The sequence below is a fragment of the Arvicanthis niloticus genome, chromosome 22 (assembly GCF_011762505.2).
Source record: "Arvicanthis niloticus isolate mArvNil1 chromosome 22, mArvNil1.pat.X, whole genome shotgun sequence".
Taxonomy (NCBI): domain Eukaryota; kingdom Metazoa; phylum Chordata; class Mammalia; order Rodentia; family Muridae; genus Arvicanthis; species Arvicanthis niloticus.
In genome coordinates this window covers 30640859-30785037 of record NC_133429.1, presented here as the reverse complement: position 1 = coordinate 30785037, position 144179 = coordinate 30640859, and the positions used below count along the sequence as shown (strand labels likewise).

The 144179-nt window shown below is 42.9% G+C and overlaps 1 protein-coding gene and 1 long non-coding RNA gene across 3 annotated transcripts; both read right to left on the bottom strand.

The window, feature by feature from the left end:
• Nucleotides 1–4056: 4056 nt before the first annotated feature.
• LOC143435708 (uncharacterized) lies at nucleotides 4057–11714 on the bottom strand. Its single transcript, XR_013106170.1, has 3 exons — nucleotides 11663–11714; nucleotides 5985–6135; nucleotides 4057–5741 (listed from the first exon to the last, which is right to left on the bottom strand). It is a non-coding gene; the product is annotated as an uncharacterized LOC143435708 (long non-coding RNA).
• A 34380-nt stretch (nucleotides 11715–46094) lies between these two features.
• Pawr (pro-apoptotic WT1 regulator) lies at nucleotides 46095–129494 on the bottom strand. 2 transcript variants are annotated; one of them, XM_076920165.1, is made up of 7 exons: nucleotides 129328–129494; nucleotides 128249–128878; nucleotides 74406–74537; nucleotides 65796–65830; nucleotides 51192–51339; nucleotides 48690–48794; nucleotides 46095–47270 (listed from the first exon to the last, which is right to left on the bottom strand). In XM_076920165.1, the coding sequence occupies exons 2-7, from the start codon at nucleotides 128747–128749 to the stop codon at nucleotides 47184–47186; spliced, it is 1008 nt and encodes a 335-aa protein (XP_076776280.1). In that variant the 5' UTR covers nucleotides 128750–128878; nucleotides 129328–129494; the 3' UTR covers nucleotides 46095–47183. The 2 variants fall into 2 exon arrangements, with proteins under 2 accessions (XP_076776280.1, XP_076776281.1); XM_076920166.1 differs by lacking the exon at nucleotides 129328–129494 and adding an exon at nucleotides 129147–129298.
• Between the last annotated feature and the right edge of the window lie 14685 nt (nucleotides 129495–144179).

Sequence of the window (144179 nt, the reverse complement as noted above, 5' to 3'; positions counted from 1 at the left end):
GACTGACAAGCCATTTGCTGGCATGTGCTGTTCTCATTCTTTTTCTTGGTGGCATTATGTAAGTGTCATGGAGTAGAAACTGGAAGCCTCTATCTACTCCTTTTTAATATCTTTATTAATCTTTCTTCCTGGCCTTACTACTTCTGCTTCCTGAATCTCAGGATTCATATATCCTATAAAACGACAGACTAGGCCATCAGAAAATCCAGTAGGCTACTCCAGGATGTGGCTCGAAAACCAAACTCTTTGGTAGCGAGAGAAGAAAGCAAACAGCATCAAAAAGATCCCCCCAAAGATCTAGATGCAGTTAATGAGCCACCGTTAAACCTCACTGGAACATTGCCACGAGTCTTCACGACTGTGTGTTTCCCTCCTAAGACAGACCTTAGAGCAGGGCCTCTCAACCTTCCTAATGCTGAGACCCTTTAATACAGGTTTTCATGTGTTGGTGAGCCCCAAACTATAAAATTATTTTTGTTGCTTTCTCCTAACTGTAATTTTGCTGCTGTGTCTCAGTTCCTAAGACCATGGAGGGAATATGTGTTTTCCAATGGTCGCAACCCACAGGTTAAGAACTGCTACCTTTGAGAGGTGGAATGAGGAGGCAGGTAATGTATCTGCTCAGTCACAGATGTTCACAGATGTTCAGTCACAGAGTCATTTTTATACCGTTGCAGTGCTTGGGTTACGGCATCCAATGAAGTTAAGCTGTAACCTTGAGAAATTACTTATATTAACTAACTAAATAATTGTCTTATACTGATCTTGGAGCATTTGGTTATGAAGCTTCATGGGGGGTCTCTATTCTACTTATTTTTTCCAACTTGGTGCTGAAGTCAGTCATAGTGGTCAAGGCATAGCTTTGTATATGATAGAGGCCAAGGGCGAAAGGCACAGGTCTGGGCAGGGCTAAGGGTATTCCTATTTACCTGTGTTTGCATCTGCACACTTTTGCAACACTGTTTGTTCTAAAAATGCAAGGTTTGATGGAGCTATCCCATGGAAAAATCCTTTCAATGGCTCAAGGTCACCCATGAAAATAATGTCTCCCTCCTTTCAGACTTGCCACGAAACCTTTCTGACTTGATCTAACCAAACTCATCCACTACTCATTTTAACCATGAGAGGTTGATAGTATCTGCTAGACAGTAAGTAATAAGAGACAGTGTAGGTCTTTGTATCCAGAAAGGTTTAAAGAGTACTTAAAAACAGCAGATGCTGGGGCTGGAGAGATGGCTCAGTGATTAATAGCACTCACTGGCTGCTCTTCCAGAAGTCCTGAGTTCAATTCCCAGCAACCACATGATGGCTCACAACCATGTGTAATGGGATCTGATGCCCTCTTTTGGTGTGTCTGAAGATATAGTGTACTCATAGAAATAAAATAAGTAAAACTTAAACAACAACAACAACAAAAAAAAACCAGCAGATGCCTTTGGACTGAGAAAATAGACAAATGGATCAATGTGATGTTGTTTTTATAAGGTTTTGTCCAGTTTTAATCCAAAAACTTGCTGGTTCATAGTCACAGGAGGAACAGTTAATAGAACTATCAATATTTGTAGGAATAAAGCATTATCACTTTGTTGGTTCGGATGAGAACACCGCCATAGGCCCATATGTCTGATGACTTCCTCTTCCGTTAGAGGCTGTGGGCAGGATTAGGAGTCATGGCCTCGCTGGAGTTGTGTCACTGGGTTGTGACACTGAGTTGTGTCTTCTTTTCTTTCTTTTCCTTTTTTTTTTTTTTTTTTTTTACTTTTTGAGGCAGGGTTTCTCTGTGTAGCCCCAGATGTCCTGGGACTTGCTGTGTACACCAACCTAGTCTCAAACTCAGAGGTTCCCCTGCCTCAGCCCCCTGTGTACTAGGATTAAAGGCATCTGCAATGACCATCAGCTTATTGTCTTATTCTTAAAGCTACTATTTCTATTCTTTTAACATTCCAAGAAACCTATAACCAACCAACAAGCCATTTGGCCAAAAAGAAAGTTGTAATCCAGTCATCTACTGAGCAGTAAATTTGTTAGAATCTCGATTCTTTAGGATCATTCAGTCATTAAAAAAATCAATTAAAGAAATAATTTATTAGTTTTAACATGCCACACAGGTCATAAATTACAGACCACTAAGTATGAAGGAGTAAACCATCACATAAGAGTTCTCAACAGATATCACTAGATAAAAGTATTAATTAAACAAATTAAAAAATGTTAATATAAACTTGCTTGGTTTTTTAAACAGATATGGGAATAACCCTGTAGACAATCAATCTAAAGGAGGTAATCCGGACCCAGAAAGTCAAATATCACATGTTTAATCTCATATGTGGATGTCAGCTTTGGGTCTTCAGACATGTATGTTTCATTTGAAAAAAAAAAACTCATAGAAGTTGGGAAACTATTAAAGGCCAATGGGGGAGGGGCTTTCAAGGATGGGTGATAGAATGTAACAATATAAAGGCATAAAGAGGAGTAATGGAAGAGGAAGGATTAAATGGAGCAGGGGATAGGAAGGCTGGGTAGCAGAATGAGTATGGGGAGGAAAAATTAATCTAAAGGTCTTTCAAAGAATGTATATAGAAACCTAATACTGTAGAAGCTTCCTAAAATGTATGCATATATAGTATACATACATATATACATACGAACGTATAAACATACATAAGCTTAAAAGAGTTTAAATGAAGTAACACTATAATGGGAACATCACAGACCATTGCCAGGACTGATGCCTTAGCTCCAGTTTTATTGCTCTGAAGAGATACCGTGACCACGGCAACTCTTACAAAGAAGGAAGACATTTCATCGGGGCTGGCCTACCGTTTCAGAATTTAGTCTATTATCATCATGGCAGTGTGAAGGCAGACACGGTGCTGAAGATGGAGCAGGGAGTTCTACATCTTGATCCACGGGCTTCAAAAGTGACTGTAAGCCACACTGGGTGTAGCTTGAGCTTAGGAAACCTCAAAGCCCACCTGACAGTGGTGACACACTTCCTCCAACAAAACCACATCTACTCCAACAAGGCCAAGCCTCCTAACAGTACTGCTCTCTATGGACCATGCATTCAAACACACAAGTTTATGGGGCCATGCCTATTCAAACCGCCACAATTAGGTTACCTGTTTTGGAGTTGTTGGCCAATGGAATTATGTAGACCACACCTCCCAACATTATAGACTATTGCTATTACTCCTTGCTTACGCTCCCAGAACTTAATGTTCAACTCTATGTTGAAGACACCAATGTTTGAGTCATAGACTATGGTAAAACCAAGCTGGTTCCCCACCTTAAAGTTCCATTCCTACAGGCTAGCTTTTCTAGTGCTAGATCGTGCAAGTACAGTGACAGAGAAGAAAAGCAATCGCCAGACCCACCCAGATGAGAGCCCAGTGAGTGACAGAACAACTGGTCTGGAAAGGTACGCCCACCAGTGGGAATGCTGGAAATGTTATAGAAGCAACCAATCACTTTCTGACTAAATTTAAGGTCTGCTCCTTGAGATGGAAGCCATACCCAGCACCATTAACAGAGTCAAGAACAAGTGGCTAGACAGATCACTAACTCTAGGGGAGGACGTTAGGCTACTGTCCTGCGAAGTGGATAAAGTAATAAACTGCTTACTAGCTTCTTAATTTTGATAACTATAGGTTAGTACAACTCAACCCTCGCCAGAGAAGCTTCTTCTTGCATCAGATGACAATTAACAGAGACCCTTGACTTCAAGAGAGAATAAGAGACTGAAGAGAGAACATCCTCAAATGGAACATCGATCACGATCACGCCCCCGCCCCCAAAGCCTCCAAAGGATCATCAAGGACGGGACAAGATAACTGAAAGATTTAAGCGCCAGAGATGTCGGATGACTATCAGGAAACAGTAGTTTCTAAACTCAATGGTGTGGGTGCATGTATACTACCACTCTTTGTGGTAGCATGCATAAGGCCTGCAGAAGCTCAAGGCCAATGAAATCCCAGATTACAAGCAAGGGTTTGTTACTGCAACTGATACCTTCTGGGATGGGGGGGGGGGGGGTTGGAGTGACGGGAGGAGAAAGGGAGAGAGGAAGAGGGAGGGAGAGGGAGAGAGGGAGAGGGGGAAGGGGAGAAGGGGGAGGAGGAGAGGGAGAGGGAGTTTTCTTTAAGAGTATGACCCCTGGTAGATTAACCATGCTCCAAGGGTTGGTCCCAGATACAAAAGATATTTGAGCAATCTGAAAAAGGCTTAAAAAAGAAACAAGAAAAAGAGAGGAAAATAGATAGCACACTGGTAGATCTGGGAAGAGTTGAGGGAGGAGAGAAGAAAATGATCAAAATGGATGATATGAAATGCTCTTAAGAATTTTAATGAAAATTTACTGAAGAGAATAAAGGGGTGAGCCACCGAACAGAGACGCTGTGTCCACATACTCGCATGCGCACCTACATCCACACGTAGGCACACATGAACACATACGCACAAAAGGACTACAAGACCCTTTAGTGCTCGCTGCCTCTCAGAGTCTAGAACCTGACCATCAAAGCTCCTGTAGCCTGGACTGTAGTGTCTCTAAAACAATCATGCCGTCTTCACTGTCCCTGCTGACGTTAAGTTCACTACACATCCGCCAGCCGCCTCGACTGCCCTCCTTTTTTCTCTACCCAACAGACAAATTCTTTTTCTAATTGTATTAGACCTCATGCTTCCTGTATAAAACATCCAGCAACGGACAGCAGCATGACTTCTTAAAGGCCACGGAGCCTCCAGGGGCCCAGTCTCCCTGTCTTTCCAGCCACACCTCCTTTCAGTGGCTTGCCCAGCTCATCCCAGCCTCCTGGCCTTGATTCATCCATGCTGAGTTTAACCCCTGCTCGATCATGCTCTTTGTGTTTCTCTCTCTCGGTGTCTGTCTCTCTCTCTGTCTCTGTCTCTCTCTGTCTCTCTCTCTCTATTTCTCTCTCTTATCTCCTCTCCCCTCCTCCCTCTCCTCTCTCCTGTCTCTCTTTCTATCTCCTCTCCTGTCTCCTCTCTCCCTCCTCTCTCTCTCTCTCTCTCTCTCTCTCTCTCTCTCTCTCTCTCTCTCTCTCTCTCACACACACACACACACACACACACACACACACATGCTTGTCTAATGCTTTCTTCCCTGTATGCAGCCCCTGTATGTACCCAGCCGTCCTCAATCCCCAAGTCAACCTCCAGCCCTATCTACCCTCCCACTGCTGTACTTTAACTCTCTGTCTCCTCCCACTAAAGTGAAAGCTCCTTATGGGCAGAGTCATCTGACCCATTGTCCTATGCTCTGTCCATGTGTTCGAGACCAGTTCCTGGCACAAAACATATTTTAGTAAATATTTGTCAAGTAACCCAGTGGCCCCTGACAACAGGACCTCCTCTTCAAAATTACCTAATGCCAATGCTTTGTTAGACACAGCACACCTGGAAGGCACAATTTTCAAAAACAAACAACTTATCTCTTTGAAGAGAATATTTCAAACCGCTGTGCGATAAGGCTGTATTCCCAAGTAAAGAAATGACTTGTCACGGGCCAGGCCCCCCGGCCGTTCATCTTTCATTCCTAGTGGATTAAGATCTTCCAGCCTGATTTCAGCACCCTGATTTTCAGACTAAACCTGATGAGTTATTTCCTTTCTCCAGACAATTGATAAACAGAAACTCCTGGTCAATTCTCAGTATCACTTCCTTCATCTTTCATGTTCACAAACCTGTCTGCGTCATCTTAATGTGGTCACAGCTCCACTCTGTGGAAAAACAAGGAAGGCAGGTTCAGAAATTTAATATCAGCATGTTTCCTGGGTGAACACTGAGAAAAAAAAAATCTGCTAAACTATGTATGAGAGAATGGTAATCTATTAAAACCCACACAGAGAGAGAATAGACTGCCAAAGGCTATTGGATTCTTATTTAGGTAGAAAGAAAAAAAAAAAAAAAAAACCTCTAAAAATTAAGTATGGATCCAGGGTCCAATCTATTTGATAATTTACCTGCTCCTTTTCCAATCTTCCGTTTCTTATTTCCGTTGGCTTGAACCGGCTTAACAACATTCTCTTAGGTATTTCAGCCCTGACAGTAGTTACTAAGACGTGCATTTAAAGAATTCACAACCACAGAACACAAAGTTCATTCTGGTCAGACCTAGAAATGAAATAATTAAAAGCAAAGCAAATGATTCCCTATGTCCGGATGAGATTCAGGCCATGGCAACAAGCAGAGGCAGCATGCCCTTTTCTGAAAAGACAAAAAAAGGTGGGGGGCGGGGGGGGGGGAAGTGGTGGATAATTTTTACTGACTAGCCTATCTTGACCCTGGCAGGGGGGAGTGGGGGGGCGGGGGGGGGGGGAACCGAGGCTGCCAATAGCCAGGAATAATAACAAATCAAGATCTCAGCGGTGTGCAACTGGAACAGCTTCCTGATCAGGTGCAGAAGTGACTTAATGATCTCTTCCAGGAAAGCCCGGCAATATTTTAACATTTTGAATGTGGCTGCCTTGAGATCATGGGTCTCCAAGCCACCTCAGACAAACACGATTTCTAAACACGATTTCTACTGCGGTCACCGCTGAGATCTTCAACCGATTCAAACCAGCTCCAACGTGTGTGAATATCGGAAAACAGTGTTACTGTCCCCTCTGTAGCCCCCAAGAGTTAGTGCGAGCCCCCATGTGCACTGGGTGTTTCACTGAACGCATTTAGAAAGCTTCTTCGCAAAGAAGCTAGAAACTTAGCCAAGTTTATCTTTGCCCGGCCTGAGATAAACCCTTTATCTCCACCCTCCCCCGCGCTTCTGTCTCTCTTTAGGCCTCAAGTTCTTCTATCAAAACAGCCTTAAAAGCAGAGGTCTAAATTCCTTAGCTCTAAAATAAACGTTTGCTGGAGCTTCAAGAATGACCTTCCTCAAGGAGCTGAGTGGGCGGCAGAACTTTGAGATCCAGCCTGTGCGAGAATAAATCCGAAAACAGGCAGGCAGACTGCAGGGGAGGTTCCTGGAACCTGCGAAAACTGCACGGTACAGCAGCTGCCGGCTTTGCCCACACTGTAGTTGCAAATTCGTTGCAAAATGTCAAACTGTAGCCGCTTTCCTTAGGTAGGGCATAGTCCATAGATGTGTAAACAATTAATTTTTTCCCTTCGGGAAAATAAGACACCTAAGGGACAGAGTTAGTACAACGACTGAACTCGGGTTTCACAAATAAATAAGAATTTATCTATCGGCAGACGTGGTCAAACCATGGTAAGCAGTGGATCAAAACGTGTGAGGTAGGATAGAATAAAAGACGGATTTTAGCAGTGTGGACATTAATATGCCCGTCCTTGTCTTCCAGAAGCTTCTACCTGTGATATTACGAACTCTGTTTACAATGATCAGCGCTCAGTTCTAGAACATAAATAGGAACTGAGCCTGTGACTGACAGATAGTTACTATGTGGACAATGATGAATAAGACGCAGCCCGCTGCAAAGCAATTTACAATATAATAGGTTTAGCCAGAAATGTGTGCAAATAATATCGAATCACTCAAAATGAAATTCAGGAAATCCCCAAAGTCTGGACAGGGTTCTCTTCAAGGCTGCCAGCAGCTGTTCCTGTCTGGACCTGCTTTCCCTTAGCCAAAAGCACGGAGGTCAATTAGAAGAAGCAGGCCTTTGCTGAGCCTGCAAATGCTAACAACTGCCCTGCCCCCAGCCTGTGGCTACACCAGCCTGCCTGGGCCTCTGTGTGGAGAGTTTGAGCCTTGACTCCCTAGGCCTGCCATCTAGCTGGCTGTTTTGGATAAGTATGAGTTGGGTAAATATTTTCTTGGGGCTGAAAATTTCTGACGATTTGGGTAAACGGACTCCAGAGTTTCTGGTGTTGGGTCAACTTTTTCTTTAGAAGAAAAAAAAAAGGCCTCATCCCTTTTCTTTCTGCCTTTTGAAGACATGTGGGTAAGTTTTGGATTAGCTTCTCTCTCTCTCTCTCTCTCTCTCTCTCTCTCTCTCTCTCTCTCTCTCTCGTTTTGTTAAACGTGAGAATGTGGACAAACCATGTTTAAGAAGATATCTCATCTTCACGAAAGTAGGCCCAATTTTACACTTTCAGACTCCCACCTGTATGTGAACAAAAGTCCCACCCTGTAAAATCATCCATTTAAAAGGATAAAAGAAATCTCAGTAAACGCCAAAGTGTTTATTTGATGGAATATATATATATGCATATATGTATATATATGTGTGTATATATGTTTATATATTTATATATATGTATATATGTATATATGTATATATGTATATATGTATATATATGTGTGTATGTATGTTTATATATATATATATATATATATATATATATATATATATGTATATATATATACACACAGAGAGAGAGAGAGAGGCCAGCAAGATGGCACAGACAGCAAATATGTTTGCTGCCAAGCCTGCCCACCTAAGTTTGATTTCCCGCCACACATGGTAAAAGGAGAGAACCACAGGTTTCAAGGTTTCTTCTTAACCCCACACGTGCACCATGGCACATGTGTCCCAGCCCCGTGTGCACACATGTAATAAATTAACAAATGCAAAACTATATAAATAGGGCATTTTGTAGTTTGGACTCATAGAAACAAATCTCAGAGACAATTCCATCTCGTTTATTTCATTATTCTGTTGCATTTTTGTCTGTTTTGAAGGACTAGGCATCTCACTGAGGACCTTCCACATGGGTCGTAATCACTGAGCTACATCTCCCAGTCCTAACTTTGACAAGGGTCTCACTATGTAGCTAAGGCTGACGTTGAACTCATTGTATAGATCAGAAAGGTCAGGAAACTTGTGATCCTCCTGCCTCAACCTCCCAAGCAGCTATAATTACAATCCTGGACCATTGGATGTAATCTCTTATTTTATGGACTAAAGAATTTACTCCTATTCATTCATTCACTCATGCATGGTTGGCAGGGTTTGTTTATACCAGTGACTACTAACAAGCGATTCCAGTTCCAGAGGCATCGGCACCCATTTCAAAGACAGACATTATTGGGTTGTACCCTGCTTTACCACATCAGACACTGTGGAGGAAAGGTCAGCATCTGGCAGTTTAGCAAGCCTTTCTAATACACCCACATGTCTGAGGATCCTTTCTCTGTACCCTATTAGTCAGGTGTATTAGTCAGGGCTCCTTAGCTTAATGGGATTAAAGAGAAAAGGGAGTCTGTTGGGCCATGGAAATGAAAATTTCAGAGAGTAATACTTCTTCCTGAATAATCTGTGAAAAATAGTATATATTTTTTTCAATACCTTCAATGCCCTGCTCTGTTAACTAAATACTACTCTGGTGTGGTTATCCACACCTTACTCCCAGGTAACCTGCTCTTGTCTGGTTTCCTGTTGCTGTCCAACAGATACTTTGGCAAGATGTTTGTGGTACTCAGTTCTTCCACCACCACATTCTCACTGGATCCATGAACGTTTTAGCCTGGGCTAAAACGTTCTCCATGCTGTCACCCCATCAGAGAGCTTGCCTTGGCTTCATGAACAGCCTCGTGTTTGACCATTGCACAAAAATCCCGTCTGTGCCAACCCTTCCTTACACATAGAGTCTTATGGGAGCCACGGTTAGCGGTGATAACATCCGCCATTACAAGATGGTGCTGGCATCCTGTGCTCTCACAAGTAAACAACTAACTGCGCAGGTGCAAGAGACGAAAGCGTGCCAAGCCACTGCCAATCCAGAGGCGTAACAAGGGGTAATGAGTGAACAGCCAATCAGAAGTAAACACGCCACTCTACGGTACATATAGCAGTGCCTCTTCCGGGTTCGGGGTCTTCCACTTCAGCTGGTACGAGAATAAAGCCTCTCTGTGGTAACTACCCGAACACTGCCTCACGTGTCTCTTTCACGGGTGAAGGGGACTTAGAAGGGGCCCGGAATACCTATTTTTATTTTTTATTTTTTTATTATTTATTTATTTATTTATTTATTTTTTGGTTTTTCAGATAGGGATTCTCTGTATAGTCCTGGATGTCCTGGAACTCACTCTGTAGATTAGGCTGGCCTCGAACTCAGAAATCCGCCTGCCTCTGCCTCCCAAGTGCTGGGATTAAAGGCGTGCGCCACCACTGCCCAGCGAACACCTATTTTTAATCCAGGCTCTGATCCATACGGTACAGCTGTAGATTACCATTCTTTCAGGAACTGTTTTATTATTTCTAAAACCTGGTATTCATTTCAGTAAATGCACGTGATGGTAAGGATTAGAGGAATTTCATGTAAGCCAACGGTTGGATGATTAAACCTCACAGGGTGGGAGAGACTTAAGTAACAGATAATAACACATACTTGCCAAGTTCCAATGTGTTTGCACTAACATGACATTTGTTCCTAATCTTCAGTCTGTCTTAATCACCTACTGAGTGCGTTTGAGAGACGCTACTCATGTTTAGTGCAGCTCCTTCCATTTTGGGGGGACTTGTGAGGGGAGCCTTCTAACGATGCCGCCTTTACCAGAGCAAAATGAGGATGGGAATACGGGAATACGGGCAGGCTGGCGATTTTGCAAGTGCATCTTTAACCAGATAGCTTCATTCATATGTGAGCTGAAGTTACTAATGCTCTTGTTACTGAGAAGTAGGTGGCCATTCTCCAAAACTGCTTGGTCTGTAGCAAGGGACATTTGATTTTCATTTGCTTGAGTCCATCATTGGTCCCTCAGGTGATTTGACGCTCCAGAGAGGAAGAAAGGGGCTGTTGTTATCACAATAAAATTAAATAATAGCCAACAACCATATTGTCAGCTATCTCGAGTTGCTTACCCTCCTGGAGACTCATTCAATTCCCCACTGAAAACTGCCTTCTTTGCCATTTAAATCAGAGTTTGCTATGAGTGAGAGACTGCTAGCTTTTCACCAGATGCATTTTCACCAGATGCTTTATAAAAAGTAACAAGACATCTAAATTTTAAGGTAGAAAATGGCAGCCCCAAATAAAGACCTTTCTCACCTAGGTGTCATGTATGTAAGTTTGGCCAGTGAGGGCTCACAGAGGGAGTTCAACTGGAAATGAGAACAAAGAATATCCTTTGCTTCCGGATTCTTCCTTGCTGTTTGCTGAAACACAACCCTAATGTCTGGATGGAGGGTGGTCCTTCTGAAGCATGAACTGGGAGGCAGAACGAACGGGCTCTTACATGCTTGAGACAGCAGACCGTTCAATATTTAGGAATTTTGCAAGCTCCTTGTGAAATCCTTGTGGCTTGAAACTGTTCATGGTAGGAATATTTTCTCCATAGGAACTAAGCAAATGCTATACAAATCAAGACTGCTCCTCCCTACCCCTTGCCCTAAAAGCCAGTTTCCTTTCCTACTACTGTGGAAATGGTAGAGAAAGGCCCTGAGGCCCTGAGAGTCACAGACAGCTCATCATCCAAGCCTCAGTCTTGATGACAGAAAACGCAGTCTCCCTCTTACCTAGATATTTCCCTGTCTGCTTTCTGCAGGACAAAGCCAAGCCTAATTAGAACAAATTCCTACACTGAACCCTGGGGTCCAACTACCTCATGCCTGTAGCTTTGTGACAACAAGGAAGCTAAAAGAGAATTTCCTGACTGGTTTTGCTTAAGTCAAGGATCCACATCCTTAGTGTCATAGCAGCCAGGAATATGGGTTCCGTGATACAAACTGATACAAACCTGATACAAACCTGCTCTCCCCAAATTGTCCTTGTAATAGGGCCTGTTAGTTTACACCTGCAAAACAAGACATGGGCCAAGCATGGAGTCCGAATTAGTCCACTGCGCTACCATTAACATGCAGATCTCTAATGTCCTTCAGTATCATCTAATAGATCCCTTTAAGCCTATACATCTGAATTATTTTTCAAAACTCCATCATAAATAATGCAAACATGTTCTTATAATTGTTAGATACAGATGTTCCGAGTTGTACCCACATAGCCATTCAATATGGTACCTCGTGACCCGAGTTTCCTGCCCTGCTTACACTAATATGATCTCCCTCTTCACTTAGAGATTCCTTTATTTTGGTTCCAACATACAAGTCTAACCAGTAATGCCTGACCGGGGCTGTTCAAATAATGATGCTTTGCCAGCAGAAAGGTACGAGGGTATAGCCTTCAAGTGCCCGGTGCAGTGTAAGCCAAAACACCCATGAGAAAGCAATAGAGTAAGGACCCTGAGACAACAGGGGGATGGAGAAGCCCTTTGGCCTCATGAAAGGCCCAGATATCACTGCATCAGGGAAGAGTGACCAACCTCTATAGCTGGAGGCTTGTGATTTCAAGAGAGCTAAAGGGACTGCAAAGGCCATTGCCACAGAGGTAAACGGGAAATGCGTTCCAATCGACTTTGACATCACGACCTTTAATCCCACTGAAGCAATTACGGTAGACGAATTCAAGGGTCTAAATTTAGCACTAAATTACATCTTCTTAAATGAATTCATGCGTGGTCTGTTATTAGCCCTTTAACTGGATCACACAAGGCTAGGAGATCTGAGTTGACGCATAAAGATAGCAGGCTCTTGTCAAGGAAAAGAGAATATTGCAGAAGGTGACAAACTGTGCTCCCAGAGAGGAAGTGGGCTGTTTGTGTCCATGGTGACTGCCTCCCTAGTAGTTATGCCATAGGATGCCATAAGAATGGGCATTCATGAGGCCCCAATTCCTTCACTGATCCCTGATTTCAGAATGGTGCCAGGAGACAAAAGCAAGCTTATTAGAATATTCGCTGTCTCCTTTGAAGGAGATGCTAGGAAGGGTTGTACCCTCTCCTCTGGGTCAGCTGCCTCCCAGAAAGAGCTGGAGAAGAGCAGGCTGTATCTCAGCAGTTGAAAATGAAGACTCAGACAGGAAAAGAGGAAATGAACAAAGCCACTGGATAGGGCCTTTAAAGGCCATAAAAAGAAGAGCCATGCCTCTTACATCCCAAAGAACCAGAAGAAATATATTTAGGTTCTGACCAGTATCCCAGATAAAAACAGGAGGGAGAAAAGCAGAAAAGCTGCATCTTAGAAAGATGGACAGACCCAAATGAGCTCATGCTGGTTGGTCGGGACCAAGCTAGGGAGCAGGAATTCTGGGAAGGAAAAGAACACTAGCCCTTAAAGACATAATTCTTTTACCTACTTTTTTCTTTCTTTCTTTTTTTTTTTTTTTTTTTTTTTAGAATGGCTTCAGGTAAGTCTCCCTTCCTAGGGTGGCCCTGCCTTTTTTTTTTTTTTTTTTTTTTTTTTTTTTTTTTTTTTTTTTTTTTTTTTTTTTTTTTTTTTTTTTTTTTTTTTTTTTTTTAAGAGCAGTGGTTGCCTGACCCAACTGGACTATCTGATCTCTACCTCAGCCAAAGAGTTCATCCCTTTAACCAAAAGGATCTAGTTTTCCCTTAATAGATAGACGTTTACTGCTGTTGTGTTACCTCCACCTTACTGTTCTTTGTATTGAGTCTTATAAGTTGCTGTTCTATCACTAAGAACAACATAAAACTCTGCATCACGGTCCATGTTTAAAGAACGAACAGATCTGAGGCACAGCGATTGCAGGTCTACCTTTCAGTAGACCCAGTTCTCTGATGAAAGAGGAAGGCTTTAGAGAGAAAAAAAAAAAAAAAAAAACGATGATACATTTTGCAGAGTAGTTGAAGTCCCTTCCAAAGTCTCTTCTTACTTGGAGAGAACACTAGGCTAGGCCCTCCACAGGGTGAGACTGTAATAGAGACGTGGCTTGCCAACTGCCAACACCAAGCTGTGGAGTGAAGGGTGACTTTGGGAGGAAAGAAATCTCTGAACTGAGCCAGCACCTGATCCTCGAGAACCAGAAGGAGCAGGAGAGACAAGCTAACGTGGAGAGGGTGTGCCAGCTGTCCAGGCTGGATACTCTCTGGAGTAGCAAAAGCCAAAGGGTTTCTCAAAGCTCTGATCAACTACAAAGAAGGTTAGGAAGTGGCTGGATTTATGCCACCGAGCTTTTCAGATAAGCGTGTATCAATGCGCGAAGCCAAACACTGCACCTCAGAAACTCACCATCCGCAAGGATAGGCGGGGATAGTCCTCCTGTGAGCCAGCACGTGAACCGGCTCAGCGCGCGCCTTCACTCGGGAAGCAGAGACAGGCAGATCTTTGGAATTCAAGGCTTTTTGGAGGAGGAGGCAGAGGCTTTGAAAGCCATTGACTTTAGACATTTAAAATGAATACTGCCAGTATTAAGATTTTCACGAGTGTGTTTTAATAAGCCGGAAGAGCTGCAAGTCAGGGCACTGGGCTAAGATGCTCCTAGGAAGCTTATGGCAGGTGACAGGCAGAGAATTTTGACAGAATACACTTAGTAGCAATTGGGGGGGGGGGCAGGGAATAACTAAACCCTTTTATGTTTGTACCCAGATACAAGCAAATATTCTCACTAACCTGCTCTTATGTTAATGTTTGTACATCCTGAATACAAGGTGAAGTGTTCCTCCATAGAAGTTACTGTGAAGGCAAAGGGAGGGACAAGGTGAGCGTTGTGATGGGGTTGCTGTGTTTGAGGGTTACGGTAAGTCTCCATCGAAAGCCGGATATATTGTAGAAGAACGGATGAATAGAGAACAGTGCCTCAGTGTCTGTGTTACAGAACCCATCTCAGAGAAAGGAAAAAAAAAAAAAAAAACATACTCCTGAGCAACTCTAGTTGTCACAAAGGTTGTTGCAAAAGCAGTTGGGCTTTCGATGTGGTTCCTGGCTCCACAGACATCTGTCCTTATACTTGTGCGAGTTAAATGCAGATGCAAACATAACCAAATTAAGACTGGGGATGGAGAGTCAGAACAACCGTTGTGGGGTGACACTTGGGAGTCAATCCCTGGCTCTTTTTTTCTTCCCTTTCTATTAAAAAAGTTAGCAGAAGTTCTTTGACTTAGCAAACCAGATAGAGCGTGCAAACATTTGAGTCCCGATGGATCATAAGAAGATACCCATTTCCAGTCCCAGTTCCTGAAGTCTCAGGAGAAGGAATGAGATGTAAAATAATTTCACATATCTATAGTTTGCTATACTGCCTTGCCCAGGGACCTCTGCTTTGTGGTGAACAGACGGGGGGGGGGGGGGTCCATCAGCTGACACTTGGGTACAGGGATCAGTTCCACATCTTTAGGTAACTGTGGTCAGAGGGAAAGATTACCTCTTCCATTGCTCTGATCCAAAACTTCCTTTCCCCCGGGGTCTGAGAAGCAGAGCCAGACAGTCTCCACATTCCTGACATTCCCTAAGGGCTGAGGCAACTCTAACCCTGGCTGTTCCTCAGGCACCTGAGGAACTCGACCCCTAGCTCTTCTGTGAGGAGCTGAGTGCAAGGAGAGGAGAAAGCCCTAAAGGAAACACAGAGGAGGGTTAGAAAGTTCAAGAAACAAGCCTGGTCTAGCCTGCAACCCCGGCTCCCATGCTCAGCCCTGCAGTGACTCACCTAAGAATGGAAAGAGCTAGAAAGGAGCTGAAAGCCCTTAAGTCCATCCTGAATAAAGATTTTTAGCTAGAATAACTTGGTGTGGGGGTGGGGTGGGGTGGGGGCGGGTGTGGGTGTGTACACGAACGTGCACATGCCTGCCTGCCTGCCTATGTGTGTCCTGTGGGTGGAGCAGGCTCACTGAATCTCTTCAGATCCCCTGTGATGAGCACTTCATATTTTCCTTTTCCCCTGCTACTTTGTAGACCCTCCTGTCCCTTTGTCTTTCCAGTACACAATCTGGAAGCTTGCTTAGGTAAACTGGAGAACTGGAAGAGGCCCTTGTATTTTATTCATTAAAACTACACACAGCCACTAGAGGGCAGTGCTGATACTAGTCTCTCCAGATTTCCTCTCTTCAGATTCAGACTGACCCATCATCCGCACATCCTGTAACAGGATGTTTCAGAACTCTTCCTTCAATTCTCCGCGTAAATAAACAACCCAGGCTGGATACACCCAGACTCACATCCCAGTAACCCCACGGATCACGCAGGTCCAAATTCCTGGTAACCTACCATCTTGCCTAATTTTATAACATAACCCAATCAGAGCTTAAATGCAAATTTGGCGTGACTTTTGGAATGTCTCTCAAATGCTATCCCTAAGAGTTAAAAGAACTTCGCAAGGAAAAGGCAGGTTAAGTGATCTAGGGCCGCTTAGCTTGTACATAATAATTCTGTTTTGTTTCTGTATTCAAGTTCTCAGTGTATGCTTTGGTCAAAAGCAAAGGAACTCCGCTGGGCAAAATCTGTAAGATTAGTCATGTACACAAACACAGGGGCAAAAAAGCCACGGATGTTTGTCTTGGCGCTATGAGTATAAACTGGGGTCTGCTGAGTCTGTCTCTGTGGCTCGGTGGACTGAGAAAAGCAAAGACAGAAGTTATGGGTTCCAGGGGCAGAATTTCTTTTCCAAGTAGTTCAGCTTAGGGCTTAGGGACCTGACACCCCTGCAGAGAAGCAGGGCCAGCATCTCACCACCCAAGCATTAGTACTGGACTAGGTGTCTCAACCAGTGGTTCTCAGCCTGTGGGTTGCAACCCCCTTAACAACTCTCTTCTCTCCAAAAATATTTACATTACAATTCATAACAGTAGCAAACTTACATTGTGAAACAACAACAATGGAAGTAATTTTATGGATGGGGGCGGGGTGGTGGTGGTCACCAGAACATGAGGAAATGTATTACAAGGTTGCAGCATTAGAAAGAACTGCTGGAGAGTAATTTGTGGCTGAAGACCTAGGTGAAACTCTGAAGCAAGCATGAGGAGGAGGTGGATGCAGGCCTGGGCACAGACAGAGCTCTCTGGGCCCCAGCGCTGGAGCTGTTCTTCTTCAGACACGGGTATTTACTGATATTAACCTTATCTTTGGTTTCTCAGCAAAGGCAGATAAGGTGAGGGAAATATTTGTAGGCAGAGATTTCTGGAATTTCCCCACAGTGCTGAAATAGCACTGAGAGTTCAAGAAGGCCATATTTGGACAATGATAAGTATGTTATTTTTTTTTCTATCTTTTCTGTTTTCCCTGCTATATAATAACATTTACGAGGTCAGTGGTGCTGTCCCAGAACTGTCCGAAAGGCCTTTCCTCTCCAAAGACAGGAGATCCAGGAACCTCCTCAGGTCACAAACATATACTGTGTTTCTAAATGGAAAACAACAACAGAGTGAGGAGAGAAAGAGAGAGAACACAAAAACAAAGATGAAAGTGTATCCTTAGGAGGCTCTGAAAGGTTACTCCTGACCCAGCAAAACCTGAGGTAAAATGTTGACAAAGGGCAGAGGTGGACTGGAGCGTGGAGACCCCGCCCTCCTTCACCTGCTCCTGACCTCTGAGACATTGTCAGCCATCCACAAGACTCTTTCTGTTATAGATGCTTTGTCTACATGATGGTGTGCCCCAGGAAATCAAGAAACCACCGCCTCCCCTCTCTCATGTCACCTGTACAAATCCAAGACCTGGCACACTGGGAAAAATAAAAACAGAACGGAGCAAGAGATTTTAAACAGTCCATGAACTCCCGGTAGGAGCTTGGCTAAATAGAGTTGTTTCGGTACACGACAAGTTGGCCTCTTCTGTGTTCTTCTGAATGTATAATTGATGTGGCCCATCTGTTTCCAGTAAAGGAACTTTTGTTTTGCCTTTTTTTTTTTTTTTTTTTTTTTCCCTCTTCTCTACTTTAACGCAGAACGAATGGCTTTCTCATTAGGCAGTGTTCACAGGCTCTTAGAAAATGCGTTTAAACAGAAACACCCCCCCCTCCCCACCCCAAAACCACTTACACTGCCAGCTGACTCGAGACTCTTCCTTCCCATTCTGAGGTGGTTAAATGAGAAGTCCTGCTGGTCTCCGTGTAAGGAGTTTCTCAGGTGAGATTACTAAAAGCCACGGGACACTGCAGCTATTACAATCTCATGGCACTCTCATGAATGTGTGGATTGGCAGCCAGAATGCAGCTTCCCACCCCAGCCCCTGTCATCCCTGGGCTTATAGAAGGGAAGTAACAAGGAACATCTTCTGGGTCTCCAAGCTCATTCTGCAGGTATTTGCTGAACATGCCTCCGGCGTCCGAGTATAATAATGATTAGAATCTAGCAGAGCAAAAGAAAGCCAGGCTGAGTTCTTGCCTTTACAAGGAAGCACACCAATCCAACAACAAAAAAACTTAAGTAATTGTGATTTCACACGCACAGAGGAGAAAGGGGAAACGAGGGAGGAAGGGAAGAAGGAAGGAAGGAAGGAAGGAAGGAAGGAAGGAAGGAAGGAAAAAGGAAGAAGTTGATAAGGTTGTAAAACAATTGAGAACCCTCCCTGATCTGCTGAGGTAAAATGTCTGGAAGTTCCTCAGAAAGCTATAGTCACCATATAGCAATTCCACCCATAAATGAATACCTAAGAGAACCAGAAGCATGATTATTATATCGTAACTATTGCATGGATATTCACTGCTCAGCCCCAGTGTTGAAGCAACCCCAAAGTCTGACCAACTGATAAAGAAAACTGTGCTTCATATGAATGGTGGCATGGGTTAACTCAAAAACATGCCTAGTAAAAAAAGTCACACAGTGTGAAGGCTATTCCTGGTTGTCACCGTGACTACATCTGGAATGAACGACAATCCAGAAATGGAGGGCACACCTGTGATCCAGATCTTGATACTGGAAGACACAGGTTTCTAAACCTGACTTTTGACATGGAGATCTTGAGGCATGGTGGCCATGAAAACCTTAGGTCCAAGCAGGGTGGTACATGCCTTTGATCCCAGAACACTGAGGCAAGTAGATCTCGGAGTTCAAGGTCAGCCCTGGACAAAGCAAGTTCCAGATCCAGGTGTGGTGGTGCACACCTCCATCTGGGCCACACCTTCTGCCAGTGGCCTACATAAGGACATTGAAAGAAGGAAGGCTCACTCTTCTTCGACTCCGTGCACTTACTCGCCAGCACATCTGTTGGAACCTATTTCTACAGAAGACCAGCATAAACCACCAGCCTCTTGGGACTGAGCCGCTACTAGATCCTTGGACTTCCCATTCACAGCTGACCATTGTTGAGTTAGGTGGACTACAGACTATAAGTCATTACGATAAATTCCTTTAATATAGACAGATATGCCATAAGTCTTGTGTCTCTGGAGAACCCTACGACAGAAGGGTTACAAGGATTGGTTCTAGAATCTTTTAAGAATCTGGAATTAGTTTAATAATTTACCAGCACCTTCAACTACGGAAACTTCTCCAGATACTCTTGCTCCTGGGAGCTCAGAGAATATGGAAGGCTCATGGTGGGAACTCTATTTCAAACTTAAAGACGCAAATACCTTTGATGATCTTTACCCATCACTTGTGACTGGCAACTAATTTGGGTAACCCAATATATGAAGTTTTCTACAATTTGGGGGGAAATAAGAAAAATGATTTTCCTGGCTTGTTGCTCTTAGGATCTCTGGACAAATTGATAAAGGAAAGGAATGAGCTGTGTGATAAAACTGAATGGCTCCAGACGCAAATAAGCAATCTAAAGGTTTCTAAGTGTGCCCTTGAAGAGAATCTTCTCTCCAGCAGCCATAGAGCTGGAGCTGCAGAAAATCAAACTGAAGCCCTCATTATAAGGTTGGCTGAATTACAGCGAAAGTTCAAGTCTCAGCCTCAGAAGGTGCCAGCAGTTAAAGTAAAGGCATTAACTGGCAAAGGATGGGATCCTGTAACTTGAGATGTGGGTGTGTGGGAGGAGCCTGTAGAAGCTGAGAGCTTGGAATCCTCAGATTCTCAAGGTTTACCTCACCTGTGGAAGTAGTACCCTCAGGTTCCTCATGTTCCTCAAGGCCCGCCAATAGTTTCTTCTAGACCTAGAACCAGACTCAAGGCAAAGCGGGCCCCTGGAGGGGAGGTAGAAAGTGTGGTCCATGAGGAAGTTTGCTTCAGTATTAATGAGCTTAATGAGTTTGCTAATTCACTCAAGCAGAAGTCTGGGGAATATGTGTGGGAATGGGTCTTAAGGGTGTGGGATAATGGTGGAAGGAACATAATACTAGATCAGGCTGAGTTTATTGTTATGGGCCCTCTGAGTAGATATTCTAGGTTTAATATGGAAGTTAAACCATATTAACCCAAGAATGGACAACCAGAGGACTCACAGGGAAAAAAAAAAAAAAAAAAAAGTGTCAGAGGTTTGTTTGAATGATTGGCTAAAGCGTTTATCCAAAGATGGCCTACTGAAAGGAGTTGGCGATGCCTGATATTCCTCATCTTGCTGTTGATGAGGGGATTTTAAGGCTCAGGGAAATTGTAATGCTAGAGTGGATACAGCTGTGTAAAAACCTAATCCTCCAAATGGGAAGGCCCAGAAGATATGCCCTTCACGAACCCTATAAGATGCAAAGTGGTGAGAGGGGCACCAGCACAGTTGAAGGGTTTTCTTCCTGCCCTTTTCCTTGTGTTGGAGAGATGTTGCTGCTCAATTGGATGAATTAAATGCAGTGGGTTTAACAGGGCCCCAAGGTAGCAGGGGCCAGGTGGCGGATTGAATAGCCAGAGACAAGGTGATCATAGTTGTTTTAACGAGCAGCTTAGACAAGACAACGTTTATAATGACCTAGCCCATAATGGTCATCCACAGGAGAGGTGAAATTTATACTGGGATGTACGGACCTTTGGGTTGGCTAACCTATCAAAGTGTTTCCAGGCATGAAATACATAAGAAGCCTACTGCATACCTGTTTGATCTGTATAAGCAAAAAAAAAAAAAAAAAAAAAAAAAAAAAAAAAATTCTCAAACAAATGAAAGAAAGGCTACATGAGATCATGGCAAAAGGCAATCTCAGCCAATGAATCAATTTCTAGGCTTGAGCCAGTTTGCAGACCCAGAACCCCTTGAAGGAAGGGGTGGCCAGGTTCCCCTGAGGAAGGATCTTGATCAGACATCTGAAAGGCTTGCTGTTAGCCTTTCTCCAGTTCTTCTCAGAGGGACCTACAGCCTTTTACAAGGTGACTGACTGTACACTGGAGGAAAGGAAATAATCAGACTCTCCAGGGTCTATTAGATACTGGTTTTGAATTGACGCTGATCCCAGGAGATCCCAAGAAACATTGTGACCCTCCATTTAAAGTAGAGGCTTATGGAGGCCAGGTGGTTAATGGAGTTTTGGCTGATGTCTGACTCACAGTACATCCAGTTTGGGGAACACATCCTGTGGTCATTTCTCCAGTTCCAGAATGTATACTTGAGATAGATATACTTAGAAGTTGGCAGAATTCTCACATTGGTTCCCTGACCTGTGGAGTGAGGACTATTATGGTTGGAAAGGCCAAATGGAAGCCTTTAGAGTTGCCTTTGCCAAACAAAATAGTGAATCAAAAACAGTATGGTATTCCTGAAGGAACTGCAGAAATTACTGCCACCATCAAGGCCTTGAAAGATGCAGGGGTGTGGTTCCCACCAGAGCTCCCTTTAACTCTCCTATCTAGCCAGTGCAGAAGACAGATGGATCATGGAGAAATGACAGTTGACTATCAAAAACTAAAGCAGGTAGTAACTCTGACTGCAACTGCTGTACCAGATGTAGTTTCATTACTTGAGCAAATTAACACATCCCCTGGTACCTGGTATGCAGCTATTGATCCAGTAAATGCCTTCTTCTTAGTACCTGTCCCTAAGGACAACCAGAAGCAATTTGCTTTCAGTTGGCAAGGCCAACAGTATACCTTTACAGTTCTGCCTCAAGGCTATATTAACTCTCCTGCCCCGTGTCATAACTTAGAAGGGATCTTGATTGTCTCTTCCATAAAATATCACATTGGTACACTATATTGATGACATGTTGCTGATTGGACCAAGTAAGTAGGAGACAGTAACCACTTTAGACTCACTGGTACCACATATGCATATCAGAGGATGGGAAATAAATCCAACTAAAATTCAAGGACGGTCTGTGTGATTGGGCCCAAGTAGGGCCTGAAGGCACAGCTGTCCATTGCTGGGTTAGTTGGACTACAGACTGTAATTCAGTGAAATTCTTAGGAGTCCAGTGGTATGGGGCATGCAGAGATATTCCTTCTAAAGTGAAAGATAAATTATTGCATCTGGTCCCTCCCACCACCAAGAAAGAAGCATTTAGCGGGTCTATTTGGATTCTGGAGACAACACATTCCTCACTTGGGTGTGTTACTCAGACTCACTTACCACATGACTTGGAAAGCTGCTAGCTTTGTGTGGGGTCTACAACAGGAAAAGGCTCTTCAACAGGTCCAGGCTACTGTGCAGGCTGCTCTACCACTGGGACCAGATGATCCAGCAGACCTGATGGTACTTGGGATGTCAGTGGCAGATAGAGATGCTGTTTGGAGACTCTGGCAGGCCCCTCTAGGTGAATCACAGAAGAGACCTTTGGGATTTTTGGAATGAAGCTCTACCATCATCTGCGGACAACTATTCTCCCTTTGAAAAAACAGCTCTTGGCCTGCTATTGGGCCTTAGTGGAAACTGAGCGTTTGACAATAGGACATCACGTTACCATGCGACCTGAACTGCCCATCACGAGCTGGGTGTTATCAGACCCTCCCAAGTCATGAAGTGGGACGTGCACAGCAGCAGTCTACTATCAAATAGGTATGGTATATATGTGAGCAGGGCCTGAAGGCACAGCTGTCCGCTGTTGGGTTAGACTGTAAGTCATCACAATAAATTCCTTTAACATATAAAGACATTCCATAAGTTCTGTGACTCTAAAGAACCCTAAGACAGACAGGTTCGAATATAATGTATGATTCTCTTTATAGTAATGCCCAGACAAGGCAAAAAGCACAGATAAAAGTAGATCTGTAGTTATTATATAGTTGGGAGAAAAGTAATAGGCAAGGAATGTCAATGGATAAGTGATATTTGGGGCTTGATAAAAAAAAAAAACGTTCTGAAATTATATCTGATGACTGCACAACCTTCTCAGTATACTAAAAAGACTGAATTATATCTTTTTGAAAGGGAGGGCTAAGGTAAACTGGTACTCAATAAAACAAGGTAATTCTCTGTCATGTGATTAGTGTCATCGTCATAGAACAGAATGCTGCTCTGCACAGCTGAGCCAGAGAAAGAGACTCAGAAAGTATTCTGAAGAGAAGAGACTTTAAGCATGAACTGTCAGAGGGACAGATGAGGAAGAAGGGAACAGCTCTTAGGTCAGAGCAGGGTGTACTTGATGCAGGGGTACGGGGTGGTGGGCCAGGGTACTCAGTCCATGAAGGGACTCTAGCCAGCCCAAACACGGCAAACATGGCTCTGGCAGTTCTTGATCTTCTGCTCCATTCCCTCTGCCTTGCTAAAATCTGTTAGATTACAGTCCTGAAGCTAGCCACCAAGGTCTATTCCCTTATTCGGCCACTTTCTCCTCCTGAGGCTGACTACCAAGGTCCCACTATCAATGTGTTGAAGTCTACCGATCAAAAGCCCCTTTTGGCTCACCTAATTAACATGCCCAATTAAAATTAAATACCTCATCCTAACAGGAGGTTTCCTCCTTTACCTTCATTAACTGTCACTTGCTTATGGGCCATGTCTGTCTCCTCTCTATCCTTTGCCACTCTGGGACAAATGCCCCTGCCTCCTCTCCCTTGTTCTCTCTAGTCTTCTATTTCCTGTCTTTGTCTCTTACTCCCTCCCCCTCTGTCCCTCTGGGGCAAATAAATGTCTGTGCTAAGAATTTGGTCTTGGGAGTGTCCTGTCCATACTGGTCCCTTTGGTCTGTTTGAGGGGTACAGTATTTAATCCTAATGAGTGGAAGCTGCGTTTGCAATGCTCAGTGCACAGAAGTGACGCCAGGGATTGAAACAGCTGTAAGCAGGAGTCAGAGTCTTCTGAAAGGCTCTTTCAAAGACAGAGTGGGGAATGGGCTGGAGGAAGGGGGATTAATTAGCTTGGAGGTTATTGCACTATGTCAGAACTGGGCTTTTCCCAAATAGGAAAAACTGGAAGGCTGGGGAAATGCTTCCAAGCTTGCTGCCATTCCCTGCCAATCACAGCAGAGCTAGGCTCCATCAGGAAGAATGATGGACTTTCATCAGGAGATGGTCCTGGTGCTGAGGCTGCCTGCAAGTTTCCCAACATGCCCTACTCCAGGTTTTGGCCCAGTCTTTAAATTCAGTACTCTCTACACCCAAGTTCCATTTTCAGAGCAGCAAGAAGACAACGATCCTGAACATTGGCCACTGAGAAAGATGTATTAAAATGAGTATAAATAAATCTGAGGGTCAGAAACACTTAAGTTCAAGTTCCTGTCTTCACACTGCCAAGCTTTACCTCTGGCCTCAGTTTCATCTACAGTGAAATGAGGGCCACAAAGCACAGCTTTGTGCTGAGAATAATATGTGGTTTTCTATATGAAAACCCTTCGTTAGGGTTCAATAAACATCTCCATGCCATTCAGGCCACCAAGATACTAATTCTAACATTGTAACTGTAATGCCTCAATGTGAGCCCTATACCGAAGAGTAATTAGCTTTGACCTGGAATTTCCCACATTTTAGCCTGCCAGGAGTGGTCATTTCACTATTGTCCTGGAAACAGCATAGATGATTTGCATCCATGGTTCCTTAAATACCATTTCAAAGTCAGATGCAGTTGAATTGATCCCTTAAAGGGTCCAAAAGCATCTCAGACAAGTCAGCAAGCCAAGGTTGTTTACTGCCAAGACTAGGGAGGCCAAAGTTCCAGGTAAAGGCTCCCCTTTCTAGAACTCAACATAACCCCAAGGCAGCAGACCGTGGACATAGTTCCAAGCACTGAACCAATGGAATGTTGTCTGGGATGATTGTGTGAAAGGTGACCGGCAGCTTGTATAAACACAGCAGGCCGTTTAATTTAAAGACGTCCATCTTGAAAGCTTCTGAGACTTTCTAGGCACAGGCTGTCTTCCAGGATTTTCCACAGAAAGGAAGAAGTTTCAAAAGTAGGCAAGGAGGGAAGGTATCCAGGCATGTTCCAGCCTCCGAGTTATCAGCACTAAGTCTTTCCTTTGTTAGGTTGCAGTTTGTAATGGTAAAATAAAATTTTCGTACTGATCTATGGAAGTGAAAAGAAGCACCCCCATTTCTGGAAAGATCACACACACACACACCAGATCTCATGTACATATACACCTCTCTCTCTCTCTCTCTCTCTCTCTCTCTCTCTCTCTCTCTCTCTCTCTCTCTCACACACACACACACACACACACACACACACACCAGATCTCATGTACATATATACACCTCTCTCTCTCTCTCTCTCTCTCTCCCTCCCTCTCTCTCTCTCTCTCTCTCTCTCTCTCTCTCTCTCTCTCTCTCTCTCTCTCACACACACACACACACACACACACACAAGATCTCTTTCTCTCTCCCTACCACATACATATATACCAGATTTTACACACACACACACACACACATTTCTCTCTCACATACACAAACATCTCTCTCTCACCTGTTATGTTCGGTGATCACTGCAGTGGATTTGAAGCAGCACAAGATGGCAGAAGCACCCTGGAAATGCAGCTTAAAGGAAGCCTAGGGCAACCTGAAGAGCTTAGACAGGGTAGCAAAAACCAGTCCTCTTCCAGCCTGCAACCATGACCTGTGAAAGGTGAACCACTCGGCGAGAAGAAGCAGGTCAGAAATGGACGGTGCAGGGTATGGACAAGTATGGAAGAGTCTTCATCCAGTGCTTGGGAGTTAATTATACCAGATATCATCTGGTATAATGTTTCTAGTTTCATTTTTTATTATTTTTCTAATTTAAAAAATGCAACATTATTGATGTTTGAATTACCATCCTTTTAAAAGTAGCAGCAGGGTCATGTCTAATTTCACATGCCCCGATTTCACAAGAGATTTAGGACATCTGCATAGGTCCTTGTTTGTTACAGAAAGTCCTGAAAAAGATCACTGGTTACAATGTGGCTTGTTTTTCTTTTTTCTTTTTTTTTTCTTTTTCTTTTTTTCTGTGGCTTGTTTTTATCAAGGCCTTTTCCATATCAGTGTTTTCTTTAAATTCACACCAGCAACTCCTGAGGTGGCAAATTAGCATTTTTTTTTTCTAAAAGCTTTCATTTCAAAACAGTAACTGATTATCTGAGACCATCAAGACTGAACAAACAAAACAGTAACTTCTTAGATTTCACAGCAGGACAAACTGAAATTCCATTTCTGTCAGAATGTTCTTCAGTCTAACACCTGAAGTTGAAGGTAACTTCAACTTTTGACATGACTTGTCATTACTTGGACTTTCATGGTTTTCAGTTTGCTTGCTTTAAGCTTTCAAACCAATATCTGCAATGGCTGCCTACAATCATTTTACACATAGAAATTACACAAAATAATTTCTTAAAAAGACTTAAGTATCGCTCCAGCAATCAGAGCCACTTAACACTTTTAAAAGATCTCTGCTAATGGGATTTTTTTTTTTTTTTTCTGGAGAATTCGTCAGTTCTGTGATTTTGTCTGCTTACTAAAGCTGAAGCAATCAGGATTGGTATGAAGTCATTTTGTCACCTTGGAAAACTTACCTAACAAAGATTACAGTGATCTCAGGTAACTGGGTGGGAGACAGGGTTCTCCGAACCAACCCTACGTCAAATATTGGTAAAATTCTGTGTTATAACTACTTCACCTTTGGCACCTTAGTTCAGTCTTTTAATCTGTTGGTCAACATATACTAAGTTAAAAAGGAACGTGAAGAAACATTTCTCGTTTAAATGAAAGCTAAGTTTGCACTAACTAGTCCTCTGCTTCTCAACCTTCGGGTCTTGACCCCATAAAGGTTGCATATTAGAGATTTACTTGACAATTTATCACAGTAGCAAAATTACAATTACGAAGTAGCAACAAAATAATTTTACGGTTGGGAGGATGGTGTTTCACCACAAAACAAAGAACTGTATTAAAGAGTCGAGGCATCAAAAAGGTTGAGAAACACTGCTCTAGTCAAAGAATAAAACACTGACTTCCAGGAGAAGAAATTCAATTGTCTTCGGGAACAGATGTTACTGACAGACTCAAGAGCAAGTCTCCTTTGTAAGAACCCAGCAGAGGAAATTCCCTTCAGGAACAGTGTCACTAGGGTCCCATAACCTTTAAACGAACGATCTCTCTGATGGCTTCCTCTTTGCCCAGCAACTTTGACCAATTTCCCATCTTACTCAAATATCTGCAGCCAACTCGGAAAGGGGATTTCCTGGACTCTGTGTACCTTGGTTAAGTCTACAGCAGCACCACACATCACGTGATACAATTAAGCACAGGGAAAAAACAAAAAAGCTCAGCTTAAAGAACCCCCCACAGTGTTGGGTATTCCTGCAGTCTGCATGGCATTCCTGCCAGTGTGTGAAAACTCAAGACTGTGACTCCATCATGGGAAGGCAACATCAGCATTTGAATGTTCATTTTCTTCCCTGGTTTGTAACATTTCTGAGAAATTGAGGCTACCCATTTCCAGGGCCCTGGAAAAGATTTGAAAACATGAACTATATTAAGTACTGTGTCTTGTCTCAGGAGCATCTTAAAGCCCAGAGATCTTGGCTCGGGAAATTTAGAAAAACAAACACTAATTCAGATGATTGGAGAAATAAAAGAATAATTTAAGTTTTGGCCCTAAATGTGCACGTCGTTCTACGAGAATAGCCCGTTTTTGTTTGTGTTTTCTCCGTTTCTATTCTGCCCACATGGATTAAACCAAGGAAAAGTAGCTGAACCTAAGCTCATTCCAATGTGAGGCACACAACCTATGAACTCCATTCTAAATCAAGTTTTAATTTACTGGCTTCCTTGAGTCACAAATGCGTGACCTACTGGAATCCATGATGGGGTCACAGAATAAGATTACAGACCAAAGAAGGAATGCCAAAAAAAAAAAAAAAAAAAAAAAAAAAAAAAAAAAAAAAAAAGAAAGAAAGAAAGAAAGAAAGAAAGAAAAAAATTCAAGCAAGACTGGAAACAATCAGCCAAGTTTCATAACTTAGGAAAGATGAACATCTTTTGAGTGTAAACACCAATTTTTCTACTAGGAAACGCAGACAGCAGATGCATCTGAATTCATTTGTGCATGCATTCGTTTATATTATAAATATTGTAAAATATGAGGGAGATACTATCATGACCATTTTTTATACTAGGAAGTAGAAGTACCAGAAAAGGATATGTCGGTCCCTTAACCATGAATCAGATCCTCAATCTGATCAGTGTTGTAGTGGGTGGCTTAAAACTTAAAAAAGGTTGGGCTCTGTGATTAGAGGTGCTGGCTCACAGGCTTGGCAACCTCACTTTGATTTCCGAGCCCTAAAGGTGACATTGGAGAATAGACAGAGTTGTCATCTGGCCTCCACAGACACACTAAAGCATGTGGGTACCTATACACACACACACACACACACACACACACACACACACACACACAAAAGATAAAATTTAACCCTTTGTGTTCTTTTTGCCAGGCTTTAGGATTGCTATGTTACACCAAGACAGAATTCTTCCTTAAAATTCAAAAATTTCCATTTCATCTTAATTTCTGGTTTTGCTTTTTAAACGGACCTATTTCTTTTGGCTTAAAAGCAAAATTTAAACACATAAGAACGCCTGACCACATACATACATCAGAGTTCTATAAACATAGTGGAAATATTTACCATTTGCACACATCAGTAGGCAAAAGGGAAATTGGCAAAAATCTATGTTAATTCCTATTTTAGCATTATTTACCGAGTTTCTCTTTGTTTCCCAGATTCTGTGTCTCTTTTACACATTACTGTTACATGGGCAGAAACCTGCGTCCAAATTTTGTAAGTAATAAGAACTCATTAGTTATATTTCAAATAGTACCTAACGTTCATTGACGGTGTAAGAATTTTGAAAAGAGGAAAGAAAAAGAACCAAAATTTCAGGTCTGCCTGATGTAATATCTTACTAGCCAGGCACGGCTGCCCTCCCCTCCCCCTCCCTTAAAGCTTCCTTGTTTAGTATTTAGAACACTGTGTTCACATTCAGTGAATTCCTTACATTCCTTTACCGGAGTTCCTCTGAACCCAGAGTCCAAATTAGGTAGTCATTTTACCTGTTACACAATAAATCAATTGTCTTGCACAAGTTTCACAGTGTATCAGTGACAAGAAGAGAGGGCAAATCTCTGATGGCTGCCCTAACCACACCAGGTCATCAGTGTACGCTGTGGCTAACAAGATCTCCTGTGACACTGTCACTAGGATCAATACGGTTCTCAGACTGGACCTTATTCAATGCATCCTTTAGTTGCTGGATGCTCGTGCGTTTTCTTTCTTTCTTTCTTTTTTTTTTTTTTTTTTTTTTTTAACTAGCTCTGTCTCTTTTTGTCTATTCATGCTTGGGAAACAATAAGACAGTTTTTTAAAGTGGGCGCAGGATGGGGAGCACTGTCAAAAACAAAAAGCAAAACGCAACACCTGGGCAAACCCCACCTAGACAAACCTACTGATTCAATAAGGGGTGACAACATCCATGTCTGTTGCATGGCTTAGAAAGTGAATGTCTGTCACTCTTGAGAGTTTCAGGATACAAACGCAAGGGACGAGATTAATTTAGAATAAAGCCTCATCTTTGTGAAATAGTTTTATAGCAGGCAATACAAAACTGAAATAAGAAAAAGACATCAGTTGACTTATAAACAGGAAAGAGGTGGGGAAGGGAACTCCATCAGCAGGGCAAAACATGTCGAAGAAGCAGCGCGTGCGCGCGCACACACACACACACACACACACACACACACTAATTAAAAAAGGAAAGTCTAGTTACTAAAGAAAGTGATAATTGACTTTTCCCTAGAGAAGATGTAAACACGGTTCTTCCACATTAAAAAGAAATGTACCAAAGGCACCCTGGAGGGTTGGGGGTGTGCCTCAGAGCAATAGGGCTTGACCAGTGTGGGTAAGGTCCCACATTCAGAATACTCTAAGAAAGCACCAAGAAAATCTTCCGCCTACCGCATCACAGACGTCCCAAAGTCTGGTCCAGCCGTCCAAAAATCTCTTAGCCTTGACTGACCCTTAAGTCTTCTTGGAGCTCTGGGCTTGTTGCCATTGTGCCTATCACTAATAACTTACTGTAGACAGACATAGGCGTTCATTTAAACATTGCTTTGGATCTCTAACATAGAGTCCTCCCTCCCTCAAGTCCTCTCTCCAGCTTGAATATTTAGGGTTTTTTTTTTTTTTTTTTTTTTTAATGGGAAATACACATATGTAGTTGTAGTATTTTCTATAGAAGCGCGTGCGCACACACACACACACACACTGGGACTTGTTATTCACCTGAGAATGACCTTGAACTCATGATTTTCCTGCTTCTACCTGCTGACAGCTGGGATTACAGATGGACAGGCACTAGGATTCCTGGTTTCTGTGGTGCTGGGTCTAAAGGGGTTAGACCCAGGTTTTCATGCATTCATCCTACCAACTAAGCTATATCCCCAGCCCAGAAATAGTTTCCTGTGGCAGTGGCTCAGTTGGCCCCCTTAAGTCTGTCCACTTGTTCAGCTGCCACATTGAAACACCATTATTTGATGATCCCTTTCCACTCTAATTGAAGTTCCAAGTATTTTTAGTTAAAAATACTGCACACCTGTTTTCCTGTTAATTTTACTCACCAGGGATGGAGGAAGTTCAATTACTTGTGAACTAAAAAGAGATTAAATTTTACGACATTTCATAAAAATCACAAGCAAGTTCATCATGCTTGAGGTGAACAGGGAGGGTGAGTATGCAACTCAACTGTATCTATTAGCTGTGTAAAGAAGCTGTAAAAATGAACAGTATGGGACCCAGACAAAACCAGAGCACCGAGGATTTATCCTGTGTCTACTTTCAACAGTGCAAAATCTCCATACCACGTAGATCCTTTTTCTAGGTCACAGGACAAACACTACTTTCAAACTTGCCCAATTATTGAGCAGGAAATACGTTTTGTTCTGCACTTTTTAAGTATTGTGTGGTCTTCTGCAAGGAGGACAGATCTTTCCTTGTGCCAAACTTTTGCCATTGTTTTTCTTGTACTTGTCCATAAAACAATAAAAAGCTGCTGGCTATACAGGAGCTAGCCGGTCCAGGAACCCTGCCTTGCTTTGATCTGCTACCAGGGCACACTGGTCACTAGCGAGAGACAGACAAACCAACAAAAGGCAGCAAGCAGAGAAAGAAACTGTCTTGCTACCAACCCTTGTGGATCCAGGCTAACCCACAGCCTCTTGGCTAATGACACAGCCCTGGAATATATTTGTTCCACTATCCAGGCAGAGAGACCTCTCGAGAGGGGAGCAGAACCCAGATTGTATCTGGGGGATATGTGGGGAAGTGAAAGATAAAAGCGTGGCAGGGTGCTGGGAAATGTGCAAATAAATTAGCTATGGGCTTTTTCTTTTTAAGGGTTATATTCCTTTATTCCAGATTTTCTTCCGTGTCTCCAGTAGTTACAGTTTACCAGTGGTGGTAGAGACAGCTGTGCCAACGTATACTTTGTAGTCAGGTTTTAATTGACTTCAGTTGAGGGTTTTGTTTTTGTTTTTGTTTTGTTTTGGAGACAGGGTTTCTCTGTGTAGCCCTGGCTGTCCTGGAACACATTCTGTAGACCAGGCTGGCCTCGAACTCACAGAGATCCACTTGCCTTGCCTCGGTCTCCAGGGTGCTGGGATTAAAAGGTTGAGCCATCACCTTTTGGTTTCTGTTGAGTTCCCAAGGTCAGACTCTTCCTAGCAAAGCAGAAACACAAGCCCAAATGGCTTGTGTTTAATGCAGAAGCCTCTTCATAACCATTTTTATTCCTAGAGAAAGAGACATTGTACTATCTTCAACTTCTCTATTGGTACGTCCCCCACAACCATGTTATAGAGTCATCTTAATTTCATTCTTCACATTGAAGATGAAACTGTAAGGTGCCTTGTACAAGGTCACACAGCTGAAGTGGATTTGGATTCAAGCTGGTCTGAATAGGAAGTTGGTACCCACGGTGAGTGTTGTAAACTAGGACCACCCCTTCACTACGTTACTAGAGACTCAGACACAACCAGGGGGCTCATTAAAATCTGCCTTTCTCTTGGCCTAGCTGAGCTTTTTCAAACTTTCAAACTTGCCTCAAAAGTTAGATCCTAAAGAAGTGGTGTGTGTGGGGGGGAGAGGGAGGGAAAGGGGGAGGGAGAGGGGAAGGGAAGGGAAGGGGAGGGGGAGAGGGAGAGAAGATAACCTAACCTCAGGTGTCATTCATCAGACACAGAAATCCAGTTCCCTTGCATCCACCTGTCAGTTCCAGGTGACTAGCACACTGATGCAAAGAGGTGAGGGCCTTTCATACTTAAAGAAACAGTTTCCAACGGTAACAAATGTAGCCAGTTTCTGAAGAAAGCAAAGGATAAAATGGATAAAAGTAAATTTCCACTGCTTAGCAATACTTTAAAAAAGTATAATATTTATAAAATTAAGTTTGTTTACAATATTTATAAGCATTGTTAAATCTTTCACTTTCTTTTTAAACAGGCTATATACTACACACTAATCTGTATTCTTCCTTTTATTTGTTTTTTGTTTTTTTGGTTTTTTTGGGGTTTTTTTTATTTTTTATTTATTTTTTGTTGTTGTTGTTGTTGTTGTTTTTCAAGGCAGGGTCTTTCTACAGAACCCTGACTGTCCTCGCCAAACTCACTACCTACACCAGGCTGGCCTCGAACTCAGAGATCCACAAGCCTCTGCCACTAGAGTGCTGGGGATTAAAGGTATTTTCTGAACCTGGCAGAAATCAGGATGTGGTTTTATTATCACATGACTTTTGAAGAGCAACACCCTCCCCACCCTCCCCGCCCTCCCCGCCCCTTAGCCTTTATTTCTTGTCTTCAAAGAGAGTCGAGTCTTTAGTTTTGAAGATGTTGTAACTGAATCCCTTTAAAACCAGGAAGAGAACCTCTGTAAGTCTCCCAAGGAAAGGAAACAGTTAAGAGTGTTGGTTGTTTTCAAAAGATTCTAAGTTTGTAAGTAAATCCTGAGAACTTCAGATGAAGTTTTCAAATCTGTTCTCCTCCCATCCAAAAAGAAACCCTTAGACAAGAATGACAACAAAATAAAGTGTCTGCCTCCGTGCTCGGTTACCAAAGGACGAGAGTAAAAGGCCGGTGTCAACCATGGCCAGAAGACTCTGTGAGGGACCAGATACAGAAGGCACTGTCCTTGGCCGCCCTGGGTTCCACACCTCCGTTGCAAAGCTCAAACGGAAAGAAAAAGCACAAGAAACGCTTTCCCTTTACCACAGTAGCTGTGGGAATTTTGCGAACTATATGAACACAGACATTTGGAAACACGATACAAAATTAAGAACATCCTGAAACTATCCCGGCTCTTGAGATGATCAGAATGTACTAGAAACTGTGGGACTCTGACCCCTACTGAAGCCTTAAAAGCAACAGCCGTTAAAAAATGAGACATCTGGGCAAAAGTAACAAGTCATGTCACAAGCTAAATTCGTTGGAAACACGATTTTGTTTTCCCAATCCCTGCTCACTCATAGTTTCTCGGGATCGGGAGCAGCCATGACATTTCCCCCACATTATAACCGTCAGCACAATTCTTACAGAACAAGTATTAATGTAGGCTCAGTAATGAGTTCAGTAATGAGTTCCATATTAGGAAAGGACCGAAGGATTCATTTTGAGGAATATCTGCTCTTTATCCCCAGGTTAGGACTGTTTCACTGCCTCAGTAAATTATAAAATGGTAGGAGCTAGGATTTTGTTTGTTTGTTTACACCTAAGTACCTGAACTGAGCCTACCACAAAGGAGGCAGGACAATGAATATCTGTGAACCAACCTCAGACAAAAACTACAAGAATTCTAGACTAGAGCTTGTTTTCATATCTGGATTGGGGGGGAGGGAACCTTCCCTTCTTTTTTTGACTGGAGAGGTCCTTAGTAGTAGCAATGGATTTGCCAGGTTTCATTAACATGACCCCCTCCCCAGGTGAAAGCTATCAGCAACTAGGCTTTATTTCAATCACCTAAGAGACCCTTGGTTTGTAAATAATCACAGCTAACTGCTCGACCTGCCTCTGACCATCAGCAAACACTCCTGCCTCACAACTAGAAGTGAAAACTTATCACGCACTGAAATGAGCCCTTAATATGAGGTGTTGAATCGCTAGTAACATATGCGAGTTCAGGTCAAGTTTTAGTGAGGAGTGGGGAAAGCACAACCTGGGCATCCTGTCTGCGTGTGCGCACATGCGCGTGCACGCACACGCACTGCTGTCCATACTTAGTCCTGAGATTGACATCAAGTGTCTTTTTCAACCCTTTTCTACATATTTTCTAGTCAGTTCTCTCACTGAACTTGGAGGTCAGTGGTTGAGGTAGGTGGACTTGCCTCAAGGCCCAGAGATTCTCCTCCTTCTGCTTCCCCAGATAGGCATCAGCATGCTGGGCTGGCTCATGATCCCCTCCCCGCCCCCCAACACCACCACTAGACAGGGTTCTCTGTGTAGCTCTGTCTGTCCTGGAACTCACTCTGTAGACCATGCAGGCCTCACACTCATAAAGATACTGCCTGACTCTTTCTCTTGCGTCCTGGGATTAAAGACATGCTGGGCTTTCTTTGTGGGCTCTGGGGATTCAAATTCAGATTTCTATGCTTTCATAGATCCACTTTTTCTTTAAACAATAGCTTTATTTTTTTTTATATGCCTTGATGTCTTTTCATTTGTAACTTAGTTATATCTACATTTTACATAGTTCTGTGGCTACATCCTAATTGAACAAGACTTTATAAAGTGCTTTTAACTATTCACAATAAACAAAAGAACCTGGACGTTTCATGACCAGTCTCTTGACATTTTCAATGTACTGGGATAGATACACATTTTCAAAGAACAATTAAGCTATGTCTAAGAACGAGAAAATAAAGCAAAACTGCCCAAAATAGATGAAAAAAAAATATTTACCTAAATTTTAAAAATCTATAGTCAAAGTACAAGTTAGAAAATGTTTCAGTATCTTGTAGATTCCACAGTGAAGAACATTAACACCACATGGTATTTACACACGACCCCTGAGATTTCACAGTGAAGAACCACATGGTATTTACACACCACCCCTGAGATGGCCAGCAAGGCTTTCATTCTCTATAAAAGGAGTAGCTCTCGATGCCACATCCTGAAATGGAAATGTACAGGATGAAATTGGTCCAGCCCATGCCAGAGAACACCAGCTAGAACTGGAAAAATAACGGGGTCCACTTGAAAGCTGCCACTGGCTCAGCATCAGACAATTTGGACATGAAAGTGACTATGCTGGTTAAAGCCATATAAAACAGACTCATGACTTAACCTTTGATGGTTGCCAAGACTCCGGTCCATGATTATAAAACTGATAAATAATGAGACTAGAGAGAGAGATGGCTATTTGTTTAAGAGCACTGACTGCTTTTTTTCCAAACGACCAGGGTTTGATTCCCAGCACCCTCATGGAGGCTCACAACCATTTGTTAACTCATTATAGGGATCAGATGTCCTCTGGCATCCAAGAGGACCTGGCACACAAGTGGTGTGTGGGCATACACGCAGACAAAACACCCATATACATAAAATAAAAATTATTTTTCAGCCGTGCAGTGGTAGTGCACGCCTTTAATCCCAGCACTTGGGAGGCAGAGGCAGGTGGATTTCTGAGTTCGAGGCCAGCCTGGTCTACAGACTAAGTTCCAGGACAGCCAGGGCTACACAGAGAAACCCTGTCTCGAAAAACCAAAATAAATAAATAAAAATACTTTTTCTATATAAAAGATTTGACAAGATCTTATCTTGTATTTTGGGAAATCAACTAGTATACACACACACACACACACATAGTTTTTGTTGTTGTTGTTTGTTTAGTGACAGTCTCACTATGTAGTCCAGGCTAGCCTCAAAACCAAGATCAGCTACCCTCTTCTCTTCAGTACTGTGATTATAGGCATGTTCCATGATGGTGAGCTGAAAACTTCCTTTTTAAAAGAGTTCTAACTACTGCCAGAGTAGCTAGCCAATGAGATGCCAGCGCTCAGAAAACACAGGAAAGTGGATCACTGTGAGTTCCATGTCAGCAAGAGCTATAGAGTGTGTCCCCCACGCCCAATCCCTCAAAAACGTAGCTATTAACGTAAATGCAAAGACAGAATTGGAAAACAATCCCTTCACAAAACTAACCACCTGTTTCCTGAAAACATTGGATTTAGGCTGGGCCTAAGGGAGAGTCCTGTAATCCGGGCTGCTGGGGTAGGCTGAAGAAGAGTTACTACCTTCAGCCTTGTCTGGGATTTCCAGGCCTTCCCGTGCAACTTGCTTACATAGCCTAGCATATGTGAAGCCTCAGGTTCAATTCCAAGAAAAGCAGCAAGGAACAGGGAGAGAAAGGATGGAAAGGGGGAAGAACGGAGTGGGGGAAGAATGGAGGGAGGGAGGGAGGGCGGATTGATGAATTCAATACAGAGCAACCAAACTAGTAGCATTTGAATAGCAAGTCTTTATATCATGGAAAGACAAGCAGACATTACAGCTTCTTGTGTCACTCAATGGGAATTGCATGGTGTCTCTTCAGTCTAATAAAGACTACATCCGTCAACTTACAGGAAATGGAAGATGGCAGAGGGATACGTTAAAGAGTATCACAAAGATTCAAACAGTCAAATCCTAACTGTGGGGAATTCTATGAATTCTCTAACCTCTTTTATTTAAAAAATGGCATTACATAAGATGTAGGACTAATTAACAGGTTAAAAAAAAAAAGACTTACCTATGCCACATGCCACGGATGATTCTCAAAACAGACCCTTACCAGAATAAGTCCCTTCAGTGTCTAGAGGATATCTGAACACACGATGTTTGGTTGTGGGGCAGCCCACGACAGTGAAGTTGTCAGACACCAGCTTTGGGGTGTGTGACTGAAGGAAGGATTGCTGTCCTTGGAATTCGGTATGGACTTCAGCTGAGGGGAAGTTTCTCACAGGCAATCAAAACCCAGAGCTGAGCTCAACAGCAGATCGCGAGACTCGGAGCTCCTCAACAACATCTTCAGCTGGAGAATTCTTCATCAACTTTAAGAATGTCTCTGCAGAGTAACCCTTCTTAACACGGTTCCTCTCCCAGTCTCCAGTCAGCTCCGACGGCTTGCCCCACCTTTTCTAGCTCCCTCTTCATTTTTCCAGGAAAGTTTTCTTCTAGTAAATCAGACGTGACTGTTTCTCTGAGAACCCCACCAAAATATGTACTAAAATATATACTCAGTGCTGTGACAATACTATAGTTCTTATTTTTGTAAGTGTCATGATAGGAGAGCCATCAGGAACTATTTGTAGTTCAAGAAGACTTGAACACACCACAGGGGGAAAAAATGGTTAGACAGTAAAAATAACTTGAGCGAGATATTGAGATTTCCCGTACTTCGGTGCGTGCGGTGCTTAAAGGAAGAGGTGGCCGCTCTTGAAAACTGCTTGGGATGTGCACATGAAGGGACATCTGAGAAATGGTCACAGCCAGGAGGAGCCCAAGACATAAAGAACTGAGTGTAATTTACAGCCTGGATTAGCTCCTGGAACGAGCTCATACACATTCCAGGGAAACAATGAAGAAACGGGAACTGAGTAATTTATTAAAAGTGAACAACGTGAATAATAAATGTTGAGGTGCAACATGGGAGAGACAGGGCATTTAGGAATTCTCTGTATTGCTTTAATTCTGTGAAGCTAAACATGTCCTAAAGCTGTTTTTGTTTGTTTCTCTTTTTCTTTTCTAAGTCTTATTTGTTGGTGGTCGAATGAATGCTTAATCCCAGAGGTAGGCAGATCTTGGTGAGTTCAATGACACCGTGGTCAACATGAGTTCCAGGCTAGCCATGATTAAACATAGTAAGACCCTCTGGAAATATTAAGTAAGTAAGTAAATAAATAAATAAATAAAGCTTATTTAAAAGTACCACGCTTAAGAAACTAATGGTCCAAATGCCGTGTTTAGCTGTACTCACGGCGGAATGCCAACCGGGTGTGTGTCAGCAAGAAGCCATTAGCCAGAAGATGCCATTTGATTTTCTAAACTCCCAAGAAAATTTGAAAAATTTAGACTCCCGGAGAACCCCCACAATGTCTGCAATGAAGATACAAAACCAAACAAAAACCCAGCACCCAAGAAACACATATTTCTTCGTTCCAATCAAGTTTAAAAATCCGATACAAATGCGTGATTGTTACTAAGCCACCCTTCAGGAAATACTCGTTAAGAAAGAGAATAACCAAGATTCAGTCGCCCGATTTCTTGGACCTGTGATTACAACTGAGTTCCAGAGATAATAATAGTCCGGGAAGGTAGGGTGTTACGACGCAGGCAGTGCCATGTGAGGAGGGTCTACTGATACTGTCTTTATCACTTAAAGCAGCAAAGAAAAGACCAACGTTCACATTGTACTAATCTTTAGACAATATGCCTACAACAAAAAGAGATAGGAAAATCTTTGCACTGATTAAAAACCAGCAGCAAAGTTCAGTGATTTAAAGCTTCTACCCTCCAGGATTAGCTGAAGGCTTTGTTAGACAAATAACCCTCTGAGTTTCTAACTCAGGTGTTAAGTGGGACCAACAGCTTTTGTATTCCCATTTTGTTCCTAAGTGAAATCAGATGCTTTGCATTCTGTGAGAAACACGGAGAAAACAGGCCAAACACTTTGTAGGGCAGTGATTACAGTTCCATAGTCCACTGAGTGTACAGATCGCAAAGTCCTGTCATCAAAGGCAGGAGCTTTATGGTGTCTGGGACCTGCCCTCCCAGGGAGCATGCTCCCGGGTTTTTGGAGAACCAAACCAAACAATCTCTAAAGCAGGGAACAAATTGTGTGTGTGTGTGGGGGGGACACACATGTCTCTGGAGTCATCAGAAACTGAAGCATATTGATCTGGACAGAGCTACGAGCAGAGGTATTCTGAGCTGGCCTGTGAGCCATTAGTGTTTTTTAAGGTCTCTTTTATTCATTTCATAAAGATGTCCTCTGACACTTCATTGATTTCAGTTGGTGAGTTTGAACCTGTGTGATATTACCATACTTTCTATTACTATTGTTGTTGGCCATCCTTGGACATCTGTTTACAGAACCCCCAGTGCCCCACAGAAGGCTAAGCTTTCCAGGTCTCTCTAATAGCAGCTAATGAGTGTTTTCTTACTGAGAGGCGATTTTCTGATTCTTCTGTGTGGATTCCTTTACCTCTGACAGACAGCTTTGTTGACACCTTTCCTCTACAAAAACAGTAAAGGAAACCTGATACCCTCCTATTCAGTTTTCTTAACAATTTCCTTCTATAAAGTTAAAATGCCCACCGATGACAACTTCTACCTTTGGTTAACCACAGGATATAGTTCAGATTTTAAAGGAAGACAAACATATTTTTGGCTAGAAGCCTGTAACATAAATGTGTGCTGTTTATGTCCCACAGTGTGTCTAAGTAAAAAAAAAAATAAAAAGTTGTGGACTATTGAGGTGATACAGCAGGCAAAGGCATATTTTAACACAAAGAAACAGACATCATAATAACATTTTTTGGCTATAAAATAAACGCTCAATTTTCCTTTTTTACAGGCTTGTAATTTTTTCAAGCTGCACCCCTAACATAAAGAATGCCTTTCCTTTTGCTTAAAGGCATTATTAGCAACTGTGGGTCAGCACGCACGCACGCACGCGCACACACACACACACACACTCACACTATGACTCAGAAATTTTCTGTGACAAAGTATATTTAATCCAAGATTAAGGAAAAAATTTTCTTGTTTTTTTAGCTTTCTTTTTAGCCTGCTAGCCATAAAAAGTAAAAGGCTGTAAAAGACATTATAACCAGTCCCATGCATTTAATGTGAAGGTCTAATGTTCAATAATTTTTCAGGGAGATAAAGTGTGAAGAAGCAGAGAAAGCCGAGGCAGGGGCTCAGAGAACTGAGGGAGTTTCAGCTGAGCAGCTGACCACGTGTGCATGTGCATACACGTGCGCACGCACACACACACACACACACACGTACACACACACACGTGCACACATACACGTGCACACATGCACTAACTCTCAAACGAAAAGCCTGGAGTTTTGGTGAAATCTAAGATAAAGGTTTCCATTTCAATTAGGATTAAGAGAGCTTTGAATTTGGAGGACGGCAGAGGGGTAGATGGGAGAGTTTGGGTGAAGGGAAGGAAGGAAGAGATGTTGTAACTATAATCTCAAAAAAAAAAAAAAAAGATTGATATCTTGCAAAACTTCTTCATTGGGCGTGCTAATTAGAGGAACACCTTACACAAGGATGAGACATGAGCAAAACACACTGATAAAGACGCCTGCGCACTTGCTAGAGATGTACTATGGTGTTTCGGAGATTAAGTAGAGTTCTCCAGGAGAGAAGGCTGATTAGCTGTGCAGGTGTACAAAGGACGACACCCTAGCTAAAAGGTTATGTAAACAATTTGCTGGAAAAAAAAAAAAAAGATTTTTACATTTCCAAACCCTATTATCTGTTTCAAGCCACTTGAGATCTGAAATTCTTTTTGAACATTAAATCGGGTTTGTTCTGTGTATAAAAAGATAAAGGGCTCGCGCACGGGGGGTGGAGGGGGATGTTCTATGGAGGTGTAGTCAGGTATAGGGGGAAGGGGGTGCCTCAGCGGGCCCCCTGAGGGACCAGCCACACACGGTATAATATAGACTAGAGCTTATTAAGGGCAAAGGGCGGGAGTCAAGAGGGAGGGAAGGAGGAAGGGAGGGAGAGAGAGAGAGAGAGAGGGGAGGGGAGAGAGAGAGAGAGAGAGAGAGAGAGAGAGAGAGAGAGAGAGAGAGAGAGAGAGAGAGAGAGAGAGAGAGAGAGAGAGAGAGAGAGAGAGAGAGAGAGGAGGCCGGCCATAAGCACATGGAGAGAGGGGGGGCAAGAGAGCAAGGAGCGGGCAAGCAGCCCCTTTTATATAGTGAGTCAGGCATACATGGCTGTTGCCAGGTAACTGTGGGGCGGAGCTTAGACAGAATGCTAACAGGGTTAGTAACAGTTCCAACTCTGTGTTAAGAAATCGTTTCTGTAGTTTTAAAACGCAAAGACATTTTCTAGCTGCATTGAACCTACGGGCACCTTTAGTTACAACAAAACAAAAAACCCTGCACTACATAGTCAACAAAACTAAAAACCCCTCCACCCCCACCCCAATAAACTACCATTAATGTATCTTGATTTTTTTTTTCTCCAAGACGGGGTTTCTCTGTGTAGCCCTCGCTGTCCTGGAACTCATTCTGTAGACCAGGCTGGCCACAGAGATTCACCTGACCCTGCCTTCTGAGCGCTGGGATTAAAGGCATACACGACCGCTGTCCGGCTGTATCCTACTCTTAACACTGTGTTATTTCTGAAAGTATTATTTCTTCTTAAATAATATTCCGAATAAAGATTTTTGAAGCACCACTACTGTTTCCATATGAGATGATCAGAACATCCCTTAACTTAGAAAACAAACAACAACAAAAACCTCCAAGAAAGAATTCCACAAGTAGTATAGAAGGAGAAAGAGAAAGGGGATGAAAATGTGCTCTTTATTGGGGACTCATATTTTTACATGCTCATTATAAAACTGAATGTTGTATTGAGTTGGCTCATGATGGAAATCCACACAATGGAAAGCACCAAAGCTGTTTACGCAACACTGTGTTTGTTCAATTACTTAATCCAGATAATTTCACTAATATTTGGGTTCTGAACTATGTGATCATAATCAAACAGTAAGTTGTAGCTGTCCTGTAATTTCTGCTAGGAGCAACGGTCACTTGCTTCTTCAATTAATTTAGAGAAAACAATAACATGAGAATTGAATCCCCACATAGGGAAGCCAATTTTTTTTTTTTTTTAAAGAGTAAGTTAACCAACACAAAAACACCTAGTTTAGTATGCAGAGGAGAAACAAATTAAAACAGGGTAATCAATCAATGTCCACGGAATGACTGGCATTAACATTTTAATCACCAGAGTGACTGCCAACAGGTGACCTGAAGGTTAGACACAGGATGGACTACTCAAAAACAAACCAGTAATTAGTATTGCTTACAGAAATACTAATTTGAATATAACCAACAATTCCATTTGAATATAACTAACAACTGTATATGTGACATGCATTGAATTCTTTTTATTTTATTCTCTCTCTCTCTCTCTCTCTCTCTCTCTCTCTCTCTGTTTTTCAAGACAGGGTTTCTCTGGGTAGCCTCGCTGTACTGGAACTCACCATGTAGACCAGGCCTTGAACTCACAGAGATCCACCTGTCTCTGCCTCCTGAGTGCTGGGATTAAAGGCATCTCCTGAGTTTTCCTTCATTTCTTAATGATCATGTCCTCATGCGCGAGTAATTACATAAGAACACAGCAAGATACTTTCCAGTATTCAATAGCTCGTTCCCCTTGCTGTTCAGAACCCTTGCCACAAATAAAACAGTAGCTAGGACCTGGACTTGGGCTGGATAGTAACAAAACCTTCCCTGCAGTCAGCCATTCAGAAGCAACAGATTAGCCAAAGCTGTACTCCACACTAGCTGGTTCACACCCAATGGCCTATGAACTCTGCTAAACGGACAAGTCAGCAGATGTCCACTTAAATGTCTGCCTGAAACGGGTGCGAGAATTCAGAACAAGTGGATCCATGTCACCATTTAAACTGGGGTCAGGGTAAAGATGAATGCGCTAGGAAAGATAGCTAAGCAAAAACCAAACCAAACATCCCACAAAACTGAGGCAGGAGGATGATGACTTGGAAGCTGGCCTGGATGACAGGGTCTCAAGCCAGGTTGGGCTATAGATATAGATAAAAAGTTCAAAACAAAATAAAACAGGCTCAAGTATTCTTGAATAAGGGTTCAAGTATCTTTACCTTTAGAGTGTGGGTGTGTGTGTGTGCCCATTACACATGTATAGAGGACAGGTTTCTGGAGTTTGAAATCTAGGGCTTATTAGTCTCGGGAGGAAGCGCTTTAACCAGGTGGGCCAAAGCAAGCACTGCTTCAAGTCTTTAAGCAGAGGTGAAACCGTCACCACCTCCATAGCAGAGTGGCAGGGATGGAGGAAGTGCCTCTGGCGGGTACTGACCAGCAAACTTAACTGTCCATTAAGGTTCTGTTTTCAATTTAGTGGAAGAAAACAGTCTCACGCTGTGGTTTTCAGGTATCTTAAGTTAAAATCCTGTGGAAGCCACACAGAGCTCTCACGTGGCTCAGCACGTATCTTGCACCTGTGACATTCTCAGCACACCCTCCCCCCCACCAAAGGAGTAACAATAATTCTAATTTAAAGATTAGAACAGGATGCATTACTTCCAGCACAAAAGCAGCTTACCCTGGCTGGCGCACACCAGGGTTAGTTCAGATGCAGAGGTGCTGCTCCAACACTAATTTTATCTTAACGCTCAGATCTTTCAATTCTGGTTCTTTCTCACTTGACCTGTTCCCTCTAACGTAAAAGCTGGCGCATCTGGGTTCATATACTGCAAAGGAAACACGTGGCTAAATCCCGGAGGAAATTAATAAAAACCATGGATAGTTATTAAGTCAGTGCAACCTCACCTGCCATCACTGGAAGTAAGTGTCACTGGCTAGAAGTCGGCTTAGGAGAAGGGACAGGGAGAGGACTTGCCACTATACACGAGAAAGTTGTTCAGGTTATCAGTCCAGCCATCCAATCCAGGGACTCTGATCAAGGGCTGTTGTTTTTGTCTTGTGTTAAACTTGCTGATGCGTCGACTACACTGATTGGTGAGTTTTTCAACCCATGGGGGGCAGGGGATGGACTCAAATGTTTACATTTTAATTTCTAATTTGAAAAGTCCAGATTATTCCAGAAAACAGACCAATGCAATTGAGGTAGGTTTTTGCTGTTGTTGCTTTTACATCTTAACAATGCATCCTGTCACTATTTAATTTTTTTAAAATTACTAAAGGGCAAAAAGACTGGATTGCTTCATTATCTGGCTGGCGTTGGATTTCTACGTCTGAAACTACTTGATCAAGTGAAACAGTGCTAATCTATTATTTAATGTCTCTCATATTACTTGAACACACACAGCCCAGCTCCTTCCCTTCCTTCCTAACGCAAACACATTACAACAAAACTGCCAGGAAATCTGGAATGAAATTCATACAGCAATTTTCAGTTAACTCTTGTCAGCCTCGGGAAGGCACGCCTCGCTCATTTGGGGGGACCAAAGTTACTGTTTTTAAAGTGCCACAAACCTATCAGGTCATTGGGTATGCTTTATTATGCCACAAACTACCAGGAGACATGAAAAATAATTACAGAACTAAATCTTACAAATCTTTGTACTTCATGGACACCAGTCAAGGCGTCCAGATCACTACACATCGGCCTTATCTGTTAAAAACTCCTCTGAGTGTTTATTATCTGTTCACTTTTTGGAACTGGGACCTCCAGAGCCTGGACTAGCTTGAAACACACAATCTTACTTCCTCTGCATTCTGAGTTACAGGGGTGAACCCCATGCCTGGCTCTAAATCCCAATTGATGAGCAAAACCTGCCTGTTAGTATTGTTTTACCATGTTTATAAAAGCCTAATTTAAGAATAAATTTAAAAAAGAGAATTGTAGTAGATCATATGTATTTTTTCAACAGTGTGTAAAAATCTGTATGTGGAATAAATGCATATTTTAAGGACTTGGGGGAAGGGCTCTAACGAAATGCTCCACCAAATTACCAGGCTTCTGTGTTCTGCCTAAGTAAGTACACCTGCTAGCACTGTATTACAAAAGAAAAAAAAATGTGTTGAAAACACTCATTAACTGACTTGCGTAATCGTCAAAGCAGCTCAGTTTTTAAAAAACTTTCATAGCTGATATAATTTCTTTTAAAGTGAAGTTAAATGTGCCTTTATGTACAAATTAAAAAAAAATTCAAGCTATATCATTGAAAAATTACTATACTAATATATTCTACCTGTCTTAGGGTTTTACTGCTGTGAACAGACACCATGACCAAGACAACTCTTATAAGGACATTTAATTGGGGGTGGCTTACAGGTTCAGAGGTTCAATCCATTATCATCAAGGTGGGAGCATGGCAGCATCCAGGCAGGCATGATGCAGGAGGAGCTGAGAGTTGGACATCTTCATCTGAAAGTACCTAAGAGAAGACTGGCTTCCAGGTAGCTAAGATGAGGGCCTTAAAGCCCACACCCACGGTGACACACTTCCTCCAAGGCCACGCCTCCTCCATCAAAGCCACACCTCCAAATAGTGCCACTCCCCGGGCCAAACATATACAAACTATCACATCAGCATTGTCTTTTGACAACATTTTTACAGCCTCTGTTGGTAAGCAAGGAATAAGGCAACAGAGATATTTCTGCCATATACCTAAGTGATGACCAAAGAGATGAGTCCCTTATAGCCTAGGGGGCGGTGGAGCCTGGCACAGTACCTTGAGGTGTAGGCAGCAGATCATAGTTGGGGAGGCTGGGTGAACGGCTAAGTTAAAGGGGAAATGTGGAAAAGTGAGGTCCAACTCCAGTGACTTCAGTGGGAAATACAGACGGAACGATACAGCAGCTGCTGACTCGAAAGCTACGTGACGTAGGGTCAGCCGCTGAGGGGCTGCAGCGGTGCTGGAAAGCAAGCAAGGTCTAAACCAATCTGATCATTCTCACTTCTGATGTGAGGAGTGGGGAAGACACTTGTGGAGAATGAACACACTTCTGGAAGATGTGTGTCCAATGTGTATCACTACTCCACACTTCCCCACAACTGTTTCATCTTCCTTGGTTTTCCACAGTAGATCAACGAATGGGTTTGGGAGTTGAGTAAAGCGGCTGGGAGGGCTCCTGATAGGGCTTTACTGTTCTAAAAACCGATGACCAGGCTGTCAGTATACATGCCGGAAATTCACCTACCCAGGCTGGAGATCAGCTATCCGGTCTCTCAGTGGTACTTACTTGCTGGGTTCAGTCCCCAGCACCATTAAATAGGGATGAAAAAGGAAAGAGATTCTACAAGGACGAGGGGCCTCCATATGTTAAGGAAGGAGGAGGGCTCTTCATATGAAAACACGACACAAAACAAATCTAAATACTAAGGATATTTAATAGAAGACAACTTTATTTTATAAATCTTCAAATATGGTTGCATTAAAATCTTCAGTGTTAGGATTATGGGACTATTCTCTCTTGAGAAAAAGGCATCCCAGGGTGTCTCCAACTCAGGAATCAGCTGAGATTATCCTGTCGTATCTCTGCTTATGTGTGTTGACATATGTGTACATATTTTAAGTGTGAAAAAAAACATGTTCTGATTTTGAAACACATGCTATTAACAGCATCAGTTTTCTTCTGCAACACTGAAATTGTACACAACTTGAGGCCTGAAGAATAAACAACTTTTTAAATATCCCAGTATTTACTAGTAAACCCTAGAGCAATAAAGAGAGAGAGAGAGAGAGAGAGAGAGAGAGAGAGAGAGAGAGAGAGAACGGTAGTACCTACATAAGAAACTATACATTAACTGTTTTTTTTAGAAGTTATTGAAATTTTTCTCCAATATTCAAACACAAAATAGTAATTTTTCACTTACTATAACACAGTTCAAGTATTCTCTTAAGTTTATATTTTGCCAACTAGGACATATGAAGTAACTCTGAAAAATAGCTTTCCTCTGAATAATGACTGCTATGCAGAATAGTGTATCTATTACTACTGAAAATCATTACAGCATGTAGAAGAGACAGCAGATGAGTTTTTATGAGTCAGTATTAACACACAGAAGGCTGCACACATCGGTAATAAGGCATTTGTAGGCAACTCCCCCAAGTATTTGAATTCATGTAAACAAAGACTATGCATATTCCTTTAGGGAGAATATGTGCTAACATAGATAAAATGTATGCAAATGGCTGTTACTTTGAACCATATATTATCTGACTATCACACAAAACCAAGAGGCATTACCTATCATTTTAATAACTGAAAATGTTACTTGGATGTGAAATACAGGGTTTGTACTTTTTAGCAATGAAAAAGAGTGAATCTTGAAAAAAAAATATCCACGTATTTTTCTAGAAATAAATATACAGTTCTCTCAATGTAATGAATCACAGGAGCCTCGGCTTGGTCTTAGCCATGACATTCATCAGTAGTTTCAAAGCAGGTTTCCCACACCGAAGCCTTGGGTCTTCTACCTTGTCAGCTGCCCAACAACCTTCAAAAGAGTTTTATTTTCCTGCTTTAGCTGTTCGTTTTCATCTTCCATGTCATCTAGGTCCTGGAGGGGGTGGGGGTGGGGGAATGAAGAAAATAGAAGGTTAGAAATACTGAAAAATACTGCAAAGTGGACATAAAAAAAAAAAAAAGCACAAGGATAGATCATTTATACTCAATTAACTCTGAAGTGGTAAGTTCTAAAAATTACATGGAATATGCCCTATCATGACTTGAATGGGCCAGTTCTCTTGAAAAATTCCCCCCCCCCCAAAAAAAAGGGGCCAGAAGTCGAGGTTTTAAAATTGTGAACACACATATGGTGTGCGTGCGTGTGTGTGTTAGATTTCTAGCATCAAATACAAAACCATATTAAGTTTTCGAGACATGTATAGACATATCTTTGCAGTTTATATAGACTTACTTTTGTAGTTTACAACATTAAAACTTGACAAAGTCTATCTCAAGTGCACTGTTGTGAACTTATAGTTTCAAGTTGGACTATCAGGCAGACGATTCACACTTTAGCAAAGTCAGAACTAGTACTTATTCACAGACTGAATGATGCTAAGGAACAGATCTGTTCAAACTATTAATTACTATTAATTTAAATTAAACGATAAAATACAATCATTGCCAAACTATACACCTAATAAAGATTCCTAAAAATTTAAAGTGCTAAAACACAGTCATGAATTATAATCACGACTAAATTATAAACGTAGGAAGGGGTTTTCGGATTGTGTTTAGTGCCCTCGGTGTCTGAGAAAGCACAAACACACGAGCATCACAAATATTTGCCCAGCCTCTCAAACTGAACTCCAGCATAAACAGAGACATGCTTATACTAGGATCAAGATGAACGACTACAAAAGACCAAGTCAAACACTGGCTCAGCCAACCACTGCATGCAACCTTGAGCAAGTTAAAGGGGTACCCCGTCCTCATCTGTAACACGCAGCTTTGCCTTTGGGCTGCATTACAAGAGGCCTGCACACAATGAGGCCCCTTCCTTCAGGGTGGCACGTGGGATCAACCCAGGGTACTGCAAGATGGAGGCAGGTACTTTACCATTTAAGTATTCTGTGGTTTGGAGTTGAGACTAGGTTAGGGGACTGAGCCTTTTCCCTCTCAGGCAAACTTTTCTTTCCTCCACTTTGGACAAAATCTCATTAAAAAAGCAGAACAATGGGATCTTTTTTTCATCACAATCACCTTAGTAGATGCTTCTGGCTTCAGGCAGGAAGTACATTCTAGGGCTGAACTGAAAAAGGAAAGGCTCCAAACCGAACACTGCAGAGCTAGGGACATCCTAAGTATCATTGGTAGTAGTGTCGAAAATACAAAGCTTACGGAACAGCGTGACAGGTCTCACCAGTAACGACCATCTTATTAACCAAACAGGCAGTGAACAAGTTCTTCACTCTGCGTGCTTTCATCCAATGAAAGAGAAAGCCAGGAACTGAAGTACAAAACCACTTACTCTATTTAACAAATCAATCTCTTCCTTGAGTTTTCCAATCATTTCTTCTTTATCTTGCATCAGCCTCACAAGTCGAAGGTTTTCTTGCCTTTCTCTTACGATTTCCTAGTGAATAAATCGAAAAGCATCAACAGGGAACTGACTGGTTACAGTATTTTAACATGGTAAACACCTGTCAGTAACAGAGCAAGACTCCAGATATTAGCAAGGCCCTTCCCAGCCATATCTGACACTGAAGACATGCCGGTGATAATGACTGACTGACAGACAGAGACAGACAGACAGACAGACAGACACACACACACCAAATTTGTAAAGGAAGAAGAACACACAATTTTTTAAAATAGCAAAATTGCAAACTTTTTGTGAATTAAAAAGGAGAAGGTGTGATTTTTTTTGCTGTTGTGGTTTTCCTTTAAGAGATGGGGTGGATCATACATAGTGCCAAATTTGGTAGTCTGAGGCAAGAGGATCTCTTGAGCTTCGGAGTTCAAAGCTAACAGGAGCCCCATAACAAGATCCAGTCAAAACAATTTGGTGAATCGTGGAGTGGGAGAAAGAGGCATTTCCTCCAGAGGTGTAGTCATTGATAAGATGCCCGTGAGCCCGTCAACAACCCCAATGGAACTCACTCAGACACTCCAGAAGTGAGGCTAGTTGGGAAGAGGACTTATGGAAGTGCCGGGGGGAAGAAGACAAGGAACGTGAGTGAAGCACTGTATGTGCTTACATGAAGTGTCAGGAGGCCTGCTAGTATATACAATTAATATAGTCTAATGAAAGGAACCACCTGGGGGATTAAGAAAGCACACCTCTCGGCGTATTTATTTGGAACAAAAAGAGAAGGAAGTTCGGAAGCACAGGCTTGCTTCTCTTTGCTCCCCAACAGCCAGGAGGTGAGCATCTCTTCCTTCACACCCTTGCTTCACCAAGGACAAGAAACCACAGGGCTGGCTGATAACAGCTGTAATTCTAAAACTGTGAGCCATGAAAAAAACCTCCAAAAGAAAACCACCACCACCACCACCACCACCAACAACAACAAATCCCTGCAAAGTATCTTACTCAGAGGACAGACAGACCTAGAATACACTGTCCTGACTGAGGGAATGTAGTCTCATAAAGACAGAAGTCATACCTTCTCTCTCATTCACAGACCCCAACTTTTAAATGTATGGAAACAGGTGTGAGAGCTGGCCTAGGTTATGAAACTAGGTATCAGGCCACTGGAGAGCAGGAGGCATTATAGAAGTGGGGGACGATGTCATGTGACAAGAAAGCAGACAAACTACTGGGGACAGGAGGGTCCAAGGGAGGAAAGGAGAATGAGGAAGAAAAGTGAGAAAAGAAAAAACAAACAAACAAACAAACAAATTTTGATTGCAATTGCAAAATGCCATAATGAAACACGATGCTTTGTAAGTTAATAAAAACTGCTTTTTAATAAAAAAAAATCATTATTTAGAAGTTTTTGAATTCAAGGCCTCTAGCTGGGTGTTTTACACACCTATGATCCTAGCTCTTGGGAGGTGGAGGCTGGTAGATCAGACAGATCCACCACGATGATCTTCAGTTAACTGGACTGTGTGAGACACAGTACTGTCTCAATAAACCTAGAACAGACAAAGATTCCAGGGCCTCCTTGGAGAGCTGGAAAGGTCTCCAGCAGGACTTGTTCCCTTCTGAACCCTCAGAGAAAGCAGCTGGCTACCGAAAGCCATCATAGGCTGCCTGTCAGCTCTTCTGGAATGTCCCGAGTCTTTCAGAGGAACTTGTTGAAAACTAATAAAGTGTATTCTCTAAGCCTTTACATTTAAATAATGATTCCGGTCAGACACAGGGGTTGAAGCTTAAAAGCGACATAAAGATGACCGCCGTGTAAGCAGCAAGTCAAAACAGATAGATCTCAAAATAATCTTTGTGTCACAGGGAATAACTTCCATTCATTAAAACAGAACATATTCCAACCAAGTGGGTTAACGCCATTAGCAGTTTCAGATGCGTGTCCCTGGGACACATCTCAGTTCTGTAATTTTTCTGCAATGTTCATGTGAGTTGCTGTGGAAACATCTGTGAGCAAGTGTACCCTATCCCTCCATGAAAACAGTTCAAGCACCAAACACGGGCCTAACTCAGAATGGCTGCAAGGTCTGCACCAACAGTATGATCAGACGATGGAGCTCACTGTACAGGCTGACAGTGCAAACATCTAAGCACTCAAAAACACTGCTCCTCAGATTACGAGTAAGACGTGACGGAGCAGGAATGGCTACTGAATCGAGGAGCTCAAGTGGACAGAAAAGCACTTAAGGAAGTGTGGGGGGCCCAATCACCAGGATCTAGGTGCTAACGCACAAGATAAGGTGTCCAAGCTGCTCCTGGAGTAGAACCGGATGTCCCCTGGCTGGGTGCCCCACCTCCCTTTTTGGGCATGATGCCACGAAACTGAGAGAAGAATACTAAAGAATGTTAATTTAACTTTGAATAATTCATAATTCATACCTTTTCAAGATCTTCAATTCTCTTCTCCAAGGTGCTACTTGAAGGGAAGTTACCAGGTGCATTCGCATCTCTGTTGTGTCTACTGAAACCACTTCTGTCTGTTCGGGGATATCTATTTGAGATTTCGTCTTCTGGGGCACTGGCTGTGCTGTAGAAATAAAAGTGAGTATTATATAAACATTCCTAGCACCCTAAAAGAAAAATGTCAAGGCTCCTTTCTCTTTACTCTGAGAAACTAACACTCCCTGAGGGCATGGGGAATTTGTTTACAGCTGCAGAATTTAATCTTCAGTCTAACACAACGGGAAGAAAAGTATAAAAGCACATTAATTCTTTCAGCTGATTCCCAAGAGGCTGTTAGAGTCAGGCACTGATCTGGGTCCTGAAGATGCTGATGGCAACCACAAACTCGAGTTGTCCTTTCAACAAGGTATGCCACCAAGGTCAATACAGTAATCTGACCACCACTCTCCAGTCAAGGCCAGACACACCAGGGACTGGAACAGAATGGATCTCCTAGACATCTGTGGTGGAATTTGCTTCTTCTTAAAAATGTTATTTATAGTCAGGCTATGGTGGCACACACCTTTAAGACCAGCACTAGAGAGGCAGAAGCAGGCAGTTACCTGAGTTTGAGGCCAGCCTGGTCTATAGAGTGAGTTCCAGGACAGCCAGGGTTACATAGAGAAAGACTGTTTTCAAACAAACAAACAAGTAAATGAAAATGAAATAGGCTTTTATTTTCAGAGTTCAATCTCTCATTTTTAAAATTTCAAAACATAAAAAATAAAAAATGTAATAATTTGAAGGGAAAAAAGTAAAAAAAAAAAAAAAAAAAGAAAGAAAGAAACTGCATAAAGTTGCCTATTACCAACTGAAAGCCTGCACGTAGGCAATTACTTCCACTCTGGTAACTTTTTAGCCAGTATTTTCTCAAAATTAGCCACTAACTTACAGCTGATTAACAGCACGGTCAATATTTAAAGTGTTCAATGTAACAGGTGTTGCTCTGCTCTCTGAATATCTTCTACTACAATAAAATCACCCCCAAACTTTATGGCTTCAGATAACACACACTAATTGACTAATTTCTGTTGGGGGAGGGGAATTTAGAGGCAGCTTAGGGGATAATTAAGACTGTGGGGTCTCTTGGGAGCTGTTTGTCAAAGTGTTAGGTCATTGCTACTGTCTTCTGAAGGCTTCACTGACCTGGAGAGCCTGCCTGTAAATCCATTCAAGTATCTGTGAGCAGAAAGGACTCGGTGCCTCCCTGCCCTAGGCCAGAGGCCTCAATAACAGGTGGCAGCAGGCTTCCAGAGAGATCAAGATTTTGGAACCAGGCCAGAGGCTGTAATGTCTGCCACACCCCAGTCTCAAGGTGGCTTGCCACCATACCTGACTCCTTTTGCTATATATTTGATACCCCCAGTGAGGGGATTACAAAAGGCTTAAGTAAGCAGGGCAGGGGGGCTCTTGGGAGCATTTGAGAGGACTCATCTGTAGTAGATTACACAAGCACAACTACTGTGAGAGAATTAGTTTTGATAGCACTTAGAAACTAGTCTCATAGAAGCAGGTTGACAAAAAATATTTTAAAGCAACCGCAGGAAGCTCAGTATACTCATTTAAAAAAAAAAAAAAAAAAGTAACTGAACCAGGCAATGATGGCCTTTAATCCCAGCATGTGGGAGGCAGTGGCAGGCAGATGTCTGTGAGTTCGAGGTCAGCCTGGTCTACAGAGCAAGCTCCGGGGCAGCTGGGGCTACACAGAGAAACCCTGTCTCAACAAAACAACAACAAAAACAAAAACAAAACAAACAAACCAACCCCTAATCCCCTCAGCAAAAAAATATTAATGGGAAGCTTTATAAAGGGTGCTTTTTAAGATTTTTGGTCTTAATCTTTCATTAGTGGCCACTTGAAATATTTTATGTGCAAAATTATTGTAAAATCTAAACTAGTTGTGGTAGTTTGAATGTAATTGGTCCCCAGAGACCCACAGGAGTGGCACTATTAGGAGGTGTGGTCTCGTTAAAGGAAGTGTGTCACTGTGGAGGCGGGCTCTGAGGGTTCATATGGGCTCAAGCCAGTGACAGTCCCTTTCTGCTGCCTGTAGATCAAGATGTAGAACTCTCAGCTCCTTCTGCAGCCCCATGTCTGCCTGCCTGGACATGCTGCCCACCATGACAATAATGGGCTAAACCTCTGCAAATGTAACCAAGCCCCCAGTTAAATGGTTTCTTTTAAGAGTTCTGGTCATAGTGTCTCTTCACAGTAATAAAACCCTAACTAAGACAATAGCTTTTAGAGGAAAAGTGGACTTCTGATTTATGAAGTTCCCAGTCAGGTCTTGTCATCCTATCCGGTCTTATGGGATCTGATGGTGATTTTCAAACACTCAATACCATGGCAACCACCTAGTTCATCGATTATTCTAACTTTACTATGAGCCCACAAAGGCAAGCTATAAGAACTTCACCGTATAATTGCTACCTTTTTGCAGTTGTTCTTCTGATCTTATCTGCCATTGAAAAACATCTGACATTCTTTCCTTGCACAAAAGGTTAAGGTGATTAAAAGAGAGAAGTGGGGGATGGGCCTTGTGTGGGGGGGGAGGGGGAAGGGGGAGAACTCTAGCTAACAGCCAGGCAAACCTAAGGCACATATTTATAGAGCTGGCCACCAAACTACTTTCTTATCTTGCAAAAACACCCAAAGTTCACCTGAAGTTCAAATACTTCTGACTGAAATTTTCCCTTTGAAAGCCAGCATATAACCACTTAGCATACAAGAGTTGATTAGCCCGAATGATAAGATCAAACCAACATTTTTTTTTTTTCAGGAATTTCAGACTTAAGGCATTAGTGTTTAGTCCTCCAAGCCTTTAGTGAACTACTGTGAATTCGGTTGACGGAGTTCAGCTGACACAGCAAGGCTCTCTCTAACGATCACATTCTGATGTAAGCTCTCGAATCTTTCAAGTGTGGCTGCTTCATCATTATCAGAGTGCGTTATCCTGAAAGCAAGGCAGGATAGCAAAGTGCACGTAGCCCTCTAAAATTCATGCATGTTTACAGCATGCTGCGTTTATCTGCAAGGAAGCTGAAAAATAACTTGTTCCTTGTGTCACCAGTCAAAGTGTTCCCCAGTCTATGGACGTTCTTACCTGTCTGAAAACTGACTGTTCAACAGTCGTCCCACGGATCTTGTACCAACCTACACACTACACAGATCTGACCAGTCTGTACCCTGTGCACAGATCAGACTAGGGTGATGAATGCCAAGTATAGAGGCCAGAGTGTCATTCCTCAAGCACTATCTCTCATTCATTCATTCATTCATTCATCCGAGACAGAGTCTCACTAAATAGTCCATGCTGACTTTGCCAGCCATTTCCAGGATCTCCCTGTCTGCTTCCACAGCACAGGGATTAATTACAAAGGCAGGCTCAGGCTACTGTGGCTCAATTTTTTTTAATGTGGGCTTCCAGGATCAAACTCGGGTCCTTGAAATTTAGGCCAGAGCCATCCCTTCCAGCCCTGTCCTGTTTTAACAGCAATTTGAAGTGAAACCTGGTAAGACTCACAAAGTGCTAATGAATGATTATGATGATGCTGCAATCTGTTTTATGCAGAGGGCAAATGCATTTCCGCAAATAATCAGTTTGTTTGGAATATATTTATGTCATGCATGCAGATACCACATACATTTTAATCCTCATACTGTCCCAATTAGCCAATGCTTCTTGGAGAATGATGTGCTATCAACTCAGCTCTGCTTTGTCATCTTGGCTAAATTCTGATCTCAGCTACACTGAGGAATAGCGCTTCTCAACGAGACTGGTGCAGACACGTCTTGAATGTCTTTGGAATGACTTTAACTGTCACCATTCAATTTCCTACTGGTGTCAGAATAAGAAAAAAGTGTGTCCTTATCTTAAAACATCCAGTAAAACCTGCCTTGTTGTTAGTAAATTAGAATTCAAGATAAATATAAATTCCCCAAGAGTTGAGAAGCATTGTAAAGAGGAGGCACTTAAGATAATGAACACGTACATTCTTTGAGTCCCGAATGGCTGACACAATCATACCATATGCTTTAACAGCCTCCCTGTGCTGACTAACACGGAGCTTCCCACAGTCCCATCTATAGACTACGAAGATTTGACCAGTCTCTACCCCATGCACAGAGCTGCCTGCAGCCATGAACTTAGAAGCTAACATGACCACAGAACAGGCAGCTTGGGGATGCTAAAGGCTCTCTCTAGAATTCTTCACTTAGGTTGTCATGGATTGCAACAAGCTGTCCAAGGGCCATGCTCTGGGCAGCACAATGCTACGGTGTTTAAACTTCCACTCAGAAGACTAAGATACGCATACAGGAATCAGAGTGCAGAGAGCAGCTGAGCAGCAGGGCCGCCCAATAAGGCTAAAACATAAATGTAAACAGAAGATAAGATAAGAAGATAGAAAAGCAAGCAGGGAACCTGAAAGCTATTTTATAGAAGAATTCAAACTAATCCAGATTCAAAAGGCTCCAGTGTTTTAAAGGCAAACCTATCTTGGAATGTGTGTTTGTTTACCCACTATTTTTGTGGGATTTATGGTCGTTATATAAAGTAGAAAGTATTAACTATGTTGCCAAAATATAATACACAAAGGACCGAAAAACTCCAAAATTGTTTCATTTATTTGTGCTACGATATTTGTTCTTACTGGAAATGACTATTAAAATTTTAAAAATCTTTAAGAACATTGCATATGCTTTATTCTTTCTGAAGATCTATTTTAATACCTCATGCTACAGAAATTCAGAGAATGATCTATTTGTATATTTGCTTTTAATGGCTATCACAGAGATGTAAGATCTGGAAGATGTCTAAGAAGCTTACTTAAAATCTCAAAGTCATGTTTAGTTTATGAGATCGGATTTGACTTTGCGTATGTTACCCGATGAACAACCACGTAGTCATTTTTGCACTTATGAATTTGGTCATGTTCCCCCCGTAAAGTTCCTAACTTTGGGCTCTATCTATTTTGTGATTGTTAGTTAAACTAGATCATTTATAAACTCATTAAACAGTCTTAATTTCAATGCTGTGTGGCAGGGACAAAGTGGACAAAGAATATTGCTTTCTGGACACCTTCAGTGTCAAGTGACCACTGCACAAGGCATTCAAGAAGGAATATGTTGATAAGCACGCACAGGGCTGTGTCTGCTCCCCTCTTCCACCCACAGACAAAAAGGTAAATATAACCAAGATGGGGACGAGAGCTTGTAATCCCTGCTCCTCGAGGAGGCTGAGAACGAGGACCTACTTAGGCCCTGGAGTTTGAAGCCAGCCTAGCCAGCACAGCGAAACATCTCAAAGCTGTAAACAAACAAGCAAACAAATTTATTGAAAGTAAATGGGAAGATTGTGATAATGAACACCTACACCCTGACAGATAATCTTATACTCAAACCTTCACTTGGCAAAGCACAGACTTAGACTCGTAGAAAGCTAACCGGAAGATCGGCAACTGGTGGCACAAACCTTTAACCCTAGCACACAGAAGGAGAGATAGGTAGATCTCTGTGAATTAGAGGCCAGCCTGGTCAACAGAGCAAAGTCCAGGACAGCCAGGGCTACAGAGAGAAACCCTCAGGACAGCCAGGGATACAGAGAGAAACCCTCAGGACAGCCAGGGCTACAGAGAGGTGAAAAACAAAAACAACAAAACAAAACAAACAAACAAACAAACAACCCACAAGCAAACCCAACTAAAGCTAACAGGAGCCAGGAATACAGTTCGGCAGGTAGAGCCTTTGCCTGACCCTTGAATAGCCCAAAGTTGGATGTCTGGCGTCTAAAACAAGTAAGGGTAATGGAAAGTCATTAAAGCAGGAGAGGGGATAGAATTCCTTTTACAGAACAGTATAGATCAGCAAAGATAGCACAGTGGCCCGAAGTTAGGTTAGGCTGCTGTAATTATCCAAGGGGGATATGGTGGTGGTGCTACAAAGAACAGACTTCAGTTCATCTTGGTAAGGGTTGTGTAGCCAGGTGAGATAATGAGATGAAAAATGAATAATAAAGCAGTTGTAGCCCGAGGCCCTGGCTCCCAGTCTCACTTCAGCAAGAGGAAACATGCATGTTTACTACCAACGGCTACTGTTTACACACTTCTGAACCTGAACGTGCTGGGCTTAGCGTGCTTCTGGGGTACCTGGCATCTAACAGTTGCTGGTTACTTTTTTCCTAGCACAAGAGATAAAAGAGAAAGTAAATTCTAAGAGAGTAGGTTACTCGTCAATATGTTAAATACAGAGAAGGAAAAACAAAGAATGCTGAGAAAGGAAGAAAGCCAAGGCAGGGCTGTATCAACAAACTCACCACAATACAAAAAAGCAGTGTCCTTCAAGTAGAAATGATAACTTAAACAAAACTTGAAAATATGGATGTCTCTTAGTGGTTTCAGTCACTCAAAGAACAAGCTTCGAAGAATGTGTTGGAAAGGGGAGGAAGACCATTGAACAAAGGTGGCTAACACTGTCTGTCTCACAGGGAAATCACAAAACCTCCAGGAGAGCAGAAGGACAGGGCAGGAACTCAGTGAGGGACAAGATGGAGACCTGGGATGGCATTAGGTTGTGTAATAGAGTACACTGTCAATGTGACACCTGCCCCAAGCCTGAAGTAACTCCGTGATCTTCTACTATTACCGTGACATCCATGTGGCTCCTGGTGGCTGCCCTGACCAGGGATATCCCATGTTCTCCAGTGGGGATATGAGTCACAGACATCAACGCTGACCCCTGCTATTGCATAGCCACAGACCCTGTGGTCGCTTAGCCTGGGACCAGTTGAGGTTTAGTCTATTGCTATGTATTGTAATGCCTTTCAGCAGGGCCTGTGATCTCACACTCCTGGTGTCCATGTCTACCACTACTGCCTCCACAAATACCTACAGTTCAGACAGCCCAGGCCAATGATGACTATAACAGGAAAAAAAAAATCATGGAGGCTACACTGATAACAAAGCCATGGCATCTATCTAAAATGACCCCTAAATTCATATAAAGGAAAACATCTTCCTCAGGAAAACCTACTACATCAAACTGAAAGGAGACAGCACAGCAGCTGTACAGGCAACACAGGGACATGGGAGGCATGGAAACGTTAAGACATTGTAGAGAGAATCTCTTATGCACTGTGTGGAAGCATCACCTGTCAATAAAAAGCTATGGGCCTATTAGCTTAAAGAAGAAGAAGGAGGTGGGAGTTCCAGCAGGGAGAGAGGATTCTGGGATAGAGTGGGGCGTGGAAAGAAATTCACCCCAAATGCTGATGGAGACTGTCACTTGAAACTGAGAAGAGAAAAACAGCCACGTGGAACTCATAGAATAGAATAAATGGATTAAATCAGTTATGAGCTAGCCGGGGAACAAGCCCAAGCTTAGGGCCTAGGCTTTAACTAATGAACTAATTCAGTCTCAGAGTTGTTATTTTGGAGAACAAAGAGGTTGGGTTGAAAAGCTTATGGTTACAAGAGACCATATATCTGATAGAACAACTGAATAACCCTAGAGCAGCAGCTCTCAACCTGTGGGTCATGACCCTTTCAGAGGTCTCACATTTCAGATATCCTGCACATCAGATATTTACATTATGATTTATAACAGTAGCAAAATTACAGTTCTGGAGTGGCAATGGAATAATTTTATGGTGTGTGTGTATGTTGGGGGTTGGGATGGTCACCACAACATGTGGAACTGTATCAAAGATTGCAGCATTAGGAAGGTTGAGAACCACTGTTCCAGAAGAAAAATCCCAACATGAAAGAAACCTATTAAGTTCTTAAGTTCTTTTAAGGAAATTCAAAAGAACAATTCTGAGGAAACCAAGTGAGATACAATAGAATATAAGTAGTAAATAACCGAGTTAAGGAAAGACATATCCATGGCATCAGTGGGAAACCCAACAGAAATAAGAAACAAGCAGACACGGAGAAATGACATCATTCGATCAGTGAAAGAGCCACCAGACAGAAGAAGGCATGAGCATGGAAAAGGATGAGGATGGGAGAAAAAGGGTGGTAGGAACAAAGGAGCAAACAAAATGCACTATATATTTGCATATATATGAATATGCATGAAACTATCTGAGAACTTTGCTCGATAAAAAAAGAAAAAAGACAACGCAGCATAGGCACATAAGAGTATGCTACTCGGGGCTGGAGAGGTGGCTTAGTGGTTAAGAGCACTGACTGCTCTTCCAAAGGTCCTGAGTTCAATTCCCAGTAGCCCCATGGTGGGGCTCACCACCATCTGTAATGGGATCTGATGCCCTCTTCTCATGTGTCTGAAGACAGCTACAGTGTACTCACATACATTAAATAAATAATATATTTTTTAAAAAGTATACTACTCAGTGTAAGAAGAACAAACCTGTGTCCTTTGTGGAGAAATGAAAGATACACTAGGCAAAAGGCACAGTAAGCTGGGTACCAAGGTTGATCTCAGTGATCATAGGAGAATAGTGATCGCTAGCATCTAGGAAGGGGAAGGGGTACGAAGGCTACATAATGTATACATAATGTATATGAAAATACAGCCACACAGAAGTATTTGCTATGGTGTTCCTGATCATAGTATGGGAGTTTAGTGCACAATAGTTTATGGTATACTTCAGTATGAGTACTGAGATTCCTAAGTAGACAGATGACAAACATAAGGGATGCATCTCCTGATGGCTCTAGTTTGATCATTACACCATACACATGCAGTGAATTATTACACGACTATAAATATGAACAAATAAACATCAATTAAAAACAACAAAACCACTTATTAGCTGTAAGACCCTTGAATGTTAGGGATGTCAATACATAAATAAAACCTGATGCATGTGTGAAGCAAAGAGTGCTGAAAATTAAATCAGCCCTTTGGCCCCCATACATACTAGATCAGAAAGAGAGGACTCCATAATCATGCAGGGCCATGTTACTTGATTTTGTTGCCAGATTTAGCTCTTTATCCTAAGACCGGGTTGTTTTCAACCTATTCTGTAGGCCGGATATGCACAATGGAAAATATTCAGAATAAAAAAAAATATATTTCATGAACTCCAAAAGGTCTGTGATGTTCTAGTTAGGAATGCTAACACAAACCTAAGATCCAACGAGAAAACTGTCTGCCCTCAGCCACAGAGATATTAAGTCTGATGTTCAGTAAAGGGAAAATAAGAAGCAATATTATTGTAGATAAATACCACCCTTTACTGGAAGTTTCTCCCCTTCTGAGAATTTTCACATCTGTGGAAAGACTAGAGGGCGCTGCCATGTTTGGGAAAATAACACTGTTATTCTAAAGCTATCATGAGAATGAGATTGGTGGCATTAAGAGATTACAGTCAGAGGAATTTCCCACTAATACAGACATTTTAAAGCTCAGCAATGAGATGAAATACAAGACTCATGGGTAAAATCCTAGGAAACAATGGGTATCAAACATTCAGAGGTGTTAGACAGATCATGACCTTCCTAAGTAACCGGTAAGTACGGGACTGGACTCCACACTCCTGGCCTTTCACGACCCTGCTGTGTCCCACTGCTGTATGGACTCTTCCCCTTCGTTTAGATACAAGTACACACAACTAAAATTCAAAACCAGCACCAGGCTTTTTATTAAAACTGGGACACATACTCACAGGGAAGATTTTTTTTTTTTTTTTTTTTTTTTTTTTTTACAATTTATTTGTATTTTATGTGTGCTGGTGCTTTTACCTGCTTCTATGTCTATGTGAGGGTGTTGGATCCCCTGGAACTGCAGTTACAGACAGTTGGGTGCTAGGAATTGAGCCCAGGTCCTCTGGAAGAGCAGTCAGTGCTCTTAACCACTGAGCCATCTCTCCAGCTCCCACAGGGAAGATCTTAAAAAGGGATGGCTTTTCTCTAAAGGACCACGGCCCCATCTCAAAGGACTGATTGTCTTACCATATCAGTTTTTTCATTCAAAGGTTTTCTTAGCTCGTCCCTGTCCAGCTTCTTCTATCCCATGCATACTTGTTGACTGCTGGTGCAGAGAGGACGAGGTGAGCTAACAGGACGTCACTAATATCCATTTATTCCTGCATCTCTTCTGAAATGTATACATTTAAGAGTATTTGTTCAGGGGCTGGGCAAACGGCTCAGTGGTTAAGAGCACTTGCTGCTCTTGTAGAGGACCCAGATTTGGTTCCCAGCATCCACATGGCAGCTCACAATCATTTAAGTTCGGTTCTCTGGGGCTGCCTGCCCTCTCCTGCCCTTTGCTGGCGCCCACACACAGGCATACAGAAAATAAAAGTTTAAATCTAAAATCTAAAAAATCTAAAAAAGGGTTTGTTCAGAGTATCTCAAATCAAATACATTCATCTTACATAAGAAAAGTCTTCCCACACACACAAAGGCGTAGATTTCATTTATTAAGGCACGCACCAGAGGCAAGCAAGCCTCCTGGACTGCAGTGTATGCCTGCGGAAACCAGGGCATGATATAAAACCACTGAGCACAAACAGGAGGAGTACAGAGAAAAAGTCGCTCAGGACACATAATCTCAAAAAACTACTTTCAGTGACACATTAAGTGTGGGCAAAAGAACTGAAGAGAAACATTACCACAGCATTAAACATGTTAAAGATTCAAGAAGTACATCAACACGGCATTTTATTATAGAACGGTGATGGATGTTTACGGAAGCTGGCATCACAAGAATTACATGTAGCTCATGATTCACCGTGGAGTGTGAGGAGGAGGGAGAGGAGGAGGAGGGTGGGGGAGGAGTGAAAGTTACGCCGCCCACAGGGAAAGCAGGCTTCTGTTCACACTGAGTTGACAGACAGCATACACCTGACTGTGCTCTGTATGTTCCTACGTAATGGAGAGTGGGTGTCACTTTATATGCACATAGAATATGAACTCTGAGGAAGGGTAAGTTTGTCCCCTAATGCATCAATAAGACAAACTGCCTCTCCAAAGCAGTGGCCTTAACTCTCACCAGAGGGGCTGACTCTAAAGAGAATGCTGGCCTTTAAGAAACAGAATCGTGGTCACACTTTCCTCAGGTTAAAAAGCAACCGTGGCTTCCCGAACCGGAGGCAGTGGGGTTTTCTGTGTATTCCTGTGCTGTGTATGTTGAAGAGACAGAGATGACGCAGCTGAGAACAGCCATAGTTTATCAGACTGAAAGTTAGGTTGCAGACACCATGTTACACCGAGGAGCTGAGAGGATGTGTAACTAAAGTGCACAGCTACTGCTGTCTGAACGAGATGAAGAGTCATTTAAAAAAATAATAGCAATAGTGTTTGGTTTAGATGACAGGAGTGTGTTTCAATAATACCGATTTTCTCTACTTACCATGTTTTCATTAAGAAATATGCATTGCTTTTAAAAGGCAGAAAACAGGGCCTATAGGATGGCTCAGAGGGCAAGTCCTCTTACTCTACATGCCTGCGCACAGAGTCTCATCTCAGCATCCATGGAAAGGTGGAAGGAAAATCATTCTGCATACTGTGAGGCTGCATGTGCCTGACTTTAACCCTTGGAACGGTGGAAGGATAGCCAACTCTCCCACCCTTGACAAGTCCTTCCGGACTTAGATTCTCTTTCTCCAAAGTTTAACCAATGTATAGGAAACTTCACCAAGTAAATACTCCACTGACAGAATTACATACTGGGAAAAGAAACCCCCAAATGGATCCATTTTTCCTCAACTGAATAACAAAAATGTCAGGGTGTCATCTCCTAATGGTTGAAATTAAAAAATAAAAAATGGTACGTGGGGGACTTTCTAGAGGAACAAGGGTCCCCTGCACTTTAGAAGCGCTGCATGGTCAGCCTGGTGCTTCACGGAGCTAAAACCCTGCATTCTTGACATTTTGTAAGAGAAAACAGTGTAATTAGTGAGACAAGTGCACACGGGCCAGAGACTTGAAACCCGGAGAGACTTTTCTGAGTTATTGCCATCTGCCTGTCTGTACAAGTCATTTAGTTTATAAAAAACCGTGTCTAACGTGTGATACCAATGTTTTATCTCTTAGGCCATTGCTCATTTCTGTCATCCCCATTTGTCAAAAGTCACCCTCGTCAAGAAACACTCGTTGTCTGATCACTGCTACAACTTGCTGACAGATTAGGGAGAGTAATGAACTGTTGACAGATTGTGTAAGATAACCCGGGAGATAAAGAATGGATTAATTTCAGATATGAGTCTGGGCTCTGTACTGAGTTTCTTAGACTACATTAAAATAGAGTCATTACAACTCAATAAAAGAACTATTACAAATGTAAATTTCAATATTTACTCATTTAAGCAGGGTCTCAATATTAGCTCAGGCTGGTCTCACTATTAGCTCAGGCTAGCCTCAAACTAGCCATTTCCTTTGCTCTCTTGGGTGCTTTAGCTATGTAAAAGTATGCTTAGCGATAATAAACAGGGCTAAATCTTTGAAAGCTGAAAAGTAACAAGCCTCCTGCTTTAGGCTACAAAAATAATGTGTAAGTAGGTGAACAAGTCACAAAGAAAACAATGGTTTTCAGACCTTAAAAAATAAAAAACACACAGGATGGGAAACAACCTCTTCCAAATTTAAACAAAATGGCAACCTTGTATCAGCTTTGTGGAAGACTGTTAATTTTTGTTACTGTTGTATGTATGTATGTATGTTGTGTGTGTGCAGTGCCCACAGAAGTCAGAAGAGGGTGACCAGCAGTTGTGAGCTGCCCGAGTGGTGCTAGGAATCAAACTCTAACCCTCTATAAAAGCAATCTTCACTCTAAACTGCTGGGCCATCTCTCTAGCGCCCCCCCACCCACGGGTGAAAATGTATTACAAAACTAAACATACAAATCTAAGTATTCCCTCATTTAATTTGATTCAAAAATATAAATGTCAAAGTGCTGCTTTTAAAATTTAAATTTTGACTAGAATTAATTTTATAAAACATAACTTGATAGATTATCAAGTTTTATCTTTGTTTTCCAGACAATAACAAAAATGATGGCTTTTTTTTTTTTAAATTTGAAAATATGTCACAGGGCTATGTTGGCATACAACTTTAATCCCAGAAGGTGGGAGGCAGAGGTAGGCAGATCTCTGTGAGTTCAAGGCAAGCCTGATCTATAGCCTGGTCTACAGTTCCAGGACAGCCTGGGCTACAAAAAGAAACCTTGTCTGGAAAAACAAAAACAAAAAACAAAAACAAAAACAAAAAACCAAAAAGTCAAGTCAAAGCTAATTTGGCCATGGTCTGGCCAAAGAAAATTTATTCTGTTTGGGTTAATTTACTCATGGTACATAGACGCTAGTCAGTCCTATATTAAAGAAGTGTGTTTCATCATACATACACAAAGACAGACACGAACATACACGCTCCAGCAAACAGAGTGCTTTATGTGAGTCAAAATGCTTAGGTGTACTTGTTCAACTCCTTCCACACGGGCCCTCCCATCCTCCCCCTTATCACAGATCCCAACAAAAATAAAAACACAATTACATGTTGTTACTTGTGTTTGCTTGGTGTTAAAGCTCAGAACCCCTACTAGTAAATGTCTTACAACTACTCGTTAGGTTCACGTGGGGTCATGGCGGTAGACAACCCCGAGGTAACAACGTAGGCAGTGCTCTTGTAAGATGGACAGAGAATCTGACTCCAACTCTGACAAAGAACACAGCAAGATGAGCATCTGCAAACCAGGTCTCAGAGACAACTCCTGTCCCCAGCACGTGTATCATCGCTAGGCTACAGCCACCAACTCTATCCCCACCCCTGCCTCGGAGAGGCTGGAGAGGCTGGTTCTAGTCATCACCTTCAGGACTCTACAAGCTTGAGGAAATAAACTTATTCAAGCCAACTAGTTTGTGGCATTTTGTGATTACATTTCATCACCCTTTATGGTCAGTGTGTAACTACACGTCCGCAATAGGTCAGAAACAAGCTGGGGCTACCAGGTGCTGCAACTCTGTCTACAAGGGAATTTCTTTTTCTTTCTTTTTTCTTTTTCTTTTTTTTTTTTTAAATTTCTTCTTTTAATTAATTAATTAATTAATTTTTGGTTTTTCGAGACAGAGTTTCTCTGTGTAGCCCTGGCTGTCCTGGAACTCACTCTGTAGACCAGGCTGGCCTCGAACTCAGAAATCTGCCTGCCTCTGCTTCCCAAGTGCTGGGATTAAAGGCGTGTGCCACTACCGCCTCGCCTCTTTTTTATTTTTTAAAGTTTTTTTTAAAAGATTTATTTAAGTATGTATTTTATACATATAGATGTTCTGTCTCCATGTATGCACACCAGCCGATCCCACGGGAGTACAGTCAAATGGGGAACTACAGTCAGAGACCGTTGTGAGCTGCCATGTGGTTGGTGGGAATTGAACTCAGGACCTCTGGAAAAGCAGCCAGTGCTGCTAACTGCTGAGTCATCTCTCCAGCCCCAGAAATTTCTTTTTTAAGAATGCAGTATTAAGGTTCTGAGGTGTTTTTTTTGTTTGTTTGTTTTTCACAAATTACTTGAAGCAGCTCTAGTTAAGTCCGCTTGGGACAGGCACTATATCCTTGAGCCTGAAGGTTACAACACAAAGATTCTTACCTTTTGTATCTGCCTGGAACTGTTCTCGATGGGTCCTGTAAAGCAAAATATGAGAAATCAGCTGTGCATGTGTGTCAGCACACAACTACAGCCTGCAGGGAGGCAGAACAGTTCCTGCCCGGGAGAGCTACAGACAGCAACCGAGCAACCGCACCGGCACTTATCAGGGCACACTGCCGAGCAAACGAGAAGAACTTCTACCTGGCTTTTTAGCCCAAACCAACCGTGTTTTAACATTTAATGTTAAAATATTTTTGATTGTGAGCTTAGCCCTTAATGGCTAAGTCATCCATCCCTCCAGCCAGAAATATTTTAAAAGCTTAGAAAAGCACTCAAAATAACCACAACATTACTTACTTTCCCTCCCTCCCTCCCTCCCTCCCTCCCTCCCTCCCTCCCTCCCTCCCTTCCTTCCTTCCTTCCTTCCTTCCTTCCTTCCTTCCTTCCTAGTTAGGGCTTTACATCTATCTACAAGGCTGGCTTGGAATTAGCTAGGGACCAGATGCCTTGCACTCTCAACTGGTCTTTCTGTGTCTACCTCTGAGTGTCGGGATTATTTACTTGCACCACCATACACACTCTGATTCCTGCAGGGGATCGATCCCAGGGTCTAGAGAATGCTAGGCAAGCACCCAGTCAGCTTCTTAGGTACTTCTCCAACCTGACAATCGTTACAGGCTTAACACTATCTCCCTGTCTTTTATTATGTTCTCATGAAAACAAAACAGAACAGAAGAACAACAACAACAAAAACAAAAAAAAAAAAAAACAAAAAACAAAAACAAAAACAAAAAACAAAACAAAAAAATCAGCCCATCCCCCTCAAAAAATGGATTGGCCTGGTCGAGCACACCTGTAATCCCAGCATCAGAAGGCTGGGTCAGGAGGATGTCTGTGAGTTTGAAACCAGGCAGGAACACATGGAGAGACCCTGCTTCAAAAAAATGAAAACAAACTAATAATGGGACTGGAGAGGTGGCTCAGTTCAGAGCACTGGGTGCTCCTGCAGGGCCAGAATCCAAATCCCAGCACCCAAATGGCAGCTCACAACCATCTGTATAATCCCAGTTCCTGGGGAGTGGATGTCCTTTTCTGGCCTCTGTTGGCACTTAAATGCACACATACACATACATAAATAAAAATTTAAAAAAATCTATAATGCACAACATACACACAAAAATTAACAATTTTTAAAGACTATAGCTAAAAATAAGACATAAAAAAGTACATACTGCAATGACCCTAAGCTACAAAAATAAAAAAAGAGGAGACAGATAGATTATCTGAATGTTAATAGTAACTATTAGGATGGACAATTACTGTGCAAATGAGTAGGAACAACTGTGAGAAGTCTGGGCTGCAAATACATCAAACTTAAGTGATGGGTCCTTTAAAACTGATAAGAGTGTTAAGTCTAAAGGAGATTACATAATTCAAGAATCTCAGGTCTGGTTAAAAGAAAGAATAAGCTCACTTTATAAGACGGCCAGTTCTACAGCAAACACTGAAGACTGACTACGGCTAATGACCCGGCATAGCAACCTGGACAACAGTCCAGCCCGCCGTCAGAAGGAAGAACCAAGCCACCTTCTAACCTTCCAACCAGACATGCCACTGGGCAGCCGACACTCTAGGCTCAGGTTTCTTGAAGGGCCCCAACAGGAAGCAGCAGCAATGCCCATTGTATTGTGGGATTACATGACAGAAGTGGGCAGAGCAACAGGCACAGCAGGCTTGCAGTGTAAATAAAGTTGGCGGGATATAAAATCTTTATCAACTTCTCCCATATGCATTAACTATTCCCAATAAAGCCTCCCTCTCTCCCTCCTTCCCCTCCTCCTCCTCCTCTTCCTCTTCCTCCTCCTTCCTCTCTCTCTCTCTCTCTCTCTCTCTCTCTCTCTCTCTCTCTCTCTCTCTCTCTCTGTTATTTTAGTGGAACTGTCCAAAGGGCACACAGTTTATTAGGCAGCCACTGGGAAATCAGCGGTTAGACGTGGCCACACGCTCCAGTTTATCTTTCTTCTTGATGGCATAGGAGTAGGAGGAGTCCTTGTTTCTTAAGTAAAATACGAGCTTCTGGAAGCTTGCCCCTGCTCCCCGAATCTAGAGAAATCATTTTCCTAACAATCTGATGTTACAGGAAAGAAAAGTAAAACCAACTAAAACAATAAAATCCTGAGCCCTTAGGAAGTTACTAGAGGTAAAAATAACCAGGTGGCATGATCTTGGTGTCTAGGTGGGCCTGACCCCAGGAAGAGAACTCAAAGCTACTTGTGCAGATGTCCCCTGTGGTGGCTAATATGAAGTCAACTTTCCTTGCCTTGGTGTCAGCTGGTGTTTATGCAGAGAGAACAGCAAAACCTTGGCCAACAAATGTTTAAGACATTCCTTTTCCCTCTGTTATTAAAAGGCATCATCTAAAATGAAGGCCAGTCTTTGCTTTTATGCAGTAATTAAGTAAAACAGACTGTTTATAAAAGCATGCTAATCTCCTGAGGGGAAAAAGAGAGGAAAGAACAGATTTGCAAACTCTAGTTACCCGTGTAAGCACAACACGATTCTTTTTTTTTTGGGGGGGGGCACAGAGATGTTCATGGTTCCTCCACAGAAGATTGGAATTTTACATAAATATCAACTCCTTCCTTAAAATTCCTAGCTAGACATGTCATTGTCATGACTATAAAAGATTCCCAAGCAGAGGCACACACTAACTTTACAATGAGGGACCTCAGTTAATAACTACCAGTGGCCACTGCTAAACTTGACACGTGCACTCTTTATGTGAATTAACCTTCCTGGGCTTGTACTTCTCTGATCTTCACATTTATTCCTATCTGTTTACACACCACAGGACCTCAGTCACCTCTGCTTGTGAGGACTGTGCTCATGAGATTTCCTTCTTGACTGGTCCACGTTTCCACAAAGCAAGACTTTTATTTAAACTTACACGAAACAGTTTGTGCTTTGCCAACATCTTCGCAGCTCTGCACAGGTATTTCCCCCACCCCCTGTCCCCGCAAGCAGCATACACTGGACCACTATACCCTTGCAAGGAAGAGTACGTCAGGAAAAGTAGACTTGAAGTCTGTTGTGTAAAAGACCTGGGGTTTTCAAAGGATCTCGTTACATAGTCCTTGGGACTTCCGAAACCAGGATCAAGTTCAACTCTACTTGCTACCAGCAGTTTTAGTGGAGAGACTCTCTCCATCTTTGGGGGGGGGGGGGAACACGACAACCCAAAATGTGGGCCATGTCATCAATTCATTTGCAGGTTTTAAAATCTTCAAATGGGTTAGGAATGGGAAAGGTTGGGAAAGGCTACACAGCACTTTCAGGCTGAGGGAGAGACACAGGCAATGACAGCAGCATGTCATTTTGAATTAGATTCCTCTGCTCTACCTTGGGACACCAGACTGGGGCCACTAGAATAACTTTAATGAGGTCTGAATGTGAGCAAAGTGGTCTTTCAGAGAAACTTGTTCTTAGAAAACAGCGAAGTATTCAAGAGATAGTTTTAGAAGAAGAATGTTTTCGGTGTGTTCGTTGACTTTTCAGTGGGCTGAGACTGTTGGGGAATAAAAAATTACTAATGTCCATTCAGGAGACGACACTGAGGACACACAGGTAAATCCTGCACGTGACTTATGTAGTATGCAGCAGGGCACTTTAATCTTGGAAATGCTGTGTGCATTTTCAACCCAAAAGCTTTTCTCTGGATCTTTTCAAAGGAAGAAATTCAAAACAAACGGTTTAAAACATACAGTTGTCATTACTGTTACTTGAGAAAAAACGATTTTAAACACTGATGATCAGCACAAATGGGTAATTTGTGTTAATTAAATGTTTAGAAAGAAAATTCTCTGCTACTAAAAAAAGGTTTGTTGTATTGTTTGTACTGCTTGTTTGTTTAAGGGAGGGTCCAATTTCCTAGGCTGGCTTCTAACAGTCTGTATGGAGACCAGCCCTGAATCTCTATTACGCTAAGATTACCAACACGTGCAACCACACTTGAAATTTTTGAGTTATCCAAAACAAAGTTCACACTACAACATCTACAAAGGTTATTTCAGAAATATGAAAACTCCAAACACAAGCTGGGTGGTGCTGGCCCACACCCCTAATCCCAGCACTTAGGAGGCAGAGGCAAGTGGATCTCTGAATTCTAGACCTGCCAGAGCTACACAGAGAAAGCCTGTCAAAAAAAAAAAAAAAAAAAAGGAAAGAAAGAAAGAAAGGAAGGGAGGGAGGGAGAGAGGGAAGGAGGGGAAAAGGGAGGGAGAGAAAGGGGAGAAAAGAAAGGAAAAGAAAAGAAAAATTCAAACACAAACCGAGCAATTCCAGTGCTACCTACAATTTTATCACACATGTGCAAAGTAATATGTTCAAGGTTTCAAGTGGTTTTCCAATACTGCATGTTTTTAACAGAAAAATAAAAAAGATAACCAACCTCAGGGTAATTAAAAACAGAATATTCTGCATCTGTGAAAAATAATACAGATGCCCCTTGTGGACAATTGCTGAAGTCTGTCTACAGTATCAGTTGAAAAGGTGTCATACAAGCAGCCCAGAAGAAATATTTCAGGGACAATGGTGTTAAGTGGCCTTTCATTAATGTGACAAATATCTGACAACCCCAGAGGCAGTTGACTTAAACTCATAGTCGGAAGTTTGGGTCCCTGGTGAGTGGGCTCCACTGTTATCAGCCTGTGGTGAAGCAGAGCTTCATGGGAAAAGGGCATAGCTACTTACTTCATAGTAGTTGAAGACATGGCTCCTTTTGGATTAGAAACTATATCTCACTAATGCCATCAAATCATGTATCCACCAACAGAACAATCCTTTGATGACGTCAGAGTCACAACTAAGCACTGCTGTGGGACCAAGCCTCTAGTATGCATGCCTGGTTTTGAAGAACATGTCATATCCAAAAGGAGGCCAGTGGATGGATGGATGGATGGATGGATGGATAGATGGATGGATGAACAGACAGACAGAGACAGCTTTCATTGTAGGTTAGTTTTGAAGCTATATGTAGAAAAGAAAAACTAATTGCTTCTAAGAAGGCAGCTTGGCAGTCAACAAATTTTAAACCACACCTTGTTATGCCTTTTAAATTTTGGGCCACGTGATCATATACCTTCAAAAATTAAAAGAGTAAGATCTAAGAGTTCTTACTCAGCAGACTATAAAGGAATTTACCAACCACATCTTGCACCTTTTCAATGTTCTATCATTTTCTAAATTTAATTTAATCAGAACATGTTTACTTTAAAAAGCAAGCATGACGTCTAAAAGCTGTATGAAGCCATTATCTAAAAATAAAAAAGTGTTTGAATCTTCGTTTTCTATTGCCATCAAATGAATTATATTAAAAAAAAAAATTTAAACCAGAAATAAAATATTCTAACCACTCACAAAGCACACTGCCAAGCCAAACCCAGGCTACATTTGCAATCTTTGTTTCAAAAGACCTACTTCCCTGAGTGGCTCAGATCTGTAGGCAATGCTAAAATGTAGCCTTTCTCCCTGCCTATTAACATAAAACAACCAGTGATGCTAAGAGTCCGTTCCCTTCCCGCTCCTTCCTCGCCCATGTTCCTTCTCTAGATGTTGGAGCTGTAAATAACTATCCTTTAGGAGTAATAGGGACAGCACATTGAGACTGTAGCTCAGAGAGATGTCAGCTATGGGGACAGCATTTCCAGTTCCCACTGGCACCTCTGATGAGGTGATTAGTGAGGCCCGTGGAGAGGACTTAGCTTCTCTCTCATGCTCAGCAAACAGCCTGGCAAAATACATTTGAAGCCAAGGTCACCAGCAAGCGACCAACCTTTAATCCCAATTACTAACAAAACAAACAGACGGACAGAAATGGAAGAAACAAAGAGCATGCCTGGGAAGAGCTCAGAGTAGTTAAATGAAGACAGATGTGTCAGGGCAGCAAGCTCTCTGAGGGCCAACTCAGCTAGAAGTCCATGTTAGCGTGTATTCACTGGAAATAACTAGACTGCAGCAGACACAGCATTTTCCTACAGAAAGAAATCAGCCTCTGTCTAGAGACACTGTCTGAGGTTATGTCAGTATGCCTTCCTTCTTAAATTGTCCAGGGTAGAAGCGCAAGGACCGAAACAGGCCTAGACTTTCCATTAAAATGGTGTCTTTTCTCCATCACACCACAGTGAGTTAAACCTTCCCAAACTTCGTGTGGGAAGTCATTGAACAAGGATCAGGTTTAATTTCAATTTTATTAAACAAACAAAGTTCAGAGGTACTTTTGGTGATGATCAGCCACAGGCAGTTATGAGCAACAGTGCTGTTAGTATTACAACAGGGCTCTGTTTTCCAGAGAGCCATGATGGTCATCACTCACAGTAACAGCGAGTTAGAGGACTGAGGGGGGAAAGGTGAACCCCCATCACTCTCTGAATCTCTGTGTCAGTAACTTGAGGCTTTGGGAAGAGAGACGTTCACATCTGTTTCCTAATCGCCTCAAAATAGTCTGTCTCCCTCCGTCAAATGTCTTCATAATGGTGCAAAATAGCAAATAGGCAGGCGTGGTGGTCTGAAAAGGTATGGCAACCATTTGTGAATCTTTGGCTTATAGGTTGTGGCACTATTAGGAGGTGTGACCTTATTGAAGTAGGTGTGGCCTTGCTGAAGGAAGTGTGTCACTGTTGGGGGACTGTGTTGAGTCTCCTATGCTCAAGTTACATCCAGTCTGGCACAGCCTCCTTCTGCGGCCTTAGGATCAAGATGCAGAACTCTCAGCTCCTTCTTCAGCACCATGCCTGCTTGCATTCCACCGTGGTTTCTGCCAAGATGATAATGGACTAAACCTCTGAAGCTGTAAACCAGCCCCAATTAAATGGTGGCCTTTATAAGAGTTGCCAGGGCCATGGTGTCTCTTCACAGCAATAAAAACTCTTAAGACAGTATATATTTAATCTTTTCATCAGTTAAGACTGTGTGCAGTCCTCTGAAAATGCCTTATAAAGTCACGTACTAATAAAATTAATGTAGAAAATCAAGCCGAGGGGCTGGAGATGTGGCTCAATTGGTGAACTGCTTGCCTACCAAGCCTAAAGGCCTAGGTTCATTTACTAGCATAGCAAAAGCTGGGCAATGGCGCTGCACACCTGCAGACCGAACACTCAGCTGTCAGAGGAAGAAAGAATGGAGGTTCTGTTGCTACATGGGAATGGATGGGAGGGGAGGAGAGAGGAGGGGAGGAGAAAAGAGGGGAAGAGACTGGAACTCTGAAAGGACATGATGATCTTGGGATACAGTCTGTGATGACAGCACTGGAAAAGCAGAGACAGGAGGATCACGACTTGGAGGCCAACCTGGGGGTACGTGGCAAGTTCAAGGCCAGCCTAGGCCACATAGCAAGACTTTGTTCTCAAAAATGAAAAACCTGGGCATGGTGGTGCATGCTTATAATCCCAGTTTTAGGGAGGCAGAAACAGGCAGATCACCGAGGCTGACACCAACCAGCCTAGTTTACTTGGTAAATACCAGGACCCTGAAAAGACCTGTCTCAAACAGATGTGGACATAATCTGAGGAATGGTATCTGAGGTGAGTTATAGATCTTCTGGCCTGTGTAGGAACACATTAGTGTGGAGAGAGAAATAGAAGGGCTGGGGAGAGAGGAAGGAAAGAGAGGACGGGGCAAGGTAGGCAAAGTGGGGAAGTGGAAGGGTAGTCAGGCAGACTTAAAACATCATAAAAATATCAAGACTGGGGCAAATTATACCAATATTTCAAAACACACTTAACATAACTGGTTCCAGAGACAGGAGACACATCAAGACAGTGGATTCTCTCCTCAGAAGCATGTAAAAATATCCTATGAAGTGATTTGTTTCATAAGTTAAAGTGACCAATTAAAGTAAAACTGAATTAGGTTTTACCTTCAGAAGTACTTCTTAGAAAGCATTTATACTTTATGACATTTTCATTTTACATGCATTTGCGTTTTGCCTGCATGTATGTCTGTGTGAGGGTGTCAGATCCCCTAGAACTGGAGTTACAGACAGTAGGGAGCTACCACGTGGTTGCTGAGAATTGAACCTAGGTCCTCTAAAAGTAGCGCCAGTGCTCCTGACCACTGAGCTATCTCTCCAGCCTCCCAAAGTATTGCAATTGAGGAGCTCTCAACACGGCACTGCACTGTGTATAGAATAATACTGTATCATGTCTCAGCAGCTGGCTGGAGAAACCAGGTCACCTTTTTACTCTCTATGCAGTTTTGATCCAAAAGTCAGCCTAGGACAGAACAGGACACTCAGCTCAACCATTTAGTTTTACATTTTAGTAACAAGAAAGTTACCATTTTTCTTGGTTATTTTTATAACTGATGTTATCTAAACCCAGCCAGCCAGCCAGCCAGCCAGCCAGCCAGCCAGCCAGCCAGCCAGCCAGTAGTCTTTCCACAGGGAAGAAGAACCAAACAATGATTATCAAGTCAATAAGAATTTGGATAGCAGGCGATCAGTGGTTAAACCCACAGGAAATGACTGAGTTGGCCTAATGCTCCCCAAATGAGACTGGAAAGAGCATCAGGAGCAGTTTAAATAGCCTGGGAATCCTGGTGGTTTTCAATGCTCACCTGGGGCAAGTAGGACGTGCCTGGATCTGGGAGGCTCGCAGCTTCGTTCTGGATGGTGTTCTGCTGTGTGATGGCATCCTCCCGCTTCCGTTCTTTCTGTCCCGCTTCATCATCCTCATATTCATCTAAGCACTGAGAGAAAGAACAGTTTCTGTCTCATTCTCTGAATAAGTAACAGAATGCTTTAACCGTATAAAAACACACCCGCTAGCCGTCTAGGAAACCTGCGTGTGGTCAGAAACTGTTCTTCTTCAGCAATACAGATATTCTATTCCTAAAAGTTAAATTCTCTGCTAAAACCCAACACCTTTATATTCTTACCCAGAGCAGCTCATCTCTTCTCAAAGGTCTAATTACAAATGACGTCTCAAGGATATTCATTCATTCATTCCCTATCATTCATTCAACATGGAAACCCAGTGTTGTCTTAAGCAGAGGCATTCTGCACAGGGCAACACTATAAGCATAGAATTTACAGTTCAGTAAGGAAGGTGCGTGTGCGCGTGTGTGCGTGTGTGCGTGCGTGTGTGCGTGCGTGCGTGCGTGCGTGCGTGCGTGCGTGCGTGTGTGTGTGTGTGTTAGTGATAAGGTCACTTACCTTCACATTGCCTATGAGAATATAAAGAATATTTTGACGTGGGAGTTACGAAAGGCTCGGCAACAACTAGTAATTTCAAGATAGGTGTAATTTGGAAGCACAGTTTTGGACGAAGATGAATCTCACAGGGTGAGAACAGCATCCTGAAGGCTCTTACTGGAGGCTGCTGAAGAGCTGACTCAACAGTGTCGATTATCTCCACACCCGCCACAAGGAAACAAAACCGAAACAAATCCCAATCTATTGTGCTATTACGGCACTGGCTATGGGCGCAACGTAGCTATATGTCTAACCCACATGCCGAGTTCACATCCGTTCTCCGTGAGATCCAAAAGGTCATCTCTGTAGGTGTTGCCCCACGATGGCAGGGAAGACACCAGGATCTACTCACAGGATCAGAACAGGCCTTTGGGCAAACCCAGAAGGGCATTGTGAGGATGTGGAGAGAGAACACATTAAGGAGGAGGACGCAGTGAGCTTGTCGAGGGCAAAGTAGACAGTGAGCGCCTGGAAAGGGGTCTAGTGAGATGAAGAAGAGTCTGGTAACAGACCAGAAGGACAAACAGACCAGAAGGACAAACAAAAGGAGCCAGCAGGCTGAGGTGGCAGAGCTTCTCAAGACCCTTCTGGGAAGCAGCAGAATGCTCACACAGGTATGACTGAGCCGAGGCTCAGTGGACCAGCAGACGAGAACTTGGGTGAGAGAAATGATAATTCTGTGACTCTAAGCCTGGAGACCAGTGGGTTCTGCTAGGACCCACAGGTTAGCCTGGAAGCGGGGTAAAATTTCACCCCACAGCTCATGAGGCGAGGACTGGAAGGGCAGACACTCTGGTCTCCAAGAAGCACAGGCAATAAATAAGCTGATAAGTCTGAACAGAAAGCTGTTCTAGGACCTGGAACATCAATCCATAACCAAAATTTGGGAAGGTGGGGTGGCGGGGAGGGAGCATGGGAAAAGCAATTAAGTCCAAAGGAACAGGAGCAGGGAAGGAAAATGCAGACTAGGTAACAAAATCGATACTTTGAGTTCCGAAAATGAAACATAAATCCTAGGTAAATAAATAAGACAACCAAGAGAAGAAACCCAGTAAGTGGCACAAACTTGCCCATTAGTCCTCATGGGGAAAAGACTCTGAGGAGTTTAGGCGTGAAAAGCTTTTCTTAAACCAACAGAGACCATCATGGTTAGTGACAAACCCAACAAGATTCAAGAGGAAAATCAGACTCAGGAGAGTGAAGTCCTGCAGCATGGTTGTTCTGGAAGTGCTGAGTAACAAAGCAGCTCAGAAGACTACAGGCCTCTAGTGTGAGAAAGGGAGCAACTGTCGCCATTTTATTTCTGATTATGATTATCGATAAACATGGAGAATACTTTCCCAATACAACAGCAATGCCCTCTGAGACAACGTCAAGCCTTCAATGCACAGGTGAGGCTCGGAAGCGAGAGGAAGAGATCCAGGGAGAGGGTACTGGGCAGTGCTGGCTCACACCTTCAAACCAGCATTCAGGAGGCAGAGGCAGATGGATCTCTGTGAGTTTGAGGCCAGCCTGGTCTACAAAAGCAAGTTCCAGGATAACCAGGGCTATACAGAGAAACCATGTCTTGAAAACAACAACCAACCAACCAACCTAATAAACAAACAACAAAAAGAAACGAAATCCAGGGGGAATGAGTAGTCTCACTGTGGTCTTCTGCTCTGCTAGCATCCCCATCCACTAGGCTCATCCCCCAGATCTAAACAGCAAAAGTCCCTGAGCACTGATACATCACAGACCATCGGGAGCGTAATCCTAAGTCACAAGTGTGCACAGAGAGAGAGCCAATGGCGAGGCTCAGGTTGCCATGAGTTCTCTGAACACTGGATGTGCTTTCGTCTGTGCTTTTTTCTATCTTCTGAGACCCAGCACCTCAACTATCTTTTCCTTTGTGCCACACCCTTCCCCTCATAACTGAAGACCACTCCCACCCTTGCTAGCAAATTAAAAGTGAAGAATCCAGCACATGCTGGATAATGTGTCACCAAGATGAGACAAACTGAGAAGGCAAGTAGAGTAACCCGTACGGAAACTCTTCATATTCTCCCCAAGGCCCATCTTTTTACCTGCTGCCTGGGCATCACGCATGGCATCTCTGTAGAAGAACACAACTTATGTTATAAGCCTGCTGGCTGCCAGCCCAGCTTTGAGGTCAGAATGACACAGAGGACCTACTGTGTACATTCGTGCACCACCACGTGCAAGTGCCGCACACAGGAAGGAAATACAAACAGAATTTCATTCTTCTGGGATTTAAATGACATTCTCTGCCCCTGAAATCTCATGACTCTGCGACAAGTACTTCATATAGTCAGTGTGATCTGTCACCAGATCTCAGGGAAACTCTAGCAAGTCCTCTAAACAACGATATTCTATGATAAGAAAGCTCTATCGCATGTTTCAACAAAAGTAATAAGCATGAGTTGGGTAGCTCTTAGATGCCAAGATGGCACTTCCCCTAATTATTAAATCAATCGGCTGTGTTATAAAAACCTTTAACATCAGAGATGCACAACTCTTCCTCTGCTTAGCCTTCATGGGATCCGCCTGGTGCTGTGCTTACGTGGCTTCGTGACCTGCAGCACAAATCCTGGCCACTGTGCAGCACAGATTGTGACTACAGACACTGTAGTCTCCTGTCTGTGTGTGTGTGACTGTAAGCTACATAGATAGCTCTCTCTATCCATTTCTGGGTATATCTGTAACTCTTGTGGCTCTTAAATATGTTAACAATTTCCATCCTCCAAATCGAATAGAAGGCTAGCTGATGGTGACAACGATGACCGATGACCGTTTTTACTATTGTGACTACGACTGGTACTATTTTATCCTTCTCTAAACACTGCAGGGAAGTAATTGTTTCAGTAAACTTCAATCGGCAGGGTAGAATTCTCTCACAATTTTATTGGCTTTAGGAATCTCTTTACACGTCTTCATTTTCCTAGCCAATATCTTCTCCGTTTGTTCTTCACATTCTGAGCATCTAAGACACTCTTTATATGAAGTAAAGACAGGAATCTTTGTGTACGGTAAGATCTGTTCCTAGTTTACCTCCCCACCGTGATCAACTCACACCTTCTCTCCTGGGGTTTTATGCTAAGGTTTCCAACTTAAAGACCCAGCCAGTCACATGCTTCCTAATGTTTGCTATCACATTCATAAATTAAATTTATTACATGAGCTTGGAATGTACTGATTTTTTTTTTTTTCAAGAATAACTAATTGTTTCGCCATGACCAATCCAGAGTGGCTGTAGGCTGTGTGAGCAATGGTGCCCACAAGGAGGCCAGCACGCTTCAAGTTCACCCAGGGTATTTATCAATTCAAAATGATACCTTCAAGAAGGGTGTGGTGGCACAGGTCTTTAAACCTGGCACCTTGGGAAGCAGAGGCAGGTGACAAATTGAGCTTAGTCTACAGAGTGTGTTCTAGGATAGCCAGAGCTACATAGTTAAACCCTCTCTTAAACACACACACACACACACACACACACACACACACACACACACACACACAAAACCAAACCAAACCAAGCCAAGCCAAGCCAAGCCAAGCCAAGCCAAGCCAAGCCAAGCCAAGCCAAGCCAAGCCAAGCCAAACCAAACCAAACCAAACCAAACCAAACCAAACCAAACCAAACCAAACCACAATGCTGTCTTTTGATATATTCTTACATGGGTATGTTTTTCTTTTTCTATTCTGTTTCACCGATCTCTCTTTATTAATGTGTAAGGGACACTGTTCTTATCATTGTGAGTTAATGGAATCTAGTAACATCTTCCACTTCCAGATTTTTTAAAAAAGAATTATTTATTTTATTTATATGAGTATGTATATTTATGTATATCTGAAGAGAGCATCAGATCCCATTACAGATGGTTGTGAGCCACCATGTGGTTGCTGGGAATTGAACTCAGGACCTCTGGAAGAGCGGTCAGTGCTCTTAACCACTGAGCCATCTCTCTAGCCCCCTGCCAGTTCCATTCTTTATTATGCACTGCTAAATCTTCCCCAGCCTATGTACCTTTCCCACGTGGATTCCTTGGTATCTTTCAATGAATGTATAAATTATTCAGAGAAAATTCTGGATAACACTTGATAGGGTATAACCTTGTAAAATGACCATGTCAGTGCCTACAAAAGAGGGTTATAGCTCTACAAGTTAGCGGTGAATTGAATCTAAGAAGATCAAAGTTTGGGTCATGGGTGGACTCACAGTGAATTCAGACTGAGAACAGGAACGGTAAGATGGCACAGTAATGACACAGTCCGTACTCTTCATTAAGTGGGAAGCTTTAACGATGGGGAACTGACGGAATGGGATACAGGTCTCACAATACTGATGGGACACAATGTAAGTAGAGGGACCCAAGGAACATAAGAAGGGTGAAACACCTTGTTCGAAAGCTCTCCGGACTAATCCAATCTGATTACCTTACACAATCCAGGCACATAAAGCAGAGGGCTCTAACAGTGGTCTCTATTGTCTGCAATGACAATTATTTCTGTGGTGAACAGAAACAGAATAAGGTTAACACACACAGGAAGCTTAGGATAGATCCTGAAGGAAAAATGAAGATGAACTAAGTAAAAATGTGGAAGAATTTCCAAACAGGTCCTGAAGGTCTGGGACAGGAAGACGTCCCCTAAGACTTTAATGGCACTAATATATAGTATTTCTAATTAGCTATTACTAATTAAAATTATATTAGTGCTAGGAGTACAGTTGTCCTTTGAAAAGAATTCATATTCATATTTTTAGCAAGCTTGCTTATTTGTTTGTTTATTGTCTGCTTATGTTTGAGGTCAGAACTTGCTTTGTAGCCCAGGCTAGCCTTGAATTAGCAAGCCTCCTGCTTCAGCCTCCCAAAGGCTGGTATCACAGACATGCACTCTCAGGCCCAACTGTCTTCTCAAGTTTTGGAGTGTGGAGGAAGGTCAGTGCATCTTTCACTGTTCTGGGTTTTTTTGTTTGTTTGTTTGTTTGTTTTTGTTTCTTTGTTTTTTGAGACAGGGTTTCTCTGTGTATCCCTGGCTGTCCTGGAACTCACTCTGTAGACCAGGCTGGCCTCGAACTCAGAAATCTGCCTGTCTCTGCCTCCCAAGTGCTGGGATTAAAGGCGTGCGCCACCACCGCCCGGCATCTTTCACTGTTCAGACGGGTTACTCGGAAGCAAGTCTCGACAGGCAAGACATTAAGTATGCAATTATCTCTGAACATACTTTTGTTAACGGCGTCTTCCAGCAACATCTGACTTTTACCCCACTGGCATTTCTTCCTCCTAAGTTACTAAACGCAGTCGAGATTCTAGAACAGTGTAGATTTTAGGTGAAACCTCTTTCTTCAGTGTCACTTACTTCATATGCTGCATGTTAATACCCACGGCAAACATTCCAACCTTACAGACTTGCCCCAGTGCTTTCCAGTTTGGAGGCAAGTAAGCTTGGCTATTTTCAATCCCCAAATTCCTCAACATGAGTCACACAAGCAGAGAAGAAAGCACAGTAGGTGCTGCCATAAGGAAGGGGGACATCTTAGGAAGAGACTAACGAGCATGCAATCTGAAGGAGTCACTCCTTGGGTGTATCTTTTAACACCTCAGTGAAAAGTCAACATCAGACTTCCACGAGGACGACGGACGCACTCCCAAAGCAGTAGGCTCAGGGCCATCACAGAGAGCAAAGGACCTAAAAGTGTATTTAGTTCTCAACATGACCATATTTACACAGTCTAGTACACAAAGCCTTTCTTTAGCTATTAGCTAGACACTTATCAGTTATTCTGAACTTCCTAGTAAACTGGACACGTCACCTAATTATCATCTATTAAATGGAAACAGCACCAGCTACCTCCCCCCTCCCACACACCCCCTCCAATGATGGAAGGGAAGAGCCCTCGGGGAACACTCAGTGTGACTGGTCCACAGCACTCCATCAACGTCACACTGTCGTATGTTGTGACTCCCACCAAAGATTACTGATGTCCGCAGAAGCATGTTAACAGCAATCCCGCTGCTATGTTTCAACTTCTAGACTTGTGATCACTGCATGTCAACAGGAAACATCCCTTTGCTTCTCTGTCAATCACTAGACCAATGTCCAGTTCTTCACAGAGCAGGCACTTCATATTAACTCACTTAATGAAAGTGTGTCCTATGGTTTCGAAAGTAAAATGTAGAACCTGGCTCTAAGAATTTGGTTCCCAGCACCCACATAAAAGCCCCATCTGGAGGCACATACTGCACCCTTGATGCTGGTGTGTGGTGTGTGAGAGAGAGAGAGAGAGAGAGAGAGAGAGAGAGTCGCAGTGGGGGCTGGAGATTCCTTCGAGCTTTCTGGACACTCCAACCAAAATCAAGGAACTCTAGGTTCATCCAAAAATCCTGAAACCTGTCTCAAAACCTACGGAGGAGAGCAACAGAAGACGACTTCCGTCCCAGCACGGGCTTCTGACCTCCACACATGCCCACAGATACTATTCGCACACGAACACAGAAGCAGATAATAATTTTCCCATTTCTTAATTTTCAACAGTTTGGCCCTTTCTCACAAGGTCTCATTATGTCCCCAGGGCTGGCCTTGAGATCCTTCCAACAGGCCAGAGTAGAAAGCATGCCACAGACCCAGCTCAGGTGTTTACACCCTGACAAGTCCTCCCTGTGCTGTTTCTAAGCCCATTCAGTCAAAAAGACTTTAATGTTCCCAAAGGTAGAGAACCGACCCAAGGTTGATTCAGGGTCCTTGAGTCTCTACTCAGCAATAGCTAAAGAAACAGGAATCCAATACATAAAAGTAGATATAAATGGTTACTCCCTCATTTAATATTTAAGATATTAGCATAAAACATTTAAATGACTTTAATATAAAATGTTTGCCTATTAAATCTTTCCTTGGGCCTCAAAACACAAAGTCAAGCCATTCTGTACAAAGAATTTTCTTCTGAGCCTACTTCAGTATTTACCCCGGCAATTTCACTTAAGACTGTCTAGACAAACAGACCTGAAGCCTCACACACACACAGCATGTGCACACAGAAAGAGCACTCCCTGTGGTCACACTTCTCAAAGTGGAAGTGGTTAACGTGGCCACTGCAGTGCCACACTCAATCACATTGGTTGAATACACTGGTTGCCTTAGAAGAGCTAAGTCATGCTGTAGCTTAAAATTGGCTGCAGAAGCTCTGAAACTTTAAGTAAGTCTAGTCTTGCCACTTTGGGTGGGAATGTTTGGTGGGAAAAAAAGTATGGTCACATGACATCTGCAGTTAACAACAGAGAACAGTGAATTAATGCATGCATGCTGGTGTTCAACTCAGCTTTCTCCATTCTGAAATAGTCCCAGATCTCCAGCGTAGGGAATGGTGCCATCCACAGTGTGTGGGTCCCCCCACTAATAAAATAACTCCCCACGGATGTATCCCCAGCCCAACCTCATCTCCAACTCTGTAATTCTAGATTGTGTAAAGTAGTTTATTTACAGTTTGAAACTATCACAAGGATTGTGAGCGTGCTTCGGGAATGAGCTAAGAATTGCCGATGAAGGTTAAGCTGCAGCCTGAGGACCGCATGCTGAGTTTTCTCCAAGCCCCTGTGTTTTGCTGAGGATTCAAAAACATTTGAAAACCCACTGGCAGGATGATTTGTATACATACTTGGGCAGAAAGAATGACAGCTCAGAATCCGAGGGAGCTTAGCAATCACCCTGCGATCACATGCATGCTTCTGGAAACAAATCCAAACAGCTTCTGACTCCTTTGGGTAGAATTTTTGAGAAAACACCATCATTTGGTAAGTATTACTCAGGAAATCGTTACAGGAAAAGGACTCTGTGGGCAAGCACAGTGTCTGTCCTTTGGTTTGTTTGTCTCCTCAGCCTATCTCCCCTTACTCTGGAGAAGCTTTACTCCTGCTTAAATTCTCTTCTCTCTGTCCCCCGACATATTCATCTCAAAATAAGTGGGATCCTGTTAAAGCAATGATTCATCCTAATACATGTTCCTACTTAGTTTTAAACAACCACAACTAGCTTAGAATGCAAACCCACATTTAGCAGAGAGGCTACAGCCCAAAGGCTATGTCAGCATTGTGAAGTAAATGAAGGAACGATGTCACAATTAAAATAACCTATTGATACTTTACAGTTGTCCTATCCCTGTGAAGGAAAGGAGTCCTTGCTCATTCCCATGCACAGTTCCTGTGATAGTTTCAAACTAAACTGCTTCACACAATCTACAATTGTGTGAAGGAGCTGGAGATGAGGTTAGGCTGGGGATACATCCGTGGGGAGTTATTTTATTAGCGGAAAAGACCCACACACTGTGGGCGGCACCATTCCCTACGCTGGAGATCCGGGACTGTTTCAGAATGGGGAAAGCGGAGTTGAGCACCAGCACGCATCCATTAATTCGCTGCTCCTTGCTCTTGATTGCAGATGTCATGTGACCAGTTCTCTCAAGCTCCAGCCACTGTGACTTCCCAGCCAAGGTGGAACTGTGAACCAAATAAACACTTCCTAAAGTTCCTTTTTTTTCAGTCTTTTATCACAATGGGAAAAGAAAATGAGTTCTAAATCCCCCCTTTTCTCTCATCCCTCCTCCAGCAGATGCAGAGACTGAGCTGCATTTGCTGAATCTTCTCCCAGGCTTTGAATCATGCTGAGACCAAGAGCATACCTACAGAGAATCTGCCCTTCTAGCTGGCCCTTCTTTGCTTACATACCCCTCTGACTATAGAGGTGAGAGAAGCCTGGGGGAGGCTGACCCCTTGGGAGAACTCCTAGAAGAGTTTATAGTGGGGATCTTTGGCGAGTGCTGTGTCTGCAGGGCCATGGTTGAGTCTGAAGTCAGAAAGAACTAAACTTTGTGTCCTATCATTCTGTCAGGAACCAGATCCTAAAGGAAACGAAAAAGGAACTGAAAATTTCAGTCCAATGTCATCTAAGTACGATACAGCATGTCCATTATTTAAGGGTGAGTCTTCAGTTTACCCTCGCCATGTAACATTGAACTTTCTCTGCAGCCTTCATTCTTAAGCAAGGCAATTAAGTGATAAATCTTTTTATTGTTCGGAAATTTCATCCGGAATATAATGAGTTTTGATCAACCCCACCTCAAGTCCCTCCCCTTTTAACTCCTATATTCCCAGCAAGACTTTGCAGGCCCAATGTCATGTATTCTTAGTGCTGTCAGCATGCACATGGATGTAGCGCCATCCGTGGGAACAAGGAAGCCTCTCAAAGCCACATCTGAAGAAAATGTATACTCTCCTTGCCCCAGCAGTTAATACTCTGAGAGACTTTGTGAGTCCCGCCCCTATCTCTCCGAATTAAAATCATGACTGACTGACTTGAGCTGGGTTGGCCTTGAGCATGCAGTGACCAGAGCCACTGTCAGATCATGTGTGCAACTGCCCTGTCATGTCCGGAAGGCTGATTTGCAGATGCCCTCTGCTGCCGGGTTCATAATCTTCCTCCATGACCCTAAACCTTGTGTCCTATTTAGAGCTGAACACTCCACGTTCTCGTCTCTGTTCTGAGTCTCTGTATGAGCAGCCATTTGATGAGGGTTGAGGACAACTATGCAATCAGTGAGCACACAGATGAGGATTTGGAAGCATTAACTGATAGTAAAAGATTTTCAGAGAGACACTATTCAAATTAGCTCCAATATGGGAAAAGCGGTACAACAAAAAGGCAGTTCTGTCGCCTGGATGCAGCACACTGTTCGAGACAGGCTTTCAGGGCGTTAACTCTCAAGCACAGTCACCCTGTGTGGAGGCATTGATTACCCTTCTGTTCAGACTTGGAAGGAGCTACACAGCAGGCCGAGTCACGTCACTAATAAGCAATGGGACTGGGACTTAAATGCAGAGTCACCTGGCTGGAACCGGTACTTAACTTCTCCACTGTATTTACTGCTTTAGGAGACCAAGCTTGTTCCCAACTTCAGTAGAGTCCCAAGTATGACAGGCCTTTTATATAATATGCCATTATGTAAAATGTGAAGAAAAGCACAGTGGCCATGGTGTAAAATAACCATCACTTAAATCTTTAATACACAGCTGCACAAGAAAGAGAAAAAAAAAAAAGAAAAGTAAAAGAAAATGCATGACTCTTGACTCTGCTATCATTCTCCAAACCTATATACAATATGGCATTAAAAAAAAAAATCAAGAACTAAAACAGTCTACTAAGCAAGGCATGGAGTCCCACACCTGTAACCAGAACACTGCAGAAGAAAAAGCAGGAGGTACATGAGTTTGAGGCCAGTGTGGGCTACAAAGCAGCGAGTTAGATGGCAGCTTAGGATGCAGTGAGACCCCTCAGGAACAACTTAAAACTGAGGTTTTGTGGTTGTAGAAATTTTTAATATGAGATGCTGCTTTGCCAACCACGAGCATAACAGGACATACGAAACTGTTTGCCGGTACCGCCAAAACAAGATACCACAGGTATGAAGTAAACCACAGAAATGTATTTTCCTGCAGCTCGGGAGGCTACAAGTCCAAAATGGAAGAGCTAGGTGTGACTTCTCCTGGAGCCTCTCTCCTTGACGTGTGGAGGTCTCCCTGCAGCTGGCAGGGTCTTGACACTAAGTATGTGCATCTTTGGGATTCATGGGCTCTTTCCACCTCTGCCCCATCTCTGTACTTAAGGCATACAAATCTGGGATCACAGAATTGAGTCTATAACGACTCCAGTGACAGGGCTGTTACTGGAACCCTGTCCTAAAATATGAACATTTCATCTTTCATTAGTCACTGCAGAGGTCACAGTGATACAAAGTTATTTCCACACTAGGAAAAAAAAATAGTTCTTCATTTGAGACTAATGTTAGTAACTACATAGGGTGCTTAACATTTTTGTAGGGCCCATGAAAATGTCCTTAATGTTAGTTCTTGCTAAATAAATTACACCAGAATCCATCCACAATCTGCATTATGAAGTGGTCTTCTCTACTATAACTAAGAACAAGACCATTGTTTATGTTTGGTCCACTAACGCCTTGGTAATGGATCTGCATACAGATCCGTTGCTCAAGAAAAACCAGGAAGAGAAAGACAGAGGCAAGTAAAAGGGTGTGGGGGGGTGGGGGGGGAGATATTCATCCTTTTACATTACAATACTTCAAGTTTAGATATTTTGATTTGGCACTCTGCAGATGGACACAAAACAATATTCAAAAAAATGTATGAAAACACCCAGAAATGTAGGGTGTAACAAAAGCCTTGATTGTTTGTTGGCTCCATGCCACAGCTCATTAGAGAGCAAGAAAATCTCCTGAGCAATCACACACACACACACACACACACACACACACACACACACACACAACCCCTGGCCAAACGCTCCACCAATGAATGCCATCCGAAAGGGGAACCATTTAAAACCCTTTTCACTGTTCACAGAACCTATAATTGCCACAAGTCCACTAGAAACTTTTCTGGTAGGGTTTGGACACTAGGGATGGAACCCAGACGGATGAGCCACATACCCAGCGCTAGAAAATGGTTTGAAGGCAGCTAATTCTGCTGTTTGAGCAAGCCAATTATATAAAAGCGTGTCTCCCCAGCAAAAGGCTGGCCTAAAACACAACATTTGAATATCATATCTATTTCTAAACCCTAGATATCCAGGAACCATCCTGTGTATGCTCAGCCCAAGGTTCATTTACATTTGTGTGTCAAATCTACAAAGGCAAAAGACAGAGGAAAGGACAGAGGCAGAGGAAGTAAGAGACAGGGACAGGTGCTTTCCAGTGGTCCTCAACCACCAGGGAAAACCATCATTTGACATAGTAAAAGAAAAACAGGGTATACAGCATGTACCTAACCATGGACAGGAGGTACCCAACCATGGACAGCAAGTACCCAACCATGGACAGCAAGTACCCAACCATGGACAGCAAGTACCCAACCATCAACTGCTCATCAACAACAGGTACCCAACCATCAGAAAATGTTTACTGGCCCCAGGCTAAGCAGCAGATAAGTCTGTCCTTCCTTCTCCCACACTCAATTAAGTCTGAAGCCAACGGGAGACAACAGCATTGCTCACCCACTCACACGTGTCCAGTCAGACCTTAAAACACAACAGTCATCTAGAAGGGAAACAGTCCTTTGATGCAAACATGCTCACTGTGTGGATTCTCCTTTTTTGTAACTGAAATTTAAGATTTGTCTAAATTGCCAAACTCCCATTGCCACTGGATTTTAGTTTGTCTTCAAAGGTCCCAGAGTTTCTGATGTCATGTCAGAAGCACAGAATAAGACTTTTATAATAAAAGAAAGAGAGAGAGAGAATAACAGAATATCTTCAGAAAGTAAGTTAATTCAGTCTTAATTTTAACATTTCTTGGAAAATACTCTAGCATAGCATTCTTTGCAAAGCCTTTTAAAGAATGATAATAATATGCCTTTCGCATTACACAGTTCAGATCAAATTATATGCCTAACAATTACAACCATGAAGTATTCATTTACATACCTTCCCTCAGTGTTCAGAAGTGTTCCCTGCCATTTAAGGTCCCTTAGTGGGAGACTTAAATGGGACACTGGGCAACACACTGCATGTCTTTATCCCTCGCTTGCTTCTCTGTTGCCTTTATCAAATAACCAATAGTCAAATAATTCCTTTCCTCAGAAACTTAAAAAAACAAAAAACAAAAAACAAAAAAACCCAAACCCTATTACTTAATGTTAATGACAGCAGAGGAGGGGTGGGAAGGGAGAGGAGGGGGAGAGAAAGACAGAAGAAGGACAGAAAGTTATAAACAAAGATAAGTTTCTTGGTGTTTTTATTTTGATTTTAAACATTTGCACACACACACACACACACACAGCTACAAAGAGCTTTCAGTCGATTGACATACTTGGGCTCTTTGAATCGCAGCAGTAAATGGAATGACACTGACACAGGGCAAATGACTGGGTCTGGTGGCACACACAAGTCCTAAGTATTTGAGAGGCTGAGGCAGGAGGATCCCAAGTTCAAGGAACTAAGTTCACTCCAAACCAGCCTGGGCAACTTAGAAACCTTGCCTCAAAATTTAAAAAAAAAAAAAAAAAAAAAAAAAAAAAAAAACTGGAGTCTGTAAATTTGCATTTATTTAATTTTCACGTTATTATACAAGACATTTTAAAAAATGTGTTTTAATAGAGGCCAAGTGTGAGGTCTCTTGGTGATGATGCTATAGCTCTCACATCGGTGGGAAGAGATCACAGAGACATTGTAGCACGACTCCCACATACTACTGCCCAGACTCACAAACATACAGAATGTATATACAAACAGCAGATGGGGCTGGAGATGGTTCTGTGATGAAGAGGACCTCTGCTCTTCTGGAAGGCCTGGGTTCGGTTCCCAGAACTCATACAGTAACCGTCTGTGACAACTAGTTCCAGAAGATCCAGTACTGTCTTCCAGCCTCTGCAGGCCCTGCACTCATGTGGTACAGAGACATAAATGTAGGCAAAAATCACATACATGTAAAATAAAAACAAATCTCAAAGGAGAAGGAGATAAACCAGATACTGGTACTCAGCAACCGTGAGTTTATGAGTTTCTCTGCAATGTGACTTTTACCATTAAATTCTTCCACTTACGTAAGTTCACCGTAAATAAACAGCATGTCCTGTTACGTCACCACGAGCCTCATGCAGGTTACAATCATGTTGGGTGACTGTTGTGTATCGCCAGGTTTGTGTGAATATATTTTACAGTACAGGGGAAAAAGTATTTACAATCTTCCTAAAGATATATTACTAAGAACACCCCACTCTCAGTAAACATCCGAGGAGACTGTGGAAAGATGTCTGGGCCTTGGGTGATAGTAAACTGGGAACGCGCACCTATGGTGCACACTGAAATGCTGGTGGGAATAGAACAAAACTCAATGAAACATTAACTAACGTGTCTTATTTTATGACCAAAAGTCTGTTAACGGGTGGAGCGGGGGTAAGTCATTCTATAAAGTCTGTTAACGGATGGAGCGGGGTAAGTCTGTCTGTAAAGTGCTCGCACGCAAAGATGAGGTTCCCCGGAAACCACATAGAAAAGCTGGCTGTGACAGGACTCACTTGTAACCCCAAGACTAGAATGGTGGAGAAGGGCTCTCTAGGGCTGGCTGGTGGGCCTAACCTAGTAAGCAAGCTCCAGGTCCCAAGACCTGCCTCCAGAGACAAAGGATAGATGACGTTCTTCTCTGGCCTCCACCCACACGTGCACATCTACACCACACACTCACACACACACACACACACACACACACACACACACGCACACACACAGAGAACACATAAATGTTGCTAAGCTGGGAAGGCGACTATAACTTATATATAAATGCCTCCTCATCCCCCACATACGCCACACACACACACACACAGGCACACGCACACACACACACACAGAACACATGAATGCTGCTAAGCTGGGAAGGCGACTATAACTTATATATAAACGCCTCCTCATGCCCCACATACGCCATAAGGGTGCATCCACACACACATCCACACCATAAACGCTGCTAGAGCTATACAAAGGCTACGTACGTACGATGACGTACATAAATGCCCCTGAAGTCTCACACTTTTCAAGAACAGTCTCCATCTCATTCCCTCTCTCTTGGCTCCACTCAAGTCTCTCTGTGGCTTTAAGAGTCTCACTCGTCAGTCGTCATCTCTGACAGAAAAACGTCCCCTTGTCCTGCACAGTCGTCTTACTTTTTTTGGTTGTTAGGAAAAAACAAAAAAGGGAGCTTTCGGCTCACGACTCTTCAGCAAGTTAACACAGATCTTAGCAACAACATTATATACATATATACATACATACACATAAACACACACACACACACACACACACGTGCACACACATATATCCAGGTCAAGCTGGATCCATGTTCTGTCCCCCATAATCCTTACGGGGCTCCTTCAGCCTCCTAAGCCTGGCTCTTCAGCATCAGGAGAACCATTTTACATAGCTACAGGTTGGACGACATTCAAACGGAGTTGTCATTTTGAAAGCCATTTGTGAAATGCCACAGCCTGAAGTCCACATCCTCCTCTCATGGCACTGCCCGAGAGACACTGACAGCCAAGGACACAAAAGAGCAAAGGCGCTCTCTGCACCGAACCTCAAGTTACGCGCAGAAAATAAACAGGTTTAATAATTAGATAACTGGAGTGAAGACGTCTTAGAACATATGACAACATCATGACATACACCGTACAGCAGCTTAATGTAAAAGCACGTGAGGAGTAGATGAACAGCTAACTTGTCAGAGCAGGGAAAGCAAAGTGAATGGATGTGCCGACTAAAAATGGAGGAAACCGTGTCAATGACTTAGAGAAAAGGACAAGGAGCCAAAATATCTCAAGTCCCCACAACACAGGGGAAGAAGAGTCAGCAGCTGGAGAAACAGTGAGGACCCCACCCCGTCCCTTCTCAGTCCAGCACCTATACCCTCCCTGTAGGAACAGTTTGTTCTTCTCAAGTATCAAGCCAAAGGCTTGCTGGACTGAGACACCTGCTCCTGTCTGGGATAGGGGAAAGAAAAGAGTTCCACTAGAAACCAGGAGTTAAAGTCCATGCACAACACAGTGGTTTTCCCACTCACTTTCCGACACGTCCACCATAGCATAATCAGTAAGTGCCTATAAAGGTTCTTGTCCACCATGACGCCATATTGCATCATCTGGGAAGAGAAGGGAAGGGTCTCTGCTTCTCTAATTCATCCATTAGATGGCCTCCCTAAGGGCTACACTAATGAACATGGAGATGATTCAATACACCTTTAGGTAACAGTCAAACAAAATTGTCATTTCAATGTGTATTTGTTGGGGGCCGACTTTTAGCAGAAAGCGGCTATCAGCTTTGCAGCCATCTTGAGCCATATACCCTGACATGAGACTTGGATTACAATAGCCTACAACAGCTGAGCACACTCTGATAATCTTGGTTTAGATACCTTGGGTGTGTGAGATCAAAGGTGTGTGAAATTAAAGGTGTGTAACTTAAGAGTGTGACTTAGAAGTGTAGAGATCAGATTTAGAGACGAGACCTAAGGGCATAATTAAAGGTGTGACCAAAAGGCATGGCTTAGAAGTGAGACATATAAAGGTGAGAGGCAGACAGAAGAGAGATGAGAGAATCAGACACTTAGAGGAAATATACTCTTTAGGGAGACTCTTTAGAGAGTACAGCTAGACTTGGGACTTGGACTAGGAAGAGAGACTGAAGAATAAACGAGATTGAAACACACTCTGTCTGGTCTCCATTCTTCAAGTTCGTCCTCACTCTCTCTCTTGCTGAACCCCGACCCTCGGACCGGAGCAGCAGCTTGGGCCTGGATACAGTGGCCACCAAACTCGGGGCAGCTCGGGCCTCAACATTTTTGGCCCCCGAACAGGGACTCCACCAGCTTAGGCCTCAACATGTATTAGAAAAAAAAAAGGTCTCCTGAGCCCATAATGTCAGGCAGTGTTGCTTAGTCGGGGCTACAGTTAGAAAGAGGTAAGTGAGCACCAACCTGGGTGCTCTGCAAACAGCAGCCATACATGAATGTCCAGGACGACACTCCTACAGAGGCAGTTGACTTTAACTCGGCTGAGTGGTCAAGTTAAAGCCAGACAGACCCAAAGCCTACTGAAGTGAATGACCCCTTCCCATGCCATTCTAGAAACTTTTTTTTTTTTTTTTTTTTTTTTTGGTTTTTTCGAGACAGGGTTTCTCTGTGTAGTCCTGGCTGTCCTGGAACTCATTCTGTAGACCAGGCTGGCCTCGAACTCAGAAATCCACCTGCCTCTGCCTCCCAAGTGCTAGGATTAAAGGCATGTGCCACCACTGCCCGGCTCTAGAAACTTTTTATGAGACTTTTAAATTTTATTCATTGATTTTATATCTACAGATGTTTTGCCTGCACGTATGTTGGTTCATCACATGTGTGCTTGGTGCAGAAGAGGGTACTGGATCCCCTGGAATGGAAGAAGAGATAGCTATGAGCCATGGTGTGGATGCTGAAAACCAAACACCAGTTCCTCTGAAAGAGCAGCCAGCGCTCTGCACTGCTGAGCCATCTCTCCAGCCCTAGTGCTAGAAACCTTTAGATAGATCCCTTTGGAATTTTACTGACAAGGTAGTCTGGCCACCAACATTTTCCTAATAGGAGTACACGCAGGAAAATAAAGTCTTTGAGCTATGTCAATTTAAAGTACCTCACTTGTCACTGGGGAGGACAGTTCAAAATGCAAAAGGAGTGAAAAACTCCAGTCATGTTCCCATATATCTTTCCAACATTTCTAATCTTATGACTCCTTATACAATCCGTAAGGTATGTAAAATGACTTTAGATCCATAGGCAAGCAAATGGCCAATACTACTGCTGTTTGGGCATCTCAAAGAGATACTACTATACCCAGGGTCAGGGGAACCCAAAGTTTTCATTTGATATGAAAACACACATACATACCCATCTCTTGGTTATATGCTTTTTAAAAAAGATTTATTTGATTTACATGAGTATGCTGTAGCTGTCTTCAGACACACTAGAAGAAGGCATCAGATCCCATTACAGATGGTTGTGAGCCACCATGTGGTTGCTGGGAACTGAACTCAGAACTTCTGGAGGGTCAGTCAGTGCTCTTAACCACTGAGCCATCTCTCCAGCCCGGTTTGTGCTCTTATGAACCAAAGGATGCTTGACAACTTTAAACTTAAAATTTTTGTGATGGTTTGTATATGCTTGGCCCAAGGAGTGGCACTAATAGTAGGTGTGGCCTTGTTGGAGTAGGTGTGTCACTGTGGGCATGGGCTTTAATACACTAGTCCTAGCTGCCTGGAAATGAGTCTTCTCTTAGAGACCCTCAGATGAAGATGTAGAACTCTCAGCTCCTCCTGCACCATGCCTGCCTGGATGCTGCCATGCTCCCACCTTGATGATACTGGATTGAATCTCTGAACCTGTAAGCCAGCCCCAATTAAATGTCATCCTTATAAGACTTGCCCTGGTCATGGTGCCTGTTCACAGCAGTAAAACCCTAACTAAGATAATTCTCTACAATTCCAGAAATCGCTTCATATTCACATCATAATAACAAGAAAATAATTGGTAAAACTGTAAGGAGACCCAGCTATTCATGTTTTCAGTGTCCCTTTTAATTTCCCTATGACTAAGGGCTTTAATAATGTCACTTGGGAAACAGAAGGCTCAGCAAGCATCTGGGGGAAGAAAGGAATGTTTTCACAGGCACAGTTGGTAAATACTACTTACTGGCTCTAGCTGAACCTTCTTTCTCAACTGGAAGCAAATCAATTAAACTTTGAAAATGTCCTTGTTCCACAAAGCAATGGGAAGCTTCACTGCGTCAATTATTTCTCTGGTTAACACTGATGAGTTACATCATTATGTTAAGAATGACCAATATCCACTCTTTTCTGTTGTATTTTCACCTAAGTCCATCCCAACAGGTCATATTGAACTCAGCTAGTAGTCAAAATGTTCAGAAAGTGTAAGCCCTTCCAATTAGGCACTCCAGAGGCCCCTAGTACACTGCATGCATTCATTCTGATTATGCAGACATCCAATTTACAAGTTACAATGCATGTGATCTACGGAAGAAAAACAATTTGTGAGTCCCAATACAAAGTATTAATGCCATCGCATAAATACTGTCCACAGTCTGAAGGAATAGCAAGTTGTCATCAAAAGAGAGAAAACATACTAAAGGAAAAACGGTACAAAACTTGTATTCAAAGCTTTACCGTGTAAGTCTGGACCTGGCACCAGATTGTTTAGTCTTCCATGTTTTAGTTCAGACTAAATGGAGCTACTTCATCAGGACAGATTAAACTACACCCATATATAGTCCAGGCATCAAAACAGTAATGCTGGAAACATCACCATATGAACAACCATAGAAGACACTGTGCTAAATGAAACAAGCCAGTCATGGAAGGACGGACAGTGGAATGATCCCATTGGTGTGAAGTGCCTTGCGAAATCACATCGACAGAAACACAAAGTGGAATGGTGACTGCCAGAGGGCGGGCCTGGGAGCCTTGGAAAAACTTTGAGTTCAAGGATCCCCAGTTTCTGTTTGAAAAGGTGAAAAGGTTCTGCAGACAGTGGGGTAGCTGCACAACATACATACGTCCTTAATGCCCCGATTGGTATAGTCCGAATGGCAAATTCTACATTATGTATACTTTGCATCAACAAAATGAAAAAAAGCATGAATACAGTTAAGCTGACAACCACTGCAAAGACCCTGAAAGCGTTTCCACAGTACAGGTAGAATATTTAAATATTTAATTTACCGATTCAAAGAGTCTCATTGGCTAAAGGTACCTTGCACTACAGACTAAAATGTGTGAGAACTTGAGCTCATTAACGAAAAGCTTTCAATGGCAATCACTGAGGCTTTCACATGAAAAGGCTTCAGATGGCAGACTCTGAGGGTACATGGCTTTTCAAAAGATCCTTGGAAAGAGTTCAGTCATCCGACGGATAAAAACACACGGTGGATCATGAAGTTACTTAATTTTCCAACCTCTATATTAACCTATGCCTGAAACGTATTTGAAAAGAATGCATGTTTGGCCACAGATCTTTCCATCACTCCCCATCTGAAGACCTTTGGCAGGGACACTATGCATTCCTGGGAGGATTTAAATTAGTTTGTGAGGGACTGAAACCTGGCTTACAAACACAGGGTTTGGATCTAGGACTTGACAAAAAAGAGGTACACTACTCCATCATGAGTTTTCATACTAGGTTTTTCCACACACCAGTAAAGCAACAAGTCAAACAAAATTTGAACTAGGAACATGGACTGATGGTTGGCTACACATTTCTTCTGCCTGCCTTATCTGTCTCCCAAGGCATAGTACTTTAAGTAACCTTTCTACCTTCAGCCAAAAAATACAAACAAGGTACGGTGGAGATGAGCAGAGAGGGACTAGATCATGTATCTAGCTATGCAGTGCATTAAAAACCTAACTATTTTGCTTCTGAGAACCAGTTCCCTAGTAGAAAACAAGGTAGCTTTGGGCTTTTTGTTTATCTTTTTTTTTTTTTTTTTTTTTTTGCTGCAATTTCAAACTCCTTAAATGTTTTTCATTTGAGGATTTTTTTCGTTTGTTGTTTTGAGACAGAGTTTCATGCTATAGGCTGGGCTGGAACTCACAAATCTTCCAGTTCTTCAATTAAGAGACACAATATCGGGGGGAGGGGGGGCAGACAGAGAGAGAGGCAGAGAGAGAGGCAGAGAGAGACAGAGAGGCAGAGAGTGAGGCAGGCAGGCAGGCAGACAGACAGACAGACAGACAGACAGACATAGTATTCCAAATAGGTGACGATCTACTAGAATGCTGGCTGGCATCCATGTGCTTAACACAAATGTCTGATTACATATGCTGACTGCATATGATTCCACTTCAAATTTATCTTAAGTAAAAATACTTATTTCACCAAAGGAAGGAAAGAGGTATGGACTGAGCAACTCAAAGTTATGTGACTATTACTGCTGCTGCTGCTGCTGCTGATGACGACAATGATGATGATAACTGAGTAGAAATATAATGAGCACTCTTTTAAAAAAGAGTAGGTGTATGCTTCTGTAGAGGCAAGTTTCATATCAATTCTCAGACAATGGCCCAAGAGACATCTCTCTCTTGTCCCCTATACAAAAGCCACGTGTTACTCTTTAACACATGACCAAACAAAGGTCTGCAGAGCTGGCTTTCCTTCTTGGACCGCAGCTCAAAAAGTGAGTGCTTCAGCACCCCAGGGGAAGAGGAGCGCCCAACTGGGGGTTGTCCTGCCTTCTGTTCAGAAAATCTCTTTCAGCTTACTGCAGTGCCCAGTGATGGACTCTGAGGGAAAAATTGAGAAAGTAGAATAATTTGATATTGATGTCATGGTGCCTTTTATTTGTTTTCCACTGAGTTGTCCAGAAATTTGATAAAATATGAATGAGATCTTTAAACAAACTCCAGTTTGGTAAAAATGTCATTAAGAATCTGCATTTTAGAGCAGACCCTGAACTACAGTAGTTCTACCTGGCAATCCTCAACGCCATCGAACCTACTCTTACCTCTCACCACTAATGGGCATGAGAAAACAGCTCAGAATCTGAGTTATGAAAGTGAGGAAGACACAGGAAGACCCAGGCAGTCAGTGGAGTTTGTGGGGCAGTCCAGAGTCTCCCCATCGACTATGGTACTGACCAGCATATGCAATATGAGAACGTACTCCAAGGCCCAGAGGAAAACCACCTGCAAGCACGCAGGCACACTCAAGTGTTTAGCATTGTAATGTCTACAAAGTCCATTTTCTAGATTGTGGGATCAAGTTGCAAACGTAACATACAAACACACACACACCCTCATACTGTTTCAGTTTTACAACAGGTTACAAATTTTATGTAGGCGTTATTTATCCTAGAACCCACAGGCCAGGGGCTAGCTATATCTTTCATCCAGGCAACATGGATTAATCTCAAAATAAACATGTTAAGGGAAGTCAAGCTTGAGGACGGAGGCTGTCAACATGTGGATATGCATGATTACATTCATGTGAAATTTTAAAAACGACTAAGTAAGCTATTGTAGCCAATCAGAAGGGTGGGGGGCGGGATAAAGAGATGCTGCAAAAGAACGCAGAAAAACCTGGAGTGGGAGGGACGTCTCTCTGTCTCTTAAATATCTCAACTGTCCTGGTAGCTTTATGGTTTTCGTTATGTGCTAAAACCAGTCAAAGTGCACTTCAAATGGTGCAGGTTGCTGTGTGCTAACTGCACCTCAATGGAAACCTGAAGACACTTATCAGCATACACATAGTTAACTGCAGTTATGGAGGTGGCTAAAGTCCCAAGAAATACTATGCAGCTTGAATCGGAGGGACCGGAATAAGATGCTTTAAAAACGGAACAGATGCAAAACACCACCAGCATTTAAGAAAGTAGCAAAGAGATCAGACAGGGACCTCAGAGCTAGAACTGACCCTCGAAGAGCCTGGTATCTTCGAAATAAAGGAGAAGGTGGTTTGGGAGTATGTAGGGGTGGGGGAAAGAAAGAGCTATTCTGCGTCAAACATGAGGTGCGGCCCAAATTCAAAGTATAGGAAGGAGAAAGGAGAAGGCGGGGATGAGGCAGGAAAATGGGCATCCGACAAACAATTCTCACCCTTGATCTAATTATTTGGCACTTTTCCTAAATACATAAGAAGCCATCAGGATTGGAGGGTTGGGGGATGAAGCCCAGCGCCATGCCCTTGTTGAGAACACCGAGCTCCTGCCAAGCGAGCCACATCTCCAGTCCCACCCCCACCGAGGAATTTTTAGTTGACAGTGAAGAAAACCTAAAACTCCCAGATAACCAAAAGATTCCTGCATTAGCCTTCTAACCTTCATGATATAGTCAACATAAACAAAAATTAATTGCCCTTAATTGAGCCTTTAAAAGAAATTAAATCAGAATTAAGCAGAGTTATTAATGCATACCCTCATTAAGCACAAGAAAAAGTTCAATCTGGAGAGCTATCTTTTCATCTGAATGTAATGGGAAACTAAATACCTGAAATCCTTCCAGATTTTCTTTTTTAATGAGTAACAGGGCTATTTATTTCCCTAGCAGACAACCAAAGACAGAAACTTTTTTTTTTAAACTTCATCTGCTATAGTAAAAGCCTGTTTACATGTACATGGCCATCACCTGCTATGCTATCTACACAGACTAAATGAGCCATCTTCAAAACACATGCTGTAGAATGTATGTTAAAAGCCCAGGCCGGCCATTCCTTAAAGGAGATGTGGGAAAGTGGCTAGTTCAATACCTAACCTTTTTTACATTCAATTTACTAAGTATCTCAAAGCGAATAGTTTTATAAAACAGCTTATCTAGTCTCCTGACTCTCTGCCATCACTTGAAAAAAAATTTAAACATAAAAAAGTCATATATCAGGAAGCGTTAAAAATGTCATCTATTATGGGGGCATATTTTAGACTGATTGAAATAAGCAAATATGGAAGGCAAAAAGATAACCATATATAGTCACAAAGACTGTAATTTGCTCATGTCCTTAAAACCACTGCCTTTGTCATGTCCCCATGTCTGTCCCCATGTCAGTAGCTAAACCTCCAATTGTACAGAGGTGACATGGGAGAAAGGCTACCAGTGCACACAGTGTCCCAAATAGCCAATAATCCCTGAATATGATTTCAACGTTAACAACAAATATGCACAGCAGGCCGGTTTCACAACTGTACACATCTTATCTGCGATTCCTCAGAATATTTATGGCATTCTTATGCAACTAAAGAGAGAACTCCATTGCTGAGAAACCACATTAATAAAAAGTCTACCCGTGATAAAAACGGGCGGTAACTTTTGAACGCTTATTTTGTTGTATTCAGAAAAGATTTTGTCTGTGGTCCATCCTGTTCACATTTTCCCCCTGGCTACCTAACAACAAAGAAAAATACTTGTGTTTAAAAGACCACATACTCCCCTAAAGCAGTTTTACAAATTGTTCAAAAGGAGATGAAAGGAGAGTAGCAAATAAGCCATGGTCGGAAGCTCGGCTAGCTGTCATTCTTTTATTACCTGAGGCTGGAAGAAATTATAATAAAAAGAAAGCACTTAGAACAATACATTGCCTGCTATATTTTGCGCCGGGCTCCACGTTAACGGTTTTGGAGATACAACGGCAACTAAAAGCTACCCCCCAGACATGGCGTTTAAAAAAGGTATTATTTAGAGCAGAGACTGATGCAACCCTGACAGTTTTCACTCCAGGGAAAATGAAATGAAGAAAACAGTTAAGATAAGACAAGATGCCCCATGCTTCTTCCAAGGGTAGTATGCCTCACAGACACCTGGACAGGTCAGTTTGTCCCTTCCCTGATCAACTCAACACACTAGGTCAAGATCGAAAGGAATTGTGAGGTTACATTACACATTGATGGTAACAAGACAGAAACAAGCAATAGACATGCTTGAGGCAGCATGCAGAGAAGGAAATGTACCGGGACTGAGCAATGGAGACAGAGCTTAACGATGACATCACACACGCATGCACGCATGCAACCATCACCACCAACAGAACCTCTCACTCACAAGGTCAGAATCCCTCCCCTCTGTTACAGACTTGCGTAAAAACCTGCCCCGGTTCTTAACTACAACATGAATCAACAGTGCCTGAAAAGTCTGGTAAAAGAAGTAGTTTTGAGGTGACGCCAGAGAATTTGCACGTCTACTGAGTTCTTAGCTGATGGTACGTCAGGAACAGCACACTGAGAGATTCAGCTCTATACTTACCTTTCCGTAAACCTTCCTCCAGCTCGTGACTACTGACTAATGTCTGTCTACTCGGAGAGGAGGGACCCTTATTACCTACATCACTGTACGGACTGAAGCACGTGTATCCAAAAATTTACTGAATAAAGACCATGGTGAAACACCTGTAATAGAGGAAAGCCAGAGGAAAACGCAAGGACGCCAAAAGAAGAGGTGATACAAAATGTATGATGTTTATAACCAAGAACCATTCAAGCCTTTTAAAAATGATTTATTTGGCCGGGCGGTGGTGGCGCACGCCTTTAATCCCAGCACTTGGGAGGCAGAGGTAGGCGGATTTCTGAGTTCGAGGCCAGCCTGGTCTACCAAGTGAGTTCCAGGACAGCCAAGGCTACACAGAGAAACCCTGTCTCGAAAAAAACCAAAAAAAAAAAAAAAAAAAAAAAAAAAAAGATTTATTTGTTTTTATTGTATTTGTGTTTGGTGAGTTTCCTGTATAGTATGTCTGTATGAGGGTGATGGATCCCTTGGAACTGGAGTTTCAGACAGTTGTGAGCTACCATGTGGGTGCTAGGAATTGAACTGGGGTCCTTTGGAAGAACAGCGAGTGCTCTTAACCGCTGAGCCATCTCTCTGCCCACTCCCAGGCCCCATGCCCTTTAAGTCTGAAGCACCATAGCAGAAACTGGATACTTACATCAAAAGGAGATCCAAGATGGGAGATGAAGCGGGGAGCAAAAGTTAGAAGAATAGCCCTATCATTAAAAAGATACTTCCAGGAGAAGACAGCTGTACAAGGAGGGACCTGCGTCTGATCTCCAGAACACACATTTACAAAAACTAAGACTTTAAAAAAAAAAAAAAAAAAGGCTAGAAATATGGTAGTGAGTATTTGTAATCCCAGAGCTTCGAAGGGAAAGACAGGCCAGGGCAATGATCCTTGGGAGTTCAATGCCTGGCCAGCTTATGGTACTGTGTGACTTCCAGGCTAGGATGAAACCCTCTGTTTAAATGGGGGGTGGGGTGGGGAGAGGTACCCAGGGAATGACTCATAAGGTTATCCTTTGATGCCCCGCCCCCGCTGTGTGTGTGTGTGTGTGTGTGTGTGTGCGCGTGCGCTCGTGCACCCACACAAATATAAGTATGCACGTATACACACCCAAGAGATTTTCATGGTGCAAATTCCATTAATTTTTGAGTATGTGGATGCATTTGATGGATGAGCTGTTGTTAGGTATCTTTACCCTAGCTATCCTCACTACCGTCATTAAGTGTCTATGGACTGAGTGGACGTCAACATCAACCGCTCCCTCCGAGAAAGCCATTCTCTACAGTTTATTGATGAATAATCTCGGCTATAGGTGGTCAAATCATGTCCTTGACCGTACGACCAAAACTCTAATCTGGGGCGGCAGAGATGGCTCAGGCCTTAATGGCTACGCTCTTAACTCAAAAGTCTACTTGGTTTTCTCTTCTACCTCAACCCCAGTAGAATGACCTTGGGCAAACTTTTCCCTCTTTCTCTAAATGTTTTATTTTTCTTCACCTCTTATTTGCTATCCTTTCTAGCAAATTGTGTTGTGTCGTAATGGTTTTGTTTGCATTTAGACTTAATCTGTTATTTAATGATGATGAGGGAGGAGCCTCGTGGACTGAGTGACAGTCCCAGTTGTAGAGGGTAAACTCCACGAGCACAGCGGTTCACAAGTCTAAACTCCAGATGCCGGTTTACTCATTTACAAAACAGGAATCCTGCACGGTGGCAAGCACACTCAGCAAAAATGCTGGTTTCTGTCAGCGCCACTCCTGATACTAACCATGCATCAGGACACAGAGCGGTTAGCCCATCTTACAAGTGAGGAAATCAAAATTAGGTGCCCTTAGGTCCCGAGATGTAAAAGTCAGTTAAATTTACATACATTATCTAGTGAGCTTAGTTTTTTGTTTTTTTAAACTATACCCCAAATCCTGTCAATTCAAATCAATTCTTGACAAGAAACTGACAGACCCCCAGGACAGACAGATCTGACAAAGCTCCACTGGCTCCGAAGCCATGCTTCTGATTTTAGGGAATGTATACATGGCTAAGATTACAACTGGGTACCCTGGTCTGTGAAAGCTCAGCACTGACTGAATCCCACAGCACTGAGGGTATTCAGAAAGTAACAGCCCAAGAGACGGAGACCCAGGTCATGGCACCACAACTCGAGTGCCTTGGGAAAGTGTGCCCATTCCTAGCTAGAAGGAATTCCATAGTTTGAGAAGCGCCGATTTGTACTATGATGGAACAGTTAATCTCTTTCTACAGTAAGCAAAACTGACGTCCATATGATCGAATTTATACAATATGTTTATGTTGTGTCACAAACTGTTGGTTTTCTCTCCAGGAAGGAAGGGAGGGGGGGAGGGAGGGAGGGAGGGAGGGGGGGGAGGGAGGGAGGGGAGGGAGGGAGGGAGGGAGGGAGGGAGGGAGGGAGGGGAGGGAGGGGAGGGAGGGGAGAAAGGAAGGAAGGAAGGAAGGAGGAAGGAAGGAAGGAAGGAAGGAAGGAAGGAAGGAAGGAAGGAAGCAAGCAAGCAAGCAAGCTAGATAGATTTGGGGGGTTTTGTTGTTGTCGCTGTTATTGTTTGTTTTTGGAAACAGTATCACACTGTAGGTCTGGCTGGCATGGAATTAATTATGTAGTCAAAGGTGGCCTCCGACTCACAGAATCTGCCTGCCTCTGCCTTCTTGAATGGTAGGATTAAAGGCATGTGCTACCCCACCCAGGCTAACAAAAGACACATTTTTGTTGTTTTATTTTAACTGTTTGTTGGTTCTTCGTGAGTCTCACATCATGCACCCCAGTTCCACTCATCTCCATATCTGCCCTTTGCCCTTGCCACATCCCCCTAAAATGAAACAGCAAAACAAAACCAGACAAAACAACAACCGTCTCCCTGTGGAAGCTGTAGTGTGTCACAGTGTGTCCCACGGTACACCCTTCTGTCCACAGGTCTTTACTGCAAGTGCTCACTGTTTGAGACCTCTGGCTTCTCCTGCACTATCAAAACTGGACCCTCACTGGAACTCCTCTCGGATATCCTGTCGTTACCCTGTACCATGGAGACTCTGCAGCTTTGCATCTGTAAGACCAGCCTCTTCACGTGCTCCTGCAGGTCATAGATGGAGTAGATTTGGGGGTGGGACAACTCAAAGCCCTGGATTTGGGCCTGGGTAGTAGTTGAGTTGGTCAGCAGGCCAGCTCTCCTCTGCCAGCACCACCAAGGGTAAGCTCTCCAGCACTGCCCCTGCTAGCTCACTCAATGCTGCATGATAAGGGGCAGAGCCAGCTCTCCCACCATACCCTTGCCGGTTCATCTGCACCCACGCCACTAGAGTCAGCCCTACTGTGCTACCCAGGCAAGGTGCAGGGTACCCTCTCCAGAGTGTTTCAGCCAGTGAGAGGCAGAGCCAACTCTCCTGCTCTCATACCCTGAGGTCAGCTCTCTCACCTGCTATAGATGGTGAGCGGTGGGGGTGGGGCATGGGGGGGGCAGATGAGTGGCAGGGCCAGGTCTCCTGCTTTTACAACCTTGAGGCCAGCTCACCCACATTCCTGGCACCAGGGCCAGCTCTACTGTGCTACCCAGATACAAGGTGCAGGCCCACGGGGCATAAACATGGTCCCTGGTAGCATCCCAGACCAGAGACATCTGGATGGTCTTTGGTGGTGATATGAGCTAGGGATATTGATACAGACTCCTGCTGCTCCACGGCACAGACCCAGACATGACCCCTCAGCAGCAGCACTGGCTGGGTCTTCACCATGGCCTCAGGTGGCTCATGAGGTCACTCACAACAGGCTGTTTCTCTCTGTCCTCAAGTCCCTAGTTCCACCTCTCTTCATAATGCTCAGATCTTTCCTCTTCTCTTTCTCTCCCATCTCTCCACCACATACTTGTACATCACAATGGCTCCTGCTGCCAGTGGGCCTGCCTGGCTGGCAGCCCACACGGCTGGCAGTCCTCTGGGTGTGGGCCACACAACTGGTGGGCCTCTGCGTGTCTTCCTCCTGCCTGCCCTGCCCAGAAAAGTCACCTGCATAGCTGACACTTACAGAAGCTTCTCTACCACTTATCTTCAAAATATATGTGCTGCAGAGAGGTGGTGGTTCACGCCTTTAATCCCAGCATCCAGGGACACAGGCAAGAGGATCTCTGAGTTTGAGGCCAGCCTGGTCTATAGAGCAACTTCCAGAATAGCCAGGACTACACAGAGAAACCTTGTCTCCAAAAAGTAAACAACAACAACAACAATAAAGTAAAATAAAATAAAATAAAAATCAGTTACCTCTGACAAGATGACTGCTTTTTGTTAACTGTTTTGTGACACCGTACATTTCACTATCCAGACTGCCTTGTTCCTTCCACGTAATGCTTTTTATCTACTGTCAAAGTGTCAAAAGCTGCATATGTCTACTATGGCTTTCATAGCTCCAAATCATCGGGGTTTAGTAGAAGTAAATAACCAAGGCAATGGGCTTGTAGCTCAGTGGTACAGCGTGTGCTCTGCAAGCACATGGCCCTGGAACAAAAGAGCAGCAGTGCCAAGGGGTGGGGAGGGAGGGAGGGGCATACATATCATTTCAAATGTTTTAGTAGAAGAAGACGAAAAAGAAGAAGAAGAAGAAGAGGAGGAGGAGGAGGAGGAGGAGGAGGAGGAGGAGGAGGAAGAGGAGGAGGAAGAGGAGGAAGAGGAGGTGGAAGAAGAAGAAGAGGAGAAGGAGGAAGAGGAGGATGAAGCAGAAGCAGCAGAAGCAAAAGCAGCAGAAGCAGCAGAGTTGGATGTCAGCCTGGTCTACACAGCAATGTCCAAGCCAGGCAAATCAGCTATATAGCAAGACTATCTCAACAACAAACAAAGAAACAAACAAACAAACAAACAAACAAAAAACACGGAAAGAAAAAGTAAAATTACTTTTAGCAACATATTTTACTTAACTCCATATATGAAATATTTCAGTGTATAATTTTTTAAATATTAATAGAATTTTTAAAACTTTAATATTAATTCGTTATTACCATCACTTCATAGAAGACTGGTGCTAATTCTACAGTTACAGTGCGGCTCTACTCCAGACTCTCTCTGTTTCAGGTGCTCAAAGGCTACAAGTGGCCCAGGAATCAGATGGCAAGTGAGAAGAACAAAAGATTCAGTGAACCGTAGGCTCCAAATTCCTGGCATTCGTGCCTAGCTAATCTGCTAAGCAATTAGGACAGACAGAAGGCCTTTATTCACCTCCTCTTTGGTCGTGTATCAGAGCAAAACTTTGACACTGACTGTATTAGCAAAATCAAAATGTATCAGCAAAGGAATTAACTTTTACCAGTTAAGGTTATCTGGTAAAAGTAAAAATGTATTCATAGAGTACCTACTGTGTCTAACATTCATTCATAAAAAGCGCTAGCAGCCTCTTTCAGGCAAGCAAGACTCCTGAATTGCAAACACGAGGAAACTAGCTTCTCAGCTGGGAAACCGCTGGAAGCTTTTCGTTGCTAACAGGTTCCTTTGGTCATACATCCAGATGATACTCCTTTGGCCACCACCGCCTGCCATCCCCATCTCTCCAAGCCAACCTTAGAGGGGGAACCGTGTGCTGGCTACAAACCTTTCTTGCTCCTTTCCAGGCAGCGACAACTTAATTTTACTTTAAAGCTTTGCTTTTCTTTCACTGAGTTCTCAGATCCTTCAGGATACTTGAGTAAACTCTGTTCCTCCAGGTCAGGACTTCACCACTAACTGAGTTTAACACACTCAGCCTCCTGCTTTTGTATCTAAGCGTCCTCTCTAGGGATCCCTCCAGTCTCAGGTGGTTTAAATAATGTAATTAGTTCTCCAAGGACATCCCCGGAGTGACAACAGTATTACTGGGGAACAAGTCAGATACGTAAATTCTTAATGTACATCAGCGCTTACTGAATGCGGAACTGTTCGGGTTCTACCAACAGCCCCAAGTGATGCTGACGTGTGCGCTCCAGGAGATCCACGGCCACCAGCTGATGAACTTGAAATGCTATCTCCACATTAGACCTCTCTCCTCTCAGCTAGACAGATCTAGTAGGATGGTCAAAAACATTTGCTTTGTATTTTTTTTTTTTAAGAGGATGGGACCATACAGATTACAAAATTAATATAAAGAATAAAAATACAGACAAAAAAAAAAAAAAAAAAAACCCTGCTTGTAAGATCTCACATTTCCATTCTTAAGTATAATTTTAAGATTTTTTTTTCAAAAATAAATGTAGTATATCTATGTATGTGTATCTGTGTATAGGTATGTGTATATCAGCACAGAGTCTCTCAGAAGCCAGAAGAGGGTGTGGATCCTCTGGCGTCATAATTAAAGGTAGTTACAGACAGGGGTGCTGGGAACCAAACACATGTCCTCTGTAAGGGCAGCAAGTGTTCTTAACCACTGAGCTGCCCTGTCAACCCCTTAAATACATATACTGTTTCTAACTTGCAGAAGATTTCAAATCCATTATCTTGTCTGATCACAATCTTGACAGGAAAAAAACTCTGGGAATATTGGTAAAGCAGAAAAAAATGGATCTAAAGAACATTTAGAATGTAACTTAAAAAAAGATATTTTATTTATATAAGTACACTGTAGCTGTCTTCAGACACACACCAGAAGAGTGCCTCAGATCCCATTACAGATGGTTGTGAGCCACCATGTGGTTTCTGGGAATTGAACTCAAGACCTCTGGAAGAGCAGTCGGGGCTCTTAACTGCTGAGCCATCTCTCCAGCCCTAGAATGTAACTTTTTAAGCCCCATTAAAGGCTGGAGAAATCACTCAGGAGTTAGAAAAACTTGTTCTTGTGCAGACAACCAGAACTTGGTTCCCAGCACCCACACCAGGTAGCTAACAACCACTTACAACTCCAGCTCCAGGAGATCTGATCAACTCTTTTGGCCTTCACAGACACACACATACACAGACACACACACAAAGCTCTTTTAAAACTAGAATAGCCGCCTGGCACTGGTGGTGCACGCCTTTGATCCCAGCACTTAGGAGGCAGAGGCAGGCGGATTTCTAAGTTCAAAGCCAGCCTGGTCTACAGAGTGAGTTCCAGGACAGCCAGAGCTACACAGAGAAACCCTGTCTCAAAAACCCCAAAAACCAAAACAAACAAACAAACAAAAACAAACAAAAAAAGAAAAAACAAAACAAAAAGCCTGCTAACTTCAAAACTTGCAGACTAAAGTGTATCAATCTACACACGCGGGAGCAAAGCCCCTCCCTCCACTCTGCTCCTCTCAGCCCTATGACTTTTCAAGAGGCATCAGTGAAAAGCTTGTGTGTTGTCTAAATGGAATATGACCATTCAAGCCACACCCTAAGGAGGGTTCAGATTGAACAGTACAGATAATATAATGTGTTACTTAACAACAACAAAGCATAAAAAAGGCAAATGATGTCACGATAGTTAAAATATCACCCTCAGTGTAACCCTCTGATTTATTTACAGTTGCATGCTCAAGACTTCCAAATGGTAGAACCACTATTCCCTCTCTTCCTTCCCCTTTCCCCGCCCCCACCTGTCCTTGTGAATAGTAGGCATGTCCTCTCACACTGAGCGACATACATCCCAAGCCTGGTAACTGAATCAACCTAAGTATCAGTCAAATGATGATGATCAAAGAAACACGGTACACACACACAACAAAATACCATTTAGCCATTAAAAAACAACTTATAAAAATATAAAAAACATCTGCTAGCAGGAATAAAAAAGTAGAGTTAAGGATGGTCACAGTCGTGCTGGGAACCCAACTCGGGTCCTTTGTGAGACTCTGAGTGCCCTTAACTGCTGAACTATCTCTCCAACCCTTAACTATAGTACTTTTAACTTGCAAGAGATTTCAAATTCATTATATATAAAAAAAAAAAGAAAGTAAAAAATGTCTCTGAAAGGTATTTAAAACGTTAAAGAAATTAAGTGTTTGGGTAGATATGTTTGAGATCACAGATTATTTTGAAAAAAAATGTGTTTAGATTATCAACATTTTTAATGTAATATTACAAATAAAGTCATACATGTGATTCAAGGTCAGAGTATCTTTTGGGGGGCAGGGTCTCACGTATCCTTGGCTGGCCTGAAACTAATTCCAGGTGAGGAGGAACTTAAACTTGGAATCCTCTTGTCCCCACCTCCTGAGCGCAGGCATGCTTCACCAAACCTGGCCTGTCCGTGATGAGGACTGAACCAGTGTTTCTTGCATGGTAGTTAAACACTCTACCAACTAACTATACTGTCTCTGGTTCCAATATAGCTTTCTTTAAGCTCCAAAACATAAGAAGGGAAAAAGAGAAAGAAAAAGGAAGGAAGGAAGGAAGGAAGGAAGGAAGGAAGGAAGGAAGGAAGGAAGGAAGGAAGGATAAAAAGAAGACCTAAAGGTTGGTACCACACTCTGTTAAACTTGGTCATTGCCTTCCTCCCCTACATGGGACAGGGACAGTAACTCTTCAGTTTCCAATGTGGAAGGAGGGGCGGGTCACTAACCCTTTTCCCAAAAGCCAAGAAAAATGTATACTTTGGGGCTTAAACCGTAACATTGTCTCTATACCTCAACAAATATGAAATAGACTAAAAAACAATGAAAGAAAAGATTTCATTTCTTCTCCAACTTGAAAGAAAACCCCGTGTTTCCATGGAGTGATTACCCTATTTACAGGCTTCTCAAAAAAAACTCTAACTCTGTTTGAAACAAGGTCTTGAAGTGCGAACGTGAGGCCATCCTCCTGCCTCAGCTTCCGAGTGCTGAGATCACAGACATAAACCACCACAAACCAGATTCATTTTTTTGAAGAAAATGTTATAAATACAAAATCTATTTCAGTTTTTTTTTTTTTTTTATTTGCTCATAGTCTACAAATATCTAACTCGGAACATTCTTTAGTCCTTAACTATGCTATTAACTTCTTATCTCTCAAACAATTTTTCACTAGGTCCAAAAACAACAGAAAGCAAGTCTAACTGGAAAAGATTTATTTTGCTGACAGATTATTATACTTGGTCTAGCTTCCCTCTATCCTCCAACTCAGATACTTCCCACTGCTAACCCACATTAAGTAGCTACTTAAACTGCCAAATAGCCTAAGATCTATATATAGTTAGCTCAATAAACTTGTCTCCTCTATTGTATCATAAAAATTCCAGAAGTCAATTAAAGTGCCGATTTTTAAGTTACAGGAAAACTGATTTCACATTTCCTCTCAAGTATACACAAGTAAGCAATTAAGATGACCCCTTTCCATTCGTGGCTAAGAACAAGAATTGGATTTTTTTTTTTATTATGCCCAATTAATCTACTGCTTACACTGTCCTGACTTGCACCTCCCTCTCTCCACTTTATTCCGTTCCAAGTTTTGGTATCTGAGTTTTATCATGTATGCCTTCTTACAACTTCCTGTCTTTACTCAGGAGTCCTCAAATCTGGGCAGTAATTCTGGAAGCAGATTAAACAGCTCAGATTTTTTAAGGCCAAACTGGAACAAAACTCTACATCCTGTAACAGAGTCTGTATTTTTTTTCCTCCTGTGGAGTTAACAGTAACCTGTCCAATAATAAACAAGCCGTTTCAACTCTCCACATACGTTATCTGGCTGAACTTTACCACGTTTCTATAAGGAAGCTGAGAGCTCACAGCAACTGGCTTCGAAGATCCTGTCTTTTACGGAGTCCTCAAGCAAGTTTCTTAGACTATGTTATTTGATACAGTACTAAAACACACAGCCTGCGAGAGGCAACTCCATCTTAATAATTCAAGAGAGCAAAGCAAATGGATCCGCAAGCCTTCCTCCACCTGGAGAGCACACTGAAGTGTGCATTTCAACAGTTTAATCCCCTCCCCCCCCCACACACACACACTTCTCTCACGTGGTCAAACAAATCTCTTGGTTCCAGCTCCCTTAGAAAGGACCTTAACTTTGCAAACTGAATCTTCATAACTAAATGGCTAATCAGAGGAGATCACTGGTGTACAAGAATAAAGAAATGAAAAGGAAAGATGAGAAAAAAAATTATCTCCCTTTTGTTAGCATTTGGGTAGGAGAGGCAGGCAGACTTTCAAGTTCAAGGCCAGTCTGGTCTTACAGAGTGAGTTCTAGGACAGCCAGAACTACAAAGAGAAACCCTGTCTTATAAAACCAAAAAGATGGATAGATGGATGGATGGATGGATGGATGGATAGATGGATGGATGGATGGATGGATGGATGGATGGATGGATGGATGGGAACAAAAATGGACTGAACACTAACAGCTCCAGAAGAATAGTCTAGGAGCCATGTGGATCCCAAAGGCTTGTCAGAGTCTGCAACATCAAAACAGTTTCCACAAGACCACTGTGTACCTGGCCCTCTGGCCCTCTCTCTCACTCTCAGGAATGCACATCAAGCCACAAGGTCCCATGACACGTGATTTCACAACAAGCAGAGTAGGCAATGATGGGAATCCAGCTGTGCTCTGCAGCTGGGGAGCAAAGACACAGAGATGCAGAACACCAGTCCCCTAAGTTTCTACCTTATGAAACAGTCTTTACAAAGATGGTGTGTGTACACACATAAGACAGTTTATTCCTGTTATTTCTAAACAATAGAAATTTCTAAAGTTTATCCATCTTAAGTTTCTAATAAGACAAACATTTGTAGATATGGTAATATTTAAACACAGACCAAAAAAAAAAAAATCTGAGAACAACTCATCAGTCACATCACAGAAAGAAACGGAACAGACTGTTACTCCTCCTGTAGAAAGAAGCAGAGAGCCACCTAAGAAGAAGCATTCTTCCTACAAAAGCAATGACTGAATCTAAGCTTAAATCTAACCTACAATTTATAGGAAATAATGAATTCCAGTGGTTGCATTAAACTTTAAGATAAACACTACAGTACAAACGACCATCTCTATTCAACAAATAAGTCTCTATTCAACAAATAAGTTGCAAAGACAGACTGGTAGACAGACCTGCAGTATATAAGACCTTATTTGGTTAATATATAAAACCACAAGACAGACACAACTGGAAATTTGAACTCTTAAAGGATTATTTATATATAATAGTGATACAGTGGTTATCTTAAAAAAAAAACTCTAGGAACATATTAAAATAATGTGGTTAGGAGAATGGGTGAAATCAGATTGGGCATAAATTGATTAATTATTGAAGATATGTGCACAATGGCACATGCTATCTCGTTTTCTTTTCTTGCTTGTTTTTCTTAATAAAAGTGTGGGATGTTTTAATGATTCCAGCAACAAGGAAATTTATTTCCCTAGGGTAAGTGAAATGGTTCAGCTTCAAGCCTGGGGCATTAAACCCAGGGCATTAAACCTGGGGCATTAAGCATCGAAGGTTGCAGGAGAAGCTAACTGTGTGTGCTTCCAGGGTGCCCGAGTACTCTCATTATCCTTCTATACGCTCATATCAACACCTGACATTAGACTAGAGACGGGGGGGGGGGGGGGGTTTGGAGACCCAGGGCAAGGGTTAGTTATGAGGATGCACTGCTCCCACTAAAGGCACACAAGCAAACTCACACAGCTCCTGTGTGCTACTGCCCAGACCACGACATGAGGAAGGACTCAGAAGAGACAAGCTCAGGGATGAAGACACGGGTGCACTTCCATCTTGACGTATATACTTCAGACCTTTCAAAGCCCCTTGACTGGTTTCATTGAAATGATCTCCGTTTTTGAGATCCTGGAGGACTAGCCCTGAATGCTGGTGGCCTGAAGTATGGACAACATTCCCCATCCTACAGCATGAAGTAAAACTAGAGAGAGGCCAATAAACCTTGTTTAGAGTTTGGGGCACACTGATCTGAATGCAACTTAAAACAGCAAAAGGTGAGTTGCTGATGCAAGCACACACGCCACACACACACTCAGAAGTTCCTCTCCAATGCAAAGCAGGGCCGCCTGGCCTTACTCATCCACATTACCTGCACTCTCATCAGACAGTAAGTAACTTAGAAGAACGATAATCATCTTAACAGGTATTCTTATCACCGATCCTTAGTTGAGAGACTCTCAGGTATTCCATTCCTTTTTAAAAGGTCTAAAGATTTCTCTCCTTTCTCCCACTTTTTCCCAACCCCCCATACTTTTAAAATACATCTTATTATTTAATTATTGTTTATATATGTATGCGTGTATAAGTATATATGTTTATACAAATATTGATAAAGTGTTTTATAAAAAAGAAAAGATCTAAAGATATTCAGGGGTGGGGGGAGTGGGGGGAGGAATATACACTCAAACACTCAAAGTGTTAAATACATTATTTAAAAGTGATAATCAACATTCCTTTCTTAATTTTCATTGGGCTGCTCCCCTAAGGAGGAGAATGTCAACAGTTTTAGCCTAAAAGCCCACAAAACAGCTAAAATAGGTGTTTCTTTGAAAGAGTTAATCACATTCTTCATTCCTTAAACTACGGCAGGAGGGGGCTCCCTTCATTTTTAAAAATCGTAAGGTTTTTGTTTCCTCTTTTATGTGTATGAGTGTCTTGCCTGCATGCATGTCTACGCATCATGCGTGTGTCTGGTGTCAGAGGCCAGAAGAGAGCATAGATTCCCCAGAACTGGAGTGACAGCCAGCTGTGAGCTGCTACGTGGGTGCTGGGAACTAACTTCTAGTCCTCGCAAGAGCAGCGTGGGGTTTTTTACCACTGAGCCGTCGCTCTAGCTCCTGCTGGTGCAAGAGACAACATGTGTAATACATTTATCACCTTATCCATTTGTATCGCTAATTTCTTAAAGGACAAATCAAATGCCTACTGAATTTTTTTCATTAAAAAATGTTTTTATTTACTTATTTATTTTTTTTTGGTCAATTACATTCTTCAACACATACACACACAAAACCCAAAAAACCCACCTGTGATGGTTTGTTTATGTTTGGCCCAGGGAGTGGCACTACAGGTGTAGCCCTGTTGGAATAGGCGTGGCACTGTGGGTTTGGGCGTTAAGACCTGTTGCGGCCCAAGCTGCCCCACGCTTGGGGGCCAAAAGTGTTGAGAACTGCACTACCCCACATTTGGGGGCCAAAATGTCTTAGACTTCTCTGTCAGTGTTTGAACCCACACTGCCAAAAGCCTTGGGGACTAACTTGTTAGCCTGCACTGCCCCAAGCAGCTCCGGTCTGAGGGTCGGGGTTCAGCAAGAGAGAGAGTGAGGAGGAACTCAAAGAATAGAGACCAGACAGAGTGTAATTCAATCCCGTTTATTCTTCAGTCTCTCTTCTCTCCAAGTCCCAAGTCTTGAGTTCCTAGTCCCTAGTTCCTAGTCCCTAGTGCCTCCAAGTTCTAAGTTACTTCTTCCAAGTGCTAAGTGCCTAATGTCTAAAGTCTAATTCCAAGTTCTTCCTCCAAGTGCCAAGTGCCTAATACCTAATAACTAACTCCAAATTGTACTCCAAGTTGTACTGTCCTAATGCCTAATTCCTACTCCAAGTTGTACTCTCTGAAGTGTCTGATTCTCTGTTACTCCAAATTGTTCTGAACTCTCCTGTCTGCCTCTCGCCTTTTATATGTCTCACTTCTAAGCCACGCCTCTAAGTCACGCCTTTAATCATGCCCTTAGGTCTTGTCTCTAAATCTGATCTCTAAGTCACACCCTTAAGTCACACACCTTTAAGTCTCACACACCCAAGGGAAAATCGTGAGTATCTAAAGCAAGATGTTATCAGAGTGTGCTCAGTTGTTGTAGGCTAATGCAATCAAGTCTCTGGTCAGGGTATATGGCTCAAGATGGCTACAAGGATGATAGCCACCTTCTGTCGGCTCCCCACAAAGACCCTCATCCTAGCTGCCTGGAAGTATTCACTATTCTGCTAGTAGTTCATCTTCAGATGAACATATAGAACTCTCAGTTCCTCCTACACCATGCCTGCCTGGATGCTGTCATGTTCCTACCTTTGTGCTAATAGACTGAACCTCTGAACTTGTAAGCCAGCCCCAATTAAATGTTGTTCTTATAAGAGTTACCTTGGATGGTGGTGTCTGTTTTCAGCAGAAAAAACCCTAACTAAGACACTTCCCTAACTAACCACCACCACCAACATCATCATCATCACCATCACCAGCATCATCATCAGGCTTCTTCCCAAGACAGCATATATCATACGAATATATCAATTTGCATAATATCAAAGTTAACAGGAATGGCTGTAACTGTCCAAATTATTAGTAGGTATTTCCTAATATTCAATGTTAAAGCTGTAGCTCACAATTTTCAAACATAGATATCTAAGTTTCGATACAAGTTTTAAGTGTATATCTCAATATTTGTGATTTTTTAGAGAACTCTGGGAGAAAAAAATTAAATTTATAAAATTGTCACTCCATCTGAATATACTATTCTTTTAAAATTCTTCTTAATCTTAATCTGTTGCAGGATCACACTGTGAACCCTGAGATTGTGTTGTTTACTGGAAAAAAAGCTGTTTCAGCCTAGCACACACATTTAATCCCTTTGGCTAGAATACAGACATGCCCTTAGGACACACTTTTAATCCCAAACAATGAAGGTAAAGTTAGTTTGTAGAAGGAAGCAGTCATGTTTGAAAGTGATGAGTAATTGAGGGGCTGCCAAAGTGAGGAATCAGAGGAAGATTTGACAGAATAGGATAGATATGTCAAACTCTCACGAGAAGAGAGAGGAAAGGGAAGCTACTTAAGAAATCACAACAGAGAGAAGAACAGAGGAGAAGGAAGCAGTTTTATTGCAACAGTTGCAGAGAAAGAACAAGATAGATACTGGTGAAGACAGAATCACCCTGAGAATGAGAAACAACCTATGATTAGAACAGAGTGTTATAGCTAGTTTGAGGTCAAGCAGAGCAATTCAATAGAGGCAAGGAGACAGAAGCCAGTTTGAATCAGCCAGCTTGGAGAAGAGTTTAAGCCAGAACAGCTGAATTGAATCAGCCAGCCAGAGTTCAGAAAGAACTAGGAAGGAGTAAGCTTACTCAACAGTAAATCCAGAGACTGAAAACGTTCTATCTAGGCCTAGATTAGATTGTACAGAGGCTAGAAACTTCCAGGACTAGGCCTAGGTTAGCAGACTGATGCATTAAGCCTCCCATATGACAATTAACAGAAGAATAAAAGATTCTATTACAATCTTAACAAACATGCTGTAGATACTTTCAGGAAACTAGAGTTTCCAGAGAAACTAACAAAAAAACCAAACAACAATTACCTTGCATTCTCATAGTTAGCCTACAAAGTAAATGTTTTGTGATCACTTTTTTAAACTGTAATTCAACAAATGAAGGTATGGGGGATGTAATGCAAGGAAGCAGTCATCTGGCAGGGCACTCACCTAGGGCATCAACTGCAGCACTATCCCATGAGAACCAGGATAAATCAAAGTCAACTTCTATTCACTGAGTACGCAGCTCCCTGTTGCACTTTACCTATCAAGACCTCAAGCCTTCCTCTCTCTTTGCACATAGGCATCAGTCCAGATATGTGACCCTTCTAATACAATGCACACTGCAAGATCACTCCCCTGAAGCCAGTTCTGGACTTTCTACCAGGACCTTCCCTTTAGCTCCTTCCCTTAATGTGTACACAGCTGGTTCATTCCCCCAAATTCATATCTCAATTCAAAAGCCTGGTTTCACAAAAGCCTTCCCCAACGGCCTTGAAGTAGGCCTCTCTCTCTCCTGGTATCCCCTTGCTCAGGCCTCTCCACAGTGCTATTGCCAGACTTTACTCCCTGCCTTTGATCATACACATACCCTTCTATTAGAATCAGTTAACTTACATATCACATGCATGCATGCACACACACATGCACATACACACACCCCTAGTTGTTCTCTATAAAACTGAAAACATAGGCAGTAAAGAAGATAATAATAACATGTGTCCTCATTTGTCCATCACAAGTTTCAATTTTAAGTTTCATTTATTCACGGACTCTACTTGCAGATATAGTTCATCTAAACACAGCAGTGCATGATCACTGAAAGATCTCCCTCAGAGTACATACAAAACCATTATCACAACTAAAAACAGAACCAATACTTCCCCAACACTGTGAAATGCACACTTAGAAGCTGGAGAGATGGCTCAGTGGTTAAGAGGACTGGCCGGGTACATACCCAGCATGGGAAAAGAAGAAAAAAAAAAGGAAAACAAAACTATCAAGACATCAAGTAAATAAATAATACTGTTAAAAACCTGAAAGCATGAATAATATAAGGGTGTCACATTTGCTCGGGTTTATTGTAAAAGGTGACAGTTATCCTGAGCTGAAGCTGGACCCTAGAAAAACCTAACAGAGAAGACAGGCCATTAGCTGCCAATGAATTTCTCAAATCAGAAATTTTGAATAGCTTCAAATTTTTTCTGGGTCTTGCTGTAGTGTGAGTGATTTTGGTTTTGGTTTTGTTTTTCGAGACTCTGTGTAGCCCTAGCTATCTTGGAACTCACTCTGTAGACCAGGATGGCCTCCAACTTCAAAGATCCACCTGCTTCTACCTCCCAAGGGCTGGGATTATCACCTGGTGCGTGAATTAGTTTTTATTTTAACTGTTGTCTTTGAGATTACCAAAGACACTCAATAATCTTATAAAAAAGAGACTTCTAATCTTTCATATGTACTCCATCCAATTGAAGACATTAGCAGAGTTAAAGACACAAGATTCAGAACATAGCAACAAAGTGCATTCGACTCCAGTGTCCCCCAGGTAGAGTCTGACCACAACCTCTGGGACAATCTCCTCATGTCTGTCCTTCCTCCACTCTGCTCTGGTCACTACAGAGCAGCAACTGAGCTTGAACAACCTAAGGGACACACCTCAGTCCAGGAATCCGGCAGCCCTGGCAGCCCCAAAACCCTAAGAACAGATTTAAGGTTTTCACCCATTTTTCTTTCCTAATATAACCTCTATCTCACCGAGGCTTGCTCCTCTGGCCATTCTGCACTTCAAGACTAAACCTCTCTTCTTCATAATCAGTTCTTCAAGAAATGCCTCGCTTTCCTGCTTGCCTCCGATGTGGTGCACCATCTGCCTGACTCAGCTTCTCACTACATCTATCTCAAGACTCTGAGACCAGCGATTCTTGGCTAAGAAACAAATGCAAACTTATCTCATTCCCCACTGGATCTAGACTTGGCAACAGACTTGGGTACAACTCCGAGAGAAGGCACGGGAAGCTGGATTCTCAAAGCTAGGTCTATAAGGGAGGACTCACACACGACACCGTGTCTGACAGGCTATGCTGAACTGTAGCCATCGATCCTACCAGAGGAAGCGGGACACTTTCAGCCTCTGGAGACTCGGTCATGTTTAAATTGGGGGTCTGATTTGCTATTATCTGCTGCATCTGAGCTAACTGGTTTGCTTAGTACCAAAATATAAAATCTTAAGAAAAAAGAAGACAAGAAAGGAAAAGAAAGGTCTCAAATTACATGTTCCTACCACAAAACTTCCTGGGATAGCCAATCCTGAAGGATCTCCTAGGCTGTTCTGTACTAGCAACATAACCTGACAGTATACATTTGATTGGATACATCCTTTATGTTTTTGTTTTGTTTTGTTTTGTTTTGTTTTGTTTTGTTGAGACAGGACCTTAAGTGTAACCCCGGCTGTTCAGGAACTCACTGTGTAGATAGGGATGCCCTTGATCTCAGAGGTCTGCCTGCCTCTGCCTTCTGAGTGTTGGGATTAAAGATTTGGAACACCACGCCTGGCCTGTACACATCTGTATTCTATAACCATCTTAGGCACACATATGATGCACAAACATGCATACATGATGGCAAAACACTCATGCAGATAAAATATGTAAATCTACATAACTCACTTTTAAAGGTTAAAAAAAGTAAAAATTCACGATATAATGTCAAACTTGAAGCTTATTAAATACATATATAAAACTTAATGTGTAAAAAAGAAAATATATCAAACAGGTAAATTTTAATCTATAGTTGATCTTGTTACAAACTTAATTTTTTTTTTTATTTAATACCTTTTTTTTATTTGTTTGAGTGTGTGTGTGTGACACAGAGTATGTGTGGTAGCCACAGGACAATTTTTGGGAATTGTTTCCCTCCTTTCTGATTAATTCTGTCATCAAAAGAAAATAAATGGGCTGGGGGGATGGCTCAGTGGATGAAGTACTTGTTATGTAAGCAGGAGATCAGATCCAAGGTATCCAACGAAAAACTGGGTTGGCTAATGCACATCTGTGACCCTAGCACAGGGTTGGGGAAGAAGCAGGTGCCTAGAGCTTGACAGCCAGCTTTGTCTAGCCAAAAACCCAGGCAAGATCTTCAGTTCACTGAGAGCTTATCTCAAAGGGTAAGGGAAAGGTGGGAGATGGGAAATGGCTCAGAAATAAAAGAGTGCTTGGTATGCAAGCAAAAGTGGAAGTTTGAAAATGCCTGGCCCTTGGGAGTGGCACTATTAGGAGGTGTGGCCTTGTTGGAGGAAGTGGACCACTGTGGGGGTGGGGCTCTGAGGTCTTCTAGGGCTCAAGCCCTGCCCAGTGGTGGAAGAGAGTCTCCTCCCGGCTGCCTTTGAACCAAGATGTAGAACTTTTGGTTCCTCCAGCATCAAGTCTGCCTGCACGCTGCCCTGCTTCCCACCATGATGATAATGGACTGAGCCTCTGAAACTGTAAGCCAGCCCTAATTATATGTTTGCCTTTATATAAGTTGCCCTGGTCATGGTGTCCCTTTACTGCAATAAAAAGCAAAGACACAGGAAGACTTGAGTTTGGATTACTAGCACCCACACGGCAAACAACATGGCCACATGCACCTCAGTGTTGGGGCAGAAGGAACAGGCAGATCCCGTGGACCCGCTGACCAGCCAGCCTAGCCAAAACCCTGGGAGCTCCATGTTTAGTGAAAGACTGTGTCTTCTCGAATGGGGCAGGGCAGTATAGAGCAGGATCTCTGACATCCTCTCTGGCCTCAGCGAATGAATGTGCAGGCATGCACACTCACGCACACACACACACACACATCAGCGAATGAATGTGCAGGCATGCACACTCACGCACGCGCGCGCGTGCGCACATACACACACACACACACACACACACACACACACACACACGTGCACAAATCATTTACACATCATGCACTTGCACAATGAAACAAAACAAGTATCCTTCCTAAAACCATGATTGGGAAAAGCACCGAGTTCCTCAGATATCACAAATAGGAAACAAAGGAGAGGAAGAAACATGTGGGGAAGCTGCAAGAAGAGTGAGAAAGGTTCCTGTCCTCTACGGAATTGTATCCCAAGAAGGATGAGGGGCAGCTAAGAAGGCGACAGATACCTGCCTTTCACAGTCCAAACTCAAGAAACAACAGCAGGCTAGAAACTTCGGAGTGACTTACACCCAGCTCATGTTCTGGCAATTAAAAATAAATAAATAAATAAATAAATAAATAAATAAATAAATAGCATTGCATCGTTTTATTTATGGGGCAGGAGGAGAGTGGAGAGAGTGTCTGCCATGAGGTATACATGGAAGTCAAAAGCCAAGTTTCGAGAACCTGTTCTTGCCTTCATCATGTGGCCCTGGGGACAAACTCAGGTTTTCAGACTTGGCCATGGGCTCTTTGGCGGCTGAGCCCTCTCACTGGCCGAGATTCAGGACGTTTACTGTCAGAGGAGTTTCTTCACCTCACCTCATTTCATTCTGCCCACCTCCAAAATCATTCACAAATGTTTCCGTTATAAAGTTACATTTGTGTTGGATTCTATCCGGGAGTTATTTACTTCCTTTTCTTTTGGTTTTTTTTTTTTTTTTTTGAAATGGAGTTTCTTTGTGTTGACCCTACAACTCACTCTGTAGACCAGGCTGGCCTTGAACTCAGAGATCTACCTGCCTCTGTCTCCCGAAAGCTGGGATTAGACCTGTGCACTACCACTGCCACCCAGCTGCGGGTTACTTTCTAATTCAGGAATCTGAAGTTCTTTCTTTTACCACACACCTATTGTTTGACACTACTTTCTCCAGCTCATTCCTCTTCAGGAGATTTATTTGTTCCCGGAACAAAGAGTCCTCTTAGTAAGGATTTCACATTAGGCAGATAACCTTTTCCTTTCCAGAAACTAATGAGAGTTATTGTAGAAACAGGTATGGACAGAGGAAGGACGCGCCCTGCCAAAATACTCATAAAGAGCAACAGAATCAGTTGGATTCCTTGGCTCACCACTGGAATCCATCCCAAGGTGAGCTGGTCATTCCTCATGAACTGTTCTCTACTCCCCGCTATCCCCCAGTGCCATCTTAGATTCTCTGCACATAAAAGTTACCTCTGATAGAACAGACCCAAGGTGTTTCCAACAATGATAACTGATGTGTGAGCCCTACATCCAAACAGATCGGAAGTCAAGGCTATGTTCTGTCAGGACAGCCTTTGGGCAAGACACAGCTTCCTTGAGGCTCAAATTCTTTGTTTTGTACAAGGATGGGGGGAAAAAAAAAACACCTTGTGAATAAATGTGAAGACGTAATTCGGGGAATCCCCTGCTCTGAATGGCACAGGCAATAACCGACACAAGCAAAAGCAACTTTCTCCCCGCTCCCCCATCTGCTTCTGCTTCAGTGTTGGTCAGAGTCTGGATGTTGTAGAATGTCAGTAAGTTTGTCAAGGACTTAAATCCTAAAAACAACTTCTGTGCCTGCTTTGTGAGTACAACCCGACTATATTGAAATAACTGAATCACCCTGGCTCGCTCTTTCTGCTCAGGGATCAAACCCAGAAACTAACTCACTGCTCTACTACTGAGCTACACTTTCAACAACTATCTTAAAAGATCTACTTTTATTTTTAGTGTTACACTTAGACACACACACACACACACACACACACACGCACAAGTAGTACCCCTTGGAACTAGAGTTACAGGTGGTTTTTAAGCTACGGTCCTCTGGAAGAGAGGTATGCATTCTTACCCACAGGGTCGTCTGTCCAGCCCCAAACTGTGTGTCTTTTACTCATATCCCCAAGCATCATCTTTTGAATAACTCTGTTCTTCACAATAAAGATTTACAATCTTTTCTAATACTAAACATATTCTGCAACTCCAAAAATAATAATAAAAAAAAAGGTAAGCCACACATCATACATCAATTTCTCAACGAAATATTAGTTTGTTTACATGCCCTTAGATATGTTTAGTCTTTAATTAGATTATAAGACATTAGATACTGGTTTCCACCTGATTCTCCTTTCAGTAACTCTATATAATTAGCCTGTGTGTTGATTACAGATCTGTAAACACATTGACCTGCACCACAAACTTTCATATCCAACCATCCTAGCAAAACCATAACTAAACAATGGCTTTCAAAACCTAATGGTCCTACTTCTTGATATTCAGCACGAAACAACGCTGCTTGAAACATGTTTCAAGCATTTGTTTCATAGGAACATATGAAACATATGGGCTTGTAGTGCTCGCCTATGACCCCTGCCCTTTTGGAGGCAGAGGCTGGAGGATATCTGCGAGTTCAAGTCCAATATGGTCTGCATAGAGACCTTGTTGTCTCTGGGGAAGGGTGGGAGAGAAGGGACGGAGGGAGGGAGGGAGGGAAGGAGAGAGGGAGAGATGGGAGAAGAGGAGAGGGGGAAGAAGGAACAGAGGGAGAGAGGGAAGGAGAGAGATGAGAGAGGGAGGAAAGAATCAAGGATGGGATGGGAAGGGAGGGAAAGAGAGGGAGAGGAAAGGGGAAAGGAGAGGAGGGGGAGGAAGGAAGGAAGGAAGGAAGGAAGGAAGGAAGGAAGGAAGGAAGAAAGAAAGAAAGAAAGAAAGGAGAATGGGGAGAGGGAGAAGAAGGGCTAGTTAAGAGTGGGAAGGGGAGAAGGAGCGGGGAATTAGATGAATATTTCTGACTAGCACCAAATCATATATTAAGATTTGAACTTGGAGCTATGTCTACCTTTGAGATGTACTGTTTTGCCACTTCTAGAGACTCAGTGTTCTTACAGATCACATGTGTCGCGGTGCCAGGTAAGCTAAAGGAACAGCTGCCTGAGGCAGATCCTCTGTGAGCCAGCATGGCTCTACTACAGTTGGCTGGAACAAACAGGAAGTTCCCTCTTCTCCAAGTCTGTAACGAACCAGCTGCTAGTCCACGAAGCCAACAGCCTAACAGGTTACAGTAGGAAGCAAAGAAAAACTAATCTAATCTAATGCATCTGCATCTAATACACGCTTTGATAAGAAGGCCAGAAAACCATTACAGAGTTTGAACTGTCTGCTGTTAAAGGTATCCATAAATGTATCGCGTGCTTTGCCCTTTTCCTAAGTAAAACATGAGTGACAGATAAGTTCCAGTTACATATAAACATTATATGCGGGGCTGGAGAGATGGCTCAGTGATTAAGAGTACTGACTGCTCTTCCAGAGGTCCTGAGTTCAATTCCCAGCAACCACCTGGTGGCTCACAACCATCTGATGCCCTCTTCTGGTGTGTCTGAAGACAGCTACAGTGTACTCATATAAATAACAAATAAATAAATCTTTAAAAAAAAATAAATATTACATGTGTTTCTCTATGGTTTAGGCTGTTGACAAATGCAGGACAGACAAGAAGCAAAGTAGAAGCATTTTGCATTAAATACCTCACATTATATAAGTACTTAAAGTGATATAAACTTCCAAGGATATCAAGTGATTTGTTAAACTATAAGTTTTAACAGGAAAAAAAAATGATTGCCATCCTTTTATCAAGACCACTATACAACAAGTAGTTATCAATATAATTCATATAATCATTTGAACATTCTATAACTTTTTTTTTTGAAACAATGTCTCCCTTCAGAGGTCAGGCAGGTCCCAGACCCCCATCTCCCTGCCTAAGCCTCCTAATGTTTCTGTCTTACCCACATCAATATGTTAGAAGCACATGACAATTAGATAGTTTCATTGGATAAACCAGTAAACTAAAGGCTATTCAAGTCAGGTCTTGTCAAACTTGACAAGTATACACACACACACACACACACACACACACACACACACGAATCCTTCAAGAACACGTCAAAACACAGTCTCAGGTGACTCCCTCTACCCAGGTGGGTCTGAGAAGTCTGATGAAAATAACAGGTAAGTGTCACACAGATGGTCTGTCCCCCACAGAAGTCACAAAAGATGCTGCTTTTAGCTAACATGGTTCAACTTTCAAGCAATGCCAAGCTCCACTGTTTTTTCCCTATGCATCAAAACTCTCAAGGCACGCAGGCCTCAATGAAAAACCCAAAACAAGTGTAAAACTTCATATTCTATTAACTACCTCTAGCATCAAATTCTGGTAGAAACTACCGGTGGCAGGTGCCCAAGTTTTTAAAAAATGTAAAAATGAAGGAAGGAGTACATCAGAAGTTCTTTTCCGTGAAAGATGGAAAAGATTGCTATTAAATTACTTAAAATTACTACCTTGTCAGTTTGAATGCTATTGTACTTTACTGAGTAGAAGACTGGGCAACTACAGGTTCCAGAACATAAAGAAAACTCCAGACAAAAATATGAGCCTGTTTATAGAGCACAGTCTATGCATACAATGAAGGAACACAACTACCCATTCATTTCTTGCTCGCTGGGAGTCACATCGAGGGCCTCATGCCTGTTAACAAGAGCTCCAGCAAGAACAATAGGTCCCCAGCCCCGTAGTTATACACTGTTAAAAGGACAGATTTTATGGTATGTGGATCTCTCCACTTTTAAAGGTGGAAAAAAAGGAACCTGAGAAAACTGCAAGCCCTGACATTTACCAACAATTTTAAACTTCCAAAACATTTTGTATCAGTATTTTGTTTTTGGTTTTTTTTGTTGTTTTTGGTTTTTTTTTTTTTTTTAGTTTATTTTATTTTCTGTGCATCAGTGTTTTGCCTGCATGTCTGTCTGTATAAGGGTGTTGGATCCTGCAGTTGCAGACAGTTGTGAGCTGCCATGTGGGTGCTGCAAATCCAGGGACCTCTGGAAGAGCTGTCAGTGCATCTAACCACTGAGCCATCTCTCCAGCCCCTGTCAGTATTCTTATGAGGGCCTCCAGGTAGATTAAGAAATAAATGCCTTTTGGTATTCCCATCGTGTTCCAGACTGTCTACCTTTCTGTGTGATGAATCAGCAGTCACTACCAATGACTCAGATAGAGAAAATCTGACATGTGAATAAGGGAACAGTGCATACACTAAAGCCACTTAGGACAGCGGGCTTGCTATGTACTGAGAACATTTCCTAATCGCCCGGGATTTATAAGGTTTACTAAGTAGAACATGCCCCGTGCAGGGTCCAGCAGACAGCCTGAGTAACTGCTGTCTCAACGGTACTCCTGCAAAAGTGCTCTCTACATCAAAGGATCCCCCAGCCTCAGCACTGAAGGCCTGGGTTCAAATGCTGCAGTAGCAACTCTTGACTCAAAAACAAAACAAAACAAAAAAAAAACAAAACAAAAAAAAAAAACAAAACAAAACATTTGAGTAGTATTAAAGTACATATTTTTAAACTGCTAACAAAAAAACTATTTTGTATTTTTTTCCATTTTGATTGCACCCTGGTGTTAGACACCTTCTGAAGCAAACTAGAGAGGAACAGAACGTGAGCTCTGAGCCTACAGATTATGCCCTCATTTCTTTCTATTCAACTCCAAACGTCATGGGCTCTCTTTTTCAACTGCCAAACTATCAGTGACAACTTTAATAAAACCGAAGGGGGAGAAAAGATAAGGAAATATGCTAAATAGTACAAGGTTGACTCCTTAAAAATCCGTTTTCTTCCCCGCACAGACACATATTAAACTACTGCCCTGTCGCTTACTGTGTGCGTTCCTTTTTAATCCGTAGATCATAACTGTCATGTTTATATCCATATAATCTTGGGTCACTTAAAGTCTAAACCTCTTCCTACTCTGAGCACCTCAGCCCTGCAGGTAGAAGGGTTACACAGCAGCTGGCTTTTAACATAAAGCCTTCAGTGCTATCCTTAGCTAGCAAAGAGTCCTGTTTTCTGTGGTCACTATCTTCAGGCAGTACCTCTGTAAACAGAGCAGACAGACAACTGTCTGAGAAGCGCTCAGTGCTGCTGCATCTTTAGAAGTCGGTGTACCACTTAGAGGTGAAGCCATGCCCATCCTTCTCGCCACATTTCCTTCCTAGACGTGGGGAGTATCCGTGGACAATGCCTGTGTCCTAGCCGCTTCTATATCCCCAGACCGTGACCCGATGGCTCTTAACCCTGACTCACATTAGAACTACATGGGGAGTTTATAAAAATATTAAGGCCTGGGCTCCATTCCCAAACCCATTAAATCACATGGGAGTGGGAGTGGAGGGCAGGGAGGGCCAAGAATCAGCGAGGGGGGGAAGCATTTATTTTTAAGTCCTGCACATGATAGCAACAGGCTGCCAAACTTAAGAAGCACAACTCTTTGACACTTAAAAATACTGCATGTGTGCCACAAACAATACTGCACGTGTGTGCAACCGTCCACGAGATTGTGCAGACGGGGATGTATGCACGGAAGTAACCGTGACTCGACCCAAGAGCCACATCCTCAAGTTGGTCCCAGCTCAATCCTCTCTTCCCTCTAGACAGAGCATGACATTAATACCAACAGAGGGCTGTGGTCCCATGCTTCTACACTGGTAAGTCAGGGCTAAGTCTTACCCTTCTTCCTAGAGTCCAGCCTTCCCCTCTCCAAATCTATACCATTCTATTCTTGTTGTGCCCAGTCTCCTTACACGATGACACCGTGAACACAGGCATGTAATGACCATCTGTCTGGTTTCAAAAACGCAAACACTAGTATCAGGTAGCATTCTATGTCCTAATTATCCAACTTACAGCTAGTCACTACCACACTGGAAAGGGAGAAAATGGTAAAAGTCAGAGGAAACTTCAAAACCCCCAACTAATGAAAACTATAGCGTTTGCCTCACTAAAGGATATCTGGAAATGTGGACTTTTACGCTCCACCCCCACAGTATCTGCCTTGTGTTCTGTCCTTCATCGGGTGGTTTTTGGCTTTTAACCTGTTTCTCTGCAGCAATATAACTAAGACAATAGAATAATAAAGTGAGCTAGTGAAAGCCAGATCACACTCATCATGCTGGAGGATGTTTAATCAGCACACGTGGGGGGGGGGGGGGATGGGGAGCAGGCTGGTTTCACTTTTTATTCCAGGCTGGCCCCAACCACAAAGAGATCTGCCCTGCCCTGTCTCTGCCTCTGCCTCTGCAGTGGGACTGAAGACATGTACCACCACAGCCAACCATATGGACTTCTTGAAGGAACAGTGTTTTTCAACCCCTGAAAAAGGTCCTTTAGGCCCGTGTCAGGGTAATGGGGGATAAACTTAGTTGGGAATATTGCGTGAGCAAATCCAAGCATCACTCGACAGTAGACAAAATATACCTTTGTTTCACTACTGACAGGTGGGCAGTACCTAAGAAGTTTATAAAATACAGCTTACTAGGAGTGTTAACGTATGTAGCCCACAAAAACCCTTCAGCTAAGTGGACTTCACTGTTCAACTAGAAGAAATGGCATACAATTCTAAGTCAGCAACGATCTGAAAGACAGGAAAATGGTTCGGCTTCAAAGTTTTTTGCAATATATACTCCACAACTGGTAAAACCATCTAAGAAATTAAAAAAAAAAAAAAAAAGGCTAAAATTCTAAAACTCAGGGAAGGAGACAGTGGAGAAGCCTGCTAATTAGATACTGTGGTAAAATATGGCTTTGCTTTGTTGGGTCCTCCAGCTTGAAATGGAGCCAAGGTTACCAGTAAAAGAAAGCAATCCTCAATTCCCTATTCAATAAAAAAGGTTCAAATTCCACAGACAAAAAAAAAAAAAAAAAAAAAAAAAAAAAAAAAAAAAAAAAAAAAAAATGGTACCCTGGGTTGTTTGTTTTTAAGGAAGATTAAATTTAGGAGTTGCCAACACCCAAACGAAAAACATTCCAGAGTATTAGGCTCAATTACAGTGGGGAGACATCCTACATTCCCAGTACTAGTCTCCCTCACTCAGAGGAGGACCCATTAACAAAAGATGTTTCTTACAATATACACCCTACTTATTGTTCCTGGGTTGGTTTTTTTTTTTTTTTTTTTCAAAGTAATTTAAAAATATATATAATTTTAGCACAAGCAGCCAGACCCCCCCCCCCCAAAAAAGTGTAACATCTGCCAACATATTTCCCAAAATAAGACCCCTGTCAGATGAACCCTGAACGCAGAGTGGAGATGGCAAGTTCTTTTATTTGGACCATAAGCTGCTTTTAAAAAATAAAGCTGAGGAATGCAGTCTTTCCAAAGCGTTGTCTTCAGTTCCCCTTAACCTTCATAGTTTTACATTATAAAAAAGAAGAAACCTGGAAATTTGATTACCATTCTTATGAATTCCTTTGAAAGCAACTTTAATGAGTAACAGATATCTTGAATTAAGTGGTAAGCCACCAGGACAGTTGTTCTGGCTGATAAAAAAAAAAAAATCTCTGAGACATTCACATAAAAGAACAAAAATACATCCTACAGAGACACACTGATTCTCTAGGTATGGAAATCATATTAATACTTTAAATTGTGATTCTAATATACTCATTACTACAAACTACCTAACCCACAATTAAAATTAGTAAATTGGTGGGGGTTAGGGGTGGAGACAGACTCCCAAACACATAGCCCTGACTGGTCTCAGACACCCCACCTTCCTGCCTCAGCCTCAGAGGGCTAGAATTACAGCCCTGGCTTTTTAATGTGGTTTTATGTTTTGTTTTGTTTAAGCAGGTGCTAGGGATCAAACACTGGGCCTTAATGCGTCCTAAGCAAATGCTCTACCACCGAGCTACATTCCCAGCCCCAAATTAGTAAATATTTTAACAGTCCTTTAATAGATAACAAGGCCAAGAATTTTTTAAAAAAAAAAAAGTTGTGGGTGGAGAGTTAAAACTAAAAAGCCATCGAGTAAAAGATGTGGCTTCCTCGAGTGAAACACATTGGTTCAAACCACTTCCTCCCAACAGTTTTGGAATTGCTTCCTTTCAGGTGCGATTATATACTTGGTTAAAAATCTTTCAAACAGTTCTCTAATAGAACACTCCTGCTGCCTGAAGAAATGTTTGGTGACATCACACACACACAAACACACACACGTGCGCGCACAAGCGCACACATCTCTCACAGATGTTTTCCCAATCGTTCAAGACCACAATGAGTTCCTGAACCTCCAGAACTTAGTTTGTACAGCATCTCTGCTGTCTAAAATACCCCTGGGGGCGGGGTGGGGGGTAGGGGTGATGCATGATGCTACAGTACAGACTTTTACTCGGGTTTACTGCGAGATAACGCTGTCTTAGATATTGCTAAGGTTACGCTTTCTTTACAGGTGCTTTTCCTTGTAAACACTGCTAGGGAAGTGGAGATAAAACAACCTGATAGCCCGAGATGGACACGTGGGAAACCAGACGACGTCATCGCCTCCACGAATCGATTTTCCTAACTGATCTCAGAGAGAGAGAGAGAGAGAGAGAGAGAGAGAGAGAGAGAGAGACAGAGACAGAGACAGAGACAGAGAGACAGAGATAGAGAGACAGAGAGAGAGAGACAGAGAGACAGAGAGAAGTCTAGGCTGCCAAATCGTGGGGAACACCAACTGCCTATCATTCTAAAGCAATAACCCGGTTCCAGGGACGGAAAAAGAGCACGTGTCCAACTAATCTGGGTCGGGGGAACTTTCCAGCAATCATTTGCTCCAAGTAAAACTCCATCCCCCTGCTGCAAAGAGTGGAAGGGAACTCCGGGTCCCGGACCGAGGGAGCTCCCTGGTGGAAGACACTGGAGGCGGCCCCTAGCCCCGCACCGGCCCGCCCCGCCCGGCTCACCTCCGCCGCGGGGATGTTGACCACGCCGGTGGAGCGGCGCTTCTCCCGCAGCTTCCTCTTCTCGATCTGTCCCTTGCCTTTCCTGGCGCTGGGCCCCGAGCTGCGGCCCTTCTCCGGAGCGCTATCCGGCTCCTCCTCGTCGCCCCGGGACCCCGGAGCTCCAGCGGCCGCAGCGGCGCTAGGGCACTCGTCGTCCGGCCGCCGCGAGCCGGGAGCCGCGCGGGGTAGCGTGGATGAGCTATGAGCGCAGTTCAGGGCGCCGGGCCCCGGGGCGGCAGGTGCGGCCGCGCCCGCGGAGCCGTGGTTGAGCTCCGAGGTCCCCGGGGCAGCAGCGGCGGTCGGGGCCAGCGATCCCGCCGGGGACTTGGCGGCTGGATCCCCGCCGCTCGAACCCGGGCCCGCGGGGTTCTGCTTGGCGCGCATCTTCTCGCGCTTCGCCTTCCACTCCTCCAGGAAGTCCGTGGTGGTGCTGCCGCCGCTCCGGTAGCCGCCGGTCGCCATGTTCCCAGAGGGGCCGGCGGGGGCGCCCCTCACGCCGCGACTCCCGACTCCCGCCGCCGCCGCCGCCTGCCCGGGGAGCGTGAATGCGATGGGGATGGCGCGGGGCGAGCGCGCTGCCCGACCGACGCTCTGCAAGGAAGCACACGGGGCGGGCGGGGGTTGGGGGGGCGCGGCGTCAGGTCCCCGGGGCGGCCACGGGACAGAGATCGCCGCGCCCTCGGCGTGCCCGCGCGTCCCAGCCGCCAAGTTCGCAGGGCGCACCTCCGAAGAGCACCCCGAGAACTCCGACCCCGGGGGGGGTGGGGAGGAGGAAGAGAGAGGCGGGCCCCACCCTCGCCGCCCTCTCCGTCCCACCCAGGTCCGCGACCCCGCACCGGGACACCCGCGCCGCTGCCACCTGTGTGCACAGCTCCCCGCGATTCCCATTCCGCTCGCGCGGGCCTGAGCTCCGCGCCGCGGACGCCTACATTCCGAGACCGGACAGGGAGCCCTCAGCCGGCTGAAACCGGAGGGGACGTGTCCAGCGGAGAGGGGACCCGGGCGCGAGTCCGGAGCCGCCGGCCCGGAGAGCTCCTTACCTCCGAGAAGTTTTAGGTGGGACAAGGCGCGGGGCGGGGATGAGGGTTGTCCAGGTGAGCCGGAGCGCCCGGGACGCGCACGACCAAGCAGCGGCAAACTCGCCGGCCAGAGCTCGGGGGCTGTCCCTGGCTGGAGGGAGGGAGCGAGCGAGGGGCGGAGGGGGGCGGGAGCCGAGCGGGGCCGAAGAGGGGCGGAAAGGGCCGAGTCCCTGAGGCCAGAAAGAGGAGGAGGAGGGAGTGCCCCCGAAGCCACGCCCTCCGCGCTCAGGTGCGCGGCGCCCCGCCCCTCCCACCGCTCCGCCCCTCCCACCGCCCTGCCTCCTCCCTCCCCGGGCGCGGCTGGGGCGCCTGCAGCGGGGACACCTCCTTCCCAGGCTCGCCACCTCGCAGCGGGCGACCTTCCAGCTCATCTGATTCTAGGGCGGGATCGGCCGATCCACGCCCCTCTCCTCACTCCTCTTCCCCGCCTCTCCGGTCTCCCACCACTCTTCCTTTTAAGTACAAGACCGTAGTATTTCTAGGGAAAGTTGTGACTTGCCGGAGGAAAAGTGCTACCAGCTAGGGATGATTCAGGACCTGGCTCGCCAGGGTGGGGAAATACCCACACAGTCCCTTCCCCTCGCCGCCCTCCTCCTTTCCAGATGCAAGGGGGTGGCAGGTAGGAGTCTGAGAAACCCAGCAAGCCCCTTCAAAAGCAATGAGTGTCGTAGTAAAACGGGAGTTAGTTAAAAGGAGAGGCTAAAATGATCGATGAATTATCAAGAGTTTGTTATTCTTTCAAGCTCTTGTTGGCAATTCTTCCCATCTTCACGCTGTCTCTACACCGATTTTAGACGGATTTAGCAGCAAGTGTCCTCACCAACGTCGTAAAGCTGGATAGTCGCTGGTTTTCCATCTTTACTATGCCCACGGATGAGTCCATCCTCACCTGTCATCAGGGCTGAGGGGACTTAGCTCTCACATGCGCGCAGTATCAGAGTGCATCATTTTCAGGGGCTATGAAACCATGCCTTCATTTCCCAAACAGTAAGAGTCCGGAGGGTCATCATCGTTTTCCTCAGGTGACACAATGTAGGTAAGGAGGCAGCAGGTAATAATGACTACACCATTGGGCACAGGCAATAATGACTCACAGGCTTGCATTTCTCAGAAGCAGTTCTGGTCTTTGGTCAGCCTGTTGGGCTGGACATAGATTAACTTGGAGAAGGCTTAGAAAGGTTGCTTGGTAAAAGGCCTCTCCGAGAGAAGAGTTTAATAGATAGATAGATAGATAGATAGATAGATAGATAGATAGATAGATAGATAAGCAAACAAACAGGCTGACTTCAAGCCTAGCTGGTACCAACTTAGGTACGCTGTGTAGGTTTCTCGGTTTTGTTTTGTTTTTCTGAGGCAAGATGGAGCCTGATTATAAATGTTCACATTCGTGTGTTACTTACCTGAGGATGCTCGCTTGGAAGGATTGTAAACCTGTCTGGAAAGAGGACAGGCTCGGCATGGATACGCATATGTAAATTACCACACAGATCTTTAGTGCATGTTTAAATTCTCTGAATTCAGTAGCTTTCTTTACTATGAAATATATATACATGGCTTAAAGCTGTTTTAAGACTCTGATTGTGGTGTGCTTGATTCAAGGACTACTTCTGATAATAAGATTTCAAACAATCATAAGTTTCTGTCTGGGAAGACAGGAAGTAAAAGAAAGGAAGAAAAGACAAGGTAAGGAGTATATATTAACTTGAAAACAATATACCATGAATGAAGAAGGGTAACACTTATAAATACGAATTTATCTCTTAATCGTCTCTGAGTCAGGAGGGCTGGCTTGCTTGGCTTTGGGTAAGTTGCTTCACTTCTGTGCCTCTGTTTACCTGCGCATAAAATGGGATAATGATAGTTCCTCCATCGTAAGAGCATTGTGAAAGTGCCTCGGGTCCTTAGATAAAAGGTAATATGTGGGAACCAGAGCAGTTACTAGTCTATAAAGTGCCCAGGGAATCGTGGATGAAAGAGATTGTTAAGGTACAAAGCACTCCATTTTGTTATTGTTATCACTTATTATACCCTTTGTCTTGACTTTAGCGTTCTCAGTATTCCCAAAGATGCATTGCACAACCGAGCTGCTTCCAACATTAGAGCAAAGTATTTAGCTGAGTCAAGCCTCAATGGCAAGATGTTTGCATATCTTTATGTATAGACTCCTGGTGAAATAATCCTCAGAGCTCAGTTTCTCAGCCTCCACAGGATTGACATTTGGGGCTGGGTGGATCTTTGTTCTGTTGTTTGCTTCTTCGTTCATTGTAGTAGACTTAGCATCAGCTTGGACTTTGGCCTTCCAGACGCCAGAGGCATCCACCACCCCCTCTGTGGCATCGCCAATTTCTCCTAGTCAACAGTAAAAGCCTCTGAGTTGGCCCCAACATAACTCATTTTCATGAACCACTTGAACTTAGTCAGAGAGGAGACTATGATAATGCTCACAAAGGAAGCGAGATCTTATTTGAAACTGTCAAAGTAAAAAAAAATAAAATAAAAAAATATATATATATATATATGTACACACACTAACCCTCGCTTATATTTTCCAGACAGTAGACCAGCTGTATTGTGAACTAGCCTATTTGTATGAGTTGAAATAATAATGAACAGTATATTGGGAAAATATTTTTTTCTTACTTTAGTGCAAATATCTCTAGAGCATATACTTCATCCCCAAATCAAAATACTAGACAAGGAAAGTGTGAAAGCTGAGTACTTGAGTTCTACAAGGGTTCCAACAAGTGCCACCAATTCCCCTTACCTTCCCCACCACACACACTGAAACGACAATAAACTCTTCATTGTGTCTGACAATGTAGGCTTCAGTGCGCATTGTTTAAATGTACTTACCTTGTCTTCTCCTTTTCGGTTTGCCCATTTTTTGAGGAAAATGAATTCTCTCAGGCTACCCATGAATACATTTTTCTTACTCTTAAATTCCCAACTGTACCTTAGGTCATGATTTTTACTGAATACCCATCCCATGTTCGTAGAGTTATGACAACACGCTGTGACCCTGGGCTGTGTGGTGTGCTATGATTTCACTTCTTTTGTTTTTACAATGTCATTTCCTTGTTATAAAAGTATCCCTTTGCAGTGAAAGCTCACTTCCACTTTCTTTTTCAATTACTCGTATATTTTTTATATGCTGCTTCTAAGTTGGCACCCAAATTTTCCTCTTCTCAATCACTAATTTTTTTAAAATATTTATTTATTTTATATATATGAGTACACAGTAGTTGTCTTCAGACACACCAGAAGAGGGCATCGGGTCCCATGACAGGTGGTTGTGAGCCACCATGAGGGTACTGAGAATCGAACTCAGGACCTCTGGAAGAGCAGCCAATGCTCTTAACCACTGAGTTATCTCTCCAGCCCTGGATGTTGGCTAATTTATTGGCTTTGTTTTGATTTTCCTGGGAGACGTGACTCCTGGGTTTCAGTGTAGCTTCAATACTGGTCAGAGCACTCATGATTCAACTTCTGAAGACTAAGAATTTCCAGCAGTTTCACAGAGTCTGGTAAGACAACCTCCTTGCTACAAGCCCTACAGAAGTCTCTTGATTTTTCTTTAGTTCTTTCTTTTTCTTTTTTGTTTGTTTGTCATTGTTTGTTTATTTGGTTTTTTTTTTTTTTTTGGTTGACTTTGAGACAGAGTTTCTCTGTGTAGCCTTGGCTGTCCTGGAACTCACTTGGTAGATGAAGCTGGCCTTGAACTCAGAGATCTGCCTCCTGAGTGCTGGGATGAATGACATGCATCCCCATTTGATTCTCAACTAACCTGGGTTCCACACAGAGGTTTATACTGTTGCTTCCAATTTTATCTCTGTGTGTACGATGTATGTGTGCATGCTCACACATGCATTCATGTGTGTGTGTGTGTGTGTGTGTGTGTGTGTGTGTGTGTGTGTGTGTGTGTGTATGTGTGAGCACTTGTGTAGCTCACATGTGGAAGTCAGAGAAGACCGTCCGGTATCAGCACATACCTTACACCTTGTTTTAGACAGGATCTATCTTCAATAGTTACCACTTGGTGTAGAAGTATTTTTTGTGGGGATTTTCTACAACCCCCTTGTCCCATCAAATAACTTCGAGACATTTCTACACCTGCTCTAGCCCATTTTAGCTCCAGAATAAAGACACAGACTATATATTTTATCAACAAGCAGCAAGCCTAAGTTGGGCAGGTCTAAGCTAGTCTAACCCTCCAAGGCTGCCTACTTCCCAGCCACAAGGTCTTTTCCCTTCAATCTGAGTCTTCCCTGGCTCCCTCTGGTCTGTGTGTGTTTTCATGTAGACTTCCTTGCCAACGTTTTTGCGACAACTCCTCATGGTCCTTCTCTACTCTCTGATCTCCTTTGAGATCCCTCATCACTACCGAGATCAGAAATCCCACCCTATTCTTTTCTCTTCTGCCCAGCTTGTTGGCTCATCAGCTCTTCTATTAACCAATCAGAGGTGATGGAAAACAATTTTTCCATAACATAGAGACAGGAGATGGTTGACCACGCCATCGTCCCGACTGCAACCAGATGTCTGGGCATAGAAATCAAAATCTAAATATAGAGGGCAACTTGAATAACCAGTGAGGGTTTTTGGGGGGTGGGGGAAGCTACTAACAGGAGTATGGGCCACGATAGTTACTGGAGCAGAGACAACTCAGAAAAGCAGCTCCGTCACCAAAAAGTCCATCCAAGCATAAAAGGAAACTCACAAGAGCTGTATCCCAGGAACCTCCTGCATAGCATGTGGGTAGCTCAACAGACCCAGAATCTTTCCCCTCCACAGCTCTCTTCATCTTAGCATCAACTGACTATCAATGTTCATCTCCCATCCATGCTATTTCATATAACCACAAGCTCCGTGAAGAAGAGTCAGAAAATCTTTGAGTACTATACCCCTACCACACCCTTTTAAAGGATAAAGTTCCCCGGACTCCAAGACCCAGTCTTGTCAGTGTTGTATTTCTCAGTCCCCATGTTCACTGTCAACAGTCTGGAAAAAGGATTGTCCCTTGTCACTGCCGTCACTACTGTTACATCCACTCTTGCCGTTCTTCTCATAATTTCCCAACGGTCTTTGCTTTCTCCTACTCCATTTATGGATTCACTACTTGTCAAAATTGCCAGCAAGCTTCATGTTGACAAACCCAGCACTTCCATTGTTTAAAAATTCCTACTCAGCCTCTCTTTATCATTTGGCAATAATGATTCTTTCTTTTGTTCTTTCAATTTTCCCTTTTGTAATTTAATCACCAAAAGAATATTTATTTTCTCCACCAACTTCACCAAGGCATTTTCTTCCTCTTTTCTACCCAGTCCTCTTCTGCTTAGCCTCAAGAAGCCTGGGTTAACCCAGAACATAGTTATTATTCTTGTTCCTATTTTCCTCAGGCAACATTCTCCCTAGACGATTCCATGGAATCTCGTGGTTTTAGAAAGCACTGCCAAATTAATGCCTTAAAGTAACCTTTTCCTCTCTAAATTCTAAACTTTCGTGATCTATTTCCCTGGGTGACATTTCCAAGTAGCTGTTTAAGCATCTTCCCAAAGTGAAACTCTGGCTAAGCAAAACTCTCCATCCTCTCTCTATCTGATCCAACCTCACTCCTCTCCCTATTTTGATAAATAGAGTTGCCGTCAATCCAGTGGTTCAACCAAAAGCCCCAAAGGCTTCCTTGCTTCTTGTGTTTCCCTTACCACCTCAATCCATTACGTCATTCTCTCAGCCACGATTTCAAAATTCAATCCTTAGAGCAACCAGAATGATCTCCAAATATAACCAGATGTACGAGCCCTTCAAGATTTCTTTCCTTGTATTTACTCCCACAAACACTCTGTGTCGTCGGTTGTGGCTCAGGCCAGTGGCATTCTTCGTCAGCATCTGTGTGGTACTTGTTCTGCAGACGTGCAGAAAGTAAAGGAATGGAGCCATGGAAGCTTCCACTAAGATGTCAGCGTCTGGGAGGCAAGGCAGAAACTTGCTGCTGAGCTGGAAGCCCAGCAGACAGCACCTGATGGATGGGTAATGAATGCCTTGTAAAACTATAGGCATGGTAGTATGAAGGGTACCACCCTTTATATGGTAGACTGTTAAGAGAGCTGCCAACATCAGTGTCAGAGCGCAACCGTGTAAGCAACAACTAGCCAAGCCATAGGGTCAAGGCCTGCAATGTTTGGGGCTACTACTTACTGTACTGTGCACAGGATTGAGCTACGTGTATGTAGTGTATGTATTCTCTGCCTTGCTGGGTTTTGATGTTACTGTTGTAGTTACCGTTCTATCGCTGTGAAGAGACACTATGACCAAAGCAACTCTTATAAACTCTTTCACTGGAGGCTTGCTTACAGCTTTAGTGACTTAGTCCTTGATCTTCATGGCAAGAAGCAGACAGGCATCAAGCTGGAGCAATAGCTAAGGGCTTTACATCCTGATTCCCCAGGCTGATTTACATCCCCTAATCCCAAACAGTTCCACTAACTCATGACCAAGTATTCAATATATGTCCCAATGGGAGCCATTCTCACTCAAACCTCCACACCTAGTTTGAGCTAATCCCTTTTTTCTCTATTTACCCATTTTCCTATTGGAATGGGAATGTTTATTCTGTCTCCATCCTGTCTTGCAAGGAACTAACTTGATTCTTTTACTGCACAGGGGCTTCCATCTGAGTTTTCCTTGAGGCTCAGAGGAGGCTTTGGACCTAGACTTTTGACTGATGCTGGAATAGTTAAGACTCTGGGACTATTAAGGTTAGAGCTGTTATCTTTTCCATTGAGAAATGACCATGAAGCTTATGGGTTCAGGATGAATATAATGATTTGGATTTGAGTTGTCCCCTAAAGATTCATGTGATGGAGGCATGGTCCCACTTGAAATGAGGTGACAGAGATTTTAGTGAGAGACCATTAAGACATTGGAGGCATAGCCTTGCCCATGACTGTGAGACTGCAGACTCTTTGGCTCCCTGTTTGGTCTGAACATTGTGGTGGTTTGAATACGCTTGGCCCATGGGAACTGGCACTATTAAGAAGTAGGGCCTTGTTGGAATAGGTATGGCTTTGTTAGAGGAAGTATGCTACAGTGTAAGCAGGCTTTCAAGCCTTCTAGGCTCAAGCTCCACCTAATGCAGAAGAGAGTCTCTCCTGGCTGCCTGTGGGAAGGCAGTATCCTGTCTGCCTTCAGATCAAGATGTAGAACTCTCAGTTCCTTCTTCAGCACCAGGTCTACCTGCATGCTGCCATGCTTCTTCCCATGATGATAGTGGACTGAACTCCTGAAACTGTAAGCTGTTGCAGTTAATTCTCCAATCCCAATAAGCCTATGTAAAACCCGCACACAACCCAGTTGTTATATTTATAAGCTGTACACCTAGATTGAGTAGATCTACCACGACACTATCTATTCCCTAGCTGTGAGATCTCTTGCTACTTGCGGTTCCTCCAGGCCACGTGTTTTTGCTCCGTCTTCCTTCCCCCTCTTCTTCCTCCACCTTCCCCTTTCCCTTTCTCTCCTCTCTAAGACCTCCAGCCCCGCCTTTCCCTTCTACTGTCCAATCACAGGCTTTAGCCTTTATTTGACCAGTAAGAATTGGGAGAAGGTTCACATGAAATCACCTGAGTACATAATCCACTCCAAGGGGGCAGCCTCCCTTGAGGAAGCAGAATTAACATCAGAATACCAACAGCTCCAGGGCAACCCACAGCAGTAAGCCAGCCCCAATGAAATGTTTTCTTTTATAAGAGTTTCCTTGATCATGGTGTCTCTTCACAGCAATGAAACTCTAACTTAGACAATGATCATCTTTCCCTTTTGCACACACTCCTACTGTGTGCCATGACATCCCCCTTAGCTAAACTAATTCCAGTGTCATGCCCTTGAATCTCTACAATTTTAAGCAAAATAACTCACTTTTTTTTTTTTTTTTATAAAGTTACCTTGCCTCAGGTATTTCATTCTGGAAATGAAAACCTTACAAATACAGACCCCAGTTCATTTAGTTCCTGCCTTCGCCTTTTGCATTAAGTCACCTTTTAAAACTATTCTTGTACTATTCTAACTTTATTCCTGTCTCATTATCTAGATAGAGCCATATTTTCTGGTCACTGGGATCTCAGCTCAACTGTTACCTCCCCTGCAAAGGCTTTCCTATTGCTCAATCTGAAATAAGCCAAACTCTATATCATAAACATAAACCAATATTGTTTTATAGTTCATCATACTATCACTACCGGGAAGCATCCATATGTGTTTATTGTGTCTCTGAAACAGACCTCTTGCCTGTTGATGTCAACTTTCTATCCCCAAACACCAGCAGTTTCTAACAAACACTAGGTATTCACTAGAGAGTAAATGTTAGATATCAAATCTAAGTTCTCTGGGAGATTTGGAAAGCTCTACAAACCAAACAGAATATATCCAACTGCTTGGCAGGGAATTTGTATACACACAAAGAAAATGGTTGAGAATGTCCAATTATGACATTATGGGGTGATGGAGGATGTCTTTGTGCACTGTGTATCCGAATGCTGATTTCTGTACCCAGAGATCTGGCTGCAGTCTGGACTTTGGTGTCCTCATTATTATGAAGCATCTCCTGACTCAGTATTTTGTAGAACAGGTTTCCATCGCCTTCTGGTTGGCTAAATAAAGAGCTGAACAGCCTATAGCTCGGCAGGACAGGAAAGGCCCAGAGGGGGGGTGTCTTAGGTGGGGAGCAGGGGTGTCACCATCAGGACAAGGATGAAAAAGGAGTTGCCAGAATGAAACTAAGATGACAGGTGACAGCCTGTGTGGCTGGGAAGTAGGTTGGAAGTAGTCTAAGTCCAGCCTGTGAACTTTTCCAATGGAGTTAGGTAGCGTACACTTTTTATATTATGTTATCTATATATTGTTAGATACTGAATACATACAACTTTATGATAATAGAAAGCACCCCACCTGAACATAACATTAAAGATAAGAGGAAACTGCTGAAACTGGTAGGATCGTGGTCAAGAACGGGAACTTAAACATACCCCTTTAGATCAAGTCATGTGACCTTGGAGAGTGTGTTTAAGTTCTCGGTCAAGTCATTTACCCCATAGGATTATTGGAACTATTACATAAGACTCAGCCTCTAGATTATGTTATTGAAGTAACCACTGAAGACACACACATTACATATATATGTATATGTATGAATGTATGTATGTATGTATGTATGTATGTATATTCTTGCCAGTGAAAACCAAATTTCAATAAAGTTGAAAAGGCACCTCCCATCCTGTAATTCTTCAGCCTAAAGAAGGAAATATCAAGGACTAAGAGATAGCTGAGAAAGATACAGTATCTTAAGACGTACTTCAAGCAGACAAAGAAGTCAGTCATGATGAAGTGAAAAGGCAGCAGAGTGAGAGGTGAGAATTCAGTGGTATATTGTATAAAGAAAATTATCCAGAATACCAGGAGAATTATGACAAGGTATTAAGAAAAAAATATAACCATGAATATGAATAGTCCACTCAAAGCATTCAAATCAACAGCAAGAGATGATCAAAAAGAAATGGTCAAATGCACCGAAAGGCATCATCTTACACTCTCTTGTATTGGTGCATACACCGGAAGGTATCATTGTACACTCTGTATTGGCACATACACCAGAAGGCATCCTCTTACACTCTGTATCGGCACAGTTCAGGTCCGAAAATGTCAAAGCTGGTGTGAAGAGGGAAATGGTTAGTGACCAGTCATAACTGATGCAATAGTTTTGAGGAAATTTGGCAATATCTAGTGAAGATATGATTTCTAACAATGCTGTATTTGCCTCTAGGCATCTACCCTAGAGACATCCCGACTCCTGGGTGTGCTTTGTGACACTAACAGCAACTGAAATTATGAGAAAACAACCTATTATCCATAGTCAGGTAGACTTATAGGTGACAGTATTTTTCTCTCAGGCCTCAGCAGGCTAAGGCTGGAGGATGGTGAGTTTGAGGGTGAACCAGAATTACATAGCAACATCCTGTCTCAAAATAGCAAAAGACAAGTATAATAAATTATAGTTTCCCTTTAACATAATAGGATGGTTTATAGCACCTCAAAATTCACAAACAATCAATCAAACAAGTAGAAACATTCTCAGGCCGGGAGTAGGGGTACCTGCCCCTAGTCTCACCATTCTAGAGGCAGCAGACAGTAGCAAATAGATATCCAGGAGTTCAAGGCCAACCTGGTCTACACACAGAGTTCTCAGCCAGCCGGGGCTATACAGTAAGACTCTGCCTGGAAAACCCAAACAAGACAGTTTTTACAGGCTGGGTTGATGGCTCAGCAGGTAAAACACAGCCCTTGCAGAGGGCTGTACTTCGGTTCCTACCTTATTGTGGCTCCCAACTGCCAATCACTCCAGCTCTAGGGCACCTGACACCTCTGCTCCCTGAGGACACCTGCATTCAGTTCACTCATTCACACACAGAGACACAGAGACACAGAGACACATAATTAAAACTAATGGAGATCTGAAGCATTCACTCATGGAAAACTTCTAAAACAATAACATAGACTGTTGGCCAACATGTACTTTGGTAACACAACTTAAAATGTATTAATTACTTCTCAGAACCAATGAGGGGGGGGGGCAGTATAAGGGCCACATGGTGCCTGGCATGGGTTTTTCCTGAGTGCTACGCTGGGGAGCGAACTTGGGGCCTTGCACACACTGGGGAAGGGTTTTGTCACAGCTCCATCCCCAGCCCCAATAAAAGCTCTCTGATTATTCAAGTCGGACTTTAGCTAAAAGAAATCATTACTTTTGTTTGTGTGCTAACTTTCTGTGGGGTGTGTTTGTGTGTGTGTGTGTGTGGAATCTCTGTGTGTGTCTGTGTGTGTATGTGTGTGTGTGTGTATGTATGTGTGTGTTGGAAATATCCTAGAATCTAAAATCAAGTTTGAAGGAACATATCTGGACTTACACTAATCTTTCCATAAGGAAAGCTTGCTTTTAAAATGAGTGCAACGTTAACCAACTTGGATGTATCCCAAGTTGTCATGAGGAAGTTTTACCCCCCACCCCCCATACCCATCCCCACCCTCACCCCACCACCTTATCCTTGACAAGTAAAATCTCGGCAGAGTTGCAAGGAACGGAGTGAAACCATGTGCCCTGGAAATGTTTAAAATGGCTTGTGGCTTGGAGCAAAACAAGGGAACAGAAGCCAGGCCAGTTCAAAGTCCCCGCCCCCTTTAGCATCACTGATCTCCGTCGTCCCCCCACCCCCACCCCTTTCCCCCTATGTCGCTGATCTTGCTACTAGTATGTAGAAACGGATCTCAGAGCTGTTTCTCCGGCCCTTGTCTGGACAGGCAGAGAGCTGGATGAAACTTCCCGTGTCTTTTTAGCAGACATAATCCCCATCCTTTATTTGTGCTCCGATGCCATGGCCGTGCAGGAACTCTTCCAACTTTCCCGAAGTCTTTTTCTTTGTTCTGAAACTTGACAAATCAAGATGTTCCCCTTTGCATATAAGCATCTTCATCAAGCAAAACTTTGGGCGGATGTTGTCCACCCAGAAGGAGCCTGGAGAAACTCCTGGATGGGCCACTTGCTGAGGGTGGCCCTCACACTGCTGCAGCTCCTTGTTCTCTTCCCCAGACAGAGGCTGGGCTCCACAACACCTCTGAGTCCCATCTGCTATTGCAGAGGTTAGGAACTTTATGAGGGCCCAGACCGGGATTCAGCTTTGCAGAGAAATTTTGCCTAGGGGGAAAAAAAATCAGAATAGAAAGACACACAGTGTCCACTCTTTCCATGGGATAGAGCTTCAAGTCTTTGATCGGACCTCAGTAGCAAGTAGGCACCTGTTCAGAGCATTCTGGGACACATCCCTATTTGTTAGACTGTGAATAGTTTTTGCTCCTAAGAACTAGGGTAAATCTTCTCATCCTGGGTCCTATACAGAGTATTACAGATGATACTGAAGGAGACCATAGTGTTTCTGTAGGTCAACCACCATTTCAAAAGCATAGAAGACATATAAAATTTCCTTTCAGGAAGTACTTTCTCTGGCCTGAATCCCAGGGTGATTCTCACTAGCTTCTCTGCAAGCAGAAATCTTTAAAACACACACATACACACACACACACACAAAACCACCCCAAAAAACAAACTAAAACAAAAAACAAAACAAACTAAAACAAAACAAAATACCACCAAATTTAAAATTAAAGAATCAATTCATTGTCTGTTTTTGACCAACAACAACAACAACAAAAATCTTCAAATCTATATACTTCCTCAAGGCATACTCACAAGAGTGAAGCAGCTACGAAGTCATTTCAAGTTGTGTGGACGCTGTATTGACTTACATGAATCAAAGTTTTTCACCGTTTTCTGATGTCAACTAGAGAGCACTAATAACATAACCCATCTGATCTGGGCAAATCATGTATCAGTCTCTACCACTGTTGATGTGTTGCTGAACAAAATTAAAAGCTGGCTTTTACTTTTTAACATGCTAGAATTAAAACTGCTAAAGATAATATTTTTTATTTATTTTTTTGCACATCTTTTTTTTCAAAAGTCTTTTTTTTTAATTGGATATTTTATTTACATTTCAGATGCCATCCCGTTTCCCTATTTCCCCTCCCTAGAACACCCTGTCCCATGTCCCCTTCTCCTTTTTGCTTTATACAATTTTTTAATGTTAATCAAAGGATTTATAAGTTTGATAATGCTCAATATCAATCAGAAGTGTAACCCAATACCTAACCTAGATATATCAACTATCTTTGACTGGTGGAGACATGTGAACATCTGCCTCCATGTCTCCCCCTCTCTTTCTCTCTCTCATCACCTAGCTCCTTCTCTCCTTCTCCTCCTCTCCTTATTCTCCCTCTTCCTCTCCTTACTCCTCCCACCTTAGCTCCTCCTACATATCACCCTTCTTGTTAAAATAAAACTTTCTCTCAAAATACAATTAGAACATAACTATACCAATATGTGTCAGTAAGGTACAAGATAGACCTAATACCCAGTCCATCATTTTGTTGGCTAACCAGAACCTCTGTCATCTCTCCTAACTAAAAGACTTAGTTCTGAACCTGGCTTTTTTTCTTGGCTTTAGAATGAATGTCAGCTGAAAACCATCCGCTCAAATCTTTTTTCTCAAAGTAAATAGCCAGGATTGGCTATGAGACTATAAGTCTTCAACCCCATCAGAAATCCAGAATGACTGAGTTAACTGAAATTATGGGAAGCACAAAGCATAGCTTCTAAAACTTAGCCAATTTATAGAGACCGCTAAACACCTGGACAGTCCCTATACTACAGAACATTGGAGCATCCGATCTTCAGCCTTCTGGCCCAGGATCATCTGACAGACCTAGTGATGCATAATTATTAAGGGTTGATTACTCTGTCTTGGCAGATATAATCAGTCGACTATTCCCCACTTGTGTCCTTTTCTTGACAGTGATTTGTCTATAGATGAAAAGAGGCAATTCTTGCCTAGTGGGTGTCTCATCACAACTGGAGTAACTCCAAAGATGCTCAATTTTTTCTTAGACTCCAAGACAGGAAGCTGTCAGGAGCAGACAGGTCTTTAATCAAAATGAACATTAATACAGAAATGTTTGTAACGTCAATTCTGTGGATTTCTGATGTTTTGAAAACCAACTATCCATGTAAGGTAATCTGGACTGTTGTCTGTTAACTCCTCTCAGCTATTTCTAAATAAAATATAGAAAACACCATAAAAATAAACTCAAAGCCATGAATTTGCTGTAGGCCCTTAACTCACAGTCTAACCATCTCAAATCAGTTAAAAAAGTTAAAGAAGGACTGGGTCTAGGCCTTGCATTCCTAAATGTGTTATACAGGCATAATGCCTATGAGAGTAACAATATTCATCTCACTTTTATATCAATAAGAAGCTCGTACCAATGAAAACCTTAAAATTGAAATCAAAGTAAATTTTGTACCATTTAAGAAATTATAACTTCATCTTAATAACAATGATACATATTTCTATTAATAGGTTATGACTATGCAATAAATCCTAGCTAATCCTCCCTGTTCCACCAAAACCACTACTTTTCCCTAGAAAGACAGCCCAATACTAACCACCTCAGTCCATAAGCCCAGGGAATAGGGGCGCCGATAAGCCTCTGATGCTGTATCTTCACTGCATCCAGCTGGAATTCCAGGACATCAGAGGTTCAAGCAGGACTGCTCAGCTTGCTTGATGAGTAGATACACCGAGGCTGTGTATTCTGCAATATACAATTCTCAGAACAAATTTTAGTATCAAGATAATTTTTTGTTTGAATTCTGGAATCTAGTCTTCTGGTGGCCTGACTCTGTCATGTCTAATCCATACAATTCTGGGAGTTTCTATGAGGGTGTGTTCCCACCATCCTCCCATTTTCGCCTCCCTGCTCTCAAATTCCCCAACACTAGGGAATCCAAATTTTCAGGCACCAAGGCCCTCTCCAATTCCACTGATACCTAACCCCTTACCCCATCCCCCCTCCTCCAATTACTATAAGGGTGTGCTCCCACCATCCTCCCATTCCTGCCTTCCTGCTCTTGATTGTTTGTTTGTTTGTTTGTTTGTTTGTTTGTTTGTTTTTCGAGACAGGGTTTCTCTGTGTAGTCCTGGCTGTCCTGGAACTCACTCTGTAGACCAGGCTGGCCTCGAACTCAGAAATCTGCCTGTCTCTGCCTCCCAAGTGCTGGGATTAAAGGCATGTGCCACCACGCCCGGCTACCTGCTCTTGAAATTCCCAAACACTAGGGAATCCAAACTTTCAGGCACCAAGGCTGTCCACTT

Coding starts and splice junctions, on each gene's coding strand:
- Pawr (XM_076920165.1), bottom strand. CDS start 128,749: ATGGCGACCGGCGGCTACCGGAGCGGCGGCAGCACCACCACGGACTTC. Junction 74,538..128,248: donor TCAACATCCCCGCGGCGGAG/GTGAGCCGGGCG, acceptor TCTTTCTCTCAG/TGCTTAGATGAATATGAGGA. Junction 51,340..65,795: donor GTTCCAGGCAGATACAAAAG/GTAAGAATCTTT, acceptor TTATTTCTACAG/CACAGCCAGTGCCCCAGAAG.